Below are 144,179 nucleotides of genomic sequence, written 5' to 3' on the forward strand. Positions count from 1 at the left end.
AAGAATACCACAACTTTAAAAATGTGTATTTAATGAAAGAAACATAATATAACCTTCTGTTATACATCATTACAAAGAATATTTAAAAAGGTTTCTTTCACTCAAAAACAAGTTCAGAGATGTTCAATATGTCCCCCTCCAGACACTCGAGCAATATCAACCCGATACTCCAACTCGTTCCACACTCTCTGTAGCATATCAGGCGTAACAGTTTGGATAGCTGCTGTTATTTCTCGTTTCAAATCATCAATGGTGGCTGGGAGAGGTGGCCGAAACACCATATCCTTAACATACCCCCATAAGAAAAAATCGCAGGGGGTAAGATCAGGACTTCTTGGAGGCCAGTGATGAAGTGCTCTGTCACGGGCTGCCTGGCGGCCGATCCATCGCCTCGGGTAGTTGACGTTCAGGTAGTTACGGACAGATAAGTGCCAATGTGGTGGCGCTCCATCCTGCTGAAATATGAATTGTTGTGCTTCTTGTTCGAGCTGAGGGAACAGCCAATTCTCTAACATCTCCAGATACTGTAGTCCAGTTACAGTAGCACCTTCGAAGAAAAAGGGACCAAAAACTTTATTGGCTGAAATGGCACAGAAAACGTTCACCTTAGGCGAGTCACGTTCATACTGAGTTGTTACCCGCGGATTCTCAGTGCCCCATATACAGACATTGTGATGGTTGACTTTCCCGTTAGTGTGGAAAGTTGCTTCATCACTAAACACAATCTTTGAAACGAAAGACTCATCTGTTTCCATTTGAGCGGTCGCCATCTTAGCATAAACTGACGCTGACGCCTAGTCAACAGCGCCTCAAGCGAACAAATGTACAACTAAATGAAACTTTATAGCTCCTTTAATTCGCCGACAGATAGTGCTTAGCTCTGCCTTTTGTCGTTGCAGAGTTTTAAATTCCTAAAGTTGTGGTATTCTTTTTGAATCACCCTGTATAATTAGGAGAGTGATCAGTGATACTTCTGTGCCGAGATTTTGGTTTCGCGTCTACCGCGCCGGCATCGTTTGAATCGCAGTGTTGGATTACAGTGATTGAATTTGCGTGTGACGATTATGAATACCGAAGAAGCCTGTGCTGAGATTAGCCGTTATTAAATATGTATGACGAAGGCAGTGGCTGTCTCCTTCTTTTTGTGTTTTTGAGACGAATATAGGTTCTTGATTAGTGAAGCTGTGTTGTTGTTCTTCTTGTTACCAGACATTTCATTATTACAGCATTTGAGAAGGACAAAATGGAATGTAACAACTCCGTAGCAGTCAATTCCGATTGCCAGCCCCATTTGGTACACGGTCACACTAATTAATAATTATTTGGGCTGCTATCAGATCCGATCGGGTCGGGAAAAATAAATCGGAGGTGTTACAAACTTCGAGGGTGAAGTCCCGCATCAACGGCTACCGGCTTTTACCTTCCGTCAAAGAGTTCCACTCCCGTCTGAACTTCACTCTGATTGACACGTAGCGGTACTCGCCTATCGGGCGCGAGCGAAAAGAACAATTTGTGCCGTTGCCTAGTGGGATACAATATAAGGAGCTGTGCAATGTTGCTATGATGTGTAGCATAACTACACTTGGTGACCTGCTGCCGTAACTGGCTCTGAGCACTATGGGACTTAATATCGATGGTCACCAGTCCCCTAGAACTTAGAACTACTTAAACCTAACTAACCTAAGGAAATCACACAACACCCAGTCATCACGAGGCAGAGAAAATCCCTGACCCCGCCGGGAATCGAACCCGGGAACCCGGGCGTGGGAAGCGAGAACGCTACCGCACGACCACGAGCTGCGGACTGCTGCCATAACTGCTGGAGCTGCATTGACGCACTAGAGAGCACAGGAAGCAACCGCATGTTTAAATGAAATGCGTTGTCTTGGACGAAAAGATCTACTTGCTGTTTGAAATGAATTTCGCTTCGCATAGAGCGCAACAGTTGCTAGCTTCCTTCATCTGGAGTTTCAGTAACGTTATTAACAATTGTTTCATAGAAAAAACTCTTTATTTCACAACTTACTTGAAATCAAATGTAAGCTTTGGACGTAAGTGGACGCCGTGTACTAACATACTCGTGCAATTTCAGAACGCCAATCAGTATATGTGTTTTCTGATCAGGCTGTCAGTAACCGTTCAACTTAGAAGCCAGTAAAAGATATAGGTGCATCTAATGTACCATAGCAGCTTCTCATTCACAGGTATCACTTCTTCTTCACCATCTAACCAAACTACTTTGCTTCCGTTTAAAAATTGCTATCTTTCCGGTCAGGTATTCATTACGAAAACTGACGTAACTGCCTGAGACTCAGTTTTCAGTTAGTCCATTATGTTGTAAACCAATGATTATTTGTGTCATAACACCATAAAATTAAAAGTTCTGCAACAGAAAATTGAAATTTGTGATCAGTAGCAAAGGAGCAATTACTGTAAACTTTTTGTCCAGGCTAATAGATTGCTGTAGGAGATGTAGTTGTAAAGAAAATTTATTCGTTTCCTGTGCGTAGGAGATAAGAGGAAAGCACTTGCAAAGGAAAGGTCGGAGTTAAAGGGCAATGTCAATTTTTTCAGTAAAGAAACCACAATATGTGTTTTTTTCACAGTGTTATATTTGAGCAATAACATTCTGTAATATAAATATTTGTAGATAAATACGTATTGGCACAGTTTAACAGACAATCACTGTGTTTGTGTTTGTGTTTGTGTGTATAAATGAGCTCGCTCTCTATCACGTCACGCAGATCTCAACAGACAACAAACGCCGACCGCAAGTAACAGTTCCGTAAAAACATCAACTACACAATAACGACGAATTATTAACCACGAATTCTTTTCTTGCGCATATTTTTTCCAGTTTAACACTATATATATATGTATTTGCAAGCAGTATAAAAATTGAGCACTAGAACACCTTATCACAGGGTACATACAAGTAGTGGGATCATTAAGGACAAACGTCATTCCCCTCTGCTGGGGACACACTGCGGAGCGAAGTTCCCGCCTCCGTGCAACACAAAGACAGAGGACAATTAGAAGGACAAACTCTATGTGACTATCTCCGAACGGAATTTTCTAGAAATCAGAATCTGTCGCTACTCGAATTTCTTAGAAGTAAATTTGACGACAAACATTGAAACGACTAGACTACGTAAAAGTTTATGACTGACCCGAACTGGCAATTTACGTTTGTTTATTATAATTTTTTTCTGTGTGTTTGTCGTTGATGAGTGACAGAATAACGGACGTTGCGGCGCAGTCTACCAACAATCTACAAAGCGCTTGAGCTCGTGCCGACAGTAGAGTGCCTGTTTGGAATTCTGTTAGAATACAGACGTGCAGTGCATTGGAAAGATCTAGCTAACACATACATATACATATATATAATATATCAACGGCGAGTATAGAGCTGTGTTTGAGCAGTCGAATCATCAAGGGTGCTTCAGTTCATTGTTTCTAGCGGCCGGATGCAGACAAGCACCAGTCCCATATCTCTGGAGAGTCGTCCTCAGCCTTGTGGCACCTCGCGATGGCTGTCTGGCTTTCTCACCAGTCACCCATTCCGTGACCCGCACTGTGTTGATTGTCAAAGGCAGCTGAACCGGCAGCTCATCGAATAGCTTTCGGGGCATACACCGTTGCGAGATGCTCCGACGGACAGAAAGTGTCCTGCGGTGCCAAGAATACTCCGCAAGAAAGACCATCACAGATACACAACTGGACTCCCGGCGAAACGTATTATGGGAAGATATTCGCACTGACCCTCTGTAGGCAACAACGCTCACGGAACTTTCGTTGTGGAATTAGGAATTATTTTGGCAACTGTACATTCCAGTTGACTGCCGACGTGTACGGTAGTCTGTTTTCCTTCTTTTTCTCTGCTCGCGTCGATAGTAGATGGCTTGAGACCGTACTGTCCAAGATCGAGAGTACGAGACGCGGTTATTATTCCTCCTCCTCCTCCTCTTGGACTAACTCGTCCTTCCTAGCGGCAGTTTTCTGCTAAACTGAATAGTCAGTGCAGCCATTGCTGACACCCCGAATCCATTGTTGAACCATAAGTGCCACAACCACTGCACCATTTTCCATTGTACGGACAAAAGATTCGCAATAGCAAGACTGCCATTATTAGCAATGTCGCTATAGACGTTTCTTACACGTTCAAGACGTCCGCATTGTCTGGTGCACAGCAGCATTCAGAGGAGGTCTTAAACTGGAAGCCATACTTCAATTTTACAACAGAGGTTGTAGTTCGTTCAGTGAAGTGCTGAGGCTTACTTACGTAGTTTCGGAATTAACAGCTAAGTTTCCATCAGGGGAAGTCTTCCATTGGAGGCAGGCATCAGAAAGCGTATTAATAGAGCAGAAAACATCAGCGAATAATAGTCTGGCTTACACATGCATAGGATCCGAACTTTATATGCAAATACCAGCTGAAGATTTTGCTGGTCTCACTGGAGTCAGTTATGCCAGGCTCTGTTCGTTGCTTGGAAGTGTTTCTGGCCAGTGAAGTACCAGCAGTTCCTTCGATTAAAATCCTTCAGCACTACGCTTCATCTCATCAGTCACTTCTTCTGATAATTCTTGAGAAGAATCGGTTGCTTCACAACATTTCAGCGTGAAATCCAACCTGTTGCAATTTTTCCGGGTTATTTCGTGGAATCTGTGAACATTTTACATTTCCTCTGTTAATTTCTGAGAAACATCAGTTACCTTATGTTTCCCCCTCAAGCTTAAGCTGCAGCAGTTTCTCAGATTTACTTCGAGGAATCCATAACTCTTCTCTCACAATTTGCACGAAGAGCAGCAAGTAGTGGAGGTTGCACAAGAACTTGGAATGGTAGGAAATCATCTGATAGAAGTGGCTGGTTGACGAGAAATTCTACCGTAGAAACACGCAGCCGCCATAATCGATCACAGCACAGAGACCCTTCGCAGTCACCACGTTTGGCATTTGGGGTTCACAGAACATGTTTTTCCACTAAATCTTCGCCACTAATACGCACTTCATGATCTCTCTAGCGTAGTATTCCTGAATTTCATTGACCCGTTTCATGCTGGCCACCATCTGAATTCTCAGGTGAATGTCCTAGTTACTACTACATCACCTTACCTAGAGCTATACAAATAACTGCTTGTGTGCTGACTTCAGCTTCATTAACCTAGTTTCCATTCGCTGAAGATACTGATCACTACGAGACATCACCGTAAATCTCAATTCAGATTACATTCCATCCTTTTTTCCTCTTCTGTTGTCTCAGATGGGGGTTTTGTGGACAAAACGTGTTTCACCTGAGATTTGTCAGCTGTCTTCTCGCTTGCTTGCCATACACTTTGACGACTGACTGATTTTACCTGTTACTTTGGTGCCATATATATGGAAATGGCTCCCTTTCAGACGTTTTCAGCAGCCAATTAATGACGATGATTTGTCTCAGCTCTGTACTTACACCTCGTCCTCATATGCTTCTCATACTGTACTGCAAAATTCTTAAAAGTGGTGCTCACTTTAATGCTGTCACTACACAAGCTATCCTCATAGCCTTCGCTTCATACGGTTTTAGCAGCCAATGCGTTCACAAGCCTTGTGTCAGTCCACTTCTGTCAACCGTTTCTCAAACTGCTACTCAGGTTCTGCGCGAGTACCACAAGGCAATCTATCCGTACATTGGAGGCGTCAGCATTAAACATTTTATTACATACAGCTTTGAACCCTAGATGTAACTGAGAAGCTCTGTTGTTGGACCCCTGTTGAGCAATATAAGGCCATTTCTCACAGTGTCTTGACTCGATGACCAGTATTAACTGACAGGCTCGGTTATTAGAGTCTCATCTGCTCACATCTAAGGCAATACCCCTTTTCTTCGCATGTTGGAGGATTCCATCATCTCCCACAGTTTTACAGCCAGCCTTGATACTCATTCAGTGTTGAGAAGCTCTGCTTCCGCTATATTTCAGCCAGCCTCGACACCGAGAATTAACTGATTGTCGGAGTTCTGTTTGGCGAAATGTCACCCGCACACACTGGCGGTTCCCACCATTTGTACAGTGCCCAGTCTCGATGCCCTGAGTTATCTGAGATGATCTCTCCTTGGGGTGTCACTTGCTCTCACCTTAGACAGCAGTCCATCTCTGCACGCCAGTGGAACCCCATGTTTTCCACAGTTTTTACGTCCAGTCTCGATGCCGACCAATATGGAACTCTATTGCCGCAGTCCCTACAGGCAGATGTCATCTCCATACACAAGAGGTGACAAACATGCTCCACATTTTTGTATTCTGTCTCATTGCCCAGAGTTTACTGAGAAGGTGTGTTGTTGGAGACCTGTCAGGCACTGTATCTTCTCGTACATTTGTCACCCAACATTTCCCGCAGTGTCCACCCTCGATGCCCAGTTTGAGTCCCATCTCCTCGCACCCGAACCAATACCACGTCTCCACACGCTGGAGAATGCCAACATTTTCGACAGTATCACATCCTGCCTCGACGCCCAACCAAAGTGGGAAGCTCTGTTCTCGGAGTCCGGTCTGCCGACAGCCGGCGCCTAGAAGGAGGTCTGCGAGAAGGCGTGCGGGGGGCGGCGCGGGGAGCCTCGAGACGGCCGCCAGCCGTGGGCCGCGGGGCACGTGGACGAGCGCGCCAGCGGCGGTGGGGGCGGCGGGGGCGGCGGCGGCGGCCGCAGCCGGGCTCAGACGGACGACGTGGCCTGCTGCGAGTCCAGCGTGAGGCTGGAGGCGCGCAGGCTGACGCTGCTCAGGCTGAAGCTGGAGCGGTGCGGGTCGTCGCAGTACAGGTACAGCCGCGAGCTCACCGAGCGCTGGCAGTCCGGGCACAGCCGCTTCTTCTTCTTGTCGCGCCGCCGCAGCAGCTCGTGCGCGCACCTGCAACACCAGCGTCATTTCCACTGCCCGTCCGCACACCGCTACAGATCCCTACATGATGTACCACACGGCTCTGTGTTGGGTCCTTTACTATTTCCAGTACTTTAACCATTTTAATCGCCAGGTAGGCCATTGGTCTTAAATAATGTTTATCACTTTATTTATAACAAAAGCCGATTTCTTTTGTATTAGTACATACGAGGTAGCATCCCTGATAAGTATGAATAACATCCTTATGTTTCTAATCCTGTAGGCTTGAGATATCAGCCAACAAGTGAGTATTAATATATGGATGTCCATCCTATTGCATGGGTGAGGGACTTCAGCTGATGTTATGTATGAGAAAAAGTACTACCACAGCTGTATCTTGAGAATTCATGACGTCGCTTTTCTGGCTTAGATTTTTTTTTAAATGTGACTTGTAAGTGCTGCATCTCTTTCCAGTCAGTACAAACTTTAATTTTATTAATGTATTATATACCTAATATGTTTTAGAACAGTTAGTTTAATTCTGAAGACGACGCTCATAGTAGTGTCGAAACCTGGTCAATTTTGACTTAATATTTATGACCGAGGGCTTATTTGTTCTAATATAATTCTGACACGGTCACTGAACTTTAGCAGCTATGTTCAAAGTCTTGAGAATGAATTTATTGTCTCACACGACCAGTTTCGGTGGCACATCACCGCCATCCCCTGACCCCACCACATCCGGAAGAGTATTAGATTTCCTTGGCACATTTATTGTGGAGTCCTTGTTATTTGTACTCGTGGGTTGGTTTCCTCAGGACTCTCTACTCGACACCGTGTTGTCTCCAACGGAAGTTTGGCAGTGGTGGGGCCTGAGGATGGTGGTAATGTGCTGTCGAAACTAGTCGTGTGAGACAATAAAGTCATTCTCAAGATATGGCTGTGGTGGTACTTTTCCTCATATAAGTGAGTATTAGTATGTTCGTGAAAATACATGTTCAGTGTTGGTGGCAGGTGTAAAACATTGTCATAAATTGTACTAAAAGTTTTCTCGACAGTTCTTTTGAGCAATTGCTTCAGAAACCCACTCGGAATGTAAATGGTTGTGGAAACCTACACGGCCTCTTAGCAACAAATAATGGTGAGGAAATAGGGAGCATCACGACGGATACAGGGGTTAGGGACCATAGGGGGTTTTTGTAGCGAGACTAACCACCACCGTGACCGCTACGGTCGCAGGTTCGAATCCTGCCTCGGATGGACGTGTGTTATGTCCTTAGGTTAGTTAGGTTTAACTAGTTCTAAGTTCTAGGGGACTGATGTCCTCAGATGTTGAGTCGTATAGTGTTCAGAGCCATTTGAACCATTTTTTTTTTTTCAGATCAGTTTTGATCTCTCCAGCCATTTTCTAATCGTGTCCGCTTTGGCTTTACTGCTGTTGTAAGAAAACTCGACTATTTGTTTTGTGAGTATGTCTGGGTTTCTTCTTTCAGTGTGTAAATATTATCATAACCTGCGTTTTTTAATGTCACTATGGAGATTGTATGTTGTTTGATTTCCTGTTTGCCTATGAGTCGGTATTGTTCGTCTACAAGCTTTGCACCCAAAATTTTTCTTAGGATTTTGCGTTCCTTTTTCTCAATGTTTACAATATCTGTTTTCCTGTTCAAAATTAGTGTTTCTGGTCCACTCAGACATTCTAGTTTAATTACTGTTTTATGATATCTTAGTTTTCCGCGCTTGGAGATACATTTCTTGTTGCAGATATTTTTGTTAAGTTGCTGTGCAGTTTCCACCTTTCGACATCTAATATCTTTCTTTTCTTTCGATTCCATGTTCTTGAATGGTTTCACTGAGGTATCTAAATTGCTTAACTGGTTTCATTTTGCCGTGTTTCGCCTCCAGGAATTCTGGTGCTTGTTTGTTGTATGTCACGTATTTTGTTCAAAGGTATTTGGAGACCGACTTTTTATGCACTTTAATTCGAGGAATTGCTGTAGTTGAGACTGTTAAATTGTCTTCAAACGCTGGAAATCTATAGATAACATGTGTCTGTTTAAAATGATTGGTTCGTGAATTTTGAGGACTGATTTCTGTTTGAGGCGTTTCTCAAGGACGCTGTTGAGAAATAATGGAGACTATCTGCTTGTCTTACTTCCGCTTCGATTACGAAAGGATGTGAGAGTTACCGCATAAATTTAACCTCGCCGACTTCTGTCAGTGTTTGTTTTATGATTGCAAATATTTCAGATCTAGATCCTGTTCTTTTAATATTTCGAAGAGCGATTCGTGGTCAACTGAGTCACAAGCTTTTCGGAAATCAGTAAATGTGATGACTAAATTTTTGCAACAAATTCTCTGATGTATTACGGTTAGCTTTAGGTTTGCTCTGGACACGAACGGCCGGTCTCAATTCTGTCTGATATTCCCCAAATTTTGCCTCAATTTATTATTACATTATTATTAATATTATTACTATCAGAAAATCATTGAGTTATTTAGCTTCTGTGCTGAGACCTGTCCAGCTAGACTAGAACTGCCAGTGACAACGCTATGGCGAGTACGGCTAAAAGGTTCTCGGTGACAAACTAACTCTCTCGCCCGCAGGACAGTGCTACGGCAAGGCAATGCCTACCACCTATGTGGGAATCAAGAGCGACAGGAAGAAATGGAGGAGCACATTGACAGTCTTTCCCCACAAGAACTAGAGTAAGACTGGGATATGCACTGTCTAATCTCATCCTGGAGAGAGTCGTAAGAGAGAAGATTGTGATGCGCTAAGAACGGAAGGTGGCTGGTTTCAGATATTTGCTTACGCAAACGACACATCGCTTGTGAACGAGAGTGAACAAGATCTTAGGGAGATGTACAAAAGGGACGCCATAGCAAGGAGTACAGCCGGACAGAAAATAGAAATGAACGTGCACAAGAGCACTTCGCAATTGACGGGTAAAGATCAAGTCTGCTGATCAGTTCAGGAACTTGGGGAGTTGGTACAATAATTATAACCAAATACCCAAAGATGTAAATGAAATACTTTCTGTACAGAACATTCCTGGACTTCTTTCCACTTATATTTTTGCTGGATGCAGATGTTTATATGCCCTCAGATACACGTTCTAGTCTAAAGATGTATCATATGCGGCGAAAATGGAGGTCTGCAATGCCATTACATGCTGCATTGTCCACTATGGTTCAGAAAACTGAGCACTAACTAAAAGGGAGATGCAGAAGCTTCTAGTATTTGAAAGTTAGGCGATGAGAAGAATATGGGGCCCGATGAGAAAGGAAGATACTTGGAAAGCAACAATAAATACTGAAATTTATGAGATCGTGAACCAGTTCAACGTTTTTAGACTAGCAAAAGAGCAGGCGACTGCAATGGGCAGGTCACGTACCCGACTTCCTAAGCAAGGTTTCGTTGCCTGCATTACAACTATAAGGGTCCTGGGTAAGCCAAGAAATAAATGAGAAGATGCCGTAAAGATATATGTGAAGGTCTGAGAGTAGAGGTGAGTAAAGTACATAAATGACGTAGTAAATGGTAGGATTACTGGTAGTATAGGTAGCATTCGTAGGGAATGAAACATAAATTGATGTGAAGGAGAGAAATTGGGAGCCGACGATTTCTCTTTGTTTGTCTGTTTTGCACATAATTAGAACAGCATATCGTTCAGCATAAGTCCATTATGTATTTCATATGCTTGCTGAAAATGAATTGCATTTTATATGTAATAATAATGATTTAATAACGTAGCTTCTGGCCTCTATGTAACCAAGACATTTACTTTTGATGGAAGTACAGTTTACATGCACACACATAAGAAATCTGTATCACTGTTCTGTTATTTTGTACTAAATGAAACGTTCTATAATACTTCTGAAGCGTAGACGATTCTAGCGAGGACTTCGTCATCGTCTCTGACAGAAGTTGTTGCAGGAGTGCCCGATCAAACTTATGATTTGGCGTTTGAGTGACTAGATTACTCATCAGATGTGGACGCAGACATAGTAGGCATCGATGTTTCAGTAGTTGTTTCACAAGTGCCCCCCGAAGGTTCTCCTGGTCTCTGTATAGGTTCCTGAGCCACATGTTCGATAAATTATGGACAGACTCTACACTTGTGAAGCTGATCTCATAAATGAGTAGCCACTGCATTATGATATATGGTTCCGCATTACGTACACGTGGCTTCTGTCTTGTATTGTACAACTCCCGCACTTCCAAAGGATGAAGCATATTGAAGAACGCTTGTCGCATACTAATATACGGTAGGTTACGCGGGCCTTTGTATACAGGGTGTAAATTTTAACCTGACAAATCAAAATAACTCGAAAAATAAGCTTCACACGAAAAAATGTGTAGGATCCAAAGTTGATTTTTTTCAAGGGGGACATCTTCTGGTGCTAAAATTAGCCCGCCACCCCAGCCGCCGGGTGGGTGGGGCGGTAGGCAAATTAAAAATTTCAAATGAGAACCCCAATTTTTATTGCAGAATCAGATTCTACATAAAAAACTACGTACATTTTGTCTTAAACATTTGTTTTGGTTCTTATTAGTTGGCGCTGTAATTAAAAAAATGTAAATGACGTAAGAGCCGCGATATGGTGTGACCAATGTGATATAAGTCAATAAATTTATGAATGTCGTTTTCTACGTTTTTCCACCCGAAATTAAACGACTCTAATTACGCAAGCACCCCAGTTGTGAGACATCTCGACAAACAAGAGTGTTTACTTCGAATCTAATGAAAAATTAGGTTCGTGAGTCAGTTAGTTTTTTAGTTAATGAGTTCACTCGTTAGTGAGTAGGATGTTTGGTTAGTTAGTTAGTTAGTCAGATGATTTGTTTGATAATTAAAAGTTGTGTGACCTCATGACCACGAAACAAACACAACTTATCCGAATCTGCGGAAGAAATTAATATTTGGGTCAATATTTGTAAAACTCTAATTCCTTTCTATCGAACCTCACCCTATGGGGTGAGAGGAGAGTTTTAGTTTTAGTGAATCAAATGGTTCAAATGGCTCTGAGCACTATGGGACTCAACTGCTGAGGTCATTAGTCCCCTAGAACTTAGAACTAGTTAAACCTAACTAACCTAAGGACATCACAAACATCCATGCCCGAGGCAGGATTCGAACCTGCGACCGTAGCGGTCTTGCGGTTCCAGACTGCAGCGCCTTTAACCGCACGGCCACTTCGGCCGGCTTTTAGTGAATCAAAATTTACGAAGTAAATAAGTATTACCACGAATCAAAACAAATGTTTATGACATAATGTACGTAGTTTTTAATGTAGAATCTGAGTCTGCAATAAAAAGTGGGGGTTCTCATTTGAAATTTTAAAATTGCCTCTCACCCCGCCCCTATGGGGGCTCGGGTGGTGGGCTAATTGTAGCACCAGCAGATGTACCCCTCTAAAATAATCAACTTTGGATTATACACATTTTTTCATGTGAAGCTTATTTTTCGAGCTATTCTAGTTTGTCAACTAAAAATTTACACCCTGTATATCCTTGGTCAGGCTCTAGACAGTTTAACGCTTCCGGTTTCAGCATCATTCTACGATGAAGCGCCGAAGAAACTGGTATAGGCATGCGTATTCAAATACAGAGATATGTAAACAGGCAGAATGTGGCCCTGTGGTCGGCAATACTTATGTATAAGTCAAGTGTCTGGCGCAGTTGTTAGATCAGTTACTGCTGGTACAATGGCAGGTCATCAAGATTTAACGTGTTGAACGTAGTGTTATAGTCGGCGCACGAGCGTTGGGACACAGCATTTCCGAGGTAGCGATGAAGCGGAGATTTTCTCCTATGACCATATCACGAGTGTACTGTGAATATCGGGAATCCGGTAAAATATAAAATCTCCGACATCGCTGCTGCCGGAAAAAGATCCTGCAATAACAGGGATGTGTACGGGTATGGAGATAACCTCATGAATCCATGGACCCCGCATGTCAGCAGTCGACTTTTCAAGCTGTTGGAGGCTCTGTAATGGTGGGGCCGTGTGCAGTTGGAGTGGTGTGGGACCCCTGATACGTCTAGATACGACTCTGACAGGTGACACGTATGTAAACATCGTGTCTGATCACCTGCATCCATTCATGTCCATTGTGGATCCCAAGGGAGTGGGCAATCCCATCAGGACAATGCGACACCCCACACGCCCAGAATTGCTAGAGAAGGGTTCCAGGAAGACTCTTCTGAGTTCAAACATTTCCGCTGGCCCAAACTCCCCAGACATGAACGTTATTGAGCGTAATTGGGATGCCTTGCAACGTGCTGTTCAGAAGGGATCTCCACCCCCTCGTACTATTACGGATTTATGGACAGCCCTGCAGGATTCCTGGTGTCAGTTCTCTCCAGCACTACTTCAGACATAAGTCGAGTCCATGCCAAGTCGTGTTGCGGAACTTCTGCGTGCTCGCGGGGTCCTATACGATATTAGGTAGGTATACCAGTTTCTTTGGGTCTTAAATGTAACAAGAAAATGAAACGAAGCGATTTGAATGAGGTAACGCCGATACACATGCAACACACCAAACTTACAGGTAACGCGGGTAGCAACTTAACTGAACAAGTCTACTGAGAAAACTACCGCAATCTCCGCTTACTTGTGATAGTCTACGGTAGCCTACGGTAGCTTTACAACTCTTAAGTGTAGTCAAGTGTAATCATTTGGGAGGAAACAGCAACAGACAGAATGCAGTTGTGAGGTAACGGGCGAGTTGTGGCTCCCTGGAAATATTCTAACAAGGGAACCTCCCCATCGCACCCCCCTCAGATTTAGTTATAAGTTGGCACAGTGGATAGGCCTTGGAAAACTGAACACAGATCAATCAAGAAAACAGGAAGAAGTTGTGTGGAACCGTGAAAAAAATTAGTAAAATATACGAACTGAGTAGTCCATGCGCAAGACAGGCAACATCAAGGAGACTGTGAGCTCAGGGGCGCCGTGGTCCCGTGGTTAGCGTGAGTAGCTGCTATACTAGAGGTCCTTGGTTCAAGTCTTCCTTCGCGTGAAAATTTTACGTTCTTTATTTTCGCAAAGTTATGATCTGTCCGTTCGTTCATTGACGTCTCTGTTCACTGTAATAAGTTTAGTGTCTGTGTTTTGCGACCGCACCGAAAAACCGTGCGATTAGTAGACGAAAGGACGTGCCTCTCCAATGGGAACCGAAAACATTTGATCGCAAGGTCATAGGTCAACCGATTCCTCCACGGGAAAACACGTCTGATATATTCTATACGACACTGGTGACGGCATGTGCGTCACATGACAGGAATATGTTGTCGACCCACCTAACTTGTACACTTAGCGAATGGGTAAAAAGATTCTTCTACCTAGCCCGATTTAGGTTTTCTTGTGGATGTGATAATCACTCCCAAAACAGTGATGAAAACATAAGAGTTTGTCACATAAACTGAAAATAAAAAGTTAAACTTTTCACTGGATGGAAGAATTGAACCTAGGACCTCTCGTTCCGTAGCTGCTCTCGCTAACCACGGGACCACGGCGCTCCTTGACTCCCGGTCTCCTTGATGTTGTCTATCTTCGCATGGACTACTCAGTTTGTATATTTTACTAATTTTTTTCATAGTTCCACACAACTTCTTCCTGTTTTCTCGATTGATCTGTGTTCAGTTTTTCAAGGCCTATCCACTGTGCCAACTTATAACTAAATCTAAGGGGGGTGCGATGGGGAGGTTCCCTTGTAAGTTGGGAGTTGGCGCGGCCGCACGGGCCGCTCTGCAAGCTGGGGCCCGGCAGCAAACACGTGGTAGCGAACCTTAGCCGGGGTCCAGGAACCGCGTGGCTGGGGATTCCGTGGTGACGGTATGTCGATGAAAGAGACACGCTGCGAGTGCCAAAGATGGCGAACTCTGTGAAACCTTAATGGCAGACATTTCACAGTTGGTATGGAAATTAATAGTAGGCAGATGAATCATGATACCTCAAAAAAAAAAAAAACCATGTGCATTACTATTATTTACACGACGATTTTGATGGTGTAATTAGGTTTTCAATATCTTTGTTAGTTTATCTGTCGGTAAATTATAGAAGTAACACCCAGCAACGAATTTCCAAAATCTAAAAGCTTCATCCAATTTCGACGTGTCTTTAGAAAGCTATTGGTGTAAACCTAAATTGATATAAATTACAGGCATTTAACTTCAATAGTACATGAGTTATTGGAGGTCAAAGTGGCCGATTACTATCGATCGCGTCAGGCCATAAGTACTCCACAGTTACACGAAAAAACGGCAGCAGCATGCTTATAAATATACTTAATCATCTATGCCTTTGTTTATATTTGATATATACTATTTATGAAGAAATTGGTTAAATATTTACTTTGTTTTAGAAAGCACAAAGACTTTAGGCTACTGGCCTACCTTTTGTTGCTATTCCAATGATATATGTATATTTAATTTGTTTATGTATTTAATAATGTGTGTTAGAACGTGTTTATGGTCCAGCCGTAGGAATATGTATTTAATTTCAAGTTATTTAAATGTAAATCCAGTATTTGGAAAGTGTTTCATTATGTCTGTGTGGGTGCGTTGGCTTGAAGACATGGCGCGAGTGCTCTAGCAAATCACAGCGCTCGTGAATGGGGAGACTGGATGGAAGCGGGAGAGTGATGGCCAGTATGGGACGGGACATGGGGAGTGCTGGACGTGACGGCGCGACGGACGCACAGTCGCGGGAAAGACTTGGGAGTGGAGCAGTTTGTGCGCGATCACGAGAGATAGAAATACTTCGAAGTATCGACTTGTGTACTTGTGAGATTTCCGTGGCTTCTGCAGTGAAGACGTAGTACGCTTTTTGAAGTGAATATCTCGTGAGCTATGTTGTTATTCATAACTAATTACGTGAAGTAGAAATCTATTGTTTCCCTGTAATTCAACTTATATTTTATTTAATTGCTGGACCATTGACACCAGTAAGTGTTTTGCAGAGATACACCACATTCTCAAAAGTACTTCTACTCTCGTACTCATCGTTTAAAGTCGTTAAGATAGTACATGCAGATTTTATTTACTTGCAGTCTTTCATTTGTTGTTGTTGTGGTCTTCAGTCCTGAGACTGGTATGATGCAGCTATCCATGCTACTCTATCCTGTGCAAGCTTCTTCATCTCTCAGTACCTACTGCAGCCTACATCCTTCAGAGTCTGCTTAGTGCATTCATCTCTTGGCCTCCCTCTACGATTTTTACCCTCCACCCTGCCCTCCAATACTAAATCGGTGATCCCTCGATGTCTCAGAATATGTCCTACCAACCGATCCCTTCTTCTAGTCAAGTTGTGCCACAAGCTCCTCTTCTCCCCAATTCTATTCAATAGCTCCTCATCACTTATGTGTTCTACCCATCTAATCTTCAGCATTACTCTGTAGGACCACATTTCGAAAACTTCTATTCTCTTCTTGTCAAAACTATTTATCGTCCACGTTTCACTTCCATACAAATACTTTCAGAAACGACTTTCTGACACTTAAATCAACACTGGATGTTAACAAATTTCTCTTCTTCAGAAACACTTTCCTTGCCATTGCCAGTCTACATTTTATATCCTCTCTGCTTCGACCATCATCAGTTATTTTGCTTCCCAAATAGCAAAACTCATTTACTACTTTAAGCGTCTCATTTCCTAATCTAATTCCCTCAGCATCACCCGACGTAATTCGACTACATTCCGTTATCCTCGTTTTGCTTTTGTTGATGTTCATCTTATACCCTCCTTTCAAGACACTGTCCATTCCGTTCAGCTGCTCTTGCAGGTCCCGTGCTGTCTCTGACAGAATTACAATGTCATCGGGGAACCTCAAAGTTTTTATTTCTTCTCCCTGGATTTTAATTCCTACTCCGAATTTTTCTTTCGTTTCCTTTACTGCTTGCTCAATATACAAATTGAATTACATCGGGGATAGGCTACAAACGTGTCTCACTCCCTTCCCAACCACTGCGTCCCTTTCATGTCCCTCAACTCTTGTAACTGCCATCTGCTTTCTGTACACATTGCAAATAGCCCTTCGCTCCCTGTATTTTACCCCTGCCACCTTCAGAATTCGAAAGAGAGTATTCCAATCAACATTGTCAAAATCTTTCTCTAAGTCTACAAATGCTAGAAACGTAGGTTTGCCTTTCCTTAATCTTTCTTCTAAGATAAGTCGTAGGGTCTTTCATTTATGAATTTCTATATTGCATTCGCAATTGCCGAGTGATAGGAACCTTCGACCATTCGATTGATGTGTGTATTCATATTGTATACTGTAGATTAATTTTTCCCGAGGACATGCAGCTTTACTGTATGATTAAATGATGATGGCGTCCTCTTGGGTAAAATATTCCGGAGGTAAAATAGTCCCCCATTCGGATCTCCGGGCGGGGACTACTCAAGAGGACGTCGTTATCAGGAGAAAGAAAACTGGCATTCTACGGATCGGAGCGTGGAATGTCAGATCCCTTAATCGGGCAGGTAGGTTAGAAAATTTAAAAAGGGAAATGGAGGGGTTAAAGTTAGATCTAGTGGGAATTAGTGAAGTTCGGTGGCAGGAGGAACAAGACTTTTGGTCAGGTGATTACAGGGTTATAAATACAAAATCAAATAGGGGTAATGCAGGAGTAGGTTTAATAATGAATAAAAAAATAGGAGTGCGGGTTAGCTTCTACAAACAGCATAGTGAACGCATTATTGTGGCCAAGATAGACACAAAGCCCATGCCTACTACAGTAGTACAAGTTTATATGCCAACTAGCTCTGCAGATGATGAAGAAATTGATGAAATGTATGACGAGATAAAAGAAATTATTCAGGAAGTGGAGGGAGACGAAAATTTAATAGTCATGGGTGACTGGAATTCGTCAGGAGGAAAAGGGAGAGAAGGAGACATAGTAGGTGAATATGGATTGGGGGGAAGAAATGAAAGAGGAAGCCGCCTTGTAGAATTTTGCACAGAGCATAACTTAATCATAGCTAACACTTGGTTCAAGACTCATAAAAGAAGGTTGTATACCTGGAAGAATCCTGGAGATACTAAAAGGTATCAGATAGATTACATAATGGTAAGACAGAGATTTAGGAACCAGGTTTTAAATTGTAAGACATTTCCAGGGGCAGATGTGGATTCTGACCACAATCTATTGGTTATGAACTGCAGATTGAAACTGAAGAAACTGCAAAAAGGTGGGAATTTAAGGAGATGCGACCTGGATAAACTGAATTAACCAGAGGCTGTAGAGAGTTTCAGGGAGAGCATAAAGGAACAATTGACAGGAATGGGGGAAAGAAATACAGTAGAAGAAGAATGGGTAGCTCTGAGGGATGAAGTAGTGAAGGCAGCAGAGGATCAAGTAGCTAAAAAGACGAGGGCTAATAGAAATCCTTGGGTAACAGAAGAAATATTGAATTTAATTGATGAAAGGAGAAAATATAAAAATGCAGTAAATGAAGCAGGCAAAAAGGAATACAAACGTCTCAAAAGTGAGATCGACGGGAAGTGCAAAAAGGCAAAGGAGGGATGGCTAGAGGACAAATGTAAGGACGTAGAGGCTTGTCTCACTAGGGGTAAGATAGATACTGCCTACAGGAAAATTAAAGAGACCTTTGGATAGAAGAGAACCACTTGTATGAATATCAAGAGCTCAGTTGGCAACCCAGTTCTAAGCAAAGAAAGGAAGGCAGAAAGGTGGAAGGAGTATATAGAGGGTTTATACAAGGGCGATGTACTTGAGGACAATATTATGGAAATGGAAGAGGATGTAGATGAAAATGAAATGGGAGATAAGATACTGCGTGAAGAGTTTGACAGAGCACTGAAAGACCTGAGTCGAAACAAGGCCCCGGGAGTAGACAACATTGCATTAGAACTACTGATGGCCTTGGGAGAGCCAGTCATGACAAAACTCTACCATCTGGTGAGCAAGATGTATGAGACAGGCGAAATACCCACAGACTTCAAGAAGAATATAATAATTCCAGTCCCAAAGAAAGCAGGTGTTGACAGATGTGAAAATTACCGAACTATCAGTTTAATAAGTCACAGCTGCAAAATACTAACGCGAATTCTTTACAGACGAATGGAAAAACTGGTAGAAGCGGACCTCGGGGAAGATCAGTTTGGATTTCGTAGAAATGTTGGCACACGTGAGGCAATATTAACCTTGCGACTTATCTTAGTAGAAAGATTAAGAAAAGGCAAACCTACGTTTCTAGCAATTGTAGACTTAGAGAAAGCTTTTGACAACATTAACTGGAATACTCACTTTCAAATTCTGAAGGTGGCAGGGGTAAAATACAAGGAGCGAAAGGCTATTTACAATTTGTACAGAAACCAGATGGCAGTTATAAGAGTCGAGGGGCATGAAAGGGAAACAGTGGTTGGGAAAGGAGTGAGACAGGGTTGTAGCCTCTCCCCGATGTTATTCAATCTGTATATTGAGCAAGCAGTAAAGGAAACAAAAGAAAAATTCGGAGTAGGTATTAAAATTCATAGAGAAGAAGTAAAAACTTTGAGGTTTGCCGATAACATTGTAATTCTATCAGAGACAGCAAAGGACTTGGAAGAGCAGTTGAACGGAATGGACAGTGTCTTGAAAGGAGGATATAAGATGAATATCAACAAAAGCAAAACGAGGATAATGTAATGTAGTCAAATTAAATCTGGTGATGCTGAGGGGATTAGATTAGGAAATGAGACACTTAAAGTAGTAAAGGAGTTTTGCTATTTAGGGAGTAAAATAACTGATGATGGTCAAAGTAGAGAGGATATAAAATGTAGACTGGCAATGGCAAGGAAATCGTTTCTGAAGAAGAGAAATTTGTTAACATCTAGCATAGATTTAAGTGTCAGGGAGTCGTTTCTGAAAGTATTTGTATGGAGTGTAGCCTTGTATGGATGTGAAACATGGACGATAACCAGTTTGGACAAGAAGAGAATACAAGCTTTCGAAATGTGGTGCTACAGAAGAACGCTGAAGATAAGGTGGGTAGATCACGTAACTAATGAGGAGGTATTGAATAGGATTGGGGAGAAGAGAAGTTTGTGGCACAACTTGACTAGAAGAAGGGATCGGTTGGTAGGACATGTTTTGAGGCATCAAGGGATCACAAATTTAGCATTGGATGGCAGCGTGGAGGGTAAAAATCGTAGAGGGAGACCAAGAGATGAATACACTAAGCAGATTCAGAAGGATGTAGGTTGCAGTAGGTACTGGGAGATGAAGAATCTTGCACAGGATAGAGTAGCATGGAGAGCTGCATCAAACCAGTCTCAGGACTGAAGACCACAACAACAACAACAACAACAACAACTGTAGACTCAGCAGTATTTGTCTTGTAATGCGGCAACTACGGATCCCAGCCCCTAGACAATGAAACCAGCCAAAATTTTTAATATTTCACCTCTAAGTCGGAGCGTACGTAGTTGAGGGCCACCACAACACTAAATCATCTCATTTTTATATTTACTATAAAAACAGTCTTGGCTGGTTCAAATGGCTCTGAGCACTATGGGACTTAATATCTGAGGTGATCAGTCCCCTAGAACTTAGAACTACTTAAACCTAACTAACCTAAGGACAGCACACACATCTATGCCCGAGGCAGGATTCGCACCTGCGGCCGTAGCGGTCGCGCGGTTCCAGACTGTAGCGCCTAGAACCGCTCGGCCACTCTGGCGGACTAAAAACAGTCTTGATCACGATTTATTTATTAAGGTGACCAGTTTCGACCATTACTGTGGTCATCTTCAGACCATTGAGTAGGAACCTCTTTCTGCTGAAGAATCATAGTAGTGATTTTCCAGCAGAAAGAGGTTCCTACTCAATGGTTTGAATATGACCACAGTAGTGATCGAAACCGGTCACCTTAATAAATAAATCGTGATCAAGACTGTTTTTATAGTAAATATTTGTAACACATTGATCGCTGTCACTCCCATAATGTATTCAAAAGTAATCTCATTTTTAATTTGAAAGCCCGCACAGTGGAGACTGATTGTCGACGCATGGTCTACGAGGCCAGTGACAGCTGGATAAGTAAACAAACAAGTATTTAGCAAAGAGCAGCGGCGAGACCTGGCGTGCAGGATGTGCGCGCAGGGCAGAGCCTCGAGGCTGTCGTCGTCGAGCCCGAAGGGCTGGCTGCAGGCTCCGCACTGCAGCTCCAGCTCGTCCTCCAGACAGCGCGCCAGCCGCTCCTGGACCGCCTGCTGCTCCTCGTCCCCCAGCGCCTGGTAGATGCGCGCCAGCCGCACTCGCACGGTCCGCACCAGCAGCTGTAGGCAACAACACAGTGTGACACCTGCTGGCCCCACCTGCTCTGGAAACAGTTTGCGGGGTGAAACCGAACACATGTTGCATGTGCGCCAGTCATATAACCGCCCCTAACAGCAGCTGGAAACAGTCTGCAGCAAAATACTGAGCTACATGTGGATTTGAGTATCATTTCCTCACTTCGTAAAAGTGCAAAGAAAGGCAGCCCGTTTCGTGTTATCGCGCAATAGGGCTGAGAGTGTCACTTATATGAACGCGAGTTGGAGTGGCAGTCACTGAAACAAAGGCGGTTTTCTTTGTGGTGAGACCCATTTACGAAATTTCAATCACCACCTTTCTCTTCCGAATGTGAAAATATTTTGTTGGCACCCAGCTACGTAGGGAGAAATAATCATCATAATACACTACTGGCCATTAAAATTGTAACACCACGAAGATGACGTTCTACAGACACGAAATTTAACCGACAGGAAGAAGATGCTGTAATATGCAAATCATTAATTTTTCAGAGCATTCACACAAGGTTGGCGCCGGTGGCGACACCTACAACGTGCTGACATGAGGAAAGTTTCCAACCGATTTCTCACACACAAACAGCAGTTGACCGGCGTTGCCTGGTGAAACGTTGTAGTGATGCCTCGTGTAAGGAAGAGAAATCCGTACCATCACGTTTCCGTCATTGATAAAGGTTGGATTATTGCCTATCGCGATTGCGGTTTATCGTATCGTGACATTGCTGCTCGCGTTGGTCGAGATCCAATGAGTGTTAGCAGAATATGGAATCGGTGGGTTCAGGAGGGTAATACGGAACGCAGTGCTGGATCTCAACGGCATCGTATCACTAGCAGTCGAGATGACAGGCATCTTATCCGCATGGCTGTAACGGGTCGTGCAGCCACGTGCCGATCCCTGAGTCAACAAATGGGGACGTTTGCAAGACAACAACCATCTGCACGAACAGATCGACGACGTTTGCAGCAGCATGGACTATCAGCTGGCAGACCGTGGCTGTGGTTACCCTTGACACTACATCACACACAGGAGCGACTGCGATGGTGTACTCAACGACGAAGCTGGGTGCACGAATTGCAAAACGTCATTTTTTCGGATGAATCCAGGTTCTGTTTACAGCATCATTATGGTCGCATCCGTGTTTGGCAATGTGATGAATTCACATTGCAAGCGTGTATTCGTCATCGCCATACTGACGTATCACACGTCTCGGTCACCTCTTGTTCGCATTGACGGCACTTTGAACAGTGGACGTTACATTTCAGATGTGTTACGACCCGTGGCTCTACCCTTCATTCGATCCCTGCGAAACACTACATTTCAGCAGGATAATGCACGACCGCATGTTGCAGGTCCTGTACTGGCCTTTCTGAATACAGAAAATGATCGACTGCTGCCCTGGCAAGCACATTCTCCAGATCTCTCACCAACTGAAAACGTGTGCTCAATGGTGGCGGAGCAACTGGCTCGTCACAATACACTAGTCACTACTCTTGATGAACTGTGGTATCGTCTTGAAGCACCATGGGCAGCTGTACCTGTACACGCCATCCAAGCTCTGTTTGACTCAATGCCCAGGCGTATCAAGGTCGTTATTACGGCCAGAGGTGGTTGTTCTGGGTACTGATTTCTCAGGATCTATGCACCCAAATTGGGTGAAAATGTAATCACATGTCAGTTCTAGTATAACATATTTGTCCAATGAATACCCGTTCATCATCTGCATTTCTTATTTGTGTAGCAATTTTAATGGCCAATAGTGTAAGATAAGAGAAATCAGAGCTCGAAGGGAAAGATTTCGGTGTTCCTTTATCCCACGAGAAATTCGGGAGTGGAATGGTGGAGAGGTAGTATGAAAATGGTTCGATGAACCGTGTGCAAGACACTTAAGTGTGAATTGCAGAGTAACCATGTAGAAGTAGCTGTTGATCCGACACTATAGACATAGCTACGCCACCCTTTATGATTGTGCGTATAAGACTGCGGTCATTACGTGCTGGGAACACACGGTGCGGTCTCTACGGATTAGCCAACATTTGCTTTATCTGATCAAAAGTATTCGGACACCTATTAGCGGACATTAACATGGGGTACAGCAGACCTTTCGTCTTCATGACGGCTTTGCTAGGGACACTTTCTGTGAGGTATCTGAATATCTGTGGAGGAGTTACAGCCCGCTCCTCCTGAAGAGCCGAAGCTAGAGAAAGCAGTGATGTTAGACACTTGGGCTGGAGCGACGTCGACGTTCTAAATCCGAAAGGTGTTTTGCTGCGTTCAGGTTGACACTCGGAACAAAAATGGTTCAAATGGCTCTGAGTACTATGGGGCTTAACTTCTGAGGTCATCAGTCCCATAGAACTTAGAACTACTTAAACCTAACCAACCTAAGGACATCACACACATCCACGGCCGAGGCAGGATTCGAACCTGCGACCGTAGCGGTCGCTCGGTTCCAGAATGTAGCGCCTAGAACCGCTCGGCCCCTCGAGCCGGTTACTTGGAACAGGCCAGTGGATTTTAGGAATGTTACTATGCACGAACTATTGCCTGACAGATGCAGGGTGCGTTGCCATGCCGACACAATCAATCATCGTCTCTGAACAGTTCCACTATTGTACGCTGTAAAATGAGTTCACACCCTTCCGAATTCAGCAATTTACTAACGTAAGGTTTACTATCTTTTGGTTCAAAAAACCGATTTTTTTAAATTGCATTTTTGGATCCATAAAAGTGTTTATAATCTACCCCTGAAACGGTTTTTCCGAATACGGAACAGAAATGTTTGTTACTCGCGGTTGAACAAAAAAATGCGGCCTTTTACACGCACCAGTTTTTTTCTTTCGGAGGTCGACTTATTGTACCTTTGCTTGGGAGGAAACACACAAAAATCATACGAAAGTTTGAACGCATGTGTTTGGAAGTTAGACCCCAAGCATTTGCATTCTGGTGCGAAGACTGTGGAGGTGGCGACTTTCCTGGCACTGAGCAGCTTCAACGAAGGGTATTCAGCAATTCTGAAGACCATGACAATGATGGATCCTAGGACTCTATTCGACGCAGCCCGCCAAGCATTCGGACGACCACCGGATTCAAGCGGCCGAAAACCGCTTGTCACCGGCCGTACGAGCGGCTCTGGAGCAGCGCAGGATGGCCCAGATCGAGCAGAACGCCCTCTATGAGAAAGAGGAAGGACTAGTTTATGGACCCGGAATAGCTGATTGAACGGACGTTGCATAATATTGAATTTATATGTAGTCAAAGCTTGAAACGCGTTTTTCTCGAAATGACTTTTTTTTTTATCGCGCGGTATGCTAACTTCAGATCTACTGGACCGACTGGCATGATTCTTTGTTTCAGACGAAGCTACCTAAATTGTCTAGGAGTTGTAACACTTTTATTGTGATCCATCAACTATAAATATTTTTACTTGGCCGACGAAGTCCAAAAATCGATGAAAAATCCCTATTTTTTTTCAACTGGCCACCATTTTGTTTCCTATGGTCCAAATAACTTAAGCGATATCCAACTCCTAAGTAATATAATATATTTCGCTAACGTCAACTCAATTTTGATTTCAGACGAGCCGGCTGACCTGTGACATACAGCGCGTGGAGGTCTACATCGAAATTTTGTTTCGCTCCGACGGGACTTCCGCCTTTGCTCTTCGACATTTCCGGTCAAAAAAATTCCAGTTTGTAGAGATAATATCAATAAACATTTTGACCAAATTTGACATTGATATCTATAACAAATTCCGAAAAGAATTCTCAAAGAACATGCTTTTTCGGGCCAAAGATAGTAAACCTCCCCTTAAGGACGATAAGGGGACCACAACCCAATCACGAAGAACTCCCAAAGACCCCTATACCCTAACGCCGCCTCCTCCGTACCTCACTTGTAGCAGTACACGTGGTGGCAGGTAGCGTTCTCCAAGCATTCACCTATTCTACACTGCTGGCCACCGTAAATGCAACTCCATGAAAGACAAGAGGTAGCACAACAAAATTTATTTTGTAGATAACATGTTGACCAAATATCAAATGATTACGTTTACAGACGTCTGTGACATGTGGTTCCTGCCAGAGTAGCCGCCATTGTTGGAGATCACCGCTGCCACACGTCTCGGCATTGAGTCAAAGAGACGTTGGATGTGTTCCTGGGGTACAGCAGTCCAAGCAGCTTCCACACGTTGCCAAAGATCATCTGGTGTGGCAGCTGGGGATGTAATCTGGGTCACTCGTTGAGCAACCATGGACCACATGTTTTCTATCGGCGAAAGATCCGGAGAGCGAGCCGGCCAGGGAAGCAATTCAATCTGGTTATTGACGAAGAACCTTTGGACAATGCGTGCCACGTGTGGTCGCACATTATCCTGTTGAAATATGGCTGTGGCTGAGCCCTGAAGGTAAGGAAGGACAACTGGCTCCAGCACCTCGGATATGTAGCGCCGGCTATTTAAAGTACCGGCAATGCGTACTAGAGGCGTGCGAGAGTAATATCCAATACCGCCCCATACCATAATACCCGGTGCAAGACCAGTGTGGCGGTACATAATGCAGCTGTCCAGCATCCTCTCTCCACGGTGTCTCCACACTCGAATCCGACCATCGTGGTGCTGCAGACAGAAGCGTGCCTCGTCAGTAAAGACGTCATTCCATTCTGCCGTCCACATCCGTCTGTCATCACACCATTGGCGACGGAGTCGTCTGTGGTTCTGCGTCAATGGTAGACGAAGCAATGGACGTCTTGCGGACAGACCACTCTGCTGTAAACGGCGTCGAATGGTACGCGCAGACACTGGATGATGCGTTACAGACGCAATGTGCTGTGCTATGGTTCGGGATGTCACTGAGCGATCCGTCACTGCCATGCGCACAATTAGCCTATCAGCACGTGCAGTGGTGCACCGAAGTGAATGCGATCGACCACGTCGGTCCGTCGTACCCTCCTGCATCCAACGGTCACATATCCGCATTACAGTTGTTTGGTTTCGTCCAACACGACTAGCGATTTCTCTGTATGATAATCCACAATCTCGGTAAGCCACTATCCTTCCTCTGTCGAACTCGGATACTTGATCAAAAGATGTTCGCTGTTGTCTACGAGGCATAAGTGATCGTCTTGTGAAACAACCACAAGGTAAACACACGTGCCGAACGAACACTCGTCGAAATCGCCAAGCCTTAAATGGCGCTATGAGGTGGCGCCACAGGCGCGCGTGATGTGCGTCTGCGCTGAAATTCTAATCAGTTGCATATCTCATCGCTGCAAACTCATGGTGTAAATTTCACTCGATTCGGATGCTTCCTTCAGGGTGTTGCATTTACGGAGGCCAGCAGTGTATACTCTTCCACCGGATTGCCTCAGAGTATCGCGTAATTCATCACTACACACCATCTACAGTGGTGTCTCTCTTTACTCTACTTCAAGCTCTTTAGTATTGACTACAGAAATATGCGGATTATGAGGAGCTGTTCCACCACTGTACCCTATTTCTTAACTCCTTACGCACACTCATTGTGATAGCTGGGTTACTGCCAGCCCTCTGAAACTCATGATTGATTTCCTTCTCTGATTTAAGGCGACGTTTTACCACCCTTCATAATGTTCGACTGTCCCTGTTCGACAGTACACGACGTTTTGATTGGTCTCGGTTTAGTAGTGGTTGTTCGTGTTTCCACTTCACAGTCTTATCACCAACGGTCGACTTGGGAAGCTTTAGGAGGGTTGAAACGCACCTGATGGCTTTGTCAGTCAGGTAAGACCACGGTCGAAGGCACTGGAGTCTCCTAACCAACTCACTCTTCTGTTGCTGCATCTCTACTGACAACACAGTACTCCATTCCTCCTTTTACATTGGCGAATCCACCCATCGTGACATATAGTGACCAATTCCGCATTACATGGGGGTAATATTGAGCGGATAGTGTTGCAGCAGTACGGTTTGTATGAGTTTCGGAGTGACAACGACGTTTCATAGAGACTCGCTTGCTGCCACTGCAGACACTGATGTAAATGAGCAACAGTGAGACTTGGTCGTATTGTGTGACCTGTGGTCTTTACAACGTAAGGACCCTGGTGTGAAGAGCTGTTAACGTTACTCATTTACGGATTCTGATGCAGATGAGATTGAAGAGGAAGTGGTATGGGATAGAAAGTAAGATAGTGATTGGGAAGGGTCAAGATGTGGGATTTACATGGTAGGTAGGTGAGATTTGCAGTTATGAAGAGGAAGGCTACAGTAGTGCCCATAATTTGGAATGGAAAATTTGGGGTAGGTTGTAACTGATACAATGGGTAGATCCCTTGAATGATATTCAGGTATGGTTTGGCGGGGAGGGCAGTTGAAACTGCCATGTGGACTGTGGGGAGACGTTAGGAATGTCAGACGTGGTCGGAAAGGCACTGGATCAGGCCAGTGTTCTCAACAGTGGGGGATACAATGTTCAGTTAGAAATTAATTTTTTTGGAGTTGTTTCTTGTTCATCGTAAGCATATGCAGCATGGTGAATCGATGGGCGCAGCTGTAGTAATCACTTGGAATAAAATGAGTAAAGTCTCACGGAAAGAGAGGGCATGTCACACTATTGATGGAATCTGTCCGTCAGATAGATACGTTACAGTCGGCGGCGTCCTTGATGCTATTAGAGAAGAGTAGGCTATGTGGCGACACCGGAGTTCATCCACTCCCTTTTCTTCATCCATAACAAGACATACCCTAAACTAGATTGTAGAAGCACTCATCAGAGTCATCCACGCGACTTAGATACGCATTTGACACTTTTCAACAGATTGGAGGAAGACAACGGCAAACCACCTCGACTTGGACATGGCACAGCACGTCGATGAGGGATTCCTACTTATGCTCTCCTACACTCATTCCCTTTTACGTTGCGTAGTACTTCTGCGTTTCACTGCAGCATGTCTCCCAAAAACTGAGTTACAACACTTCAAAAATCGAGCTATAAACGCACGCAATCTCCACCCTCCACCTCCTCTCTTCTCAGAGTCTCTGCACTAAACGTCCGATAGCGGACGTTCCTATATTACTTCTGTTAGCATGCTAACCAATGACTGCCGTTATCCATACCTCTCAGTACTTCGTGCCATCATTAGTGACGTGCATTATTAGAAACACAATCTTACAACTACCCAAATTAAATTCATTCAGATTCATAAAAAGCGCTCTCAAATGTGGATTATACGCTACATAATTCAACAGAATATTCCTTGCAAAAATAAAAATTATAAGTTTGTCACTTTTGCGAATTAAAAGTGATATATCATTATACAAACATGTTTAATTTAATACACTAAAACATACGTAAATACAGGGCTATTACAAATGATTGAAGCGATTTCATAAATTCACTGTAGCTCCATTCATTGACATATGGTCACGACACACTACAGATACGTAGAAAAACTCATAAAGTTTTGTTCGGCTGAAGCCGCACTTCAGGTTTCTGCCGCCAGAGCGCTCGAGAGCGCAGTGAGACAAAATGGCGACAGGAGCCGAGAAAGCGTATGTCGTGCTTGAAATGCACTCACATCATTCAGTCATAACAGTGCAACGACACTTCAGGACGAAGTTCAACAAAGATCCACCAACTGCTAACTCCATTCGGCGATGGTATGCGCAGTTTAAAGCTTCTGGATGCCTCTGTAAGGGGAAATCGACGGGTCGGCCTGCAGTGAGCGAAGAAACGGTTGAACGCGTGCGAGCAAGTTTCACGCGTAGCCCGCGGAAGTCGACGAATAAAGTAAGCAGGGAGCTAAACGTACCACAGCCGACGGTTTGGAAAATCTTACGGAAAAGGCTAAAGCAGAAGCCTTACCGTTTACAATTGCTACGAGCCCTGACACCCGATGACAAAGTCAAACGCTTTGAATTTTCGGTGCGGTTGCAACAGCTCATGGAAGAGGATGCGTTCAGTGCGAAACTTGTTTTCAGTGATGAAGCAACATTTTTTCTTAATGGTGAAGTGAACAGACACAATGTGCGAATCTGGGCGGTAGAGAATCCTCACGCATTCGCGCAGCAAATTCGCAATTCACCAAAAGTTAACGTGTTTTGTGCAATCTCACGGTTTAAAGTTTACAGCCCCTTTTTCTTCTGCGAAAAAAAACGTTACAGGACACATGTATCTGGAAATGCTGGAAAATTGGCTCATGCCAAAACTGGAGACCGACAGCGCCAACTTCATCTTTCAACAGGATGGTGCTCCACCGCACTTCCATCATGATGTTCGGCATTTGTTAAACAGGAGATTGGAAAACCGATGGATCGGTCGTGATGGAGATCATGATCAGCAATTCATGTCATGGCCTCCACGCTCTCCCGACTTAACCCCATGCGATTTCTTTCTGTGGGGTTATGTGAAAGATTCAGTGTTTAAACCTCCTCTACCAAGAAACGTGCCAGAACTGCGAGCTCGCATCAACGATGCTTTCGAACTCATTGATGGGGACATGCTGCGCCGAGTGTGGGAGGAACTAGATTATCGGCTTGATGTCTGCCGAATCACTAAAGGGGCACATATCGAACATTTGTGAATGCCTAAAAAAAACGTTTTGAGTTTATGTATGTGTGTGCAAAGCATTGTGAAAATATCTCAAATAATAAAGTTTGTAGAGCTTCAATCATTTGTAATAACCCTGTATAATGTAAATGTGCTTGTTAACAGGAATGGTTTATCACTATAGTCCGATTCACGAATGACGGTGGTGCCCGTAGATCGAGGCACGGAAGGAAAACTTAGAGTTGTCAATTCCAAGAGACTGTTGTGGTATTCGCTAAGAGGTGCTTTGTGCTTGAAGAAAAGTTTTTTTGCAAATCACGTGTCTCGTTCGCTTATATAGCATTTATCGCTTACCGCCAACACCATCTATGACAACGCGTAATAAATTTAATACAAATTCAGCAAATAACTCGCTATGGCCACTTTTAAATCTCGCACAGGCTACGACGTCAACAGAAGAGCGCTCGGAACATTAAAAATAAACTCTTACTGATCGCCGGTGAGCGTGTGACGTCAGTTGCGCAGAACTAGTCTAAACTTGACCACCTTCCTTCTTGATTCTTAAGGTAACATGCGAGACATAAGCTGCGAATTTTTAACATTATAGTGAGTTTGCGAGAAGAATGGAAGCCAGGTAACCCATTTTGCACGCTGTCGTTTATGTGTTACACTGAATACTCGTTTTTACTGAGAACGCGTTCTTGATGCGTGATTCTACATTGTACTGAACTCTAATTTATTTCTGGTCAAAAGTGAATGTCATTTAACACTGGATTTATCTAGAAAAAACACATTTTGACAAAATAACTCAGTTAAAACTGTTTCGATCAAGGTCAAGTTTCGTTTACTTTACGTGTGACGCATTGAAAAGTTTCCTAGTAGCTAGTACAAGTGGAAGGTCTCAACCTACGACAGCAGCCAGTCAAAAACACACAGAATCTGTAGCTAGTACGAGTGCAGTGCCTCAGATAATTCTAGCTAGTGACGGAGATCCAGAAGATGCAGCTAAGGCGAAACAACAATCCTAAATAACAGTAGCTAGACAAAAAGTTCTTGGATAGTTGACAAAAAGCGCCAAGAGGCGAAACTGGATTTTGATTCAGCACACACTTCTGTACAAATCAGTGATAATACGAGGGTTGTCCAGAAAGTAAGTGCCGATCGGTCGCTAAATGGAAACAACAGTGAAAATCAGAAACATTTTATTTGTGAGAGTTAGCTATACTTTCCAGATACTTCTCTACATAGTCGCCGCTCCGATTTAGACATTTGTCGGAGCTTTATACCAAATTTCCAACACCACCGTCATAGAAGTCAGCTGCCTGTGCTTTCCGATAATTCTGTATGCTGGTCTACAGCGCTTAGCTTGCGCCGAAGTGTTGTCTTCGTGTCCAGCGTTTCATGTGAACAGAGATGATACTCAGGGCGAGCAAATTAGGGCTGTGTTGTGGGTGATCGAACATTTCCTATCGAAGAGGCTGCAGGAGTGTCTTCCCTGCCCCTGCAGAGTGCGTCTGAGAATTGCCATGAAGAAGGAAGTGCGTGGCAGTTGTGTTAAGTGGGCTGCATTCATTAAGGCGAAGTCTCTCAGCTGGCCCTCCTACTTGGCGGGATACATCGTTGTTCTAGGCACCTTTACTTGCTCACAGTAAACTCACAATTGAAAAGAGAGTCTTGATGCGGTCGACGGTCATACTAGAGACACTACCCAACACAACTGTGCAAAGCTTCATCGGGTTTTCACTGTGGTGTCCATTTTGCGACGGATAGGAACTTGCTTTCTGGACAACCCTCGTACAATTATATGAGTTCCTGATGCCGACAGAGGAAAAGCGGACTTCTGCAATATTATTGGAGTGGTTCTTCCAAAGGATGAACAGGGTTTGGATACAAATGGAACTAAATATGGATGCTCGATAAATCGTATTGTAGGCATGTGTTGTTGAATCGGTTTCAATAATTAGGGCCGAATGTGGTTGCAAACTCTTGGTTCAAAGCAGTGAAAATGTGCCACTGTTAAATGTTGCTAAATATGTAAGTAGTTCATCAGTGTCTTTAGGCTTAATATTCTGACTAATTTGCATAGTGCGTAGAAGCTCCTATAGAATATCTAATCGCTTCTTAAGTAAGCAAATAAATATGCTTTTTCAGGTCAGAATTCGACGTGTCCAAAGAAAAATTATTGCAACTAGAAGAAGTGCAAGAGACAAATTTATCTTTAAGAACAACTACCAAGACAGCAGCCTTAGGAACATGCCAGTGATTTGTTGGCTGTTTGTGTAAGAAAGCGTTTATGCGAAAAAGGTGCTTTAGTACGAAAACGGCCACCTGTGTAATTCGAAATGCCATGACAGTTTGCCTTGCAGTAACAAGTAATCTAAACTTGTTTCCTTTTTATTGTTTGTTATGTTCCTCTTTTATTGAGACTCAAGCCATTTTTGTTAAACGTGTCAGACTAATTAATATATTTTAATGTATGATTATTTTTATTTCACTCTTTTTAATTAAAACTGTTGATGTGTTTTGTGATGTTCTTTAAGATGTTACTTTAGTGGATGACTACATAGTATTAAAGAATACAAATATTTTTAATCTCAAGCAACACTTGATTGCTTTTGGTTGAATTATTTCCCTCGAAGAAGTTTCTCTACCTAAAACTAGTTTTACCTGGATTTTAAATATGCGTAGCAGTAAATTCTAGTTATGGCCAGGAAATTCATTTTTGTAATAATGACATTCAGTATAAACTACACCCCACAACAGAATTAAAGGATATTTTCGAAAGCCCGTAATTGTCCCCCATTACGACACGTAAGTTTTAAGTTTGGCTCAAAGGTGACTACACCCATCTTCTGTAATGGTGCAAAAGCCTGGCGCTCTACGAAGTCATCCTCGGACTCGGCACACTGTGTGCACATGCGAAAATATGGCCGCAGCTCACAACATGTGAACTGTAAGGTGCGTTAATGCCGTCACCTTGGCAAGAAATTTCACCAAAATTCTGCCCTACGCCACGGTGGACGTGTCACACGATGAGAAGATTGTCACATCCCACCTTACCGACATTCAATCCCTTCTTTGACGTCTCTGTAAGCACCTTACAATTGTACCTGACTTCGACACCAATTAAGTGTAGGGGCTGCGTAGCGCCTGAAGTTAGGCAAAAGTCACGCAAGGACTGTCGAAGGGGTTGCCTAACCCTCAGGTGATAGAGCAGCAGTCAGGCTGATTTGGTGTCGAAATTTATTTCCTAACATGCTCAATAAAGATGCAGCGGTGGGACCACGGGTGTTCCCAAATTCGGGGATCTTAGAAGGACAATGTTCCGTTTTTTTCTGCTCTACAGAAGGTCGTAAAACACGAGATCTGAAAAAGCATGAGTACCCTTTGCTGCTTCGGATCACGTTCGAATTCCGTTGAATGGTTTTAAGTCGTGGCTCCAACCAGTACACGAGAGCAAACAGTGCGGTGGCGGTGCACTCCAAAGGGTCACGATCAGATTCAAATGGGGATGCAGCCCAATAATGTCCTGAGAGAAGGGTTGAAACATCCGAAGGTGTTAATGGTATCAGAGATTGTCAAGAACATCTTCCTATTGCTTATCGCCATGCGAACTGTTGTGTTCCAACCGCGAAATGTGTGGGAATCAATACCTCAGGGAAAGGGTCGGTTCTTTTAACGCGCTTTTCCGCCCCATGGGGCCTTCTCGTGTCGATTCTGAGAGGCAGTATGTCTGAGAAATTTTCGTCAGCCAGCCCTAGGGAAAGCGCATAATTTGAACACCGGGTGGTGCGATTCTCACCTCTGTCGCAGAGGTGTCAGAACAAGTGATGAAATGTTTGTAGGAAGGGCTGTGACGACCTTCTTATCTTGTGAGACATCCGTTTTTGCTGGCCGGAATTGTCGTGAAATTTGGTGCCAATGTGATATCATTAACACACCTTACAGCTCGCATGAACTTCTGAGCTGTGGCCTTCTGCTCGCATGTGTAGACACCTTGCCATCTGAAGCATCACCGATGCTGCAAGGCGCCACACACAGGGCACCACACTTTCGTACTATTACAGATGAGGTTTGTAGACAACTTTGAGGCAGATTTCAAACTTTTATTTCGCAATGGGAGGCAATTACAGGATTTCTAATAAGTGATCCTTTCATTCTGTTGTGCAGTATAGTTTTAACTAGAGAAATCGCATTCCCATTAATAACCGGTTCTGACTGCAACATACCTATCAAAGCGTTGTCAGTTTACAAATTTGCGACCTGACACTTGCGGGGGGAACTGTGTCTGTACACCAGTGAAGATGCGAGAATGCTCACTGGCTTTTCCGCTGGATCAGGTCCAGCTCACCACTGCCTTACCTGCTCCGGCCGCTAAGCACCTTATACCACTCTGAATTGCACACCATGCTATAGATTTCCTTTAAGATATTTCGTTATTGCAAATACCTCCCTTCCAAACGCACATAGAAATGTCCTATGCTGCAGCGTTTTTAAAGGGAACCACCAAATCGCAGCTGCGGTTCAAGGCTAAAGTAAGGATTGAGGAGACTCTGCGCAGAATCGGAGAGGATAAGAGTGCTTGGAAAACAATGACAAGAAGGGACAGGATGATAAGACATCTATTAAGACATCAGGGACTGACTTCCATAATACTAGAGGGAGCTGTTGAGACTAAAAACTGCAAGGAAGGCAGAGACTGGAATACACGCAGCAAGTAATTGAGGGCTAGTTCGCAAGTGCTACTCTGAGATGAAGAGGTTGGCACAGGAGAGCGGGTTCACCAAATCGGGGCTGTGGCTCAAGGCTAAAGTAAGGATTGAGGAGACTCTGCGCAGAATCGGAGAGGATAGGAGTGCTTGGAAAACAATGACAAGAAGGGACAGCATGATAGGACATCTGTTAAGACATCAGGGACTAACTTCCATAAAACTAGAGAGAGCTGTTGAGATTAAAAACTGTAAGGAAGACAGAGACTGGAATACACGCAGCAAGTAATTGAGGGCTAGTTCGCAAGTGCTACTCTGAGATGAAGAGGTTGGCACAGGAGATAGGGTCCTGTCAAACCGTCAGGAGAGAGAGAAGTGCAGAAACCCATACACACAGAAGTTCCTAAGTAACATTACTCTCTCATAAAAAAGTCTTGGAACATGATTCTCCACCTTGAATTATTTAGACTAGGAAATTCTTAGATTATAATTAGATTATAATTGAGCGGTTTGCAAGCTGTCGGCCAGTGCTTCCCTCGCCACCCATTGGTCATCGCTATCCAGGACTCCCTTTCTCTCCTTGCTCAGCGTAGATGCTCAGTGGTTTTCATTTGGACCCCAGGCCATGTTGGGATTCCTGGCAATGAACTATCCTATCAACTGGCTAAGTTAGCTACTACCAGGCCATCTCTCGCTGTTGGCATTCGATCGGTATTACGTCGTCAGGTTTTGAGTCTTTGGGATGCAGAATGGCACACTTTTCCTTCGCCGAACAAGCTCAGGGCGATTAAGGATACTACAACTCCGTGGCGGTCCTCCTTCTGGGCCTCTCGTAAGGCCTCTGTCGTCCTATGCCGGCTCCGCAACGGCCATACTTGGTTGACTCACGGTTATCTCCTCCATCGTGAGGACCTGCCTCTCTGTCGTTGTGGATCGATGTTGACTGTGGCCCACATCTTATTGGACTGCCCCTACTTAGCCACTTTGCGATGGACTTTTAGCTATCCAGACTCGCTACTCCTGGTGTTGGCTGACAATGCCTCAGCGGCGGATCTCGTTTTACGTTTTACTCGTGATGGGGGTTTTTATCGCTTTATTTAAGGGAGGGACCTTCCACCTTATCGGAGAGTGGAGGGGATGGCAGGCCCTCTTGCTCCCCCATTCGCCCCGACTGGATTGGCTTCAACTGGGCTTGGTGGTTCACCCGGCCCTCTGCCTCCCCACTCCTTTCCTTGTTGTTGTTGTTGTTGTGGTCTTCAGTCCTGAGACTGGTTTGATGCAGCTCTCCATGCTACTCTATCCTGTGCAAGCTTTTTCATCTCCCAGTACCTACTGCAACCTACATCCTTCTGAATCTGCTTAGTGTATTTATCTCTTGGTCTCCCTCTACGATTTTTACCCTCCACGCTGCCCTCCAATACTAAATTGGTGATCCCTTGATGCCTCAGAACATGTCCTACCAACCGATCCCTTCTTCTGGTCAAGTTGTGCCACAAACTTCTCTTCTCCCCAATCCTATTCAATACTTCCTCATTAGTTATGTGATCTACCCATCTAATCTACTGCATTCTTCTGTAGCACCACATTTCGAAAGCTTCTATTCTCTTCTTGTCCAAACTATTTATCGTCCATGTTTCACTTCCATACATGGCTACACTCCATACGGATACTTTCAGAAATGACTTCCTGACACTTAAATCAATACTGGATGTTAACAAATTTCTCTTCTTCAGAAACGCTTTCTTTGCCATTGCCAGCCTACATTTTATATCCTCTCTACTTCGACCATCATCAGTTATTCTGCTCCCCAAATAGCAAAACTCCTTTACTACTTTAAGTGCCTCATTTCCTAATCTAATTCCCTCAGCATCACCCGACTTAATTAGACTACATTCCATTATCCTTGTTTTGCTTTTGTTGATGTTCATATTATATCCTCCTTTCAAGACACTGTCCATTCCATTCAACTGCTCTTCAGAGTCCTTTGCTGTCTCTGACAGAATTACAATGTCATCGGCGAACCTCAAAGTTTTTATTTCTTCTCCATGAATTTTAATACCTACTCCGAATTTTTCTTTTGTTTCCTTTATCGCTTGCTCAATATACAGATTGAACAACATCGGGGAGAGGCTACAACCCTGTCTTATTCCCTTCCCAACCACTGCTTCCCTTTCATGTCCCTCGACTCTTATAACTGCTATCTGGTTTCTGTACAAACTGTAAATAGCCTTTCGCTCCCTGTATTTTACCCCTGCCACCTTTAGAATTTGAAAGAGAGTATTCCAGTCAACATTGTCAAAAGCTTTCTACAAATGCTAGAAACGTAGGTTTGAATTTCCTTAAACTTTCTTCTAAGATTAGTCGTAAGGTCAGTATTGCCTCACGTGTTCCAGTGTTTCTATGGAATCCAAACTGATCTTCCCCGAGGTTGGCTTCTACTAGTTTTTCCATTCGTCTGTAAAGAATTCGCGTTAGTATTTTGCAGCTGTGACTTATTAAGCTGATAGTTCGCTCCTTTCCTTATGGGATCTGTTATATCTTGAGCATCTCCCTTGTCTCCTGTGCTTCTTCCTTCACGCCCATGTCATTAGCCACTTTCCTTCACTCTCCTATTCTTCCGTCGTTTTCCTTCCTTCCCTGTCAATAGTTTATCATTTTGCGGATACTGTAGTTCTCTATTTTAATGTGGGATTTTATCGGCTTTATTTAATCTAAGGTCGGAGGGACTGATGACCGCGTAGTTTGGTCCTTTCTCCACCCTACCAACTTAGATTAGGTCAAAACAGACTCAGGAGTTTATACTGCAATTACTCATGTTGAAATTTTCACAAACGGTAACTACACTGCCGGAAAAAATGTAACACCCCGAAGGATTGTGATCAGCGCCACCAGGGCTTAATATATTGTAGTGTTAGTTATTCTTTTTGTCGCGATCATCGGCGATCAGGTGGAGCTGAGGAGGCTTGTCTGGGCACCCTAAATTTTGCTGACAGAATCAGTGCTGAGTTTAGGGTGAACAGTACTTGCAGAATTCATTCTAGCGTATAACTATGCCCCATCGACGTGTACGTTCTTCTCTTAAACAGCTTCGGCCATTTGTACGTGCTCGCATTTTGGGCCTGTGGAAGCTTGATGGACACCCGACGGATTGTTGCACATGTTGGGCAGAATGTATCGGTGGTAAGTCGCTGCTTCCCAGAGTGGTCTGTGGAACATCTGCACACCTGTAGCCCGGGTTCTGAACGTCCTCGTGGTGCAGATGCACTTCAAGATCGACGCGCTGTCAAGCAGTGGTGACTGACTGAACAACATGCAGAGACGAAATCCGGGGAGATGCTGCACATGCTGTGTCATCAGGGACCATTCAGAGTTCTCTGCTGCACCAGGATTAAGAAAAAAATGGCTCTGAGCACTATGGGACTTAACAGCTGTGGTCATCAGCCCCTAGAACTTAGAACTACTTAAACCTAACTAACCTAAGGACATCACACACATCCATGCCCGAGGCAGGATTCGAACCTGCGACCGTAGCAGTCGCGCGGTTCCGGACTGAGCGCCTAGAACCGCGAGACCACCGCGGCCGGCAGGATTAAGAGCACTCGTGCCTGTGGCTATGCAGCCACTGGCAGCGCGACACCGCAAAGCATGGCGTACTCTGGAGCGTGAAAGAGTTGAGGAGAGGGTCGAATGGCACTCTGTTGTCTTCAGTAATAAGAGTAGGTACTGTCTGTTTGCGATTGTTTTACATACAAGCGTGTGGGATACACGAGGTCGCAGGCTTCACGATGTGGGGGAGCCATCAGTTACAATTCGCGGTCTAATCTGGTGTTTCTGCTGGGTAAAGTAACAGGTGTCCACTACATTGCGCGGATTGTGATCTCAGTACTACTTCCATTCCATCTACAGTAACGGGTTATGATTTTTCAGTAGGACAATGCATATCCATGTAAGGCTGGTGCATGATCTTCGTAGTGAACACAATTGCCCTTACCGACAGGCCGTTGTGGCCGAGCGGTTCTAGGCGCTTCAGTCTGCAACCGAGCAACCGCTACGGTCGCAGGTTCGAATCCTGCCTCGGTCATGGATGTGTGTGATGTCCTTAGGTTGGTTAGGTTTAAGTGGTTCTAAGTTCTAGGGGACTGATGACCTCACATGTCAAGTCCCATAGTGCTCAGAGCCATTTGAACCATTTCGCCCTGACCGGCAAGATCACCAGATCCCTCGACAGTTGAACACGTATGGTACTTGATGAAGTGTGAACTTATCACTTCTCCAGGGCCTGCAAGAACCATTGAAGAATTGCGACAAAAGACGGAAGATGCTTGGGACAATGTACCGCAGGATACCATTCGCCACCTTAATGGTCGTTTGCGTGCGAAGATACACGCCTGCGTTGGAGCCAGATGGGGGCACATTGTATAGGGATGTATTTATTTTGTCACTCTTTAGCCTGACATGTGTGTTTCATTTGGTCTAAATTAGTTATCGTATACTCCTACAGTGGCGAACCACCTACCACCTCACTTGTGAATACAATGACCTTGTGCTTATGGGGGTTGCATTTTTTCCCAGCATTGTACAGGGTGTTTCAAAAAGGATATACGTATTTCGAATGCATATGGTTCTTAAACTTTAAGACATACAAATATGAAACTCTACACACATCTTTACGGACCTCTCAAGTTCATATAACAGATGTTCAATATGTCCTCCATCAGCGATTCGAACAAATCACGTCGATACTCAAATTCCTCCCATACTCGGGCAAGCATGTCCTTCGTCACTGATCTTATGGCAGTACGGATCCTGTTCTCCAACACTTCCAGGTTCTGTGGGAGTGGTGGTAGATAAACGTTGTCTTTATCGAAACCCCACAGGAACAAGTCAGAAGGTCTCAAATCCGGTGACCGTGGAGTCCAGGTGAGACATGCTAAGTCGCCAGCTTCTTGACGACCATTCCAACGGTTCGGTAGAGTTTCATTCAGATATTCACGCACTAGGCGACTCCGGTGAGTGGGTGACCCGTGTTGTTGAAAAATGAAATTGTCTTCTTGCAGCTTCGGAAGCAACCAGTTTTGTAACATAGGGAGATACTGCTGACCGTTAACCGGGTTTCCATCAAAGAAGAATGGGCCGTAAACAGATGATCGGGATACCGCCCAAAACACATTGACTTTGGGCGAATCTCGTACATGTTCAATGTGGGTTCTGTAGGCCCCAGATTTGAACATTGTGTTTTTTACGTGACCACTAACATGGAAAGTCGCTTCATCACTGAACACGATGCGCTGTGCGAAAGTGTTATCACTGTCAATAGCATCAAGAATCTCGTTACAAAATGCGACACGTTTACATTTGTCATCAGGACACAGAGCTTGTAACAGCTGTAACTTGTACGGCTTCATAACCAACCGACGCCTCAAAACACGCCAAATTGTTGTTGTAGGCAGTTGTAACTCCCGAATGACACGACGATTTGATTTTGAAGGACTACGTTGGAAAGCAGTTTGAATTTTTGCAACATTTTCCTCAGGAACACGAGGGCGGCAAGGACTATTTTCTTTACGTACACATCCTGTATCTAGAAACTGTCGATACCATCTGAGAATGTTCCACCCATTCGGAGGATCAATTTGGTACCTCAGCCCGAAGAGTCTTTGCACAGTAATCACGGAATTGCACTTCGCAAACTCGAAAACACAAAATGATTTCTGCTGCGGAGTAGCCATTTTAAACATACGAGGGGCGTTCAAATGGCTCTGAGCACTATGCGACTTAACTTCTGAGGTCATCAGTCGCCTAGAACGTAGAACTAATTAAACCTAATTAACCTAAGGACATCACACACATCCATTCCCGAGTCAAGATTCGAACCTGCGACCGGAGCGGTCGCTCGGCTCCAGATTGTAGCGCCTAGAACCGCACGGCCACTCCGGCCGGCGCGTTTGAAAAGTCCGTGCAATGTCCGAGAGATGGCACCACCGACTCGTATCGAGGTCATTTTTAGTTAGTAGCATCTTTGGAAAGAACGCACACCAAGTTTAAGCCATATTTGTCTATATCTTTATGTTTGGCATTCGTGTGAATCAAGGAAATCGAGTGATTGTCAAAAAATGGACGAGAAAGAATTTCGCGTGGTGATTAAACATTACTTTATGAAAGGCAAAACGGCTCAGGAGACTAAAGAGGAGCTTGATAAACATTACGGTGACTCTGCACCTTAGATTAGAACAGTTTATAATTGGTTTCAAAATTTTCGGAGTGGCCATATGGGCACAAGTGATGCTGAATGTTCTGGACGCCCTGTGGAGTTTATGACTCCAGAAATCATTGATAAAATCCATGATATGCTGATGGATGACGAGTTAAGGTTCATGAGATTGTAAGTGCTGTGGGCATCTAGAATGAATGGGTACAAAATATTTTGCATAAACATTTGGACATGAGAAAGCTATCCGCACGATGGGTTCCGCGATTGCTCACGCTTGACAAAAAACGGAATCATGTGAAGTGTTGCAAGGATTGTTTGCAGCTGTACAGGAAGAATCCGCAGGAATTTAAGCGCCGTTTCGTCACTGTGGATGAAAGATGGATACGTTACTATACTCCTGAGACCAAAGAACAATCTAAACAATGGTTTACCAAGGGAGTATCTGCACCAAAAAGATGAAAACCATTTCTTCGGACGGAAAGGTTATGGATACTGTCTTTTGGGATTCACAACGGATAATCGTCATCGGCTATCTGAAAAAGGGTAAAACTACTACAGGTGCATATTATTTATCGTTATTGGACCGTTTGAAAACTGGGCTGCAAGAAAAACGACGACGATTGGACCGCAAGAAAGTCCTTTTCCATCACGACAATGCACCAGCACACACCTCAACAGTTGTGGTCGCAAAATTAATGGAAATAGGATTCCACCACGTTTCACATCCTCCCTATTCTCCAGACTTGGCTCCCTCGGACTGCTATTTATTCCCCAATTTGAAGAAATGGCTGGCGGGACAAAGATTTTATTCAAACGAGGAGGTAATTGCAGCAACTAATAGCTATTTTGCAGACTTGGACTATTCCTATTATTTGGAAGGCATCAACAAATTAGAACAGCGTTGGATGAAGTGTATAAGTCTAAAAGGAGACTATATCGAAAAAGAAAAAAGGTTTAACCCAAACACGTAAGCAGTTTTTATTTTTGCACGGACTTTTCAAACGCCCCTCGTATGACGGTTACGAAGCAAAGCAGAAGACAACTGACATTTAGTGGCTATTAATGTAAACTAGACTATGTATTCGTTTCTCCAGTAGCCGAGCCGAGGCGCAGCGACTGAGAGTTTGGACAAAATAATACTTTGTAATACGTGTATGAGAGTTGGCAATACTCTCTTAGGATTTAAAGGTTGGCTACAGCGCGCATACACAAGCTCTGGAATCTAAGATATTGTTGTCGCGCCCCGCAGCGCACGGATTAACTAGTGGCAGTGCAGGAGCCCGCCTGCTGTGGTGCGCACGTGTGTTGGGCGAGGGGTCGTCTCCGAGCTGCCGTACTGCCGTGTCCGCCAGCAGCGACACAGGATTTGGTAAAGAGTTGATATTTTTTATAATTTGCAGCGCGCTTATTAATTTAAAAAATGGTTCAAATAGCTCTGAGCACTATGGGACTTAACATCTGTGGTCATCAGTCCCCTAGAACTTAGAACTACTTAAACCTAACTAACCTAAGGAGATCACACACATCCATGCCCAAGGCAGGATTCGAACCTGCGACCGGAGCAGTCGCGCGGTTCCGGTCTGAGCGCCTAGAACCGCTAGACCACCGCGGCCGGCGTTATTAATTTTTAAAAAAATGGTTCAAATGGCTCTGAGCACTATGGGACTTAACTACTGTGGTCATCAGTCCCCTAGAACTTAGAACTACTTAAACTCAACTAACCTAAGGACATCACACACATCCATGCCCGAGGCAGGATTCGAACCTGCGACCGTAGCATTCGCGCTATTAATTTAAAGAAAAGGGTTTGTGTATGTACGTAGGAGCAGACGGTAATTTCGATAATGATAGGAGTTGAATTATTAAGGGAAGCCATTGTTAGGTGAATAGATTAAGTATTGATTTTTGTCATTGATTTCTTTTGTAATTGTCAGGGAAATGTTTCACTATGCATTTAACTGAGAAGTATTTCAGTCTGTCTCAAGAGTTTGATTAATTTGTAATATTGCTTTAATGCCACTGGAGGCAGATTTACATACGAAGCGATTGTTCAAAGAGTTTCTAGCGTTTTGTTAATTGAATGAGAAAGAATCGCTTTCAGTATATAGTTCATTACTTGTTTGGGTTATCATTTATCGAGTTTATATTAGACCAAACCCTTTCTCTTGAATTATATGTGGTTGTAGTAAGCAGCAGCAGCCGCAGCAACAGCAGGAGCCGCCATACAGAACATGCATTGCACTCAGCATGAATAATAGGTTTTTTTTTATGTTTTTGTTAAATAATGGATTGCAGTAGATCAAGCGGTGGCAGCAGAAAGACCAAGTAAGTTATTTGTTGCGCACAGGACCAATTAAATAAATAATTTAGGCGATCTCTGTAATAGTAAAGTTAACTAGAGTACAAGCACGAGAATTTCAGCAGAAAACACGAGATAAGAAGAAAGAGCCCGCGACTTTCATATATTCTTTTTGAAACACCCTGTAGTATAGCATGTGTGCTCTACCAGCAAAAAAACGTGCCCTCAAGTCCTGTTCTGGGATCTCTTGGAAGCGACTGGAGATTTGCGGGGGCGGTACCTTGGCGCCGACGGAACTGGCGACCTCCAGCAGCCTGGTGTTGAACTCCAGCGGGCGGCAGTTGCAGATCTTGTGCTGCAGCCTAAGCGCCTCCAGGCAGCGCGCCGCGCCGTCCATCGCCTCCATCTGGCACAGCCGGTCGCCCATCTCCGCCGCGGACCCCATGGCGCTCTCGTACTGCCGGTAGGCGCGCTGCAGCCACAGGCTCTGCAACACCACGACGGCGACACCGACAGTAAAGGCATCACCAACACCGACTCAAAGGAAGGCATCGGCGCTTGTTCGTAACGTCACGTCAGCTAGGCACGGCGAACGCCAGGTCTGTTGCAGGCAGAAACGCCTGGGCGTGCTTATCACTATAAATCTCTTATTTTTGGACAAAATGTTTGGTATTGTTTTGGATTCTGCAGTTTTATTTAGATGAAAGATTTTCTTACTATCGTAAAGCTAAAAATGAAGATCATAGTTCTGTACTACTGAATCCTGTCGAAATAAACGTAGATCAATATGAGAAGATGCTTTGCCCCATTGCAAGCTTCGGAAATTTTACATTCAAGTAACTGTATTGACTTGATCCATTTTGATATTAAAACTTGCCCCAACCCGCTTACAATGAACTATTTATTTTCGTTTGACATCGTCACTGGAACTGTGAACTAATTTACATGTGTAAATTTCCAACTCTTGGCCGGCCGCGGTGGCCATGCGATTCTAGGCACTTCAGTCCGGAACCGCGTGACTGCTACGGTCGCAGGCTCGAATCCTGCCTCGGGCATGGATGTATGTGATGTCCTTAGGTTAGTTAGGTTTAACTAGTTCTAAGTTCTAGGGGACTGATGACCTCAGATGTTGAGTCCCATAGTGCTCAGAGCCATTTGAACCATTTTTTGTCCAACTGTTGCCAGTCATTAGATTACAGTCGTTTTCAACGAAAGGAATTCTAAACAGGAAACAAAATAGCTTCATACATCGAAAATACTGCTGAGCTTAAACTTTTTTAAACATGCACATTAGAAAAGATAAATATTCCCCTCTTGCAACTGAAAGGAGAAACTTTATAAGATAAAAAAAATCTCTCTTTTGCCCCTTCTTCTGTCCCCCAGCCCCTCCCCCACCGTTTGCAATCGCAAGATATTTCATTAACATTCAGTGCTTCTCACCCCATAGTCAACCGAGATACCTAAAGAAGAGCACCAATATGTTCACAGTTTCTTGTAAAAGCAACCCAGTACAAACGTAACTTCCTCGGATTTACAAATAAGGTAAACAAGCACGAATTTTGTTGCTGCTGGACCATGAAGTTGTTTTTGCATGTCAATCCTTAAAACAGGTGGAAATTTAAGTTCCGGAGTACACTATTTGTTAAGAAGCGTAATGAATTTGACAATTAATTGATTGCAGAAATCTCTCAGAAAAATGTGTGTTGGTCAACTACCGCCAATAGTTTCACATTTTCCTGTGTCAGAGAGGGAGGCACTACCATTATGAGTATGCCTGCAACAGACCTGGCGTTCGCCGTGCTTAGCTGACGTGACGTCACGAACAAGCGCCGAAGCCTTCCTTTGAGTCGGTATTGGCATCACCCGCAGCGACGACAGTACGGGTGGCGACGAGCAAGTACGTAGAATCACTCCACAGGCAATACTAGCAGTACAGACGACAGCAGCAGTGGTAGCAGGTCAGACGGCAGCGGCGCAGGAGGAGACGGACCAACAAACAATCTACATCTTCATCTATATATACAGGGCTATTACAAATGATTGAAGCGATTTCATAAATTCACTGTAGCTCCATTCATTGACAATTGGTCACGACACACTGCAGATACGTAGAAAAACTCATAAAGTTTTGTTCGGCTGAAGCAGCACTTCAGGTTTTTGCCGCCAGAGCGCTCGAGAGCGCAGTGAGACATAATGGCGACAGGAGCCGAGAAAGCGTATGTCGTGCTTGAAATGAACTCACATCAGTCAGTCATAACAGTGCAACGACACTTCAGGACGAAGTTCAACAAAGATCTACCAACTGCTAACTCCATTCGGTGATGGTATACGCAGTTTAAAGCTTCTGGATGCCTCCGCAATCTCACGGTTTAAAGTCTACGGCCCCTTTTTCTTCTGCGAAAAAAACGTTACAGGACACGTGTATCTGGACATGCTGGAAAATTGGCTCATGCCACAACTGGAGACCGACAGCGCCGACTTTATCTTTCAACAGGATGGTGCTCCACCGCACTTCCATCATGATGTTCGGCATTTCGTAAACAGGAGATTGGAAAACCGATGGATCGGTCGTGATGGAGATCATGATCAGCAATTCATGTCATGGCCTCCACGCTCTCCCGACCTAACCCCATGCGATTTCTTTCTGTGGGGTTATGTGAAAGATTCAGTGTTTAAACCTCCTCTACCAAGAAACGTGCCAGAACTGCGAGCTCGCATCAACGATGCTTTCGAACTCATTGATGGGGACATGCTGCGCCGAGTGTGGGAGCAACTTGATTATCGGCTTGATGTCTGCCGAATCACTAAAGGGGCACATATCGAACATTTGTGAATGCCTAAAAAAACTTTGAGTTTTTGTATGTGCCTGCAAAGCATTGTGAAAATATCTCAAATAATAAAGTTATTGTAGAGCTGTGAAATCGCTTCAATCATTTGTAATAACCCTGTATATATTCCGCTAGCCACCAAGCGGTGTCCCTCTGTTCCACTCGCGGATCGCGCGAGGAAAAAACGGCTGTCTGAACGCCTCAGTACGAGCTCTAATTTCCCTTATCTTTGAATGGCGATCATTGTGCTATTTGAAAGTTGGTGGTAATAATATATGCTCTACATCCTCGGCGAAGATCGGATTTCGGAATTTAGTGAGCACCCCCTTCCGTTTAGCGCGTCGCCTATCTGCCAGTGTGTCCGACTTCAAACTTTCTATGAGATTTGTAACGCTCTCGCGATGGCTAAATGTTCCAGTCACGAACCTTGCCGATCTTCTTTGCAACTTCTCAATCTTTTCAATCAGACCCAACTGGTTAGGTCCCCATACTGACGAACAATACTCTAAGGCTGTACGAACTAACGTATTGTAAGCTATTTCCCTTGTTGAAGGAGTGCATCGCTACAGGATTCTACCAATAAACTGCAATCTAGAGTTCGCCTTACCCTTACTTGCGTAATCTGATAATTCAATTTGACATCACTTCGAATAGTCACACCCAGATACTTGACGGATGTTACCGCTTCCAAAGACTGGACATTTATTTTGTACTAATACATCAATGGGGATTTTCGCCTTGTTATACGCACTAGGTTGCACTTACTAATATTGAGAGGTAATTGCCAGTCATTACACCACGCATTTACTTTATGCAAATCATCATTGATTTGTTCACAACTTTCGTGTGATACTACTTTCCTGTAGACTACAGCATCCTCGTTAAACAGTCTAAGGCCGCTGTCAATACCATCAACCAGATCGTTTATGTAAATCGTAAAAAGCAGCGGACCTATTACGCTGCCCTAGCACACACCTAAAGTTACGCTTGTTTCTGTTGAAGTCACCCCGTTCAGGGCGACATACTGCTCCCTGTCTGTTAGGAAAGTTTCTATCCAACCGCATATGTCATCGGATAGACCGTAAGCGCGCACTTTTTGGAGCAAGCGACAGTGCGGAACTGAGTCGAACGCCTTTCGAAAGTCGAGAAATAAGAAGAATAAATGTTAGCTAGTTACATAGGCTAGGTGATACATTCTTCGTATTAACGTGCTGTCTCTTTTCGAAGGCTAATCTGGTTTTTGTTTTCAGAGCTAATCAGTAATAGGGGACTGTATCCGAACCAGTCTCTCAGATTCTGCAACCACGTTGTTCGTCTTCTTCCTCTGTACTTTTCCTTCCAGTATTAAATATTACATAGGGTGTTTCCGAAAGAGCGTGCAAAAATGCGACAGGATGAGAGAATACCCATTCGTTACTCAGCGCTATTCAGAGATGTACAGTACAATACGATGGAGTGTATTGTTTATTTATAAAAAAATCAGTTTGTGGGGCTTGGATTTCTATTGCTCATCATTCTCTGCTGTTTGGAAACATGTCGGTCTTGTAAGAAGTAATTACATGAAGCAAACATGCTGCACAACCTACTGTTCGCCAGTGTACTCTGAGTATCGTAACTTAATGTTTGGCCCTTTGTCGGCACTTAACCTATTGTTCTGTTAAGTGGTTTTCCAGCTCACACACATTTCGTTAAACTATTCTACCGCCTTTGATACCAAGTTAAGTAATTAGTTATGTCCTCCCACCATTTTCTGGTACACTTTTAGAATTTCATATGCTTTTGAACGCCATTTCCGGAGCATTCTTCTTTGTCACACACCCCCGTAAACTATTGTACTGCGTTTTACATAAAAATTATGCAAATTACCTAGTGTTCTGCAGTTTCGCAGAACTCATTGACATGCACCTTGGGTATGGGGAAGTACGTTGCAAAGCTCTCGCTGCTGAAAGGCTGTATAGGGAACGATTCAGTGGAGAATTCCACTGAACAATTTGAGTTAGGGAACCTGGGGTACCAGTCGCTTCAGTCCGGAACCGCGCTGCTGCTACGGGCGCAGGTTCGAATCCTGCCACGGGCATGGATGTGAGTAATGCTCAAATGGTTCAAATGGCTCTGAGCATTATGGGACTCAACTACTGAGGTCATTCGTCCCCTAGAACTTAGAACTAGTTAAACCTAACTAACCTAAGGACATCACACACATCCATGCCCGAGGCAGGATTCGAACCTGCGACCGTAGCGGTCGCGTGGTTCCAGACTGCAGCGCCTAGAACCGCACGGCCACTTCGGCCGGCTGTGAGTGATGTCCTTAGTTTAGTTCGGTTTACGTAGTTCTAAGTCTAGAGGACTGATGACCTCAGATGTTAAGTCCCATAGTGCTTAGAGCCATTTGAACCATTTTTAAACCTGGGGTCTTATGCAGATATGGAAGTAAATTTGTGTACCGCTTTCTCTAGCATTACTGTTTAAAAGTTTATTTACAACTAACATGGATACAAATTTAAATTTACTGCACTGTTTATTTACATGTATATTCTTTATTTCCTGTAAGGAAACAAGGAGGACGAGCCTGACTACTAGGAAGTCATTATGCAGATTTTGTTTACTTTACTTGTCCACAAGGTGGCTCTGTTGTATCGTGTTTGCATTGTCCCACGACAGAACTTGCTAAGCATCAACGACAGACCCATTCAGTAATCAGTGCTACTTAGAGACATACAGTATAAAACGATGTAGCGGTATCCGTATAGTTCCGCAGAACTCACTGAGATGCACCTTGTGTATGGGGAAGTACCTTGCAATGCTCTCGCTGCTGAAAGGCTGTACAGGCATCATTCGTCACGACGAGTGTTTATTTCTCTCGATCGACGAATGAGGGAAACTGGTTCACTGGAAAGCAGAAACGGCAACATGAGGTCCACTCGCACACCCGCTTTTGAGGAGGAGGTGCGCACGTGGTGTATTACGCGTGAAACAGGCGCTGCACGTACTAGCGAGTGGGCAAGTACTCCACGAACAACAATTACATCCATATCAGCCCCAACGAGTCCATGCAATGGTTGTGACGGATTTTGCACTGAGGGTCACATTTTGTCAGTGTTCGATCCTAACAATGGATTGATCTACCAGATCTCCTCTAAATCGTGCTGTTTACTGACGAGGTCTCATTCCAAATGGTTCAAATGGCTCTAAGCACTATGGGACTTAACATCTGAGGTCATCAGTCCCCTAGACTTGGAACTACTTAAACCTAACTAACCTAATGACACCACACACATCCATGCCCGAGGCAGGATTCGAACCTGCGACCGCAGCAGCAGCGCGGTTCCGGACTGAAGCGCCCAGAACCGCGCGGCCTCATCGGCCGGCGTCTTATTCCACCGTGATGGTATTTCTAACAGCAGGAATAGCCATGTGTGGGATGAGGTAAACCCTCACGCTGTAGTACAGGTCAAACATCAAGGACGTTTTGCTGTGATTAACTGGGCCGGCGTTGTAGACGACAATCTCATCGGACCGTATCTTCTATCTGGGCATCTGAATGCCCACATGTATTGGAGGTTCGTGCAAAGAGTTCTTCCTGAGTTGTTGGAGAATGTACCCTTGAATGTTCGTGAGGGGATTAGGGTAAAACATGACGGTGCACCGCCTCACTTCAGTGTGGATGTCCGCAACCATCTCAATGTTGTACACTCCTGGAAACTGAAATAAGAACACCGTGAATTCATTGTCCCAGGAAGGGCAAACTTTATTGACACATTCCTGGGGTCAGATACATCACATGATCACACTGACAGAACCACAGGCACATAGACACAGGCAACAGAGCATGCACAATGTCGGCACTAGTACAGTGTATATCCACCTTTCGCAGCAATGCAGGCTGCTATTCTCCCATGGAGACGATCGTAGAGATGCTGGATGTAGTCCTGTGGAACGGCTTGCCATGCCATTTCCACCTGGCGCCTCAGTTGGACCAGCGTTCGTGCTGGACGTGCAGGCCGCGTGAGACGACGCTTCATCCAGTCCCAAACATGCTCAATGGGGGACAGATCCGGAGATATTGCTGGCCAGGGTAGTTGACTTACACCTTCTAGAGCACGTTGGGTGGCACGGGATACATGCGGACGTGCATTGTCCTGTTGGAACAGCAAGTTCCCTTGCCGGTCTAGGAATGGTAGAACGATGGGTTCGATGACGGTTTGGATGTACCGTGCACTATTCAGTGTCCCCTCGACGATCACCAGTGGTGTACGGCCAGTGTAGGAGATCGCTCCCTACACCATGATGCCGGGTGTTGGCCCTGTGTGCCTCGGTCGTATGCAGTCCTGATTGTGGCGCTCACCTGCACGGCGCCAAACACGCATACGACCATCATTGGCACCAAGGCAGAAGCGACTCTCATCGCTGAAGACGACACGTCTCCATTCGTCCCTCCATTCACGCCTGTTACGACACCACTGGAGGCGGGCTGCACGATGTTGGGGCGTGAGCGGAAGACGGCCTAACGGTGTGCGGGACCGTAGCCCAGCTTCATGGAGACGGTTGCGAATGGTCCTCGCCGATACCCCAGGAGCAACAGTGTCCCTAATTTGCTGGGAAGTGGCGGTGCGGTCCCCTACGGCACTGTGTAGGATCCTACGGTCTTGGCGTGCATCCGTGCGTCGCTGCAGTCCGGTCCCAGGTCGACGGGCACGTGCACCTTCCGCCGACCACTGGCGACAACATCGATGTACTGTGGAGACCTCACGCCCCACGTGTTGAGCAATTCGGCGGTACGTCCACCCGGCCTCCCGCATGCCCACTATACGCCCTCGCTCAAAGTCCGTCAACTGCACATACGGTTCACGTCCACGCTGTCGCGGCATGCTACCAGTGTTAAAGACTGCGATGGAGCTCCGTATGCCACGGCAAACTGGCTGACACTGACGGCGGCGGTGCACAAATGCTGCGCAGCTAGCGCCATTCGACGGCCAACACCGCGGTTCCTGGTGTGTCCGCTGAGCCGTGCGTGTGATCATTGCTTGTACAGCCCTCTCGCAGTGTCCGGAGCAAGTATGGTGGGTCTGACACACCGGTGTCAATGTGTTCTTTTTTCCATTTCCAGGAGCGCTGTAGTACAGGTCAAGCATCAAGGACGTTTTGCTGTGATTAACTGGGCCGGCGTTGTAGACGACAATCTCATCGGACCGTATCTTCTATCTGGGCATCTGGATGCCCACATGTATTGGAGGTTCGTGCAAAGAGTTCTTCCTGAGTTTTTGGAGAATGTACCCTTGAATGTTCGTGAGGGGATGAGGGTAAAACATGACGGTGCACCGCCTCACTTCAGTGTGGATGTCCGCAACCATCTCAATGTTGTATTTCCTGGTCGCTGGACTGGAAGGGGAGGTCCTATTCCATGAACTGCGAGGGCAGTTGACATTATCCCTTGATTATTTCCTATGGCGATATCTAAAGTCACTTGTGTATGAGATCCTAGTGGATACTGAGATGGAATTAGCTGCCAGGATTGTAGCTGCCTGTAATTTGACTCGAAACACACCAGGGATATTTGTCAGGGTGCGTCAGAATCTTGTTCGCCAATATCATGCTTGCATTGAGGTTGATGGCCGTCAGTTTCAGCACATTTTCTACGATATAGTTCAAATGGCACCTTCATTGTGTCAGTGACAGTATTTGCAGTTAACTGTAACTAATGTTACTACAGAGTAATGTGATTTTATTCCTATTGTCTCCTTGAGCTGGCTTCTCCAACCCTAGGTTCCCCGCCATGTGGAATTTTTGCACGCTCTTACGGAAACCACGATATACAGGGTGAGTCACCTAACGTTACCGCTGCATATATTTCGTAAACCACATCAAACACTGAAAAATCGATTACACGGATCGAACGTGAGGAGAGGGGCTAGTGTAATTGGTTAATACATACCATAAAAAAATGCACGGAAGTATGTTTTTTAACACAAACCTACGTTTCTTTAAATGGAACCCCGTTAGTTTTGCTAGCACATCTGAACATATAAACAAATACGTAATCAGTGCCGTTTGTTGCATTGTAAAATGTTAATTACATCCGGAGGTATTGTAACCTAAAGTTGACGCTTGAGTACCACTCCTCCGCTGTTCGATCGTATGTATCGGAGACCACCGAATTACGTAGGGATCCATAGGGAACGGTGATGGACCTTAGGTACAGAAGAGACTGGAACAACACATTATGTCCACATGCTAACACCTTTTTATTGGTCTTTTTCACTGACCCACATGTACATTACCATGAGGGGTGAGGTAAACGTACACACGTGGTTTCCGTTTTCAATTACGAAGTGGAATAGAGTGTGTCCCAATGGAAACGCGTCGACGAATGTGGTATCAGCAATTAACACTAGGCTGACCCTTGACAGGATGTTCGACGGGCGTTTCATAGGACGTGGAGGACGCATAAATTGGCCAGCCCGTTCTCCTGATCTTACACCTCTGGACTTCTTTCTGTGGGGTACGTTAAAGGAGAATGTGTACCGTGATGTGCCTACAACCCCAGAGAATATGAAACAACGTATTGTGGCAGCCTGCGACGACATTACACCAGATGTACTGCGGCGTGTACGACATTCATTACGCCAGAGATTGCAATTGTGTGCAGCAAATGATGGCCACCACATTGAACATCTATTGGCCTGACATGTCGGGACACACTCTATTCCACTCCGTAATTGAAAACGGAAACCACACGTGTACGTGTACCTCAGCCTTCATGGTAATGTACACGTGCGTCAGTGAAAAAGAGCAATAAAAAGGTGTTAGCATGTGGACGTAATGTGCTGTTCCAGTCTCTTCCGTACCTAAGGTCGGTCACCGTTCCCTTTGGATCCATACGTAATTCGGTGCTCTGCGATACACACGATCGAACAGCGGAGGAGTGGTACTCAAGCGTCAACTTTAGGTTACAATATCTCCGGATGTAATTAACATTTTACAATGCAACAAACGGCACTGATTACGTATTGGTTTATATGTTCAAATGTGCTAACAAAACTAACGGGGTTCGATTTAAAAAAACGTAGGTTTGTGTTAAAAAACATACTTCCGTGCATTTTTTTATGGTTTGTATTAACCAATTACACTAGCCCCTCTCCTCACGTTCGGTCTGTTGAATCGATTCGTCAGTATTTGATGTGGTTTACGAAATATATCCAGCGGTAACGTTAGGTGACTCACCCTGTATATATTTCTCCTCTCATGATGTGACCAATATATTCTATTTTTCTAGTTCTGACTTTGTTCCCCGCTTCCTTATCCTTACTGATTCGCTTCACACCATCGTCATTGGTAATTCACTGTGTGAAGGATATTTTTAACACTCGTCGATACAGTCGCATAATCCCTTAGTGTTCTTCATTTCTGCCTATTTGTATTCCATACAAGAGCATTGGGATTACATAACATTTAATCTTTCGGAGTCGTAGTTATAAGTTCGATTTGTGATTCGTAATAAAAGATGTCATTTTAAAAAAGGCAGTTCAGGCTTGTTCATTTCTAAGAAGGGAGTTCCTTATTGATTTACACTTTATTTTTTTTCAGTTATTCATGGTGTACCATTTGATCATTACTACAGTTGCGAGTGTGTACTACTATAGTCTAACCGTAGATGGCAAGACAATCATAAGAAGTGTAATCCGTTCACATTACAGCCCAATTTGAGAAGAGCTGTCTTTAAGTGAGCGGAAAACAAGGATTGTTGTGAAGAACAGCGCTGCACGACGTGGTTTCTGCGAAAGGAGATGCAAACACTGCGGATATTCACAGGCGAATGTTGGCAGTGTGTGGACAGCGTGCACCGTCACGAAAGATGCTCTTTCAACGCGACAACGCTCACGCCTGTACTAGTAGGAAAACCATGGCAGCCATCGCTGAAATGGGGTTTCCGGGTACTAGCACACCCACCGCACTGTCTTGACTTGGCTCCTCCTATTCGGGGCTATGAAGAAATCTTTGGGCAGACAACACCAACATTTTGCAGACTCCCAGAAAGTGCGAGCAGGTGTCTTGCAGTGGGTGCGAGGGACTACAGAGAAGTGTTTAGAGGACGACCTACTGAAGTTACAGAGGCACCTGTACTTTCTTTAATGTTTCTGTGGACTTCAGAAGTATCATATTTTTTATCCATCCCCTCCACTTCCTCATCTATCTCTTTCATATCATTTTCCTGTGTCTGAATTATCTTGTCTGATCTCTTCATCTGTTTTATTATACTTTTCTTTGTTATACCCTTATGATTTTTATTCGTGCATAGAAATGGCTTTATTTGCCGTTCATTTTTGTTTTACAGTTCGTTTTGTTTTAATTGGTGGGCTTCAAGTATAAACTCATCAAGTGATTTTCAGTTGTCGTTAACACTGCTATTTTTTCTCTCTTTTCTTTAGGTAATTATGCATTAATTCAATTCAAAAGAGTTATTTCTTTCAGTTTTTAGATCTTACCCAAGACGATTATAGTTCGAGTTTATGTCGATTCCTGAGGCTGTGACAACCACTTCGATGGAATTTCTATGTCTTTGGTTAATGAGGTTGAAGTTAGTTTGATCTGATCATATGTTTCGTGATATGTCTTGGTGAGATCCATATATATAATGACGCTTTTGCCATTTATACCACTTATTGATTATTACAAATCAGTGTAGTTGGAAGACCCTGTTTAAAATTTCGCCACATTTGTTCCTAATATCTAGTCCATGATCCCCTACAAATTACCAACGTTTCCTTGTCATACGTAAAGGCTGCTAATTACTAACACTGGTGAACCCTTTGCCCCAGAAGCGTTTATTTACGACTTTCTCAACAGTTGCAGTATTTATATTAGGCGACTGGTTTCGATCCCTACAGTTTCATTTTCAAGCCTGACCTACTGAGACTACAAAACTACAAAAAAGCAGTATATAGTTGTCAGTGAACAGTGAATACAAAAGTTGTATGCCATCCTAGGCATGGAACAATACCGACAAATTCATTATACGGGACAGAACATACAAATACAGGCACAAATGGTAGATGTCTAAAGAGCGTAGAATAGTAAAATGATAGTGTCACATTTAAACGTGACTGGTGGTTGTAACCAGAGTGTCACAAAAAGAAGTGTCCGTTAGACAGCAATAATAATTTGTAAGACAACTGTGCAGTTTGGTCAAAATAAAACTGCGCCAGAAAATATTTCATGCGCCTTAAGACAGGCAATCCACTATGGGTGCGGTTGATGTAAGCTGGGTTGCCTATCTCAAGGCGCATGAAATACACTAACGGAAAAAATAAATCGCACACCATGATAGAGATGTGCGAGATAAACGCAAGTTGGTTGGTGGTTTTCTACGTCTGAAAGATAATGTCGATTCAAAATTCGTGACAGCCGCATAAGTATGGCGCTAAAAACAGCACCACGAGGTTGCAAATCAGGTTTGCTTTAAATAAACGCTTAACGGTCGTGAGAACCTCACTGAGTTCGAACGAGGTCGTGTATAGGGCTACGAGAAGCTGAATGTTCCATCTGCGATATTCAAAAAAATGGTTCAAATGGCTTTGAGCACTATGGGACTTAACATCTATGGTCATCAGTCCCCTAGAACTTAGAACTACTTAAACCTAACTAACCAAAGGACATCACACAACACCCAGCCATCACGAGGCAGAGAAAATCCCTGACCCCGCCGAGAATCGAACCCGGGAACCCGGGCGTGGGAAGCGAGAACGCTACCGCACGACCACGAGATGCGGGCTCTGCGATATTGCAGAAAGTCTTGGCAGTACTGTAGCCACTTTGCTTGATTGCTGGCAGCGGTGGTCAGGAGAATGTGTGGTCGCAAGAAGACACGGCTGCCGACGACTACGTGGCACTACCCTAGTGTTCGGCGTATGACTCAGGCCCATCCTATTGCGTCTACAGCAGCAATTTGAGCAGCAGTCGCACCACTGTGAACCAGACGCCCTGCAGCGTGCATCGACTGACCAAAACTCACCGCCATTTGCACCTTTAGAGGTGTTAAGAGCCCACTGGAGGGCAGGATGGAGGTATACTGTGTTTTCTGAAAAAATCTGATTCTGCCTCGGGGCCACTGATGGCTATTTGTCGATTAGGAGGAGGCCAGCTGACGGCATGAAACGAACCTGTCTGCGTGCTAGACACACTGGACCTACACCTGGAGTTATGGCCTGGGGTGTGATTTTGTATGACAGCAGGAGCACTCTCCTGGTTATCTCATGCACCGTCACTGCAAAATTGTGCGTCATTCTGGTGATTCGACCTTTTGTACTGCCATTCATGAATAGCATTCCAGAGGGTGTTTTCCAACAGGATAACGCTCGCCCACATACCGCTATTCTAATGCAACATGCGTTACAGAGTGTCGACGTGTCACCTCGGCCTGCTCGATCACCATATGTGTCTCTAATCGAGTACTTATGGGAAATCATCGGACGACAACGGGAGCGTCATCCAGAAACAACATAAACCGTCCCTGTATTGACCGACCAAGTCCAACAGGCATGGAACTCCATCCCACAAACTGACATCCGGCACGTGTACAATACAATCCAGGCACGTCTGCGCCGGCCGCTGTGTCCGAGCGGTTCTAGGCGCTTCAGTCCGGAACCGCGCTGCTGCTGCGGTCGCAGGTTCGAGTCCTGCCTCGGGCATGGCTGTGTGTAATGTCCTTAGGATAGTTAGGTTTAAGTAGTTCTAAGTCTAGGGGACTGATGACCTCAGATGTTAAGTCCCATAGTGCTTAGAGCCATTTGAACCACGCACGTCTGCATGCTTGTATTCAACAATCTGGCGGTTATACGGTTATTAATGCACCAGAATTCCACATTTGCAATGGATTATCTCGTACTGACATTAATCTGTAATCTCGCAATGTTAACCACTTAATATGTTACCGAGACAAATATATTTCTGAAATTTCATTACTCTACATTAACAATTTCTTAGTGTTGCGCTTTTTTCCGTTAGCTTATGTTCTGTGCCGGTTCTATTTTGCGCAGCCTGTAGAAATGGGGGACAGCACACATTTTCGTGTAGAGCAGGTGGAAAGTAGAGCCTAACTCAGAAGTAGGACCACGCCGTCTGAGGGTGAGAGTGGTCCTGGCATTCTCTTCCTCAGACGGCGAGTAACAGTAGATCAAAGTCCTTCTGAGGTGCTTCCTCCTGGACTGCGTCACTGGTGACAGTCCACAAATACAAACTCTGTCTAACCACTCTATTTCACATTTACTATGCTAATTACTTTAAGTTTACAATTATGTATTGATTTAATTGGTTAAAACTCTAAGAAACCTAATAAGCTTCATTTTAAGTATATGTAGAATTTAATATCGTGAAAACACGATCTGTCTTGGTCACCAAATAGCGAGTAAAATGTAAATTGGAGAAAATAAATAGATATTGTTGTTGTTGTTGTGGTCTCCAGTGCAGAGGCTAGTTTGATGCAGCTCTCCATGCTACACTTCATCTCCCAGTACCTACTGCAACCTACATTCTTTTGAATCTGTTTATTGTATTCATCTCTTGGTCTCCCTCTACGATTTTTATCCTCCACGCTGGCCTCCAATGCTAAATATGTGATCCCTTGATGCCTCAGAATATGCCCTACCAAACGATCCCTTCTAGCCAAGTTGTGCCACAAATTTCTCTTCTCTCCAATTCTGTTCAATACCTCTTCATTACTTATGTGACCTACCTATCTAATCTTCAGTATTCTTCTGTAGCAACACGTTTCGAAAGCTACTATTATCTTCTTGTCTAAACTATTTATCGTCCACGTTTCATTTCCATACATGGCTACACTCCATACAGATACTTTCAGAAACGACTTCCTGACACTTAAATCTATACTCGATGTTAACAAATTTCTCAATAAAGAAATGAAAAATGATGTTCACAAGGCTCAGTTTTCGGTCACATGTTTCGGTGTGTTAATATGTATTGGTTGCCTTTACTTTATATACTCCATGCTCCGTCTGTATGTAGACTGAACAGTAGTGAGAAAGCATGCTTCCCTGCTTACGTGCTTTCAAATATGACATGATGGTCCATTCTTGTAGATCCCTTTTCATGCTGTCACTTCTGAACTTGAGTATTATATTCGCCCATTTCTAAGAGAGAACAATAGGAATGGAAGACTCAATAGTACTCGAATCAAAAGGGGATTAAGGTATGTGCGCACTCTCTCCCGTTCGCTGTTCAACCTACATAGCGAAGAAAGAATGACAGTAATAAAAGAAAGGATTAGTAGCAGTATTCAAATTAATGACATTGCCATCCTCTGAAAAAGAGAGGAAGAAGAAGATTACCGGTTGTATACAAATACCAATGCACTGAGCACAGAATATTGGTTGTGAGTGAACCAAAGAAACAAAAAAGTCAATTCCGTATTCCATCTCGGCTTTATTGTGATCAGTGTCATTTATTTTCGTATTATCAGTTCATTTAGACGATGTGCCATCACGAATGCTTACTCGTATGGATTTGAATTTTTTATTACCACCTCATAGTACTCGTATTTTAAAAATCGTCCTGTGCAAGGGTACAAAATGCACGTCTGTCGTATTCATATATAATTTCAGGCATAGTTCGAATTCATCACGTAAACTGCACATGAATCATCCAGTGATTGAGGGATGAGGACAACGCGGATAAAATTAAGTGAAAAATACATTAATTGAGGTTCCAAAACTCTCATTATCACCTTGAAAGAGAATCTACATGAGTAGTTTCGAATAATGTCATGCGAGCTGTCACCTTTCGCCTGTTGCGTAAGTGTGTGCAGCTATTGTCTGTGATGCAGTTTACGAATATTTTGAATAAATAATTTGCAGGATGAAGAACCCGTAGCTATCAAGCGAGGACCAAAGGCTCTTATTACGTTCTTGTCCACTTCATAACTAGAATACAAATTACATTAGTTTTACTTTTAACCCGACCAAATTAAAGATTTCAGACCCTGCCTTACAACGGGTCTGGGTGAGTATAACACATACAAAACGTTCATCACATTTTACTGAAATAATTATGATATTTTTAATATTATAAATAATTGTAATTACTATAGTAATAGAAGAAAAAGGATGGTTTAAAACAAGATTTGGATACATCTAAGGCCAATTGTAATTTATTGGGTTAAAGGATATATTGAAAGAGAAGATCGAACATTTTTGTTTTAACAGACCTATCACTAACTACTCTTTGAAACTGGAAAAGGGCATCAGTGAAAATTTAGTTTACTCCTGCAGTGACATGTGTGCATGCATGCGTACGTACGTGTGTCTGTGTGTGTGTGTGTGTGTATGGGTGTGTGTGTGTGTGTGTGTGTGTGTGTGTGTATGAATGTGTGTGTGTGTGTGTGTGTATGAATGTGTGTGTGTTCGTACGAGGGGAGAGTAGACAGGTTCAAATGGATGTAGGTTTCAGTATACAGGATGGTCAGAAGTCGTCTGAAAAGCTTGTAGGGGTGTTGTAGCGTAGTCTGTGCTGAGAAATAATGTGAAGAAAAAATTCGATACGTTGCGCCGTTTCCGAGTTAATTAGCTCTAAAGTTAGTCAATCAGACGGTTGCGCGTTCTTCGTTAGGCGACACCGTCTCTGGCCGGCTGCTTGAATTTCCACGTGCAATGGCCTGATTGGTTAACTTCACTGCTAATTGACACGGAAACAGCTCAACGTATCGAATTTTTTCTTAACAGTTATTTCTGCACCACCCTTACAAACTTTTCAGAGGTTCGTGTTCTCCCTCGGGCATGGATGTGAGTGTTGTCCTTAGCATAAGTTAGTTTAAGTTAGAGTAAGTAGTGTGTAAGCCTAGGGAGCGAAGACCTCAGCAGTTTGGTCCCATAGGAATTACCACATATTTCCAAATTTTTGCTTTCACATGAAAGAATAGCAAGGAGAGCTTTATTAAATCCGTCTTCGGACTGAAGACCACAACAGACATGCGATTCAGTTCTCTGATGAGTAAGGGTGACAGTGTCGGAGACTGGTTCCTACTACCGAAAAGGATTTAGGAGAAGCGGCTGTGAGTTGGACAGAAAATATTTTGCTCCTATGGAAACGAGTGTTACTACTAAGCTGTTCAGATAACTAGGAACTCATGGAAAATGAGTGTAGATCTTTCTGTCTCTGCTTGCCTGTTTGCTGTTGATGTTGTGATATTACTCCAAACGGTTCAAATGGCTCTGAGCACTATGGGACTCAACTGCTGAGGTCATTAGTCCCCTATAACTTAGAACTAGTTAAACCTAACTAACCTAAGGAAATCACACACATCCATGCCCGAGGCAGGATTCGAACCTGCGACCGTAGTGGTCTTGCGGTTCCAGACTGCAGCGCCTTTAACCGCACGGCCACTTCGGCCGGCGATATTACTCCCTCCAGGGTCAAAACCTTCTATAGCGATAGCCAGAATCAGGTTAGTAAGAGATTAAAAAGCCTTCGAGGCTTAATTCTGACTTTAATTTCATTCGTGATTTTATGTATTGAGAGGGCTGACGAGAGATACAAACAAGGAATAATGAAGGCGTAGTGTAGAGGTACTGTTCATAAATTTTGCTGGTCGTAATCGACATCAATTCACTATCATCGATACGGTGTTTTCCGTTATAGGGCAGGTTTCTCTGCGAAGTCCGAACGGTCCTTCGCTCATGAATACACCAGACAGGCACCAGAGAAGCTATTCTGGCCATTCGGAGAAGTCGGCGTCTAGAAACCTAACGTACCGAGCAGCCTGCCCGAAACTTTGCAGATGACCACGGTTAGGTTGGCTGCAAGTAGAACCATCACCCGATGCTGCCGATTTCTTTTAAGCCCGAGGTTTTTAATAACATCCACAGCAAGAGCTGTTTCTCACTGGTACCGACTTCTTTTGCCATCAAGATGCTTTTCCGTGGCTGGTACAGTCTTCATTCCCCTGCTCCTATCGTTTAGGCGGCATGTGAGACTGTTTGAGTGGTACAGGCATCAGGAAATGCATAAAAGACTGCGGGTTGGTCAGAGAAACATGTAATGATCTTGTTGCTCGTAATTTGTGGCAATCAGATCATCCAGAATTAGGATGGCAGCTCGTGATTACGATAACATCCGCACCACCGACGCCTCCGTGCGGCTGCTAAGGTACCCTGCCACGTTATACTGCAATGTGCCAACAATAGATGGTATCTCTCTTGATCGCTCTCAGTGACGTGCTTTGTTTCTAAATTAGTGTGTGTCATCTGATTAGTGATGTGTATTGTTTTTCTTGATTGCTCGAGCGTTGTTTCGTGATCCAGAAATAACTCTCTTGTATCAATGCACTGATGCCACCTATTCCCGTGGCCGGCCGGTGTGGCCGAGCGGTTCTAGGCGCTTCAGTCTGGAACCGCGTGACCGTTACGGTCGCAGGTTCGAATCCTGCCTCGGGCATGGATATGTATGATGTCCTTAGGTTAGTTAGGTTTAAGTAGTTCTAAGTTCTAGGGGACTGACGACACAGATGTTAAGTCCCATAGTGCTCAGAGCCATTTGAATTTTTTTATTCCAGTGTCTTTTTATCTTGTCCAAACATGTGAGTTTAATCGGTTATATATTTGCGTGTCTTTACCACAGTATATCCCGTAGCCCAAAAAATTTTGAGACTAGAATAAAGAAATAGAGGAAAGTTAAGATGGTGGTCTTAAAGCTTCAAATGTTCTACATAGTCTCCCTCCCGCCCCCTCCTACGCTTGAGTAAAACCACACAGAAAGTTCATACAACTATGTGCAACTGTCAGAATTGTCTTTCTTTCCGATGTTGTTCTACTCGCGCGTCACATTCGCACCTTCTTCGGTCTTGGCGAAAAATCAGAGACGCATTCTGCGCTTTGTCGTTTTGTTGCAGGTTCGTATTCAAGACACAAACTGTTGTCACCTGTGATGATGTCTTAAAGCAAAGATGGCCCGCATTTTTAATTTCTGAGGGACGATCAAAAAGTTTCCGTTGGAGGGCTGCGCAGTCCAGAAGTGTATGATAAAAAATGGCTCTGAGCACTATGGGACTCAACTGCTGAGGTCATTAGTCCCCTAGAACTTAGAACTAGTTAAACCTAACTAACCTCAGGACATCACAAACATCCATGCCCGAGGCAGGATTCGAACCTGCGACCGTAGCGGTCTTGCGGTTCCAGACTGCAGCGCCTTTAACCGCATGGCCACTTCGGCCGGCCAGTGTATGATAATCAGGTAAAATCGCCGTGAGCATTGAGTCAATAACCCCACCGATGCATCACGCAGAAGACACCCGTTTGATGAAACACCGTGTCCTGCTGCATGAAGAAGTCCGTAACTGCCTGCTACACATCCTGGCCCCAAAGGAATCCTCGATCCTCCAAGGGCTTTTTTTTATGCGATCAAAGGCGTTATAATCGCATGGTGAGAGATGAGGACTATAAGGTGGACGACAGAGCGTCTCGCACTTGAGTTGATGTAACTTCTGCGTTGCGACATTTGTGATATGGGGATGTGAGTTGCAATTTTCCCGGACGTTTATCCTTAATTAGCCCTACACATAGTTCATTCTCCGAAGGATGTCTACAGATGTTTGTCCTTCGATAGACAAGAAAAGAATAATAACACGTTGGTCCTGTTTGGACGTATGTGGTAATAACGTCACGTGTTCGCATTTACCACTTGCGCGTCGGAAAGATGCGAATGCCGCACTAATCATTTGAAAGTCTCTTCGGGTTTGCTGCCGGATCCTAAAATCAACTTGTCTCGATATCTCGGTGATCCAACTGGTCGCCATCTTCGTGGAGAATGCTGCTTCTGCTGATGAGTTCCGCTGAGAGCTGCAAATCGACGTCCAATATAGGCCACCGTACCGTACGTGGCGCATGCGGCGTCCATCACGGTTGCTGCCCTCCAAGATAGAGAGGTGGCGCCGCCCTTAGTAGAACACTGGCGGCAAAGATATATCGCACTGAGGGCCGCACTGAATAGCGTTCAATTCTGATGCGAGATAGCACAGGATTCCACGTCCTGCTAAGAGGAAACCCATTGTTTCTGTTGATTAAATTACCCGCCAACCTAATTTCAATCGCTTTCAAGACTTATTACGACGGGAAAGCCTACCAAGTCACTTTCCTACATGTCGGTAATAATATACCCGCATGAGAGTGACGTTACTTTGCATATAGGTGAGGTAACGACGTCAAACCGAAATTTTTTGTTTGCCTCCGATCAAGCAATTTACTGCAGGCGTCCACGCGCCGTTGTGTTTTTGTTCGATTAGATTAGATTAGATTAATACTAGTTCCATGGATCATGAATACGATATTTCGTAATGATGTGGAACGAGTCTAATTTTCCAATACATGACATAATTAGGTTAATTTAACAACATACTTAAGTTAATATAACAACTTTATTTTTTGTGTTTTTTTATTTTATTTTTTATTTTTTTAAATATTTTTTTTCTTAATTTATATCTAAAAATTCCTCTATGGAGTAGAAGGAGTTGTCATTCAGAAATTCTTTTAATTTCTTCTTAAATACTTGTTGGTTATCTGTCAGACTTTTGATACTATTTGGTAAGTGACCAAAGACTTTAGTGCCAGTATAATTCACCCCTTTCTGTGCCAAAGTTAGATTTAATCTTGAATAGTGAAGATCGTCCTTTCTCCTAGTATTGTAGTTATGCACACTGCTATTACTTTTGAATTGGGTTTGGTTGTTAATAACAAATTTCATAAGAGAGTATATATACTGAGAAGCTACTGTGAATATCCCTAGATCCTTAAATAAATGTCTGCAGGATGATCTTGGGTGGACTCCAGCTATTATTCTGATTACACGCTTCTGTGCAATAAATACTTTATTCCTCAGTGATGAATTACCCCAAAATATGATGCCATATGAAAGCAATGAGTGAAAATAGGCGTAGTAAGCTAATTTACTAAGATGTTTATCACCAAAATTTGCAATGACCCTTATTGCATAAGTAGCTGAACTCAAACGTTTCAGCAGATCATCAATGTGTTTCTTCCAATTTAATCTCTCATCAATGGACATACCTCAAAATTTGGAATATTCTACCTTAGCTATATGCTTCTGATTAAGGTCTATATTTATTAATGGCGTCATACCATTCACTGTACGGAACTGTATGTACTGTGTCTTATCAAAATTCAGTGAGAGTCCGTTTACAAGGAACCACTTAGTAATTTTCTGAAAGACAGTATTGACAATTTCATCAGTTAATTCTTGTTTCTCAGGTGTGATTACTATACTTGTATCATCAGCAAAGAGAACTAACTTTGCCTCTTCATGAATATAGAATGGCAAGTCATTAATATATAATAAGAACAACAAAGGACCCAAGACTGACCCTTGTGGAACCCCATTCTTGATAGTTCCCCAGTCTGAGGAATGTGCTGATCTTTGCATGTTACGAGAGTCGAAGTGTGCGGCCCAAATTTTACACAAAGTTTTCTGTTCTTCAAAACAGTCTAAAGAATCTCTTCAACACTTGGAGATGTCACTCCGTTGCGATTTGTGACACAACAACGATGTCACACTACGACCAGACTCCCACTACCTGCTCACAACAGACTGTTCGAATACACATCCGTTGTTTACAATTGTTAGACAGGAATAAAATCAGTCCCGCAGATTTTTGGACGGACAGTGTAGATGTTTAATTGAGTCGGTAGTCGACTCAGATTTAAGTACAGATTTGTTCCACTGATCTATCATCACACCTGGTCTACTTCACTATGGTTCTTTCTTTCTTTCACTGGTGCCATGTCCCGCGCTGACGCAGGGTCGGCATTGTTAGGAACGGATTTGGCAAGGTTAGTGGAAACGGGTGGCCGGATGCTCTTCCTGCCGCCACCCCGTACCCCCTGGAACGGAATTAGTGTACCCATGCTGTCTGAGTCGAGTGTAATTAATGGAATAGTGCGAATGTGTTCAGATGTCTGGGACTCTTGTAACTCAGGCGGAACGTGGGGACCAGCCCGGTATTCACCTAGTGGGATGTGAAAAACCGCCTAAAAACCACATCCAGGCTGGCCGGCACACCGACCGACGACGGTAATCCGCCGGGCGGATTCGATCTGGGGCCGGTGCGCCTACCCGTGTCCAGCAAGCAGCGCATTAGCGCTCTCGGCTAACCTGCCAGGTTCTACTTCACTATGGTTGTGAAGGTCTAGTTACACCTGTTGTATGAGATGAATCGATGCTTTAGGTACAGCAGGGCAAGGGGGAGGACAGTGGCTGCAGGTTTCGATGCCACACAGCCGAGAACTCAGTTTCACCTTCCCACAACCTGAGCGCCACACGTTAGGAATCAGGCGGGAGCGTGAGCACTCACATTGATCTCGGCCTTCTTGCGGTAGATGTCGCCCATGATGCGGATGCTGCGCGCGTACGTCGCCTGGTCCCCAGAGACCAGCGCCAACCGGGTCGCCTCCTGCAACACGAGAACCATCTCTGAGGCTGCGCAGATACAGCTCCATTACGTCAGGCGCCTCGTGGCTCGTCAGACAGCGCCAACTCTACACTTAGTTCAGAGTCTGATAATATTTTGTTGTAGTCATGTCCTCAGCGTGTTGGTGCTTACAGGTATGTGACACATGAGAGTTATGTGGTTGTAAAGGTGACACCTCTGCTCTGACGAGAAGGGATCTGCAGTATCTTCCAGCCTTGGCCAGATTCTACAGCGTTTTGCAGAAAAGATTCATCTGATATGACAAGACTGTAACTTGTACATAAATGAAGGTGGAACCTTACTACCCAACTCGGCTTAGGTAGCAAAAAATCAGTATCACATGGCACTAGAGACGAGGTGACTGTTGGAACAAATGGCAGTCCCAAGTGGTTGGTAACGACTAAATTCGTGGAGTCTGTAAATCAGATGTTCCAATATCCCGATTTCGTTAGCATGGGGGATTGAGGTTTTCTGAACCTTTGTTTTTAATAGAAAAAACTATTTATTTATGTATGTCAGTGCACTTGTAAGGAGGAGGAGGGGATGCCGTCAGTGATTAAGCACAGATCTTTAAAAACCTTATGCACGCATTAATTACTGCGAAAATGTTTTATTATACCCACCGAGACCAAGAACTGATGAAAAAGTGCACAGTGATTATTGGTGGGACATTGTTGTATTCCAGCAGTTTGGAAACTTGAAATGCCTGGAAAACTTTGAACGAGTAAAGATATACTCCTACACCTGCGCTCATTCATGTATTGTCACGACCAATTGATTGCGTAAGAGAATGGTTACAGCAGTTCACAAACTAGCCAGAAACGCAGCATACAGACTTGTTGCTAATACGTTCGACTTCGAACCAGCAAATAATATGCATTTATGTACCACTGTATTCCTTTTCTTCGTTTTGGCAGTGTAAGGAACACGATAATTCGGATCAGCTTCGCTTCTTCTGGTCTTTATCCGTGTCCAATATTTTTTCGTTTTCACTGCTATACTTCCTTTTCTTCACTATTCTGTGAATGACGTTGTTGTTCTGGGCTAATTTTGTTTTAAAGATACCAATGACTGTTTGAACTTTTTATTTTATAGTGTCCTGGTTGTAAATCAGGTATCCTATATTCCAATATCTTTCAGATCCCTTTCAATTTTTTTGATCAAGAATACTTTGGTTCCCTTGCCCACTAGAAATTTCACGATCTCATGCGTCGACCTGCTGAGCTCCATTGTAAGGATGTGTCTAAGGAGCTCGGTCTTCCAGAGAGTTCTTTGTTCACAAGTTCTAGCATGCTAACGAATCCCGTTCTTACAGGATTCAGACTTTCAGCTGTCACAAGGTTAGCTGATTGGTTGATTTGGGGGGGGGGGGAGGACCAAACAGCGAGATCATCGGTGCCATAAGGGAAGAACGGGGAAGGAGGTCGGCCGTGCCATTGCAAACGAACCAGCCCAGCATTTGCTTGAAGCTATTTAGTGAAGTCACGGGAAACCTAAATCAGAATCTTCGTTGATCCATTATGGGTCGTGGGACGACGGCTGGCATGAACTTCTTGATGCAATAATTTACCAACAGCCGTATGTATTGTAGAAATTTATTTTATTTTATGAACTTCTATGTGCTACCAGTTTCGGCATTATGTTGATGCCATCTTCAGGCCCCACTCGTCATAGTCGTAAAATCGCTGTACACGGAAGGAGCCATATAACTGGATCCGTGAATCAATTCGTCGTGCAACAGCTCTTGGTGGCCAGGCGACACAGAATGGCCGGACGTGGATTTCGACCGAATGCGAGTCCAGTGTGTTACAAGGCTTTAGGGTGGATCATTATAGGGTAATGTCACAATTTTGCGTTGAACAAAACGGTCTTCTTATTGTAGGCATTAATAATGAGTTTTAATGCTAAATTCATCTTGTTCATTCGTGCTACTGTAGCTTCTTTTTTGTCCACCAGTTTCTAACCATTCTTCTAGATAATTAAATGTCTGTACGTTGCGAATTTTCCCACTGTTTTCGTACGTATCAAAGATGAAGTGTTCTTTTTTTTCAGTTTAATGCAGGACATGAATACTTTCTGGTCAGGGTAATACTTCCTTTCCTTCACACAAAATCGCTTCGTACAAATTAAACAACATATTGAAAAGCAAGTAGGGAACTTACGAACCAGTCATGACTCACATCTACTACAGCGTTTGCATGGAGTGAAAATTGATCCTGGGAGCTGAAATGAAGCAGACAAACCCATCCTTCTTGAATCGATATTTGACTGTTTCTGTGACCAACAAGAAAGGAGCCAGACAGTGAAGCCACATGTAGGCGAGCAACGAGTAACGCTCAGATCAGTACTTCTGGTTCCCCGAACAGCAATCCTGCACCGACTCTAAGCGACTAGCTAGTGACTCACAATGCTATAGTTGTGTTCCGAAGATTATAAGCGAGTAATGAATGACTCACAGAGGAGAAGCTGTGAGCTGATTGTAAGCAATTAGTGAGCGACTCATGGAACAGTAGCTGTATCAGTGTCAGAGACCTGCCAGCCACCAAACGTGCTCCGACGATTGTTAAGCGACTAGTGAGCGACTCATGGAAGTAACTGCATCAGTGTCAGAGACCAGCCAGTGACTCACAGAGCACTAGGCGTGCTCTGACGAGTGTTAACCGACCAGTGAGCGACTCATTGAACAGTAGCCGTATCAGTCTTAGAGACCAGCCAGTGACTCACAGAGCACTAGCCGTGCTCCGATGATTGTTAAGCGACTAGTGAGCGACTCATGGAACAGTAGCTGTATCAGTGTCAGAGACTAGCCAGTGACTCACGGGGCACTAGCTGTGCTCCGACGAGTGTTAACCGACTAGTGAGCGACTCATTGAACAGTAGCTGTATCAGTGTTAGAGACCAGCCAGTGACTCACAGAGCACTAGCCGTGCTTCGACGAGTGCTAAGCGACTAGTGAGTGACTCATGGAACAGTAGCTGTATCAGTGTCAGAGACTAGCCAGTGACTCACGGGGCACTAGCTGTGCTCCGACGAGTGTAAAACGACTAGTGAGCGACTCATTGAACAGTGGTGTATCAGTGTTAGAGACCAGCCAGTGACTCACAGAGCACTAGCCATGCTCCGACGAGTGCTAAGTGACTAGTGAGTGACTCAAGGAACAGTAGCTGTATCAGTGTCAGAGACTAGCCAGTGACTCACGAGGCACTAGCTGTGCTCCGACGAGTGTTAAACGACTAGTGAGCGACTCATTGAACAGTAGCTGTATGAGTGTTAGAGACCAGCCAGTGACTCACAGAGCACTAGCCGTGCTCCGCCGATTGTTAAGCGACTAGTGAGCGACTCATGGAACAGTAGCCGTATCAGTGTCAGAGACTAGCCAGTGACTCACAGAGCACTAGCCGTGCTCCGACGAGTGCTAAGCGACTAGTGAGTGACTTATGGAACAGTAGCTGTATCAGTGTCAGAGACTAGCCAGTGACTCACGGGGCACTAGCTGTGCTCTGACGAGTGTTAAACGACTAGTGAGCGACTCATTGAACAGTAGCTGTATCAGTGTTAGAGACCAGCCAGTGACTCACAGAGCACTAGCCGTGCTCCGACGATTGTTAAGCGACTAGTGAGTGACTCAAAGAAAAGTAGCTGTATCAGTGTCAGAGACTAGCCAGTGACTCACGGGGCACTAGCTGTGCTCCGACGAGTGTTAAACGACTAGTGAGCGACTCATTGAACAGTAGCTGTATCAGTGTTAGAGACCATCCAGTGACTTGCAGAGCACTAGCCGTGCTCCGCCGATTGTTAAGCGACTAGTGAGCGACTCATGGAACAGTAGCCGTATCAGTGTCAGAGACCATCCAGTGACTCACGGGGCACTAACTGTGCTCCGACGAGTGTTAAACGACTAGTGAGCGACTCATTGAACAGTAGCTGTATGAGTGTTAGAGACCAGCCAGTGACTCACAGAGCACTAGCCGTGCTGCGCCGATTGTTAAGCGACTAGTGAGCGACTCATGGAACAGCAGCCGTATCAGTGTCAGAGACTAGCCAGTGACTCACAGAGCACTAGCCATGCTCCGACGAGTGCTAAGCGACTAGTGAGTGACTCATGGAACAGTAGCTGTAACAGTGTCAGAGATTAGCCAGTGACTCACGGGGCACTAGCTGTGCTCCGACGAGTGTTAAACGACTAGTGAGCGAATCATGGAACAGTAGCTGTATCAGTGTCAGAGACTAGCCAGTGACTCACAGAGCACTAGCCGAGCTCCGACGAGTGTTAAGCGACTAGTGAGCGACTCATGGAACAGTAGCTGCATCAGTGTCAGAGACCAGCCAGTGACTCACAAAGCACTAGCTGTGCTCCGACGAGTGTTAAGCGACTAGTGAGCGACTCATGGAACAGTAGCTGTATCACTGTCAGAGACTAGGCAGTGACTCACAGAGCACTAGCCGTGCTCCGACAAGTGTTAAGCGACTAGTGAGCGACTCATGGAACAGTAGCTGTATCACTGTCAGAGACTAGGCAGTGACTCACAGAGCACTAGCCGTGCTCCGACAAGTGTTAAGCGACTAGTGAGCGACTCATGGAACAGTAGCTGTATCACTGTCAGAGACTAGGCAGTGACTCACAGAGCACTAGCCGTGCTCCGACAAGTGTTAAGCGACTAGTGAGCGACTCATGGAACAGCAGCCGTATCAGTGTCAGAGACTAGCCAGTGACTCACAGAGCACTAGCCATGCTCTGACGAGTGCTGAGCGACTAGTGAGTGACTCATGGAACAGTAGCTGTATCACTGTCAGAGACTAGCCAGTGACTCACGGGGCACTAGCTGTGCTCCGACGAGTGTTAAACGACTAGTGAGCGAATCATGGAACAGTAGCTGTATCAGTGTCAGAGACTAGCCAGTGACTCACAGAGCACTAGCCGAGCTCCGACGAGTGTTAAGCGACTAGTGAGCGACTCATGGAACAGTAGCTGCATCAGTGTCAGAGACCAGCCAGTGACTCACAAAGCACTAGCTGTGCTCCGACGAGTGTTAAGCGACTAGTGAGCGACTCATGGAACAGTAGCCGTATCAGTGTCAGAGACCAGCCAGTGACTCACAGGGCACTAGCCGAGCTCTGACGAGTGTTAAGCGACTAGTGAGCGACTCATGGAACAGTAGCTGCATCAGTGTCAGAGACCAGCGATTGACTCACAAAGCACTAGCTGTGCTCCGACGAGTGTTAAGCGACTAGTGAGCGACTCATGGAACAGTAGCTGTATCACTGTCAGAGACTAGGCAGTGACTCACAGAGCACTAGCCGTGCTCCGACGAGTGTTAAGCGACTAGTGAGCGACTCATGGAACAGTAGCTGTATCAGTGTCAGAGAGTAGCCAGTGACTCACAGAGCACTAGCCGTGCTCTGACGAGTGCTAAGCGACTAGTGAGCGACTCATGGAACAGTAGCTGCATCAGTGTCAGAGACCAGCCAGTGACTCACAAAGCACTAGCTGTGCTCCGACGAGTGTTACGCGACTAGTGAGCGACTAATGGAACAGTAGCCGTATCAGTGTCAGAGACCAGCCAGTGACTCACAAAGCACTAGCTGTGCTCCGACGAGTGTTAAGCGACTAGTGAGCGACTCATGGAACAGTAGCCGTATCAGTGTCAGAGACCAGCCAGTGACTCACAGGGCACTAGCCGAGCTCTGACGAGTGTTAAGCGACTAGTGAGCGACTCATGGAACAGTAGCTGCATCAGTGTCAGAGACCAGCGAGTGACTCACAAAGCACTAGCTGTGCTCCGACGAGTGTTAAGCGACTAGTGAGCGACTCATGGAACAGTAGCTGTATCACTGTCAGAGACTAGGCAGTGACTCACAGAGCACTAGCCGTGCTCCGACAAGTGTTAAGCGACTAGTGAGCGACTCATGGAACAGTAGCTGTACCAGTGTCAGAGACCAGCCAGTGACTAACAGAGCACTAGCCGTGCTCTGACGAGTGCTAAGCGACCAGTGAGCGACTCACGGAGCAGTAGTCGTGGGCGTCGCCCAGGTCCCCCTGCTTGCGGAGCGCGGCCGCCATCTGGAGCAGGGCTGCGCGGTGGTGGCGCGAGTTGAGGTCCCCCAGCTGCAGCGACCGCGACAGGTCGTACGCCTTGGAGGCGTAGCGCGTCGCCTTGTCCACGTCACGCAGGCGCCCGAACAGCTCCGACAGGCCCACGTACACCTGCACCACACAAAACACACATAGCCCGGTCTACAAGGCAAATCCAGGAAGAGGCAAAGAAGGGAGAGAGAAGGATATGGTACACTCCAACCTAGGGTAGGAGAAAGATTGACAAGATTTTTTGCAAGAGATGCTACACTACTGGCCATTAAAACTGCTACACCAAGAAGAAATCCAGATGATAAACGGTTATTCATTGGACAAATATATTACACTAGAACTGACATGTGATTACATTTTCACTCAATTTGGGTGCATAGATCCTGAGAAATCAGTACCCAGAACAACCACCTCTGGCCGTAATAACGGCCTTGATACGACTGGCCATTGAGTCAAACAGAGCTTGGATGGCGTGTACAGGTACAGCTGCCCATGCAGCTTCAACACGATACCACAGTTCATCAAGAGTAGTGACTGCCGTATTGTGACGAGCCAGTCGCTCGGCCACCTTTGACCAGACGTTTTCAATTGGGGAGAGATATGGAGAATGTGCTAGCCAGGGCAGCAGTCGAACATTTTGTGTATCCACGAAGGCCCGTACAGGACCTGCAACATGCGGTCGTGCATTATCCTGCTGAAATGTAGGGTTTCGCAGGGATCGAATGAAGAGTAGAGCCACGGATCGTAACACATCTGAAATGTAACGTCCACTGTTCAAAGTGCCGTCAATGAGATGGTTCAAATGGCTCTGAGCACTATGGGACTCAACATCTGTGGTCATCAGTCCCCTAGAACTTAGAACTACTTAAACCTAACTAACCTAAGGACATCACACACATCCATGCCCGAGGCAGGATTCGAACCAGCGACCGTAGCAGTCGCGCGGTTCCAGACTGAGCGCCTAGAACCGCTACACCACCGCGGCCGGCCGTCAATGAGAACAAGAGGTGACCGAGACGTGTAACCAATGGCACCCCATACCATCACGCCGGGTGATACGCAAGTATAGAGATGAGGAATACACGCTTCCAATGTGCGTTCACCGCGATGTCGCCAAACACGGATGCGACCATCATGATGGTGTAAACAGAACCTCGATTCATCCGAAAAAATGACGTTGTGCCATTGGTGCACCCAGGTTCGTCGTTGAGTACACCATCGCAAGCACTCCTGTCTGTGATGCAGCCATGGTGTCCGAGCTGATAGTCCATGCTACTGCAAACGTTGTCAAATTTTTCGTGCAGAAGGTTGTTGTATTGCAAACGCCCCCATCTGTTGACTCAGGGATCGAGACGTGGCTGCACGATCCGTTACAGTCATGCCTGTCATCTCGACTGCTAGCGATACGAGGCCGTTGGGATCGAGCACGGCGTTCCGCATTACCCTCCTGAACCCACCGATTCCATATTCTGCTAACAGTCGTTGGATCTCGACCAACGCGAGCAGCAACGTCGCGATACGATAAACCGCAATCGCGATAGGCTACAATCCGACCTTTATCAAAGTCGGAAACGTGATGGTACGCATTATTCCTCCTTACACGGGGCATCACAACAACGTTTCATCAGGCAACGCCGGTCAACTGCTGTTTGTGTATGAGAAATCGGTTGGAAACTTTCCTCATGTCAGCACGTTGCAGGTGTCGCCACCGGCGCCAACGTTGTGTGAATGCTCTGAAAAGCTAATCATTTGCATATCACAGCATCTTCTTCCTGTCGGTTAAATTTCGCATCTGTTGCACCTCATCTTCGTGGTGTAGCAACTTTAATGGCCAGTAGTGTAAAACTGTCAATGAGACAATCGTCGTTGCATTGCATTTACAGACTGGATACATGTGACAGTATTTAAAATTAAAATTCTTATGAGTTTTGTGCATTGTGCACATAGCAAGCCCCCTATTTACAACTACATATACGCTGACGAGCTAAAACATTATGACCACCTGTTCAATTGCTTGTTCTTCCGTCTTTGCAACGACATACAACACGGGTTCTGCGTTCAGGGATCCGACTGTTTGTTTATAGGTTTGGGGAGATGTGTGGCATTAGATGTCTACGCGCAGGCCATGAAATTCGCGTAAATAATGGGGCTCTGATTTGCGTACGCGATGATGGCGCAAGATAGCCGCCCAGATGTGTTCCGTGAGATTTATCTCAGGCGAATCTGGTTGTCGATACATCGACGGGAGTTGAATATAATGTTCCTCAAACCACTGTAGCACAGTTCTGGCTTCGAGACACGAACAGTTATACAGGGCTATTACAAATGATTGAAGCGATTTCATGAACTCACTGTAGCTCCATTCATTGACATATGGTCACGACACACTACAGATACGTAGAAAAACTCATAAAGTTTTGTTCGGCTGAAGCCGCACTTCAGGTTTCTGCCGCCAGAGCGCTCGAGAGCGCAGTGAGACAAAATGGCGACAGGAGCCGAGAAAGCGTATGTCGTGCTTGAAATGCACTCGCATCAGTCAGTCATAACAGTGCAACGACACTTCAGGACGAAGTTCAACAAAGATCCACCAACTGCTAACTCCATTCGGCGATGGTATGCGCAGTTTAAAGCTTCTGGATGCCTCTGTAAGGGGAAATCAACGGGTCGGCCTGCAGTGAGCGAAGAAACGGTTGAACGCGTGCGGGCAAGTTTCACGCGTAGCCCGCGGAAGTCTACGATGAAAGCAAGCAGGGAGCTAAACGTACCACAGCCGACGGTTTGGAAAATCTTACGGAAAAGGCTAAAGCAGCAGCCTTACAGTTTACAATTGCTACAAGCCCTGACACCCGATGACAAAGTCAAACGCTTTGAATTTTCGGCGCGGTTGCAACAGCTCATGGAAGAGGATGCGTTCAGTGCGAAACTTGTTTTCGGTGATGAAGCAACATTTTTTCTTAATGGTGAAGTGAACAGACACAATGTGCGAATCTGGGTGGTAGAGAATCCTCACGCATTCGTGCTGCAAATTCGCAATTCACCAAAAGTTAACGTGTTTTGTGCAGTCTCACGGTTTAAAGTTTACGGCCCCTTTTTCTTCTGCGAAAAAAACGTTACAGGACACGTGTATCTGGACATGCTGGAAAATTGGCTCATGCCACAACTGGAGACCGACAGCGCCGACTTCATCTTTCAACAGGATGGTGCTCCACAGCACTTCCATCATGATGTTCGGCATTTCTTAAACAGGAGATTGGAAAACCGATGGATCGGTCGTGGTGGAGATCATGATCAGCAATTCATGTCATGGCCTCCATGCTCTCCCGACTTAACCCCATGTGATTTCTTTCTGTGGGGTTATGTGAAAGATTCAGTGTTTAAACCTCCTCTACCAAGAAACGTGCCAGAACTGCGAGCTCGCATCAACGATGCTTTCGAACTCATTGATGGGGACATGCTGCGCCGAGTGTGGGAGGAACTTGATTATCGGCTTGATGTCTGCCGAATCACTAAAGGGGCACATATCGAACATTTGTGAATGCCTAAAAAAACTTTTTGAGTTTTTGTATGTGTGTGCAAAGCATTGTGAAAATATCTCAAATAATGAAGTTATTGTAGAGCTGTGAAATCGCTTCAATCATTTGTAATAACCCTTTATACTCTGCAAGCCATTGTAGCTTGTGTATGGAGTCTGTGCGAGCTCGAACCTTTCACATTTTTTTCCTCATAGTTCTTTCTCGAAATATATTGGGCGTTTAAAACAGTGTCACATATTCCTACACGAGATAGTTTTGTACAAAACTAGAAGAACAGTTTCTATAATGATATGTCCGGAAACCAATACTTCTTGAGATACGGGCCTCTTATTCCCATTTGTCTGTTATGTAGAATAGACAATGACGCATGTGGTTATCACACATCCTGAATATCCTTCAGTCGTTCTTCGCCGTGAATCACGCCCTTTATCAAATACACCTGGCTCCAGTCAGATTGGTTCACCTACTGGTAACAAGGTCCTGTAATGTCTGCTCTTTATCTGTGGTTTTTCGGCGTACACCAGTGCCTTTAAATGTCCCCATAGCCAAAAATCCAACGGATTTAGGCCCTGGGAAATGGGAGGCCATGACTCTGGACCTCCTCGACCACTTTTTGGGGCCAGAGTGGTGTACCGCCGTGCGCAGTTCACAGTCGTTGTCTATCTGCAACGATAGTGTTTCCCAATAGCGCTGGTAATTCGTCGCTCAGAAATCAGTGATACACAGCACACGTTAATCTGTTTAGTAAAGCGTATGGCCCTATGAATCTCACACCGTATTCGCTGCTTTTACATCGTACTGAAGCGATCCTGGTGCTTCACCTCCGTGACGGCGCGAGGATTTGCGTCTGTCTACTCGTATATATCCTGGTAATTTATTATGCCATCTCTTGTGAATACTGCGTCACCTGTAAATAAAATGTCGGCTGTGATATGCGGATCTTCATTGGCACATATCTCAACAGGTATTGGTTTTAACTCATATCATAGTACGAACTTTTGTACTAGTTTGAACCGATGCTCCTGTAGGTATAAGTGACACTATCTTTTAAACAACCCGGTACACAGGAGGAAGCAGTACACTGGTGGAATCTTCCCGGTAATTTTAACAATCACACCGGGATGTACAGTATCTCCCTTGCTGTGTCTGCCATTGGCGTTATACGAGATCTGTTCAAAAAATCCCGGAACACGCGTGATTTCGCGCCAACGGTGTTTTGGAGCGAAATATGATTGGCATTAATGTACACGGCAGTGTTTAATGTGTAACTGCCGGAAATTTAATTGTCGTATGTCTGTTAGCTTTTGTTAAGTGCTGTATTGAGTAGATCTTTGTGTCGCACAGTTCGCGAATTTCGAGATGAGAGAATAAGGGGAGCAACGCGTCGGCATTAAATTTTGCATGAGGCTAAAGAAAAACTTTACAGAAACACACTAAATGATGCAGAAACATACGGTGATGGGTGCTTAAGCCGTAATCGGTGTTTCGAATGATTCACACGGTTTAAAAATGGCCGGTGGGACGCTCATGTCAGAAACGTCAATGAAGTTGTGCGCGTCAATCGAAAATTGACTATCTGTGAGATTGCAGAGGAATGTAACTTTTCGGTTGGATCACGTCATGAAAACCTGCCACAGCGTCTTGGAATGCAACATACTGCCGCCAAGTTTTTCCCACGGCTCATGAGTCAAGGTCAGACAGACCTTCGCCTCGCAATCTGTGAAGAGCTTTTGGATCGCGCAAATGAGAGACCTGCTACCTGTTTTTTATTTCCAAAGAAGAAAACCTCGTTGAAAGGACGAAGATTTGCAACGATAGTCGAGATAAGAGAAAATTCCCAGACGGCGCTTCGGGCTATTCAGAAAGAGGCGTAACAAGACTGCTTCAGGAAGTGTAAACGGCGTCGGGAGCGGTGTATCAATTGTGGAGGAGAGTGTTCCGAAGAATACCATACACAGTAAGTAAAAGATAAGCACAGAAAAATATCGTGAACAAAGTTCCGTAATTGTTTGAACAGACTTTGTATATCTATGTCCCGCTTTCGCGCTGCTCTTTGGATTTTATTTATTTCCTTTGTGAATCCTACATGTTACAGCTTAAGGACCGACGAGAAATACTCACGTATGTGGCATTATTCACGACGTGAAGTCAAACAAGTACAGCGCTGGAAGCTTTCATTGCGTGTATAAGAATAAACATTTGAAATCGGCATGGGACATAAATTTGGTAGAGTCTAATTTTCATTAGGTTGGGTGAGAGTTGCAGCAGGTGACGAACCTCAGAGCCCAGCAAGCAGCAGTATTCTGACAACAATGGTCACATTGCTGGCGCAGGTAAACAAGTGGGGAAAAATGGAGGACGCTCTGTTACGGTGCTCCAGAGGAGTGCGGCGCACGATTTGAGCGCCAAGACCGTCCCGGAGAATCAGCGAGCGGAGAGGGATTAATGTAGCTGAGGTCGGATTATAATTGGCAATAACTAATGGTAACAGCTGCTTGAGATCGAGACGAAGCCGCGAACAGGAATTTGGCGAGATGGACGGTAAGAAAACAGAATCAAAAGTAAGCAGCGTGGGCGGATAGCTGCCACGTGATTGAAGCTTTTGCCAGAACGCTGTCCTGTCAGGATGCAATGTCTGCGCAGAGCGTTTTTATCCTTCCAGGACCATCTAGACAGAACAGACCCATTGGAAGACCATGATGGAAACTATGAAGCGACAGAACTCGGTTCTAAATCTATAATTGCAGTCATTTTCAGCGTTAGTTGTAAGATGTTTTGGTTACATGTATAGCTGGCTTCGACAGCTACTTTAGAAGTAAAGGTGTTATCAGCAGTACCATAGCAGAAATGGTATGGTATGTAGCTGTTGATGGTAGTAAATGGAATAATTCGTCTAGTAATCTTATTGGGCTATCAACGTCCTTAATTAAGGAGCTCCATGATTAAGAAATAAAAAAATGACAAAAGTATTTCGACAATGGAAGAAGCAAATAAGGCTAGAAGAAGGAAGCGCTACTTAGTGAAACTCAGTAGTAGCCAAGGAGGAATTCAGCTATTGAAAATGTGAACACGTCCAGATAGACTGGGGGGGGGGGGGGGGGGGGGGAGAGATACGATACACTTCTCTTCATTCCAGAAAGATCTGCATAAACTCGTGTGGCACAAATCACTCGGTAAACCAATTGAACTGCACTAGTTCTTGAATAAAATTTATGTAATTAGGAAATTTCTATCAAATTTGGAAAAGAATAGAATTATTAGACTTCCGAAGAAAGCAAGATCATACTTGAAAATCACCTCACTGAATCATTTATCATAAAAACACAACTAGCTTACCGAAAAGTGAAACAGAAAGTTCAGAGCAGGTTAGGAGAGGACCCTTGCATATTAGAAGCAGTGAAACTCTAAAATATCTTTCCCCACTGCAATTAACAGAAGCCAGATCAAAAAGAACCAAATCTCGATCTGAACTACAAACAGTAGAATATGTTAGGAATCATAAAGATGCTGGGGAAGATGGGGACAGAACTTGAGGTATATTTATTTGAAAACGATAAGCGAACTGCCCGCATCTCGTGGTCGTGCGGTAGCGTTCTCGCTTCCCACGCCCGGGTTCCCGGGTTCGATTCCCGGCGGGGTCAGGGATTTTCTCTGCCTCGTGATGGCTGGGTGTTGTGTGCTGTCCTTAGGTTAGTTAGGTTTAAGTAGTTCTAAGTTCTAGGGGACTGATGACCATAGATGTTAAGTCCCATAGTGCTCAGAGCCATTTGACCCGATAAGCGAACTAACTCGTAACTAAAAGTTAGATAGCCGAGATGGGCGAAAGTCGGCACTAATACATCCTACAGATAAAAGGGATGTACGTCGGAGCCAGGTAACTATACAGCAATATTATTAATGATAGTTACCTATAAAATATTCTCAAAAACTTTGCTGCACAGGGTAGAAAGCAACTAAATCCACAAATTGGTGAGTACCAAGGAGGCTAAAGAAAGGGCAAATTATACGTGAAACAAATCTTGAATATGCAACTGGAATCGGGTATCGAAAGACGAATTTCCCGCCCACAGTGGTAGACTTCAAGAAAGGCTATGATTCAGCGGACAGACCAACACTGTTCAAATTTTGGAGGAGCTGTATTTGGATAGCAAAATCAGAAGACAGGTTAAACAGGCCTTAAGCTACACAACAACCAGGGTCAAGTTCAGAGGAAAGCTTTCAGGGTTCCAGACTAAAACCGGAGTCATACGTGGAGATGGAGCTCCCCACTTTCTTCCTTAATTGTGTGCTTGATAAGGCGATCGGGGAATGGCGATGAGAAATTGAAGGATGGCGTGGAACACGACTTGGATGCAAGAAAAAAGGAATACTGGCTGATTGTCTGACATTCGCAGACGATATTGTCATACTGTCGGAATCGTTAGGACGAGCGGCTAATCAAATCACCCAACTCCAAGAGACAAACGGCTAAAGCACGCATAAAGATCCCAGTTGAGGGGACACAGTATACGACGAACATCAAGACAGCTCTCAGACGGATAACAATAGAAGGATGGAAAATTCTGAAGATAGATTTAAACACGAAAAAGCAGGGTTCTAAACTAGTCTTACAGAAAAACAAGCAAAGGGACACGAAATAATGAGATGAATTTAACATTTAAACTATGAAGATCTACAATAAGAATAATGTTTCAATCTGTTGAAAATTGAGATTCGCTCTGATGCTATATATGAAGCAGAAAGCTTAACCTCGTAACAACAAGATTATTTAAGAAGAATCAGGGACAGAACGACCATATTCTCCTGACACATCCTTAGAAGGGACCAGGGATGGCTTACACAACACATACCTCAATACAGCTGTGGTAACCTTTGCTGATTTAGTTCATGTAGCCGATGAAATAGGCGTCCATGGTGTTATTATCGATGCTGAATTGTTGGCCTGTCAGGTTGAGGACTAGAAAAATAAAGAACAACAACCGCCAACTCCAGCCATCTTGACCGAGGCAAGGTCATTTGTTCATACCCCATGGCCCTACACACGCAGAACAGAAACGAGTGATGATTTCTTCTCAGCTTTCATCACCGTCGAAAATTCGCGGACGATGCTAAATGGTAGTTGCTGTCAAAGAAAATCAGCGACTCTTTTTCGAGGTGACGTGTAACATTTTCATTGATTTCTTTTTCATATACTGTCTGCATGTGCCATACGTACTTCTTCTTCTTCTTCTTTCTTCTTCTTCTTCTTCTTGCGTATTGTCTACGGCCAGCACCACTTCTCCTCCCATAGTCACCATCTTGTTCTGTCTTTACTTTTCTCAACCTTCATATTCCTGTCTTCCATTGCCTCCTCCACATCATTTTGCTATTTGCATTGTGGAGCGATCCTTTTCTTCCGACAAACCACATCAACTGTTTTTGTTGAATGTCGTTACAGATACACCTATCCATTTTCATCCTTTGTAGAATGACGTCATTTATTTATCCTATATATCCTAGTACAGTCTGAGCTTCGTCTTAAGTAATCCATCTCAGTGGAAAGCAGTTTTTTTTCTTCAAACGTCCGAGGCTTCTGCTCCGTACAAAACTACACTCTGGACTATAGTCTTGTACAATGTCTTCTGCGTTGTTGTTCTTACCTTTTTGTTCCACTGAACAGTGTTCACTGCCCTTATTACAGCTCGTCCTTTATTAACCCTGCTATTTATTTCATCACTGCTTGCGCCCTGTTTATTAAATAATACCCCAATTATTTTGCCTTTTCCACACCCACATCTACCTGCAAATTATTTAATTGTTCTGTTCCAACCAACCAAGTACTCACACTTCGTTACGTTCATCTTCATGCCATCCTTATTGTATTCCTCTTTAAGCTTTCTTATCATATAGGTCAGATCATCTTCATCTTCTGCTAGTACAGTCTGGTCATCTGCAAAATACGGGTTCAGTATCCTGCTGGCCTTTGCTGTCACTCCCACAACCTGGCACTTTCCATTCCAAGTCTGCGATACCGCTCCTAGATACAGGTTAAAGGGGGTCGGTGAAAGCCTCCATCCCTGCCGCAGACCCTTATTCACATCGAAGTTTTCTGCCTTAATATTCGCTATCCTTAGCCTCGCTGTGTTATTTTAATATGGTTTCACAACAGGCTTTAGCAATATTTGACTTAACTCGGTCTCTCTTTCAACTATTCTCACAACTTGCTTGTGGATGCATTATCAAATGCTTTCTCAGTCAATGCAACATGCGTCTCCAGCCCAACCTTTGTGCATTTTTCACATATTAGTTTCATTGTGAAGATATTTTACAGTACCGATCTTCCTGCTCGGAATCTTGTTTACTCTTCTTGCTGCTTGTGATTTGTTTCTTTCTCTATCAGATCTTTCAATACGTTCAAGTGCAGTCTTTCAGCTAAAGGGATCACTGGCAATCCGCTATAATTATTTGGGCAATTACGTGTCCCTTTCTTACGCACCATATGTATATATGTACGAGATCTGTTAAAAAATTCCAGAATATTCGTAATTTCGAACCAATGGTGTGTTGGAGCGAAATGCGGTTGGCATTCCAGCACATGCTAATATTTAATATGTAAATGCCGGAAGTTTCATTGCTGTATGTCTGTTATTCATTGTTCAGCCCTATACTGAGTAAAACGTTGTGTCGCGCAGTTCGCTAATTTCGACATGGCACAGTTAAGAAGCAACGCATCGACGTTAAATTCTGCGTGAATCTCAAGAAAACCTTTACAGAGACACACCGAATGATGCAGGAAGTCGGCCGGAGTGGCCGTGCGGTTCTAGGCGCTACAGTCTGGAACAGTCTGGAACCGCGTGACCGCTACGGTCGCAGGTTCGAATCCTGCCTCGGGTATGGATGTGTGTGATGTCCTTAGGTTAGTTTGGTTTAAGTAGTTCTAAGTTCTAGGGGACTGGTGACCACAGCAGTTAAGTCCCATAGTGCTCAGAGCTATTTGAACCATTTTTTGATGCAGGAAGCTATAGCCGTATTCGGTGTTACGAATAATTCACACGGTTTAAAAATGGTCGAACGGAAGTTAAAGACGACCCACTTTCAGGATGCCCTTCGACGTCTACCGACGACGCTCATGCCACGAACGTCAACGAAATTGTACATCCCAATCGAGACTGGTTGTCCGAGAGACTGCACAAAAATATAACATTTCAGTTGGATCATGTGATGAAATTCTGACACAGCATCTTGAATTGCATGGTGTAGCCACCAATTTCGTCCCACGGATCACGAGTCAAGACCAGAATTATCTCCGTCCCCGTAATCTGTGAAGAGCTTTTTTGGATCGCGCAAATGAGAACGAGATGTTCCTTAAGAGAATGATAACTAGTGGTGAGACGTGGGTCTACGGTTATGATGTTGAGACGTAGGTTCGTGCTTAACAATGCGTCGGGTAAGGTTCTCGAAGACCGAGAAAAGGACGTCAGGTCAAATGTCAGAGCCATGCTGGAGGCTTTGTACATCATGAATTCGTGCTACAGGAACAAACTGTTAATCTATGATACTATCGGGTCTTGTTGCGAGAAAATTTGAGAAGGAAACCGCCTGAAATGTGGCGAGACAATTCATGGTTCTTGTATCACGATAACGCAACCGCACAGTCATCCCTGTTGAGGCGTGAGTATTGAACAAAAACGGAAATCACTGTGCCACGTCATTCTTCGTACTCTCCAGACCTGGCCCCTGCGGACCTTTTTTTATTTCCAAAGTTGAAAACCCGGTTGAAAGGACAAAGATTTGCTAGACGAGATAAAAGAAAATTCGCAGATGGCGCTTCGCGCAATGCTGCAGGAGGTTATCAAGACTGCTTCCGGAAGTGGAAACGTCGTTAGGACCGGTGTAATAATTGTGGAGGAGTGTATTTCGAAGGGGACCGTCTACACCAAGTAAATGGTAAGCGTAGAAAAATCTTGTGGACAAAGTTCCGGAATTTTTTGGAACAGACGTCGTATGTGTTATCTTGCAGATCACTAAAATAAAGATGATTGTACACATGTGTGTAATACACTGAAGCGCCAAAGAAACTGGTATACGTATGCGTGTTCAAATACAGAGGTATTTAAACATGCAGAATACGCCGCTGCGGTTGGCAACGCTTATATAAGACAACAAGTGTCTGGCGCTGTTGTTACATCGGTTACTGCTGCTACAATGGTTATCAAGATTTAAGTGAATTTAAACATGGTGTTCTAGTGGGTGCACGAGCATTGGGACACAGCTTCTCCGAGACAGCGATGATGTGGGGATTCTCCCGTACGACCATTTCACGAGTGTAACGTGAATATCAGGAATCCGATAAAACATCAAATTTACGACATCACTGAGGCCGGAAATAGATCCTGCAAGAACGGGACCAACGACGACCGAAGAGAATCAGCGTGACAGAAATGCAACCCTTCCGCAGATTGCTGCAGATTTCAGTGCTGGGGAATCGACAAGTGTCTGCGTGCGAACCATTCAACGAAACATTACCGATATGGGCTCTCGGAGCTGGAAGCCCACTCTTGTACCCTTGATGACTGCACGAGACAAAGCTTTACGCCTTGCCTGGACCGTCAACGCCGACATTGGACTGTTGATGACTGGAAACATGTTGCCTGGTCGGACGAGTCTCGTTTCAAATTGTATCGAGCGGATGGACGTGTATGGGTATCGTGGCAACCTCATGAATCCATGGAACCTGCATTTCAGCAGGTGACTGATGAAGCTGGTGGAGTTCTGAAATAGTGTGGGGCGTGGGCAGTTGGAGTGATATGAGACCCCTGATACATCTAGATACGACTGTGACAGGTGACACGTACGTAAGTATCCTGTCTGATCACGTGCATCCATTCATTTCTTGATGCAATAATTTACCAACAGTCATATGTATTGTAGAAATTTATTTTATGAACATAAGAAATTCATAAAATAAATTTCTACAGTACATACGGCTGTTGGTAAATTATTGCATCAAGAAATATATGCCAGCCGTTGTCCCATGGTCCATAATGTATCAACAAAGATGCATCCATTCATGTCCATTGTGCACTCCGACGGACGTGGGCAGTTTCAGCAGCACAATGCGACACGCCACATGTCCAGAATTGCTACGGCGTGGCTCCAGGAACACCCTTCTGAGTTTAAACACTTCCGCTGGCCGCCAAACTCCCCAGACATGAACATTATTGAATATTCAGAACAGCTCTCCACCCCTTTGTACTCTTACGGATTTATGGGCAGCTCTGCAGGATTCATAGTGTTATTTCCCTTCAGCACTCGTTCAGACATTAGTCGAGTCTATGCCACGTCGTGTTGCGGCACTTACACGTGCTCGCGGGGCCCTACACGATATTCTTTGGCTCTTCAGTATATGTTTGTACTAAAATTAATTTTTAATAAAATTTTCGCTTGACATTTTCACTCTGCAGCCGAGTGTGCGCTGATATGAAACTTCCTGGTAGATTAAAACTGTGTGACGGACCGAGACTCGAACTCGGGACCTTTGCCGTTCGCGGGCAAGTGCTCTACCAACTTTTGTTTTTGGCAAGTGCTCTACCAACTTTTTTGACCGCTTTTTTTACCAACGTTTTTGTCTTTTTTTTTTAAGTTGCAGGTAAGGAGAAAACAAATAAAAACCTCTTGCGTATGAAAATAAAAGACGACATTCTTCATAAAATAACACAATATCCATTGAAAACGTAAAACATAAAAGGTAGCTGTATTTCCGCAACGGCCTTCTTTTTATTTATTTATTTATTTATTTATTTTTTTGTTACATGTGTAAGGAAAAAAAACTTAGAAGAGGAGGAGAAAAGAGAAGTGAAATAAAATAGGAATACTCTCCGCGCCATGCTCCACTTTGGCGCGCCATCAGAACAAAATGCATTCTATCATTGACCATTAAAGGGGAACGTGGGATCGTCCAGTCTTGGCTGGCACAGTTCGTTGAGATTCCAGCTTTGAGGCGGGTTGGTGAAAATACTCTGTAAATAGTTCGCGAAAGTGGCCCGATAGTGACGATGTCGGCGAAGGGTGTGGTGATGTACTTGGAGGCGTGTCCGAAAGTCCGCCGGATCGACGATGTCGTCGCGTAAGAGGTAGTTCACAGCCATGCCACTGATCCATGTGATGGCGTGCCACTTAGCCGATGCAAAGTAGGTCGAGTCGGGATACATCATCATGGTAGGAGAAACGTGATGTGGTGGTACTCGGAGGTAGAAAGCCACAATCTTCTGTGCGAGGGTCCAGACAGCTGCTGCTGGCCCACACTCAAAACGGGGTGAGTCCACCAGTTTGATGCGATGCTGTTTCTGTCTTGTAGTATACTTGCCGTTGACGAGAAGGTACCACATAGAGGTGGTGTTAGTGGTGTGATATGGTTGGTGGATCGCTTTCCAAACTGTAGGCCATGAAACCTGGGGTTGACGTGTTTCGACGGGGTTGCGGGGTGGAGACTTTCGGAGAAGGCAATAGATGTCGCGGGTGGTCGTCTGCCTGGTCCTGGGGAGCTCGGTGCATATGTAGCTATACTCCAAAAAGAAACGGCCGATATGTGACATCGGAGGTGGGATGTGTGCCAGAGACGTCGGTGGGCGCCTCGAAACAGGTGCGAGCTCAGTGGTCAACATTCCAGTAAAAGTAGCATTTTGGCTTTTCCAAAACCGGAGCATAGTATTGGTGTAAAGTGCCGTAGTCCTGGCTCTCACATGAACCAGATCGAGGCCACCGTCCCGCTTCGGTAAGGTGAGAGCTTCATACTGGACTTTGAAGATATGTCCAGAACAAATAAAATAGCCGAAAGCCGCCTGTAATCTGGCCGCCATTGTCGCAGTGATGGGCAGAATCTGCGCTATATGGGGTATCCGGGCTGCCAGATGGGTATTGACGAAGGTGACTCTCTGGCGCATATTCAGCGGGCGTAGTATGTGATTTTGTATGTTGGCCCGGATGCGTTGCAGTAGCGCCCGAAAATTGATCGCCGAGGTGCTGTGAATGTCTCGCGTGTACACCAATCCGAGACAACGAAGAGTGTCCACCAGTTGAAATGGGACTAAGCTGTCTGCGGGAAGGCCGCGGCCGATCTTCATGGCGCATGATTTTACCACGTTCATAGCGCTCCCTGCCCCTGCACTGTAACGGGTAATCCACTGCATCGCAGCTTGTACGTCGGCCGCTGAACGTACGACGAGGGCCAAGTCGTCCGCGTAAGCTCGGCAGCGGAACATATGATCCCGGTGTGGAATACCTGTCAAACGGCGCCATAATCCGCAAATGAGGGTTCCATCGCTATGGCATAAAGCACCGTCGACAAAGGGCAACCCTGCCGTACTGAGCGTTCAATCCGTATAGGTTCTGTCAGTCTGCCGTTGACGAGAAGTCTGGACGTTGCTCCACGAAGGAGCCGCATAATCACTTGCGTGAACGGCAGGGGAATTGCCATTCGGTCCATCACTGAGTTGAGGAATGCATGATTGACGCGGTTAAACGCTTGTTTGAAGTCGATGGAGATTAAAGCGCCTGGCAGTCGCGAGTGTGTTGCCACAGCGATCACATCTCGATATTCACTGAGGGCTGTCTGTATATTACGATCGCCGCCTAAGGATGTTTGTTCGTGGGGAACAATGTCTCGTAAGACATGTTTGAGTCGCACTGCTAGAAGGCGTGTGAAAATCTTGAAGTCGGAATTGAGTAACGTGATCGGCCGATAACAGTCGAGTCGTGTTCTTCCTGCGGGTTTCGCGACTGGTACAAGTAAGCCTTCCATGAACATTGGTGGCGGGTTCGCCGCGCCGGACAACAGTTCCCAGTACATGACCCTCCATCGTGGCAACATCAAATCTTGGAAGGTTCTGTAAAATTCGAGAGGTAAACCATCCGGGCCGGGAGATCGATTCAGAGACCCTTTGGCCACAGCGCCTTGGTCGTCGTCGGTGTTCACTTCAGAAGTCAGGAGGGCTGCAGCTGCTGCGTGTAGAGTACCAAGTGTCTCCTGGGCAACGTCAGCAATGGCCTCTACACCGGCAGGTACTTCTTGATAGAAAAGTCTTTAGTGCGTTGTGAATGCATCCGCAATGGTAGCTTGCGATGTCAGCCGTCGTCCATCAGGTAGGTCTAAAGTTGACATTAAAGCCTGTCTGCGTCGACGAACATTTTGAACAATATGGTGCATAGACGGCATCTGGTCAAGGTTAAAATCTTTGCCTTGATGCGTTGAGCTTCTTTTAGACGATCCGGCGAAGGGGGATGATCCATGAGCTCACGAAGAGCGCTATAGTAGAAATCAGTTGTGTGGTGATTCCACCTGGCTTTGGCTCTGCCATAGTGTGTCAAGGTGCGTCGGATGGCCGGTTTGGCGCACAGCAACCACCACTGCAGTGTGGTCTCGTAACGCATAATGCGTTGAACACAGGTGTGCCACGTATCGGTGATCTGTTGTCGACATTCAGGGTCCCGGAGTAGCGTGACATTGAGTTTCCAAGGTCCTGCACTGCGCCATATAGATTGTCGACGTAGGTGCATGGTACAGATGTGGATGTCATGATCCGAAAAGGCAGACGGCCAACGTTCCGCGTCGAGGAGAACTGATTTCAGAGCGTCAGAGATGTATATTCTCTCAAGTTGGCTGGCGGAGTGGCGCGTGATGTGTGTATACCCCGGGCGGTCGCCGTGTACCACTCGCCAAGTATCGAGGAGACGAAGGCGGCGGACGAGGAAGCGAAGTTCCGGACACGTGGTGAAATGGGGGTATTGGTCTGTGCGCTCGAGAACACAGTTGAAATCTCCGCCTACGAGGAGATGATCGTATCGGCCGAGGAATAAAGGCGTGATATCTTCTGCGTAGAACTGGGAGCGATCCCTCCGTTTATCAGTGCCCGATGGGGCGTAGAGATTTATGATTTTGAGTCCTTCAACTGTTATGGCCACCCCTCGCGCCGTTGGGAGATATGCGACATCGGAAACTGCAATCCCTTCCCGTAGGAGGATGGCTGCTCCTGTGTGTTCCATAGCTGCAGGGGCGGCGTACGTCTCATATCCATAACACCCAGTCCAAGTTGCTGTCCTCAGTTCTTGTAACAGGGCGATGTCGATGTTCGCTGCTCTTAGCGTGTCACGGAGCAGTTGAAGTTTAACGTGGGAGCCGATATTATTAGTATTGATAGTAGCTATTCGGTACGCCTGATGGGAGATCCGTGCTGCCGATAGGTTCGCAGCTGGTGAAGATTGTCTTCGTGGATGCGTGAAGTCCATAGAAGTCGCAGGAGTCGCCGTAGAAACTTCCCCCATCTTAGTGTTGGTCTAACGGAGGAACAGATCTCATTTACGCATCAGATGGAGGTGGGAAATCCGTGTCATCCGCCCCTGAAAAATGTCCGACAGGTTTGACATTGGCGAGAGGTGGCAGCGCTGGCCGAGTCGGCTCAATTACGTCGGTGACAACAGGCGTGCTATGTTCCATGGCTTCTGGGCGGCCGACGTACAAGCTGCGATGCACGATCTCTGTTGGACGGTTCACCGTCTTGTGGATGACGCGTCTCCGTGGCAGAGGAGAAAGTGTTATCGTGTTCTCCGTCAGAGTGATGTGCCATCTCTTCGTCCTGTGTAGGGGGCTCAATGGTCGATTCTGAAGTCTTGCCGCGTTTTATTCGTCGTTTGGGCGACTTCTGCTTTCGGCAATGAGTTTCGGTGTCTGAGGAAGGAAGAGATTCACGTCGTTCCGGTACAAAAGCCGCGGGTGTTATGATGCGGTCGTCATTCTCCAGAACAGTCTCGTTGGTATCCTTGTGATCTTCTAGAGTGGGCGTGTCCGGCTGTTGGACATGTTCACGGGCGGCATCTCCGGTGTCAAGGTGCTGGGACGTGTCCGGGTGTATCGGACCAGAGAGACGCCCATGAACGGCGTCTTGAGAGGGCTGGACGTGCAGTGTCGCCGCATAGGTGACTGGAAGGGTGGTTGTGGTTCTGTCGGTGTTCGTGTCGTCGTGCCGTAGTTGTGTGATGCGGCGTTGCAGGCATTCATTACTGACGTGGCTTTCTTAGCCACAACCGGAACATGTTAGAGGTTGTCCGTCGTAAATGACCACCGCACGGCAGCCGCCGATAGAAATGTACGATGGTACGTGCCGTTTGAGATCGATTCGGATTTGTCTCACACTATTAAGCACCGGATACGTCGTAAACTGTGCCCATGTCTCGGCTACGTGGCTCTGGACTTTTCCGAACGGGCTTAGCGCCGCGATGACTTCATCTTCATTCACCTCGAAAGGCAGTTCGGATACACGGATCGTCCGAAGGCCAAGTCCTGCATGGTCGACATCCACAGGCCCGACGTTTCCGTCGGAGTGCCGAAATTTTAGTCCACGTCGTGTCCTTTGAATAATCTCATTGCAGGCAGCGTCGGAAGTCATCTTAAAATAAACGACGCTGCTAATGATCGATAGGTGTATGCCGATGAGGTCGTCACGGGGGATCTTCACGTCTTCGCGTAGGAAGCGTTCGACGGCCACTGCTTTGGGTCGTGCGTATTCATTTGAGAAGGTGAACTTAAGAGTATTCTTCCTGTAAGAGTTGGCCATTATATGTTGTTCGACTAAGAAGCGCGGTGACGAGGAAATAAACAAAACACTCCGCGCCCGCAGCGGCGTGGACGGCCGAGCGCGGTGCGCACTGCTGCCCTACCGAACGCAGACTGCCCGCCAACTGAGCTACCCAAGCACGATTCACGCCCCGTCCTCACACCTTTACTTCTGCCAGTACCTCGTCTCCTACCTTCCAAACTTGACAGAAGCTCTCCTGCGAACCTTGCAGAGGTAGAGGACTTGCCCGCGAAAGGCAAAGGTCCCTAGTTCGAGTCTCGGTCCGGCACACAGTTTTAATCTGGCAGGAAGTTTCAAATTTTCGCTTACTTGAAGTTTTTTTCCTCCGTTCCTCCCGATTATTTGAACTTCTGTTATTACGAACTCTCGGTAATTTGAATTTTTTCCCCGTCCCTCGAGTTTCAAAATATCGAGAGTGGATGTTGGATGTAGTTGCTTTGAGATGATTAGCTCAGGATTGAATAAGTTGGGAGTGGTTGGGAGATTGAGCAGTGGAGGAAGTGTGTGTGTGTGTGTGTGTGTGTGTGTGTGTGTGTGTGTGTGTGTGCCGGAGTGACTGACCTGCAGCTCGAGCGCGGGGTCCTGGATGGCCTGCGCGATGTTGTGGGCGCGCTGGAAGGAGTCGAGCGCCTTGCAGAAGCCGGCGAGCTCGAGGTAGACGGAGCCGACGGTGAGGTGGACGTGGCCCGCCGTGCGGCACTGGTCGCACTCGTTGTACAGCGAGTGGCGCGCGTAGGCGAGCGCCCGCTCCAGCGCGCCCAGGCGCTCGTGCGCGCGCGCCAGGTTGAGGTACGCCTCTGCCCGCAGGTTGGGCGAGTCGGCCTCCTCCGCCAGCGTCAGCTGCCGCTGCGCCCACTCCACGCTCTCCCTGCACAGCCGCGGGCGCACCACTACTCACCGTCCGTCACCCGCTAATGTGCTGCTGCTGCTGCTGCTGATGATGATAATGATGTTTGGTTTGTGGAGGCGCTCAACCCCGAGGTCACCAGCACCCGTATCCCAATTTTTTCACTGTCCAATTTTTAACACAGTCCTGTCTAGCCACCGTCACGAATGATGATGATGATGAAATGATGAGGACAACACAAACACCCAGTCGCCGGGCATGTGATGATGCTGCTGCTGCTGATAATGATGTTTGGTTTGTGGGGCGCTCAACCGCGAGGTCACCAGCACCCGTATCCCAATTTTTTCACTGTCCAATTTTTAACACAGTCCAGTCTAGCCACCGTCACGAATGATGATGATGATGATGAAATGATGAGGACAACACAAACACCCAGTCGCCGGGCAGAGAAAATCCCAACCCGGTCGGAAATCAAACCCGGGACCACGTGATATAGAGGCAGCAACGCTAGCCACTAGATCACTAGCTGCGGACACCTGGTAATGTGGATGCACTTTTCGTGGCACGCTCTCAAACACTTTCCCTGTACAGTGCTAGAATCATCAACACCAGTGGCATACTTGTCTTTGTAATACAAGCAATCTTTCTACATCAGGTGTATTCACGGTTGATCACGGTTGGCAGCGAACAACCCTCCAACACCAGTACTGTACTTGCGATTCATCTATGCGCTTCTAACACAGATTTTTTTCTGGACTGGTTCAAATAAGTCTCGTGCGGTTAGAAAAATAGTACCCGTGGCTCCCGGATCCCAGTCCAGCTGGGGTGCTGGATATAAGCTCCTATTATCAGGGAAGAACCCGTTCCTTACGATCAAAGCTGTTAGTAACATACAAAGTTCTACGAGGGTTGCCCAGAAGGTGATGCACCACACTTTTCCAAATATTAATAATTAATTGAAACCCTCACCTGCCGACAGGTTTTGTTGATATACCTCGATGGGGACAGCCGAAAAATGTGTGCCCCGACTGGGACTCGAACCCGGGATCTCCTGCTTACATGGCAGACGCTCTATCCATCTTTTTTTTAATCTCATTTTGTCCTCCATTATTCGTTGAATTTGTTCGGGGCAGACGCCCGATTACACCCATTTAAGTTCTTTGTTGATCCGTTCACTCAGTTTTTTTTTTTATTACAGAGGGTAGCTAACCCTCCGACCGAGCACTCTGAGCTACCGTGCCGGCCAATCCATCTGAGCCACCGAGGCACACAGTTTCAGCTGTCCACATCGAGGTATATCAGCAACACCTATCGGCATCTGAGGATTTCAATTAATTATCATTTATTCTAGAGAAGCTGCACGGTCATAAGTGGTATCTGTTCTTTCGAGAACAGCTACTATCTATCCAGCCACTGACCTTCACCTGTGTGAATGCGCACAGGTTGCCCGAACTCTTACAGGAATCGTCATCTTAGTGTGCGCGAGTAATGAGTGGATGGGCAAATATCTATTAGATACATTACGTATGTAGATTGTGGACATTTGGGAATGTGGGTATCACGGGAAGCGTGCAAGGGATAAGTCCCTGCAGTCGCGCTATTCATGTGTGTCCTCGGTAGCTCAGATGGATTGAGGGTTTCATTTAATTATCATTGCCGGCACGGTAGCTCAGCGTGTTCGGTCAGAGGGTTAGCTGCCATCCGTAATAAAAAACTGAGTTAATCGATCAGCAACGAACTTAAAACGGATTTCTTACGACGTCCGCCCCGAGAAGATGCAGCGAACAAAATGAGACTAAAAAAAAGGATGGGTAGAGCGTCTGCCATGTAAGCAGGAGTTCCCGGGTTCGAGTCCCGGTCGGGGCACACATTTTTTGCTGTCCCCATCGAGGTATATTAACAACACCTGTCGGCAGTTGAGGGTTTCATTTAATTATCATTTATTCTAGAGAAGCTGCACGGTCATCAATGGTATCTGTTCTTTCGAGAACAGTTACTTTCTTCATACATTTCCAACAATTCTTTATTGAACATAATGAAAATTACACACATCAAATAATGCTTTTTATTTACACCCTATTTATCCACGTAATGTCCATCCCGTTCTATGACCTTCCTCCAGTGGGAAAGAAGAGCGCGTATGCCCTGCCGGTACCAATCCTTGTCCTGGTGCCAGAGCCACTGCTTCACTGTGTGAATCACCTCCTCATCGTCCTCAAAATGTCTTCGACGAATGACATCTTTTAATGGCCCAAACAAGTGGAAATCCGAGGGGGGTAGGTCAAGTGTGTCAGGTGTGACAGCCGTGGATGGTCTCCCCGACCACTGAAAATCGTGGAGCTTCGCAGAACCGCCTTCTGATGACCTCATCCGTACCCACCGACTAACTGCACGTCTGATGATGATGTTTAGTTTGTAGGGCGCTCAACTGCTCGGTCATCAGCGCCCGTACAAAGTTCCAATTTTTACACAGGCCAATTTTTAACACAATCCAGTCAAGCCACTGTCACGAATGATGACGATGATGAAAACACAAACACCCAGTCCCCAGACATAGAAAATCCAGAACAAGGCCGGGAATCGAACTCCGTGATCCGGATGCAGCAACGCTAGCCACTTGACTACGAGCTGCGCACTAACTAACCGTACATCCGTTGACTGCAGATGCTCCATGTGAATATTCCCCACAGTTTCTTTCACTGCAGTAAGAAACTCAATGACGGCACGTTGCTTGTAACGTACATCACCTACAGACGCTATTTTGAAACTGTCCCGCAGCTACGCTATCTGTCGGAAGTGAAGAAAATTGGCGCGCTCACTCAGGAGACATCAAATAATACAAACGTAGCGTTTCGCATTCGTAGTATTGTTTACGGCTCAGAAAAAAATGCGATGTATTACTTTCTGGGCAACCCTCGTAATACATGCTGTACAAATTTTTCTTTCATATGTAATACGGCGAACCGACTCTGATGATCCTGCTGCAGCCTAAGCCTTTTCTGGTTTATGGGACACATATTTCCTACTAAACTAATATCCAGGTTTCAGCTATGGGACGCCTATATCTCAAATTTGTGTACTGCTACATGTAGTGGGATGCTTTTGGAATTTGGAGAAAAATACTGCCGACTGTGGAATGGATACACAGAAGGCTGTGAGCGATCAAAGTGGGCCGCATCTACGAGCTGCATTCAAGTTCTAAGGCCTCCGATTTTTTTTCTAATTAACTGCTCACCCGAAATCGATGAAACTGGCGTTACTTCTCGACGTAATCGCCCTGCAGACGTACACATTTTTCACAACGCTGACGCCATGATTCCATGGCAGCGGAGAAGGCTTTTTTAGGAGTCTGTTTTGACCACTGGAAAATCGCTGAGGCAATAGCAGCACGGCTGGTGAATGTGCGGCCACGGAGAGTGTCTTTCATTGTTGGAAAAAGCCTTAAGTCACTAGGAGCCAGGTCAGGTGAGTAGGGAGCATGAGGAATCACTTGAAAGTTGTTATCACGAAGAAACTGTTGCGTAACGTTAGCTCGATGTGCGGGTGCGTTGTCTTGGTGAAACAGCACACGCGCTGCCCTTCCCAGACGTTTTGTTGCAGTGCAGGAAGGAATTTGTCCTTCAAAACATTTTCGTAGGATGCACCTGTTACCGTAGTGCCCTTTGGAACGCAATGGGTAAGGATTACGCCCTCGCTGTCCCAGAACATGGACACCATCATTTTTTCAGCACTGGAGGTTACCCGAAATTTTTTTGGTGGCGGTGAATCTGTGTGCTTCCTTTGAGCTGACTGGCGCTTTGTTTCTGGATTGAAAAATGGCATCCACGTCTCATCCGTTGTCACAACCGACGAAAAGAAAGTCCCATTCATGCTGTCGTTGCGCGTAAACATTGCTTGGTAACATGCCACACGGGCAGCCATGTGGTCGTCCGTCAGCATTCGTGGCACCCACCTGGATGACACTTTTCGCATTTTCAGGTCGTCATGCAGGATTGTGTGCACAGAACCCACAGAAATGCCAACTCTGGAGGCGATCTGTTCAACAGTCATTCGGCGATCCCCCAAAACAATTCTCTCAACTTTCTCGATTGTGTCGTCAGACTGGCTAGTGCGAGCCCGAGGTTGTTTCGGTTTGTTGTCACACGATGTTCTGCCTTCATTAAACTGTCGCACCCACGAATGCACTTTCGACACATCCATAACTCCATCACCACATGTCTCCTTCAACTGTCGATGAATTTCAATTGGTTTCACACCACGCAAATTCAGAAAACGAATGATTGCACTCTGTTCAAGTAAGGAAAACGTCGCCATTTTAAGTATTTAAAACAGTTCTCATTCTCGCAGCTGGCGGTAAAATTCCATCTGCCATACGGTGCTGCCATCTCTGGGACGTATTGACAATGTACGCGGCCTCATTTTAAAACAATGCGCATGTTTCTATCTCTTTCCAGTCCCAAGAAAAAAAGTCGGAGGCCTTAGTACTTGAATGCACCTCGTATTTATAAGTGGCACAGTGTGCCTGTTTCAAGAAAATGAAATCAAATCACCATCTTTTCCGATCCAAGAATGTCTCAATTAACTAAACGTGTTACCTTTTACATCGTAAATAATGTTTTGATACGTTACTACACACCACAGTAATTCTGCCGGCTTGTACATAATTTGTATGTAGTGGGACGTACATGCCACTGAAAACTTCAGAGAGAGTAGGAAATAGTGCTGTTTGGTATGTCAAGGCCATCCTCAGAGGGGAGAGAAGGAACAGAAACGCAATGTCTCCTGCGCACTTGTTTTTGACCCCATCCGTGTAAGGTGATGATGTAGCCTAGCAGCACTCTAGTCGTCTCTACTGCGCATGTTCGTAACTGTTCTCTGCCATAGGCCAGCGGCTGCTGCTCACCTGTACTTGCCCCAGTCCATGTAGGCCTGGTAGAGGTAGCCGAGCAGCGTGAACTTGTCGTCCCTTCTGCGCATGCGCTTGAGCGCGCTCCGCCACTTGCGAACAGCCGCCTGCTGCTTGTGCTGATTGTACAACCGCAGTCCCTGCTCCACCTGTAAAAAGAGTCGTCACATGTATTCTACGAGCTGCTTTTGCACACACTTCTTCAAGAACCAAATACTGGTCCGCCCTGTCAGATGCCAAGTACTTGCTAAGTCGAGTGTCAAACGGAAATATGCGGCCTGTTGGCAAATATTTTTGTCTATGATGATCACAAATGATATGTAAGAACAATGTTGTAAAATAAACATAACTTGTGCTTTACTGAAACTGAGCACTGAAATATAATAGCACGAAACGTATAAAACCTGTAAAATTTCTATAAGGACTTGGCAGTCGCTTTACAGCGACAATATTAGTGATTGCTAGATTGTCAAACTGGACTTCTACTTTCTTATCTAGCAGGATTTGCTGTACACTTTAATACCAGCTATGTGGCTCTGCCATTTATTTCAATTGATCGTCTAGCGGACTTGGTAGTAGGTGACGATACACCATTGATTAATATTCATAAGTAAAAATTCTTAGATGTTAAAGTAATTGAGCTGTGTTTCAATCATACACCAAGAAAAAAATAATTTTGGGATCGAAGCATTTGTTTTCGATGGACGTCGAAAACCACTAAACTAAAGTCAATCCTAGTTTCGATTCAATTGCCAAAACTAAGAGGTCTACAGTTTATTGGGCCATTATTAAAATAAATTAAAAATAACTTCAATTATAAATCAAAGATTTGGTAATAATTTTTTAAAAAGGTCCCTCTATTTCACGCTGTAGAACTATCTGTTTCTCAACCAGTACGCAGTATTTGAGCGTTGCACCATTTTTGTGATTGCAAATAATGAAGCAGAATTAAAAGTTCTAATTAGACTAGGAAATATTACAGCTGTGAACGTAAGTTTTTGAGCACTTCAACGTAAAGGCATTATCATTTGCATCTTTATTAAAAGTAATTACAGTAGCAACGTGATATATACACTCAAAGTTCATTAGTAGTAACATTATTATCGTTATTCACGTCCTGTAGTTACGTGATCTGAGAGCAGATGCGGCTATAGAATACGTACAGACGTGGTACCACTAATTAGCTTTGCACTGATGTCTGTCAATCAGATTTGAGTTTCTCTTTAAAGTTGATTTGTTCTCTGGAGCAAACAATTTTTCTTTATCTAAATACTTTCATTCGTTTTATCTCAGCTTACGATCAGCAACTCTACTCCCAAGTTAATTTATAAAAACTTCGTATCAAAATTTTTGGGCTTGAGTGTACAGTCATTGACATACTTGACGAGAAGCTCTACAAAGGCAAACTCGCTCGTTCCCAACTATCCTTTGGTGCCCAGTCACACGATCAACATGGCATCCTTCTATGTGTGGCCTGGAACGAATGTGCATTATAGTTCCATCGACATCTTCTTGGTTATGTCTCAGGAGAGGCCACAATCCGGTGCAGTAGGTTCCAGTTTTATACAAAGTTCAGTAATAATTAAGGGACAGCGGCGTCACACAAAGGTTTGTGCTTTAAACGAATAATTCCGTTGATTGAAAGACTGTAGTTCTCAATAATAGTGGTGGCACGAAACGCAATAATAATCAAAGTCCGACAGCATCGAAGCGTGTCTACACTAAATGTTCGATCGACAAAAATGTTGAAGTCCTACCTGTGCGAACCTGCTGATTTTATACACGAGTCGCCCAGCAACAACTGCACAAGTCTAGGAATTTCGATTCGGTTAGAGAGAGCCTCCCAGACAAAAAGTCACGTCTATGGCTGAAATCTGTCGTATGACCGCCGAAAGGAGTTAAGGTATCGCAGCTTGAAACTTGGCGAAATTTTCTGTGTACCGCAACGGCAGAAGTGCAGAATTTTCTATGTGATAGAAATCAACAAAAATTGTCTATCATGGAAACGTACTGCCACGCACCTCTCACACTTTTACACAAACTAGCGTCACACGAAACCAGCCGATGAGGGAACGTCAAGCACTTCTACACACGATCCTTATTTGCGGTCGATAACTCCACATCAGTAAAAGGGATGGACGATGTCTAGCTCAGAACACATGAACTGAAATAATTCTTAAAATCGACCGCATACAGAAAACAAAGTATCAGCTTCTTTATGACTGAATTTGGCACTCGTCAACACCAAACACGACGTACTTTATTTAACTGGTTCTGAAGTAACAATCGTTTCCAGCAGTTTCTTGTATGTATCTTCTCAACCACAGCTCCTATCATAAAATGTGTGGCATCCACTTTAACATCGCTTTATATGCTGGCGTTTATCTGAATCTTTTTTGTCGTATTGTTTACGTTTTTTAAAGGGAAACAACACATAAATATACGTTATAGTATGACTGTACAGTATCACTCCCTAGGCCGCTGCATTTGCGTACCTGGGGAATGTGTAATTAGCACTGCTTAATTTTATTAATGAACAGTAATTAAGCATGACTGGCAGCTAAACCATAATTGTTAAGCGAATTTCCATAGCATCATTAAGTAGCATTAGCTCAGCTGGATCCGACCGTCTCTCTGAATATAGCATGTTACTTATTTTGTTGTTGTTGTGGTCTTCAGTCCTGAGACTTGTTTCATGCAGCTCTCCATGCTACTCTATCCTGCGCAAGCTTCTTCATCTCCCAGTATCTACTGCAACCTACATCCTTCTGAATCTGCTTAGTGTATTCATCTCTTGGTCTCCCACTACGATTTCTACCCTCCAGTACTAAATTGGTGATCCCTTGATGCCTCAGACCATGTCATACCAACCGATCCCTTCTTCTAGTCAAGTTGTGCCACAAACTCCTCTTCTCCCCAATTGTATTCAATACCTCCTCATTAGTTAAGTGATCTGCCCATCTAATCTTCAGCATTCTTCTGTAGCACCACATTTCGAAAGCTTCTATTCTCTTCTTGTCCAAACTATTTATCGTCCACGTTTCACTTCCACACATGGCTACACTCCATACAAATACTCTCAGAAACAACTTCCTGACACTTAAATCTATACTCGATGTTAACAAATTTCTCTTCTTCATAAATGCTTTCCTTGCCACTGCCAGTCTACATTTTATATCCTCTCTACTTCGACCATCATCAGTTATTTTGCTCCCCAAATAGCAGAACTCCTTTACTACTTTAAGTGTCTCATTTCCTAACCAAATTCCCTCAGCATCACCCGACTTAAATCGACTACATTCCATTATCCTCGTTTTGATTTTGTTCACGTTCATCTTATATCCTCCTTTCAAGACACTGTCCATTCCGTTCAGTTGTTCTTGGAGGTCCTTTACTGTCTCTGACAGAATTACAATGCCATCGGCGAACCTCAAAGTTTTTATTTCTTCTCCATGGATTGTAATTCCTACTCCGAAATTTTCTTTTGTGTCCTTTACTGCTTGCTCAATATACAGATTGAATTACATCGGGGAGAGGCTACAACCCTGTCTCACTCCCTTCCCAACCACTGCTTCCCTTTCATGTCCCTCGACTCTTATCACTGCCACCTGGTTTCTGTACAAATTGTAAATAGCCTTTCGCTCCCTGTATTTTACCCCTGCCACCTTCAGAATTTGAAAGAGAGTATTTCAGTCAACATTGTCAAAAGCTTTCTCTAAGTCTACAAATGCTAGAAACGTAGGTTTTCCTTTCCTTAATCTTTCTTCTAAGATACGTCGTAGGGTCAGTATTGCCTTACGTGTTCCAATATTTCTACGAGGTCGGCTTCGACCAGTTTTTCCATTCGTCTGTAAAGAATTCGCGTTAGTACTTTGCAGCTGTGACTTATTAAACTGATAGTTCGGTAATTTTCACATCTGTCAACACCTGCTTTCTTTGGGATTGGAATTATTATATTCTTCTTGAAGTCTGAGGGCATTTCGCCTATCTCATACATCTTGCTCACCAGATGGTAGAGTTTTGTCAGGACAGGCTCTCCAACAGCCGTCAGTAGTTCTAATGGAATGTTGTCTATCCCTAGTGAGATAAGCCTCTACATCCTTACATTTGTCATCTAGCCATCCCTGCTCAGCCATTTTTCACTTCCTGTCGAATTCATCTTTGAGACGTTTGTATTCCTTTTTGCCTGCTTCATTTACCGCAGTTTTATATTTTCTCCTTTCATCAATTAAATTCAATATTTCTTCTGTTACCCAAGCATTTCTACTAGCCCTCGTCTTTTTACCTACTTGATCCTCTGCTGCCTTCACTACTTCATCTCTCAAAGCTACACATTCTTCATCTACTGTATTTCTTTCCCCCATTCTTGTCAATTGTTCCCTTATGATCTCCGTGAAACTCTGTACAACCTCTGGTTTAGTCAGTTTATCCAGGTCCCATCTCCTTAAATTGCCACCTTTTTGCAGTGTCTGCAGTTTCCAGGCTTCTTCCATGTATACAACCTTCTTTTATGGTTCTTGAACCAAGTGTTAGCTATGATTAAATTATGATCTGTACAAAATTCTACCAGGCGGCTTCCTCTTTCATTTCTTTCCCCCAATCCATATTCATCTACTACATTTCCTTCTCTCCATTTTTCTACTATTGAATTCCAGTCACCCATGACTATTAAATTTTCGTCTCCCTTCACTGTGTGAATAATTTCTTTGATCTCATCATACATTTCATCAATTTCTTCATCATCTGCAGAGCTACTGTGGTAGGCGTGGGCTCCGTTTCTATCTTGGCCACAATAATGCGTTCACTATGCTGTTTGTAGTAGCTTACCCGCACTCCTATTTTTTTATTCATTATTAAACCTACTCTTGCATTACCCCTATTTGATTTTGTTTTTATAACCCTTTATTCACCTGACCAAAAGTCTTGTTCCTCTTGCCACCGAACTTCACTAATTCCCACTATATCTAACTTTAACCTATCCATTTCCCTTTTTAAATTTTCTAACCTACGTGCCCGATTAAGGGATCTGACATTCCACGCTCCGATCCGTAGAACGCCAGTTTTCTGTCTCCTGATAACGACGTCCGCTTGAGCAATCCCCACCAGGAGATCCAAATAGGAGACTATTTTACCTTCGGAATATTTTACCTAGGAGGACGCCATCATCATTTAATCATACAGTAAAGCTGCATGCCATCAGGAAATATTACGGCTGTAGTTTCCCCTTGCTTTCAGCCGTTCGCAGTACCAGCACAGCACGTTCGTTTTGGTTAGTGTTACAAGGACAGATCAGTCAATCATCCAGACTGTTGGCCCTGCAACTACTGAAAAGGCTGCTGCCCCTCTTCAGGAACCACACGATTGTCTGGCCTCTCAACAGATACCCCTCCGTTGTGGTTGCACCTACGGTACGGCCATCTGTATCGCTGAGGCACGCAAGCCTCCCCACCAGCGGCAAGGTCCATGGTTCATGGGGGGAGGTTACTTATTTTAGGCGCTGTTAATTTTAATGATTTACTGAATTTACTGCTCTAGAAAAACTGTAACAAATTATCCGTGGTGCGGTACTGCCAATTCATCTCATTTCATGTGATTCGGCTTGAAATACTGTGTCTAATAGTGGTTTTACGTGTTGCATGACTGTAGAGGTGAGTCCACAAAACTGATGACAGTACACTATCTGATCGAAATACTGCGGCATCTTTTAGTGGATATTAATATGGGATGTATCCAGTCTTCGACTCCATGACGACTTGATCTCTGCTGTGGACACTTTCAGTGGGGTGTCTGAATGTCTGTGGAGGAATGCCACCACATTCTTCTTCAAGAGCCGAAATCTGAGAAGGTTGGACGCATGGCTTTGGAACGAATTCGACGTTCTAACTCATCCCAAATGTGTTCCATTGGAATCAGGTCGGGACCCTGTTTGGTGAAATGGCGTGTTAGAGTAAACGTCGTTAAGTGCGAAGCCGTTCTGTTCATTAGAAGACCGAAACTACTGCGCAAACATCAACACTGCAACTCAATAACGCTACATGCACGCCCAATACGTTTCCGTGAGAAGGTCAGATACCTCGGTGTCTGGCTGAACCGGAAACTACTCTGGGGGGAGGGGGGGGGGGGGGTGGCACATTCAACACGTGACCAACAAAGAAAACGCGAGGCTCAAACAACTTTATCCTATGCTTAACAGGCGTAGCACTGCGCCGGCTGCAGCTCATACAGAAAAAAGTGCTCAGAATCATAAGCGATGCTCCGCGTTACACACGCACCGCGGATCTTCACCGGGAATTTCGGCTACATACCCTCTTGCAGGTATTGCAAAAACTCTCCACACGACTGTACAGAAACACGAAATACTCGCACAACCTGTTTACTCTTTCTCCTTTCTCTGGTGAACTACGACCACAACCATAGATGGAAACATAATAGTCGAAAGACACTATGAGCAAGGAACTAAACATCTATGGTCCATAGCACGCTAACAGAGCAGTACTGGCGAGTTCCTGCAACACAGCTCTACTGGCAATCCCAGATGCTTGACCCGCCGAAAACAGGCAACCGCAGGGAAGGCGTACTGTACACAACACGCAAACCAGCCACACACACCCCCTACACAGTTAGCTGATCTAGGGCCGATCCCCCACTAATGTATGACGACCTCGGACTGTTACAGGGACGCAGCCGCTGCAGAAGGCCCAGGAGAATTCTTCACAGAAGCCCAGCTGCAGCTCCCGGACTGACCCATCTGCAATGAGCACCCACAGCGACAAAGGTAACAATGCACGACACCTCGCACTAACATAACCTCACCTTGCATGCACTGTCGCAGCTAGCAAGCCGCTACTGCCCCTACTGTCGCAGAGGTTTCTTTCCCTTGGCGCTTGCCTTGCCACTTTTTTCCTCTCTGCTCTTACACACCGTCCCCCTTCGCTCGCTTTCGTCCACTTTCCGTCTCCTGATGAACCATGTCAATGAGTCATCCTACCCAGACGCATGGACAACATCACAGCCCGCATCCTGTGACTCCTGATTCGAAAACTAACGTGTTATACAGAGGTGACAGTAGAACTTTTGGTTTGGTCACCACGTCTTTGTGGGCTGGAGGGGCCCCGTCCTTCTCTAAAAAAGGTCGGGACACTTCGCAGATCGAACCATTTCAGGACTGCTGAATCCACAATCCTTTGTCTCACAGATACTGCTTTATGGCAGGGTGCATTGTCACGCTGAAGCAAGAAATCTTAGTCTCCCAACCGATGCTCTACTTTACGCAGTATACTGTGCAGTGAAAAGTGATCACTACCCATATTTAACGCTCACTTAATCGCAACAAGGTGAGCAGACTCTAAGCACGAAAAGCACCCCCATACTTCTGTAACCCTTGTCACCAGTTCTGTAAATCCTCGTCGCTACTGCTGTGGAGACGGAGTTGCCACTGTTACAGCAGGCCGAGTTTGTGAGTTCGTGAAACGGCTTCTGGTGCAATACACTGCTAAGAGAATTTCTCCCTGCCACTATTACACAGCTATGCCACAGGGTCGGGTAACAGGTTAGGAGAACGAAGGTTCTACAACACTCCAGCAAATCGGTAAGAAAGTCACACAAATGATTTAAAAGGTTTGTATGGTATTGTATTGTATGTTAACCTGGGACCTAGGAACGACAGAGAGGCTCCGTCCCCACCGCAGCCGCGGTGGTCCACAACCCCACGACGACTACCGCAGTCCACTTCACCCCTCCGCCGCCCCACACCGAACCCAGGGTTATTGTGCGGTTCGGACCCCGGTGGACCGCCCAGGGAACATCTCACACCAGACGAGTGTAACCCCTATGTTTGCGTGGTAGAGTAATGGTGGTGTAGGCGTACGTGGAGAACTTGTTTGCGCAGCAATCGCCGACATAGTGTAGCTGAGGCGGAATGAGGGGAACCAGCCCGCATTCGCTGAGGCAGATGGAAAACTGCCTAAAAACCATCTACAGACTGGCCGGTTCACCGGACCTCGACAAAAATCCGGCGGGCGGATTCGTGCCAGGTTTACTTATCTTTGTGACTAGTTGAATACTGTAGTCTGTAGTTTGTATTATAACACCAAAAAAAAAAATTGTTCAAATGGCTCTGAGCACTATGAGACTTAACATCTGTGGTCATCAGTCCCCTAGAACTTAGAGCTACTTAAACCTAACTAACCTAAGGACATCACACACATCCATGCCCGAGGCAGGATTCGAACCTGCGACCGTAGTGGTCCCGTGGTTCCAGACTGAAGCGCCTAGAACCACACGGCCGCACGGGCCGGCCTTCACAAAAAAGGGCCCTCAATGCTAGGTGCAAACAATCGTAGGTAAACTTCACAGGACGTAGCAAATGCAATATACAACAACTATCTGGTGACTTCTAAATTACGACGTTCTCTGTATAAGTCAGTCCTGGACGATGATCTATAACCAAATGGGCGAGAGCTGCTATTCTGTCTTCCGAGTAGGCTTCTCACCGTTGTCGTCCGGTCATTGGCGGATTGTACTCGGCCGGCAGTTGGCCGAGGGTAAGTCGATATCTTAATCCTCAATGACGCCCACGGCACTGGTGGAACTCGCGCAAGTGGCGAGTCTCCATGGCACTGGCACCAGCTCGCATCTTTGCGCCTGTGGTGCTTTGCCCTGACTGTGTCTTGTTCGGACGAAGCAGCACATATCGTAACGCTACCTCCTCCGTATTTCGCTGTAGGCACCACACATGACGGCACGTAACCTTCCCCAGGCAGTCGTCAAACCCCAAACCCAAGCCCCTCCTCCGACTGACACAGAATACAGCGCGATTCACCACTCCAGATCACTTGTTTCCAGTCAGCCACCGTCCAGTGACGTTCCTCTTGGCGCCACCTCAAGTGCAAGGAATGTGTGCTCTTATGAGGAACTGGTCGGCCATCGTACCCTATGTTTTTTACGTCCCTACGAGTAGTGACTGAGCCAAAAAGACTGCTGGCAGCACTTTGTAACTCACGACTGATCCCTTCTGCTGATTACATGCAATTTTTTTTACCATCACCCTACGCAATATTCGTCGGTTCACGTTCGTCAGTGCAAGTCTACCTGGCCTTTGTTGAGCTGTGATTTGTTGCTTTGCGTTTCCACGTGACAGCCACGTTACTACAGCCGACTCGGCAGCCTTAGAAGGACTGAAATTTGCCTGATTGATTTGTTACTCCAGTGACTAGCCCATTTCGAATTCACTTCGCTCTTATGACCGAGCCATTGCTCTGATACGTCTCTATTAACAACACAGCACTCCCGCCTGCCGGCCGGTGTGGCCGAACGGTTCTAGGCGCTTCAGTCTGGAACCGCACGACCGCTACGGTCGCAGGTTCGAATACTGCCTCGGGCATGGATGTGTGTGATGTCCTTAGGTTAGTTAGGTTTAAGTAGTTCTAAGTTCTAGGGGACTGATGACCTCAGATGTTAAGTCCCGTAGTCCTCAGAGCCATTTTGAACTCCCCGCCTCCTTTTACACTGACGGGCGAGCTCCTCGTGACATCTAGTGGTCAATTCCGCTTCATACAGTGCGCCGGATACTTTTGGTTGGATAGTGATCGGCGACAGCGACTGACGCTTCGCACCAAAAATACCGGCCGCGTATTACCGACTGAACACTGTGAGTCACGTCTATGCCCTGTCTCCGACAGCATTCCCTGAGGGATCTCCGTTCGCTGACACCTGCCGGTCTCGTTCGTTTACCTCGCCCCGGCAGTCTGCCGGGGGCGCCACACTTCTCTCTCTCTCTCTGTGGCCCAACTACACTCACACTCATAAATTAAGGATAACTGCTGAATGTGGTGCCACAGAACGTGGCACCACACAAAAATGGCGCTAATAGCATAGGCACATAGGGAATACACACGACACAGATCTGCAAGTCCACGGTGTTGGTGATAAGTTGAGAAAACCGTACCGAAACACATGTGCTACAAGACGCCACTGTTTCCTGCGCATGTACCCTGACATCAATATGGGATATGATCACCATGCACACGTACACAGGCTGCACAACGGGTTGGCATACTCTGGATCAGGTGGTCGAGCAGCTGCTGTGGTATAGCCTCCCATTCTTCCACCAGTGCTTTTCAGAGCTCCTGAAGTGTCGTAGTTGTTTGAAGACGTGCAGCGATACGTCGACCGAGAGCATCCCAAACGCGCTCCATGGGGTTCACGTGTGGAGAACAGGCCGGCCACACCATTCACCTTATATCTTCTGTTTCAAGGTACTCCTCCACGATGGCAGCTCGGTGGGGCTGTGCGTTATCATCCATCAGGAGGAAGGTAGGACCCACTGCACCCCTGAAAAGGCGGACATACTCGTGCAAAATGACGTCCCGATACACCTGACCTGTTAAAGTTCCTCTATCAAAGACATGCAGGGGTGTACGTGCACCAATCGTAATCCCACCCCACACCATCAAACCACGATCTCCATACAGGTCCGTTTCAAGTACATTAAGGGGTTAGTATCTGGTTCCTGGTTCACGCCAGACGAAAACCTTGCGATATTCACTGTTCAGACTATACCTTGACTCGTCCTTGAACGTAACCTGGGACCACTGTTCCCATGACCATGTACTGTGTTCTTGACACCAGACGTTACGGGCTGTCCTGTAACGAGGGGTCAGTGGAATGCACCTTTCAGGTCTCCGGGCGAATAAACCACGTCTATTCAGTCGCCTGTAGACTGTGTGTCTGGAGACAACTGCCCTGTGGCTGCGGTAAGGTCCCGATGTGGCTACCTGCAGTACTCCGTGGCCGTCTGCGGGCACTGATGGTGAGATATCGGTCTTCTTGTGATGTTGTACACTGTGGACGTCCCGTAGTGTAGCGCTTGGACACGTTTCCTCTGTCTGTTGGAATCGTTGCCATAATCTTGAGATCACACTTTGTGGCACACAGAGGGCCCGTGCTACGACCTGCTGTGTTTGACCATCTTCCAGTCGTCCTAGTATTCTACCCCTCATAATGTCATCAATATGTGTTCTTTGAGCCATTTTCAACACACAGTCACCGTTAGCACGTCTGAGAACGTCTGCACACTTACTCGCTGCACCGTACTCTGACATGCACCAACACACCTATGCGTATATGACTGCTGCCAGCGCTACCGTGCGACGACCGCAGGTCAAATGAACCGCATGGTTATGCCCCGAGGTGATTTAAACCCTGAAAACCGCCCACCACAGCATTGTTTCACCATGTATCTGCACTATTCTTATGAGCGTGATTGTAGATCGTCCATCGCACTGCGCCAGGGGTTTCCAAGTAACTACCTGTACGTCTGGGCGTTTATAACAGCTGAATTGTATTGCTTTTCACAAATTAATGGATTGCTGAAGATATTAATTACTTACGGCAGCAGGAAACCTAAATTCCAAAGTAACAGTTTTCCATCAGCTCTGTTTCAAGACCTAAATCTGGAGCAGAACTATGTTTCCAAATTACACTTACAGCCGATAATGTAATTGTTGTGAGTCAGTTTCGTTGATTGTATTGTGCAGCTCAACACCAGAATTTAGGCAGCCTGGATGAATTCGCGAAAAATAACCGGAGTTACTTGCGACTGTAAGATGAAAGATAATTGAAAATCAAAAATCTATCGCACTGTCATCCGACCAGTCGTCTTGTATGGTTGCGAGTGCTGGCCGACTTGAGTTGAAACAGAACACCGCCTAAGTGTAATGGTAACGAAGATGCTAAGGTGGACAGCGGGCATCACTTAGTTAGATCACGTTTACAGTGAAAGTATTAGAAAACAGTTTGGTGTTGCACCGATCCAAGACAAGATGCGTGAGAGTAGTCTTAGATGGTTTGGGCATGTTTTACTGGCCGGTGATGACTCTATTGCCAAGGCTGGTTACACACTTGAAGTCGTCAGCAGAAGACCCAAAGGAGGACCTTAGCAACGTTGGGCTGATACGATTCATAGAGACCTTAAATGCGGGAAAATCAACCCAGATGCAGCTCGTCATAAAGCGAAATGGAGACAACAGACCCACGTAGCGGACTCTGCAGACAAGCTGGACAAACGCTGAAGGAAACGAAGAAGATTGTCCAACGTGTTTACTTCATGTTAATATAATAACTGAGGCCAGCAGCGAAAGTGTTCAGAAGAGTGATAAAGATTTTACAATTTTGCACTGTGAAATAAAAAAATGCGCATTAGTGGAGAGCGTGTGAACGAACTCTGTGTGGAACCTAATCTAACCCTTGTCACTGTCATACTGAGTATGTGGATGTCGGCCAACTGAAACCCCCTCCCCCCACTCCCGCCGCACCTTACATATTCTACTGCCAATCACTTTCTTGAAATATTATGGACGTAAAGCAGAGTATTTCCTTGTGTAAAACTTTAATTTGTTCTTGCATCTTAAATTACTTTCTTTTGGGCGCAATATCTTTCGTCTGATTTCTTTAAGCATGTTTAGTGCTCTACAACATACATGAATGTTTTCGTTAAAAATAGTACGTTAGCATTTTTAAAAATAATTAGCAGATAGAAGATGATAGAAAGGAAGACATGCCATAGCAATGATCTCAATAAGAAAAGAACTGACTTACAAAGGCAGAAAAGAGGAAGACATCAGAGCTCACGCAAAAACAAGAGTTCACATGTAAAATACAAGAGTAGTTAACAGACTAAAATCTGCTGCCAACAAATATTTCTTAGACTTCAGTTTATAGTGAAAATCTATTTTTAAATAAAACCTTGGGCAGAGAAGTCCAGTAGGAAGTGAGCCCAGAATATACAAAATAAAATATTTCCAAAGGAACAGTTCCGAAATTAGATGGTGTTCACACATACCTGTATTGAATCGAACATTTTATTTACAAAGCGGTACTCATAAAAGAGCTCCTTGGAATTAATTAAAAACATACGACACACACATTATTGCAGAGCATATCATTTCAATAGCAAATAAGTAGGATAAAAATCATTTAGGAACGACTGACAAGAAACAAGAAATCTCAGACACTACTACAGAGAAACAGATATTGATAGTAAAGACAATCTCTGAGCACTACATTCACTTAAATCATTTAGTTACGAAAAGGAATGCCGTAGAATGAATTGCCATATTTCAAGTATGTTGATGGATATCTTCTTGAACTGCATGGAAAATGGAATGTTTTCATAAATAATAGAAGAAAAGGGATACCATATCATATTTTGAAGCCATTTTCAATATTTTTCGACCGTGACTGTCTCAAGAAAAATGTAAATGTTTTTTTTTTTTAATTACCGTTACCAGTCACAAACTTTGCCAACTATTGTATTGCTTATTTATTTAGTGACATGTTTCGAGGTAAACCTCATCTTCAGGCTAAATGGCATTACAAAAACAACTTTAAAATAAGGCCATACTGATCTTACATAGTCTTTTCGTAAACGTTGTGGTCATATTTTTTCTTCTGGCGTGGCAGTCTCGTAGTGATGGGCTGGGATGCCTCCATTTCGATGCCACTCCTGGTCACTGTTGACAAATTGTCACTAACATAGCAGTAACTTGGACACACGATCACAAACAGTTCTGTAGTGCCCTGCACAGCAGGCTGACTGGACCTGGGTGCGTTCTGAAGGGACTGGAATCTGTGGGAATCTCCGGCCCTATTCGGGACATCCCGAGACCTCCACTGTCCAAGTCTGGTGCTCTACCTGCTAGACCATCAGAGCACCTCGTCGAAATGTGACAAATAATATTTTGTAGTATATAGACATAGTAGATTAAAACTGAAGAAACTGTAAAAAGGTGGGAATTTAAGGAGATGAGACCTCGATAAACTGACTAAAGCAAAGGTTATACAGAGTTTCAGGGAGAGCATAAGGGAACAATTGACAGGAATTGGGGAAAGAAATACAGTAGAAGAAGAATGGGTAGCTTTGAGAGATGAAGTAGCGAAGGCAGCAGAGGATCAAGTAGGTAAAAAGACGAGGGCTAGTAGAAATCCTTGGGTAACAGAAGAGATATTGAATGTAATTGATGAAAGGAGAAAATATAAAAATGCAGTAAATGAAGCAGGCAAAACGGAAAACAAACGTCTCAAAAATGAAATAGACAGGAAGTGGCTAAGCAGGGATGGCTAGAGGACAAATGTAAGGATGTAGAGGCATATCTCACTATGGGCAAGATAGATACAGCGTACAGGAAAATTAAAGAGACGTTTGGAGAAAAGAGAGCCACTTGTATGAAAATCAAGAGCCCAGATGGAAACCCAGTTCTAAGCAAAGAAGGGAAAGCAGAAAGGTGGAAGGAGTATATAGAGGGCGATGTTCTTGACGACAATATTATGGAAATGGAAGAGAATGTAGATGAAGATGAAACGGGAGATACGATACTGTGTGAAGTGTTTGACAGAGCACTGAAAGACCTGAGTCGAAACAAGATCCCGGGAGTAGACAACATTCCATTAGAACTACTGACAGCCTTGGGAGAGCCAGTCCTGACAAAACTCTACCATCTGGTGAGCAAAATGCATGAGACAGGCGAAATATCTTCAGACTTCAAGAAGAATATAATAATTCCAGTCCCAAAGGAAGCAGGTGTTGGCAGATGTGAAAACTACCGATTAATCAGTTTAATAAGTCACAGCTGCAAAATACTAACGCGAATTCTTTACAGACGAATGGAAAAACTGGTAGAACCCGACCTCGGGGAAGATCAGTTTGGATTCCATAGAAATGTTGGAACACGTGAGGCAAAACTGACCCTACGACTTACCTTAGAAGCTAGATTGAGGAAGGTCAAGCCTACGTTTGTAGCATTTGTAGACATAGAGAAAGCTTTTGACAATGTTGACTGAAATACTCTCTTTCAAATTCTGAAGGTGGCAGGGGTAAAATACAGGGAGCGAAAGGCTATTTACAATTTGTACAGAAACCAGATGGCAGTTGTAAGAGTCGAGGGGCATGAAAGGGAAGCAGTGGTTGGGAAGGGAATGAGACAAGGTTGTAGCCTTTCCCCGATGTTATTCAATCTGTATGTTGAGCAAGCAGTAAAAGAAACAAAAGAAAAATTCGGAGTAGGAATTAAAATTCATGGAGAAGAAACAAAAACTTTGAGGTTCGCCGATGACATTGTAATTCTGTCAGAGACAGCAAAGGACTTGGAAGAGCAGTTGAACGGAATGGATAGTGTCTTGAAAGGAGGATATAAGATGAACATCAACAAAAGCAAAACGAGGATAATGGAATGTAGTCGAATTAAGTCGGGTGATGCTGAGGGAATTAGATTAGGGAATGTGACACTTACAGAAGTAAAGGAGTTTTGCTATCTGGGGAGCAAAATAACTGATGATGGTCGAAATAGAGAGGAAATAAAATGTAGACTGGCAATGGCAAGGAAAGCCTTTCTGAAGAGGAAAAATTTTTTTAACATAGAGTATAGGTTTAAGTGTCAGGAAGTCGTTTCTGAAAGCACTTGTATGGAGTGTAGCCATGTATGGAAGTGAAACAAGGACGATAAATAGTTTGGACAAGGAGAGACTAGAAGCTTTCGAAATGTGGTGCTACAGAAGAATGCTGAAGATTAGATGGGTAGATCACATAACTAATGAGGAGGTATTGAATAGAATTGGGGAGAAGAGGAGTTTGTGGCACAACTTGACTAGAATGAGGGATCGGTTGGTAGCACATGTTCTGAGGCATCAAGGGATCACAAATTTAGCATTGGAGGGCAGCGTGGAGGGTAAACATCGTAGAGGGAGACCAAGAGATGAATACACTAAACAGATTCAGAAGGATGTAGGTTGCAGTAGGTACTGGGAGATGAAGAAGCTTGCACAGGATAGAGCAGCATGGAGAGCTGCATGAAACCAGTCTCAGGACTCAAGACCACAACAACAACAATGTATCCATGGATTTTAATGTGCGTGAGTGTCTGGCATATACCACAAGCGTCCTCTCTCGGCGAAACTATCTGCCCTAGGGCTTTCACACGCTCGTCACGATAGTTCATAGGCGAAGTACTGATGCTAAACTGTGTTCGCATCGACCCTGTGTGCAGAATCATGTTGTATAAATGGAGATGATGTCTTAACTACTGACGACATCTTTGGCATAATTGTTTTATTAATCTCCATTGGAGGATGTAATTTTAGTAAGTGACTTAAAGTTTTGTGCCTGTAATACTCTAGTAATTTTACGGTTACTTAAGCTATAGTGTGTTTTCTTTCTCATTTCCGATGCTAAATTTTTTCTAAGGAAAGTGTCCTCTTGTTCAGCATATTTTATTTCTGATGAAGGTATATTTATATATACCGAAACCTCGGTCAAGAATTTTAATAAATCTTTATCATGCAACTGTTTTGGTTGTCATCATTTATCGTGATAGATTACTGTGACAACCGTGCAGATAGAGTGTCAGACAGAAAGGAAACAACTCGGAATCCGTAAAAAAATAAAAAAGAGAAGGAAAGGAAACGTCGATCGCGGTCGATACTAGTGCTCTTGCATTCGTGAGGCTGTGAGGTGGCGGCAGCGGGTACGGACCTTCCTCCTGGCCAGCTGGTGGTCGAGCCGGTGCCGGCAGCCCAGCAGGCACTCCCACAGGCCGCCGCCGCCCCCGCCGCCCCCGCGGCCGTCGCGCCGACCGTCCGGCAGGTCCTCCTCGGCGAACTCGTACACGTCCAGAGGGTGCCTCGAGCCGTCGGGAGATGGCAGCAGCGCCGTCGCAGACAGCTGATGGCTGGCCGTTCCGCTGCAACACACCAGACACCCCTGTACAACAAACCGTTCGCCGCCAGTACCAAAGCGCTCAATAAAATTTCATGGTTGACCAATGTGTTTTATTAGGAATTTCATATGTGCAATGTAACGGGATAGGCATGTACACACTTACAAATCAAGTAATCTGGCAAGACCTAAAAGTCATACGATTAGCTGCAGAGTAAAGAGTAGTGGATAAAAACTTTGTACAGAGAACTGTGACAGGCTTATAGCTGAGTCAGGTGAAATATAAGTAGTTTGGAATGAATCCGGGACTCACGACTAATCAAATTACTGACCCAAGTCGCTACCGCTAAATGGTTCAAATGGCTCTGAGCACTATGGGACGTAACATCTGAGGTTATCAGTCCTCTAGAACTTAGAACTACTTAAACCTAACTAACATAAGGACATCACACACATCCATGCCCGAGGCAGGATTCGAGCCTGAGGCCGTAGCGGTCGCGCGGTACCGGAATGAAGCGCCTAGAACCGCTCGGTCACACAGGCCGGCTCTACCGCTAAACCAGGTACACATCGTGAAAATAATAACATATTTTTCTATACTTACCATACTCAGTCATTCTTCGCACTTATAGCCTGTTGAATGACCGTGAAAAGAAAAAAAATAACAAAAAAGTAAACAAACTCGTCTATCGTTCAGTGGTGAGATAGTCGAAAACATATCTCTGCTGAATTAAAGCTAATCTTGCTGCCTTATTCTTGCGCTACAATAAGTTATGGTTTATGGGAGCCGTTTTATAGAAACAGGTGATCGGCTCTAGTAGCCATCTTGTAGTTTGAATTGTCGCTCGCAGGCAGGAGACTCGAACCGCAGGTAAAGTCCGAACTTATTGCCCGATGCTGCCGCTTGTAACGGGAATGTCCCGTATCCAGAGGTCGCAGGCTATAGGTCGCTTCTGTGGCTTACGTAACTTGCGGCCTTATTGGTCTCCGGGAGACCTTAGCGCCTATGTCGTCAACCAGTAGTACGGCCGAGGCTCGTCTTTACCAGTTGATCGCGGGAGATTCACCGTGGAGCATCGGAACGTATGATTCTTCCGTGCAGTTGGTCTTCTAATGGACCGTAGGGGAGGTTATGATTCCACATAGTGCTGTTAACTAGTTACCGTGTATTTATATGACTATTTTTCAAGTTCATTCTTTCAAAAGTAACGTCAACAGTTCTATATAGCCGCGTGGGATTAGCCGAGCTGTCTAGGCCGCTGCAGTCATGGACTGTGCGTCTGATCCCGGCGGAGGTTCGAGTCCTCCCTCGGGTATGGGTGTATGTGTGTTTGTCCTTAGGATGATTTAAGTAGTGTGTAAGCTTAGGGACTGATGACCTTAGCAGTTAAGTCCCATAAGATTTCACACACATCTGAACATTTTTGAGTTCTAGACAGTGTATATACAGGACTGAACAAAAAAATGGAAACACTGTAAAAAATTCATGATTGAACGTGAATGCATATACAAATTTATTTGGCCACGGACGGCATTTGTGCAGTGCCCTCAGTACGTACTCACAACAGTGTACCGTGTAGTTCTGAGTGCATTCTATCGAAGCTAAGTGAATTCGGACGTCGGCAAGTTGTTGGTGCTCGACAGTGGGTGCTATGTGGATAGTAACCAAGTAGCGAACCGTTTGTGGATTCAAGAGGCACCGTTCCGAATATTTATACCGTATACAGGGAAATCTGAAAAACATCACCCGCTAAGTTACAAAGTCTGTGTCGAATGATAGTGGCGGATGACTACTAAAATTGATTGTGACTAAACGTAAGAGGCTGACAGCATCAAAAGTCACTGCAGGACTGAATGTCGCACCCACGAACGCTGTCAGCAGCAAAATAACGCGAAAGGACCTCCATAAGCACGGGACTGCAGGGCGAGCTGCAATTCGAAAACCACACGTCAGTGAAGCAAATGTCCGTATAACAGCCAAACGTGGTGACGAAGCCATAAAATGCAGTGAACATATAGTGTGTCGTGGAGCGATCACTCTGTTGTAGAAATAATTCAAAAACCAAGATCGCTTAAACACTGTTTACTAGATGACGGGTTTCAACACACTAAAGGTGTCATCATCGGATCTATGAAGATATAACGTGACAGGTTTGAGGGAGGGTTTACATAAGTTACACTATATACATTACTATTAGTACAGTACCACATACCTGAATGTTGCTTAACATGCATAAATCAGTTGGATACAACGATAAATGAGGCAGACCAGCTGATATAAAATGTCTGTCGCAGTTGTTTTTTAATTTTTATTTCTGCGACAATGATTTTATATCAGCTGGTCTGCCTCATGTATCGTTGTATCCAACTGATTTATGTATGTTAAGCTACATTCAGGTATGTAGTACTGTACTAATAGTAATGTTTATAGTGTAACTCATGTAAGGCCTCCCTCAATCCTGTACATTCTATCTTCACAGATCCGAGATGGTACCTTTAGTGTGCTGAAACCGGTCATCTAGTAAACAGTGTTTAAGCGATCTTGGCTTTTGAATTATTTCTGAAGCCATAAAACCTGGGCTGTGGAAGAAAGTCATATAGTCGGATGAGTCGTATTTTGCACTGTTTCCAACGTCTGGCACAGTTTAAGTCACAAGAGTAAAACATGGCGGAGGTTGGGTGGTGAATGGGGCAGCCATATCGGAGCATTCCAAGGGCGCCATGGTTACTCTCCAGCGTCGCCTCACTGTCTAGGATTATGTGACTATTCTGGCCGATCGGATCCATCCCATTGTACATTTGATTCACAATGATGCTGCTGTGTTCCAGGGCCACTGTTTACAAATCTCACATAGTCCAGGACTGGTTTTGTGAGCACGAGGATGGATAGGCTCATCCCCCTGGCCAACAAAATCACCAAATATCAATATTATTGAGCATTTGTGGTCTACTTTGGAGAGAATGGTGTGTGATCCGCCATCATTGTTGCCTGAACGTACCGCTATTTAGCGGCAATAATGGTATAATATTTCAAATTTTGTACATGGCTGCACGTTCAGAGACCGTGAATAGTTACAATTAAAAGAACACAGCCCTCGGTCACTACTTTTTAACGAATTATCTGGGTTTCGACACTGCTAGGAGTGTCTTCCGCAGACACCATTCTTTGGTTTAAATTCTGAGGAAGACACTCCTAGCAGTGTCGAAACCCAATTAATACGTTAAAAATTAGTGACCGAGCGCTATTTTCTTTTAATTCTATAATATTCCCTCTAAAACCTGCATTTCTCCGGTCTGACACGACTGTAAGGTGTTTTGAATCCCACTGGGTTTCCTACATCTTGTTAGGCATGGAAATGTGTTGTTCTTTGGAGTTTCTGTATTTTTGTCTAATCCTTCTATTGCTTACGCGGATGTAATTAATGCCACTGTGAGCTTCCTGGTGATTGGCTAGTTTCCGAACACCACTACATCTAGAGAATAAGAGCCGATTGACATACTGAATGATCGCATTGATTAGAAGGTTGTGTGTAGGCTGTAGAGCTGTCACCTCAATTGTTTCCGGCTCAGTAAGATGCTGTCTAATTTTGCCTGGAAAGGACAAGCACGCCACTGTTCTTCGAGCGCCAGGGCAGTGACTGTCTACCACAAGAAGAAAGGAGCTGCGAAAAATCTCCTGCGGCGATTATGACTGTGCAGTGAAGCAAAATGAATTATGAATGGTTGGGTTTTTATGTTATAATCAATTCTAGATCTAGAATGAGATTTTCACTCTGTATCGGAGTGTGCGCTGATATGAAACTTCCTGGCATATTAAAACTGTATGCCCGACCGAGACTCGAACTCGGGACCTTTGCCTTTCGCAGGCAAGTGCTCTACCATCTGAGCTACCGAAGCACGACTCACGGCCGGTACTCACAGCTTTACGAGGTACTGGCAGAAGTAAAGCTGAGTTGCCTTCATTAGAATTAATGTATGTAAGGCACATATCCAGAACTGACAATACGTTTCATAGTAAAAGTACTAACAGAAGTTAACTGCATGCTGTATCCGCTGGAGCTCAACGACGCTTCAGCTGATATCTAGCTGAATGTTAGCCGCAGTGGACGCAGTGTTCACACAAATTTCTCCACTGCATTGTACAGATTATGTGCCCCATTGTGCACTTGACGCCAGCTCAGAGAAGAGTCCGTGAAAATTTTTCTCTTGTCTTTTTCGTAGTCGAACTGTTTCCCCATCTGGGTTCTTTTGTTCTCCATGTCACGACTTTTTTCGACCAATAGGAGCGTTCCTCTTATTTTGTGAAAACTCTCTCTGCCAATCGCAAGGGCCCTACCATTAAACTGCATCGAAATCTCGTCACTTTACTCCTTCCTAGTTCGTTTCCGCCAATCGGACGTTTTGTGTCCGCTCCAGACACCTAAATGTTACGTGTGTACCACTCGCTGTTCACGTGATCAACTGCACCACTGGTTTTGTTCGTATCCACTTGGAATTCCGAAACGCAGTTTTCTAAAGTTTTTTTCTGTCCTACTCCTGGTGGCCCGTTACTTGTTCTCCAGTACGCGTCACCTGTCCGGTCGCTGACACCCGCCGCGGGACCCCTAAGGGCTTTTCGTGGTGCCTCCCATAGTGCAGCCTCTGCTTCTGCCCGTGCCTGCATCCACAAAAACCGTTTTCTCTCGCTGCTTGTTTCACCTTCCACTCATTGACATGGTATATGGAGCGTAAAGTGAGGACACATTCTTCTGCTCTCACTGACTGTAGGTGATCACCTCATATTATTTTCACTGCTAGGTTTTGCACAGTTAAAAATGAATGCTGATCATTCCAAATCTTTCAGGCGTTACGGAAAACGTAAACGTATCGTAACTCGAGTGTTTTATACTTATCATGATAGTTCAATAACATTTAAATCTGACGATTGTGGTACATCGGGAAATGGGGGGGGGGGGGGCGGGGGTTATCCTCTTAATTCAGTTCAGTGAGAGGCCGCAGCGTCAAACTCGATGGTGGAATTTACCAAGTAGAACAATACTGCATCTTTGTCTCTCAAACTAAAGTTCTATACTATGCTGTGGATATGCGTCACCATAAGGAGGCGGCAAAATTCTGACAGGAGTCTTCTCGGGAAATTTCTTGCATCCAGACAATAGAAAATTCTACAGCGAGCTCACACCGTATCCTTCTTCTGACGAGTAAGATGAATCTAAGGAAGGCCATGATCTCACGCTGCAGTTATATGCAAACTGTCGTGCCAGAGATGTAGATTTAAAACGCTAAACACAAACGCCTTGGGTGAGCGAGGACCTGCTGTGCACAACCGTGCGCCAAGCTGCCTACACGCAGGAATGCAGGCGCGACACCTCAATCTCAGATTTGTTTTAAGCAGGAATTACAACAGCCGTTCTAACCCATGCTAGGCTGCGTCCCGTTGCCTCATGATCACATTATCTCCCTAGCTAATCTGCCTTAAGTCTTTTGAATTGCTGTATAGAAAGCTGTAAGATTTCTCTGGGATATACCCGCACTATACAAGACGCTGGATTCGCACGCAAAAACGAGTACCCTCTGTTACACGTAAATCACTGTCTACCTTACGTAACATGCGTAAGCAGGGCAAGAAATGGCACAAATGACATGAGCATCTGAATTACCGGTCAGTATTGCATGTTTGGGAACCAGATTCTAAATAATCAAGGAGGATTAGTAATCAAGGGAAGCTATGTGATAGTCTTCAGTTGTGTTATTCTGGTCGCTCAGGTTCCCGCTTAAAACTGTAGATTATTTATTACTCAACAGTAAGCCGACCGATGAGGTGTCAGTTTTGTATGGTGTTGTAGATACATGTGTGTTGCAATTATTGTCCTACGGTGATGACAGGAAGCTGCTATTCAGAAAAAGTTATACCCAGACATCGACTGGGTGTGTACAGGGTGCTTAAAAATATTTCGGAGGTGGTAGGATGGACATCATGATCTAAAATGCATACCTTACGAGCTGTGAAAACTTGTTCATCTTCGCTACTGTGAAGCACATGCCTTCTAATGCAAGCTCTTTGCTATTACGAACTACCTATAGAATGCAGTAAAAAAGTGAGGACATTCTTCTGTTATTGTCAGTGAGAATAACAGGTGATGATCGCCAACAGTTATCGTCTAGGCACATCCTCTTGGTGGTGAGGTATTCCACTTTAACATTATGCGTATTGATAAGTAAGATAGTCAAAAATAATCTATTGCAGTTTCAAAAGCATAGGTACGTCCTAAGCTACAACATTAGAAGCAAACTAACCGTCATTAATAATTTCAAAAGCTGCCAATGTTTCAGAATGGAATAAAATATTATGTCACAAAAGTTTTCCGTCGTTTACCCAGCATCACAATTGCTGAAAGCCCCAAAGCAAATTGTAAGTGAAATCTAAAAGAATATCTTTTAGATAACTTCTTCTATTCGATAAACGTATGTATATGTGATCAAAAGTATCCGGACATCTGGCGCTCTCCATCGGTAACGCTGGAATTCAGTATGGTGTTGGCCCACCTTTAGTCTTAATGTCAGCTTCCACACTCGCAGGCATACGTTCAGTCAGGTGCTGGAAGGCTTCTTGGGAAACGGCTCCCCATTCTTCACGAAGTGCTGAACTGGGGAGAGGTATCGATGTCGGTCGGTGAGGCCTGGCACGAATTCGGCATTCCAAAACATCCCAAAGGTGTTCTATAGGATTCAGGTCAGGACTCTGTGCAGGCCAGTCCATTACGGGAATGTTATTGTCATGTAACCACTCCGTCGCAGGCAGTGCGTTATGAACAGGTGCTCGATAATGTTGAAAGATGCAATCGCCATACCCGAATTCCTCTTCAACAGTGGGAGCAAGAAGGTGCTTAAAACATCAATACAGGCCTGTGCTGTGATAGTGCCACGCAAAACAACGAGGTGAGCAAGCCCCCTCCATGAATAACACAACACACCATAACACCACCACTTCCGAATTTTACTATTGGCACCACTCACGCTGGCAGATGACGTTCACCGTGCATTCGCCACACCCACACCACGACATTAGATCGCCACATTCCGTACCGTGATTCGTCGCTCCACACAACGTTTTTCCACTGCTGATCGTCCAATGTTTACGCTCCATATACCAATCGAGGCGTCGTTTGGCATTTACCGGCGTGAAGTGTGGCTTATGAGCAGCCGTTCGACCATAATATCCAAGTTTTTTCACTTCCCACCTAACTGTCATAGTACTTGCAGTGGAGCCTGACGCACTTTGGAATTCCTGTGTGATGGTCTGGATAGATGTCTGCCTATTACACATTATGACCCTCTTCAACTGTCGGCGGTCTCTGTCAGTCAACAGAAGAGGTCGGCCTGTACGCTTTTGTGTTGTACGTGTCCACGTTTCCACTTCATTATCACATCGGAAACAGTGGACATAGGGACGGAGTGTGGAAATCTCGCGTACAAGTGTATGACACAAGTGACACCCAATCACCTGACCACGTTCGAAGCCCGTGAGTTCCACGGAGCGCCCCATTCTGCTCTCTCACGATGTCTAATGACTGCTGAGGTCGTTGATAAGGAGTACCTAGCAGTAGGTGGCAGCACAGTGCACCTAAAATGAAAAACGTATGTTTATGGGGGTGTCCGGATACTTTGATAACATAGTGTATACGACGGATGGATGAAAATAGGAAAACATCGCGGGAAATGCTCGCTTGAACGTTAGCACAGGTGGTAGCCAAGCCTGCATGTTGTAATGTTGTATCTGACGACGAACGGCGCCTGTGCAGTTTACTCACGACATTGCAAGTGTCAGTCACGGTCATAAGAATGTTCTGTGTAGCTGTGATTGCTAGTGTATAATGTCGTAGCTTTGTGCATTCGAACTAGAGCAGATAGTTTATGCTCGTATACTGGGTGCCTCCGTAACTAAAGTAGCTGAAATGTTTGCTGTTTCAAGGGGAATGGCATCGAAGATTTATACCGCATGTAGCGAAAGGGGAAAACATCACCCGCTAAATCACAATAGGGACGAAAGTGTACGTTGAATGATCGTGATGGATGGTCATTGAAGATAAAAGATAAGAGGACGACAGCTGCAGAAGTCACTGCAGAGCGGACTGTCATACTCGCGTGCTCTGAGAGCACCAAAACGACATAAGAGAGTTCCATAAGCAGGAAATTGCAGGGAGTGCTGGAACCACTCGTCAAAAGAAAGAAAAAAAAAAGTTCAAATGTGTGTGAAATCTTATGGGACTTAACTGCTAAGGTCCTCAGTCCCTAAGCTTACACACTACTTAACCTAAATTATCCTAAGGACAAACACCCACACCTATGCCCAAGGGAGGACTCGAACCTCCGCCGGGACCAGCCGCACAGTCCATGACTGCAGCGCCTCAGACCGCTCAGCTAATCCCGCGCGGCGAACCACTCGTCAGTGATGCACCATAAAAACATGGTACTGAGTCCATAAAACCTGCATTATGGAGCAATGGATGGATATCATTTGGTCGGAAGAGTCTAGTTTAAAACGGTTTCCAACTTATGGCCGAGTTTACATCCTAAGACTTAAACATGGTGGGAGTTCGGTGATGATTTGGATAGCGATATCGTGGAATTCCATTGGCTCCATGATTACTAAGCAAGATCTCTTTACTGCCAAAGATTTTGTGACCATTTTGGCTAAAGAGTTCCATTCCACGGAACAATTTTTGTTAGTAGGAGGACAGTGCTGATTCTGGGTCAAATGGCAAATCACTTCTGGTGTAAGGTTACAGCTGATGCAGTTGCACTTCTTATCTTCAGAGTCACTGGTATCAAATACAGCAGAGGTAACTGGACAAGCCACATAGTGATACCCAAGGTAGTCCCCACTCCTCTCCTCCCACCCGCCCTCTCTCCCACTTTGCTCTCGGCCAATCATTATCGTGGTCTCGGCTAATCGCTGCGGAGCTCCCACTGTCCTCGGCTAATTTTCTCCCCACTATAGGTCTGTGCTTTGTAATCAGTCTGGTAGCAAATGCGGATGGCTGCAAAATTGACAGGTAGGATAGATCATAAAAGTATGAAAACTGGAGGAACAGCAGTAAATTTGACATGAATTTTGTACGTTAGGCTTTAAAATTGGCACACTGTCAGTATAAGCCATAAAAAGGCAATAAATTGGCAGGATAGGCTGTAAAGACGGCAAAGTAGCAGGAGAGGCCATAAAATTGGCAAATAGGTATTTGTTAATAATAATAGTAATAACAATAATAATAATAATAAATTAATATTATCATTCCAATTACATGACTATCATCGTTCGAGGTCCACATTGTGAGTACAGGGTCAGCTTTGCTTGGGATCAGGGCATTGGTGTTTGTCATAAATAATAATAAATTAATTTTCTTATTATTCCAATAATGTGATTTCATCATTCGATGTCTGTACGCTATATTCAAAAGACCATCAGCAGCACAGTTATGGTACTTAAAAATGTCGACAACTATCAAAATAATTCAGCTCGCTCCTGACCTGCCACACACGCTTCAGTCTGCTCCGTCTTGCTCGGTCGGAACGCGTGGCGACCCACCCACCCTCTAAATATGATAACTCAAGAGTCATCATGTCTCTTGGGGGCTACAGCTATCTCCTTCTTCAGTCTGTGGACCAGTCAAATTGGAAAACAAATTTGGCAACCAGTCTCCATTTTAACAATATGTAACCTCTCGTAATCTATATATTATCAAAAGTGTGCAGATACTAATACCTGACCTGTGCTACTCAAATCAGATACCTTGTGTAAACCAATAAATGACGCGTATGTCAATGTCACTGCGCTGACACACTGCACGCAGACAGCCAGGATTAGTGTTTGTATAAGTCAGTCACATCGTGGCATATTCTGTAAAACAGCGGAAAATATTAACATGAAATACTTTGCCATTAACGGTGTGTATAAATTGACCACGTCACGACATAATCTGCTTAATGGCAGTAAATCATAAAGTAAGATACTTTGACATTACAGTACGTGGCTGAATTGCTGTTGTTTTGCAATGTCATAGAATATTCTGCAAAATTTTTCCAGTAAAGTGGAAGACACCAACGTATTCGTTACAAAGCATGACGTTGTTTTTAAATGCGGTTCCTGCAACTTATTAGATGTTCTGCATTTCAAATTCTGTCAGGTGGCTATGCTTAAAACGCAACAACTCAACAAAGTTCCATCGTGGGCTGCTATCATCATGTGGCAGCGAAACTTGGGAAATATTGTAATGCGTTAATGCGGAACCAAGTTAGTATCAATTGTGGCCACCAGGTACGAATCTGGTGCTGTGAATGCATGAGAGACGTATGGAAATGTTTCCATATGTAGGGGATTAGGAGTGGGACGTGGGCAGAAGAGGTCAAACAACTGAGAAAGGCATAATGATGATGTCATTATTAACTGCCGGTTATACAGTTTATTCAATATGAGGATTGGAGACGTTGACGAGATGCTGTAGAGTGCCAGATTTGCACCTGGTCGCCGAAATTTTAACTAATTTTTTTTCCAGCGTAAATCGGTTCCGCATTAACGCATTAGCATATCTACCAAGTTTCGCTGCCATACGATAATTGCAGCTCACACTGGATCTCCGTGAGTTGCTACACTTTAATTGAAACCACCACGTACAAAATGGTGGAAAATGTTAGTTCCCTAGATGAATCGTGTATACACTGGAGGTATGAATTAAAAAACGCCTTCAGTAACAACTTTTCGTGTTTTACGCGGACTGACAATAAAGTAAGTTCCGATTGATCGCGAAATGGAAACCACTGTGATAATCAGAAATGTTTATCTACAACAGTTAGCTACAGCTTCCAGCCACTGCTCTACATAATCACCAGTCCGACTTAGACATTTGTCGTAGCACTCTACCAACTTTCCAATACCCTCGTCATAAAGGCAGCCGCCTGTGCTTCCCGCCAATTCTCTACGCTCATCTGTAGCTCGTTGTCTGTGTGCAAATGTTGTCTTCATAGCCAGTAGTTAATATGAGCAGAGATGAAACACAGCGGGAGTCATTTACGGGCTGTAGTGCGGGTGATCAAACAATTCCCGTCGAAAACGCTGCAGGAGCATTTTTATTGCCCCAGCAGATTGCGACCGAGAATTGTCACGAACTAGGAACCGTATGACACTTCTGTAATGTGGGCTGCATAACATCAGGCGAAATCTCTCACCAGGACTTCATACTTGGCGAGAGACACGATTTTCTACGCATCTTTATGTTCTCACCATGCGCTCAGAACTGAAAAGAGTCAAGTTATGCAACCGACAGGCATACTAGAGACGCTGTTGAACACTTCTGTGCAAAGATTCATCGGATTTTCATAGTCGTTTCCATTTCGCGATCGATGGGAACTTACATTCTGGACACCCCTCGTATTAAGTACACGATGCAATTCGGACACTGTGGGTCCATATTCAGGTGTAATTTGTCTTAATACATGCCTAATTTTTTCTCTTGAATGAAGTGAAATGCATATTCCTGTCACGAAAAGGTTTGATATTAGGTTATGAATTTTGTAAGTCAAATGCGGAAAATATGTGCGAAATAGTTGAAAAGATGAACAGTGTAAAACTGCCACATAACCCAGAAAAGCGTTTTTCACATTTTAGCATCAACAAACATTCTTTTCTCCATCGTTTTAATAAACGTACGAATGAAGAATGTTCTAGAGTTAAACTTGTGTAGTTGTAGGTCAATGCTGTTGCCATTTGTCGTTCCGTGGATGTGTCTATGTTAGTAGAAGCCCTCGGTTAAGAGTACGTTCTTCTGTGCTAATTTCGGAATACATCTCATGTGTTAGTTTCTAAATCTTTTTACTTGTGCTGCGATTTCTACCATCTTTCCCCAAGTATCTATTCAAATAAGCGGCTCGCTGCAAGTAGTGTCGCGGTCCATGCCCTCCGACGGTCTGATACTGGATAGTACACTCCTGTAAATTGAAATAAGAACACCGTGAATTCATTGTCCCAGGAAGGGGAAACTTTATTGACACATTCCTGGGGTCAGATACATCACATGATCACATTGACAGAACCACAGGCACATAGACACAGGCAACAGAGCATGCACAATGTCGGCACTAGTACAGTGTATATCCACCTTTCGCAGCAATGCAGGCTGCTATTCTCCCATGGAGACGATCGTAGAGATGCTGGATGTAGTCCTGTGGAACGGCTTGCCATGCCATTTCCACCTGGCGCCTCAGTTGGACCAGCGTTCGTGCTGGACGTGCAGACCGCGTGAGACGACGCTTCATCCAGTCCCAAACATGCTCAATGGGGGACAGATCCGGAGATCTTGCTGGCCAGGGTAGTTGACTTACACCTTCTAGAGCACGTTGGGTGGCACGGGATACATGCGGACGTGCATTGTCCTGTTGGAACAGCAAGTTCCCTTGCCGGTCTAGGAATGGTAGAACGATGGGTTCGATGACGGTTTGGATGTACCGTGCACTATTCAGTGTCCCCTCGACGATCACCAGTGGTGTACGGCCAGTGTAGGAGATCGCTCCCCACACCGTGATGCCAGGTGTTGACCCTGTGTGCCTCGGTCGTATGCAGTCCTGATTGTGGCGCTCACCTGCACGGCGCCAAACACGCATACGACCATCATTGGCACCAAGGCAGAAGCGACTCTCATCGCTGAAGACGACACGTCTCCATTCGTCCCTCCATTCACGCCTGTCGCGACACCACTGGAGGCGGGCTGCACGATGTTGGGGCGTGAGCGGAAGACGGCCTAACGGTGTGCGGGACCGTAGCCCAGCTTCATGGAGACGGTTGCGAATGGTCCTCGCCGAGACCCCAGGAGCAACAGTGTCCCTAATTTGCTGGGAAGTGGCGGTGCGGTCCCCTACGGCACTGCGTAGGATCCTACGGTCTTCGCGTGTATCCGTGCGTCGCTGCGGTCCGGTCCCAGGTCGACGGGCACGTGCACCTTCCGCCGACCACTGGCGACAACATCGATGTACTGTGGAGACCTCACGCCCCACGTGTTGAGCAATTCGGCGGTACGTCCACCCGGCCTCCCACATGCCCACTATACGCCCTCGCTCAAAGTCCGTCAACTGCACATACGGTTCACGTCCACGCTGTCGCGGCATGCTACCAGTTTTAAAGACTGCGATGGAGCTCCGTATGCCACGGCAAACTGGCTGACACTGACGGCGGCGATGCACAAATGCTGCGCAGCTAGCGCCATTCGACGGCCAACACCGCGGTTCCTGGTGTGTCCGCTGTGCCGTGCGTGTGATCATTGCTTGTACAGCCCTCTCGCAGTGTCCGGAGCAAGTATGGTGGGTCTGACACACCGGTGTCAATGTGTTCTTTTTTCCATTTCCAGGAGTGTATAATAACACGACATCCCGGTAGCCTATCAGTATTTAGCTCGCCCGCTAACTGGGGCGAAGTCAGACCATCAGAGATACGAAAACTGTTTCAGTCAGTTTAAGTGAGTGAACGCAACTCATTTGTGCGTGGACTACACTTCCTGAGGTTCCTTCCGGTGATTATTAGTATGGCATTTATCTTACCTGCGAATAGTTTTATTTGGTCGCTCCAATTCATACCACTCTGTACACATATTCCTAGACATTTAACGGAAGTGACTGCTTAAACTGATCATTTAATAATCATTTAATGATATATGGTAATGCCCAACCCGTTGCATTTGTTTATGCTGCCCTGCCAATTCCTGCATTAAGCGTCGGTCCCCTGCAGCTCTTCCTACGCTTCTCTTTAGTTGTATACCGTTGCGTCTCCTCTGTGTACAACAGCATCATAAGCGAAGAGCCTCATCGAACTTAAGTGTACATAATGGTTCAAATGGCTCTGAGCACTATGGGACTCAACTGCTGTGGTCATAAGTCCCGTAGAACTTAGAACTACTTAAACCTAACTAACCTAAGGACAGCACACAACACCCAGCCATCACGAGGCAGAGAAAATCCCTGACCCCGCCGGGAATCGAACCCGGGAACCCGGACGTGGGAAGCGAGAACGCTACCGCACGTACATAATGGTCACATCGTTACAAACTAGTTGTGATTCGGCGAGAGAAACTTGGACACGATCCTCACCTGGTGCAAATATTGACTATTGTCGTAACTAAAAGTTATGTTTTACAAAATTGTAGCGAGGTGCATAAGTTAAAAGGTAAGTCATATTCTGAAATCTGGGAAATGAATAGTGAAAGTAAAATCAAACTATCTTTTGTAAGTGTCTTTTCCTAGTAGCGAGATGAAAATCACGTTGCTTCAAAACACGTATGAAGGACCTGTAAACGCAATAAGTAATGTGTGCGTAACATGACATTCGAAAGGCGCGTTATGAAGCCCCTTAGGGACAAGGCTGTCAGAAGGGGAAGATAATGCGCACTCCGTGCGCATACTGGGTGGAGTCACTCCAGACGTGGAACAGGTCCTTCCGGATGCCTACCAACTGCAGGTAGTGACTCACGTCGGTACCAATAATGTGTATCGCTTTGGATCGGAAGAGATTCTTCTCTGGTTTCGAGCGGCTGACGGAAGTGCTAAAGGCTGCCAGTCTTGCCTGCGAGAGGAAAGCAGAGCTGACCATTTGCAGCATAGTCGACAATAAATATTGCGACCGTGTAGGCTGCACAGCCCTCGACTAGCGCAATAGGGTGGTTGGGTTTCGGGTTCCGCTGAAAAGGTCAGGAGTCCACTACACGCAGAAGGTGGCTACATGGGTAGCAGGGGCTGTGTGGCGTGGACTGGGCGGTTTTTTAGGTTAGACTATCTCGGGGAAACACAAGAAGGGCTTCAGCCTCGAAGGTCAAACACAGGAAGGACGTAGATACAGAAACCATCGGTGTTGTAGTTGTGTTGGGAAAGTACCAGAGCTCCAAGTGCTAATAGAAAGCACTGATGTTCAAAGCGTTATACGCATTGAAAACTGGCTAAAACGGGAGATAAGTTGAGCAAAATTTTTGCGAGGAGCCTAACGGCGTTCGGAAGGGATTGGCTTAACACGGTTGGCGGTGGCGTGTTTGTTGCTGTCAGAAGTAGTTTATCTTGTAGCGAAATGGTAGAGGTAGTACAGGCAGAGGTCATTCTTGGCAACTGGAATAAAATAATAACTGCATCCTTTTACCGACCTATCAATGCAGATGATGCAATTGCTGAAATGTTCAAAGAAAACTTGAATCTAATTTCAACATGTGGCCGACTTAATACAGTTACAGTTGGTGGTGACTTAAATTTACCCTCGATATGTTGAGGAAAATATATGTTTAAACCCGGAGGTACGCATAAAACACCATCCGAAATTGTGCTAATACAAACGATCATCATAAGAAAATAAGGGAAATCAGATCTCGCACGGAAAGATATAGGTGTTCGGTTTTTCCGCGGACTGTACGAGATTGAATAATTGCGAAGATGGTTCGATAAACCCTCTTCCAGGCACTTAAATGTGATTTGCAGAGTACCCATGTAGATGTAGATGTAGATGTACAACTGATTTTAAATTTATAGGAATTGGAATGTGAAAACTTGTTGTGCCTTCAAAACGTTTACGGTATTATCAGCGATAGTGCTTTATAAATAAAGCGAATGTCGTATGGAGGATGAGAGTCTTCTTTTTTTCCAGTCCGCCGAAAAGAACAGAAAGGTATATCGCAAAACAACACTTGTTACACTGTAACCACTTCGTGATTTGTTGTTCTGCTCTACAGGAGGGCTTTCCTGTTGTTGTTGTTGTTTGTATGTAAAATTCTGGATCCATCATTGTCTAAATGTGGCAGTATTCTAGCTCGCGCTGTCGAGAATGAATAATATCTATTTTAAAACGCTGAGACTTGTCTGCTCTGCTATGCGTGTAGTCCACGTAGCTCCTTGAATCTGTAAGTCTCTTAAACAGTGTGCGATCATCGCCTGAAAGCACAAGTCGCTGAACGTCGCTGAATTGGTAACAGAATGTCCATAAAATCCTAAACAGTAATAAATGAGCACTGTTTGGCATACGCCGGACATTTGTTTGAAGAAGTACTGTGTGTTAACAAGCGCAGTACTCACAGCATCATGTTTTGCAAAACAGGAGCTGCTGTGTTGTCGTACGTCCTTCCCCTGTTCGTCATCCAAGAGCAAATGCAGATTTTCAATGAAGTGATTGTAAAACACAGCGGAATGGCACAATGTGGACACACTTGACACGGACGACATATGGGCATGCTAATGTCATTTTCGGTCTACCCACGCTGTAACAGCACAATATAAAAAAAAAGCTGCAGGGGTAACATTATCTAATTAATGTTTTCCTTGTATGTGTGGGGCTAACTAACACACACACACACACACACACACACACACACACACACACACAGTAATAATATCAGATATGTACTGCAAGGTGTGATACCACCTTCTGTATGAAACTGCCTCGACTTGCAAATTAAATAACTAAAACAGTAGACAGGTAAATTATATATGCTGTGATGTTATGTAAACGGACCCGAAAATGTTTCTCCAGCTTTTTTAATAAGCCTTATGGTGTGCGACACGTGTGCTTGCGTCAAAGCTGGCGGCTTCCTCAGACCCTGACAGGGTAATGTTATACGACTACCATGATGTCTGATGTTTGGTTTGTGGGGTGCTCAACTGCGCTGTCAGCAGCGCCTATACCAAGTTCCAATTTTTTCGCAGTCCCATTTTTTACACAGTCGACTCTAACCACTGTCACGAATGATGTCGATGAAGTGATGAGGACAACACAAACACCCAGTTTCCGGACAGAGAAAACCCCAACTCAGCCGAGAATCGAACCCGGGACCCCGTGGTCCAAAGGCAGCAACGCTAGCCATTAGACCACGGCTGCGGACGTACGGCTATCACGATGTGTGGCTTATGAGGAGCTGCTCGACCATTGAACCCAATTCCTTTTAACGCCTGTCGGACAGTCGTTGTGCTAATTGGGCTGCTAGTAGCATTTCGGAACTCGCGAGTGATTCCTTCCGCTAATTCTACAACTACCGTAACAACAGTCGAACATCTCTTCCCGTCGGTACATGATGTCGGCCTGCTTCGTTATAGCTGTTGTTCTCCCTTCGCGTATCCGCTTCGCAGTTACAGCATCACTAGTCGATTTTGTCAGCTTTGTAAGGGATTAAATGTCCTTGATGGATTTGTTACTGAGGCGACATCCAATGACTAGTCCATTCGAAGTCACTGAGCTCTCCTGAATTATCTACTCTTCTGTTACTGCTTCTCTACTGACAACACAGCACTCGCCTTCTCCTTTGATACTGGCGGCTCCACCGCTCGTGACATCTAATGGTCAATTCCGCATTACAGGGGGTGTCCAGATACTTCTGATCAGATAGTGTATATTTAGAGCACTGACTGCATCTTTTAGCAGGGGAACTGTCCATGTCACAAGGCTGGATTAGTACACTACTGGCCAATAAAATTGCTATACCAAGAAGAAAGCAGATGATAAACGGGTATTCATTGGACAACTATATTATACTAGAACTGACATGTGATTACGTTTTCACGCAATTTGGGTGCATAGATCCTGAGAAATCGGTACCCAGAACAACCACCTCTGGCCGTAATAACGGCCGTGATACGCCTCGGCATTGAGTCACACAGAGCTTGCATGGCGTGTACAGGTACAGCTCCCCATGCAGCTTCAACATGATACCACAGTTCATCAAGAGTAGTGACTGGCGTTTTGTGACGAGACAGTTGCTCGGCCACCATTGACCAGACGTTTTCAATTGGTGAGAGATCTGGAGAATGTGCTGGACGGGGACAGCAGATGAACATTTTCTGTATCCAGAAAGGCCAGTACAGGACCAGCAAACTGCGGTCGTGTATTATCCAGCTAAAATGTGGGGTTTCGCCGGGATCGAATGAAGGGTAGAGCCACGGGTCGTAAGACATCTGAAATGTAACGTCCACTGTTGAAAGTGCCGTCAGTGCGAACAAGAGGTGACCGAGACGTGTAACAAATGGCACCCCATACCATCACGCAGGGTGATACGCCAGTATGACGATGACGATACACGCTTCCAATGTGCGTTCACCGCGATGTCGCCAGACACGGATGCGACCATCATGATGCTGTAGACAGAACCTTGATTCATCCGAAAAAATGACGTTTTGCCATTCGTGCACCCAGGTTCGTCGCTGAGAACACCATCGCAGGCGCTCCCGTCTGTGATGCAGCGTCAAGGGTAACCACAGCCATGGTCTCCGAGCTGATAGTCCATGCTGCTGCAAACGTCGTGGAAGTGTTCGTGCAGATGGTTGCTGTCTTGCGAAAGTCCCCATCTGTTGACTCAGGGATCGAGACGTGGCTGCACGATCCGTTACAGCCATGCGGAAAAGATGCTTCTCATCTCGACTGCTAGTGATACGAGGCCGTTGGGATCTAGCACGGCGTCCCGTATTACCCTCCTGAAGCCACCGATTCCATATTCTGCTAACAATCATTGGATCTCAACAAACGCGAGCAGCAATGTCGCGATACGGTAAACCGCAATCGCGATAGGCTACAATCCGACCTGTAACAAAGTCGGAAACGTGATGATACGCATTTCTCCTCCTTACACGAGGTAAGACAACAACGTTTCACCAGGCAACGCCGATCAACTGATGTTTGTGTATGACAAATCGGTTGGAAACTTTCCTCATGTCAGCACGTTGTAGGTTTCGCCACCGGCACCAACCTTGTGTGAATGCTCTGAAAAGCCAATCATTTGCATGTCACAGCATCTTCTTCCTGTCGGTTAAATTTCGCGTCTGTAGCACATCATCTTCGTGGTGTAGCGATTTTAATGGCCAGTAGTGTAGTACAGCCATTTTAGGAGCATGATAGGGAACTTAGGTTGATGTCTTTCCCTTCATGTTCTCGTGATACGAGTCCACTGGAAGACATCTGGGAAGCTATCGAAGGCCAGCTGCATGTCCACAAGCCACAGGCTCATAATTAACGAGAACAGGGTAACATGTGTGTTGACATATTGCATATATCTACTTTGGAACGACCTCTCACTACAAAAAAGATACCAAGCAGGTGCATGTGGCAGCTGAACACATCCCTCCTTTATGAGCGTATTTTAAGAGAAGTATTATATAAAGCCGGCCGAAGTAGCCGTGCGGTTCTAGGCGCTGCAGTCTGGAACCGCGAGACCGCTACGGTCGCAGGTTCGAATCCTGCCTCGGGCATGGATGTGTGTGATGTCCTTAGGTTAGTTAGGTATAACTAGTTCTAAGTTCTAGGGGACTAATGACCTCAGCAGTTGAGTCCCATAGCGCTCAGAGCCATTTTAGTATTTATAAAATGGAGACAACATGTGTACACAACAACCACACTGTGGCAAAACGGTGGGTAAGGGAAACCCTAGAATGTTATTCTATGTGTCTGTGTTACAGTGAAACACTGAAATCTGGAGAATGTCGACTTTCACCGGTGAATGTCAACTTTCACATTTGCTAAATATCCTTATTTCTGACTTACACCGGTAAATGTTGACATTCACCATGCACTAATGGTGAATGTTGAACATGTTGGAGATTTATGTTTTCTTCTCCGTAATTCAGTCGCTATAAAACGTCACAGGGGTGATGTAACTTTTTCGTCTCTCTTTCTGAAAGGAATGACCAAGAATTTAAAATACACAGTACATTCTACATGAAGAAAGAAGTCGGAGTCTTCTGTTCCAACAACAACAACCGCTAACACATTTCGGCTATCTGTACGACCACGTACACGACTTGTATTCGTACATTATCACCAGTTTGAGCAGGAGGAAATTGTTTTTGTGAGGTTCGTAACATCTTTGTCGTGTTTTTCAGATAGAATTTGATGTGAAGACATTGTAGGTTGTAGGCCCTCTTCCATATTTTTCTGTGGAATATGGTTTTCGGTATGACCACCTCTCAAATTTTTTTATAAGCATTAACAGTTTCTTCAAGCTGTTCTTCGGTTTCAGAAGTATTGGCAATTTCTTCGAGTTGTTCTTCAGTTTAAATATTTGCGATTTGTTCGTCAGGCAAAAAAGACGATGCTATGCCTCTCTTTGCTTTAACGCCAAATATGGCTTCATAAGGACTTTGGCGTATTCCTTCGTGGTATGTAGTGTTCTTGGCAAATTGAACAAAGGAAAAACCATCTGACCATTTATTTGTATCGTTATCGTTCGTGCATGCAGTTAGCATATTCTGTATATCTTGATTGTCCCTTTCAACTGAGCCTTGTGTTTGACTGTGACGAGGCTTTCCATGAATTATTTTGTCATCTTTCCACATAGCGCATATTTCGGATATGACTTGATTACTAAATTCTCCACCATTATCTGACTGCAATATTGCTGGTGCACCAAATGTTAAAAATATTGAAAGAACGTGATGCGCTACTTCTTCAGCTGTTTTAGTTTTCAAAGGTCGTAGCTGGACAAACTTAGTTAAATGGTCTTGATACACCATTATGAACTTATATTCGCCATCTCTGTTTGACTGCAGATCTATCAGATCAACTTGACATCTTGAGTTTAATTCAGAACTAACCATTGGCTTCACAACAATACCTTTCTTAGGTGCACTGTGTTTCATTTGACACTGTTTGCATAAATTTAAGTACAACATTACAACTCCAAATGTAATATTTTTGTATTTAACTTGTAACTCTTTAAGCATACGTTTTCTTCCACCGCGGCCTATTCTGATGTGAGTTTCATGTAATATACTGTACAATTCTTCATTGGTAACATAATACTGTATGATCGTTTCCCCTGGTTTTAATGGTACAATTAACTTCTCTTCATCATTAATTTTTAAAACATCGAAACGTTTTAATCGTCTGTAATCCAAAGGCGTGTTGCATTTAATTTTAGCAGAAACCACTTCAGAAAGTATTTAAGAAAACTTTTCTTGAGAAAAATAAAAACGATTGTCTTCTCGTTTACCCGCAATCAATGCATTTAGCTTTTCATGAAAAAGATCACGATCTACTGCAGTATCCATTTAGTATAAACTAGGGTATCGGAAAAGAAATTAAGAAAACGTTGCTCGCGTTATCAAAGCTTGCATAAGACTGACAAAGCTGATTGACTCTGAGCAGAACAAAGGATTTGGCGGGAGAGAGCCAGTCGCTTGTTTTTGGACTCTTCTGTTTTGGACCTCCACCAGAGCATATCTGTAATTGTCGAAACACATCGGAGAGGGTCCGAATGTACAACAATGTAATGAAGTATTCGATCTTTCACCGACGTATTTGGTATCTGTTGACATGCACCGGTGAAAGTCGACATTCTCTAATTTCGGTCATTAACGGTAACATCTGCACGACATTTATGAACACTGAGATATCACCTAAAGCAATTTCTTGATGAATATCCTCATCAATGCCATAATAGTTAAAATAACATGACTTATATCTACAAGCGAGTCAAGTAAGTGTGGGAAAAATCTTGCTGTAGGCCACACATGGGCTTTCCAAATAACACAAAAGAATAAAAGAGCAATGGATGCACCAACAGAACAGGTAGTGGGCATTGTAGGTTCTCTATTTGTTCATATAAATTCCACGATTAATTCATTCAAAATTTGATTTTGGCTGTTTAGTATTTTCACAGCGTTATTTTACTCTGGCACAGTTTTATTTTATCATTCGTTTATAGTGACATCCATCCGGCGGTCCTGGTGGCTTTGTGTCCACACGTGTGTGCGCTTCTAGGGATTCATATTCGTGTTTTACTGGATTAGTATTACCCTAACGCCATATAAGATGTTCTTCTTGTGTCACAGTGTGTCAAGAAACTTCCACTGCCAGTTTGTGTGGATCTGAAGACGGCAGTTTGTATTGCCGACTCTAGTAGTCCACTAATCTTGGAAAATGAATAAAAGTTAGCATAAGAAGACTGTAGTACATAAAGGATTACGATTACAGTCATGCACCATAGGCACTCATGTAAGAAATAGTTTTGGTCTAGCATGTAGATAACGTCACCAAATCGAGATACGTCAATTTATGGTTCCTTTAAGTACTTGGACGGAATTTATGAGATAAAACCGGTGCACAGTGTCGTACCGTTTTCCTGCCCGCTCCCTATCTAACGTGACACACTTTCTGTCCACATGTTTCAATTGAATTTTATGTACGTGCAGACTGTAACAAAAAGATAGAAACAAACTTCAAATTCCAGAATGAGATTTTCACTCTGCAGCGGAGTGTGCGCTGATATGAAACTTCCTGGCAGATTAAAACTGTGTGCCCGACCGAGACTCGAACTCGGGACCTTTGCCTTTCGCGGGCAAGTGCTCTACCATCTGAGCTACCGAAGCACGACTCACGCCCGCTACTCACAGCTTTACTTCTGCCAGTACCTCGTCTCCTACCTTCCAAACTTTACAGAAGCTCTCCTGCGAACCTTGCAGAACTAGCACTCCTGAAAGAAAGGATATGCAGAGACACTGTGGCTAAGCCATGTCTCCGCAATATCCTTTCTTTCTGGAGTGCTAGTTCTGCAAGGTTCGCAGGAGAGCTTCTGTAAAGTTTGGAAGGTAGGAGACGAGGTACTGGCAGAAGTAAAGCTGTGAGTAGCGGGCGTGAGTCGTGCTTCGGTAGCTCAGATGGTAGAGCACTTGCCCGCGAAAGGCAAAGGTCCCGAGTTCGAGTCTCGGTGGGGCACACAGTTTTAATCTGCCAGGAAGTTTCAAACTTCAAATTGTCATAAAGGATCTCTTAACAAACAAATAGAGGATAGGAATATGCGCCCAGAGGCGTTATTCGATGAGGCTACAGGACATCTAAGTTGCAGGGGTCAGTGTCGCAAGCAACACCGTGCCTCGGCAGCAAATGTGAGTTTGTACGCTGACGGGCGGCAAGCGGAACTACTCCCAATACCCACTACTGGCAGTACCACGAAGGTGGCTACAACAAACGTCATATTGTCATGAAGTGTACTACGTCGTCGTTTGAGAAGAAGTAGCCGAACATAAACATTTACTGGCAATTATCTGTTCAGTTGAACCAGAGGACCCAGTCCATTCCACGTAAATACAGCTCACACAACTGTGGAGCCACCATCAGCTTGCACAATGCCTTACTGACCACTTGGGTCCGTGGCCTCGAGGGGTCTGCGCCACACTCGAACCCTACCGTGAGCTCTTACCAACTGAAATCGGGAGACGTCTGACAAGGCCACGGTTTTCCAGTCGTCTAGAATCACGAGACCAGGAGGGGAGCTGCAGACGATATTGTGCCGTTAGCAAAGGCATTCGAATCGGTCGTCTTCGGCCATAGTTCTCACCGATACATTCATCCTACGTCCCACATTGATTTCTGCGGTTGTTTCACGCAATATTGCTTGTCACACGATTTTGCTTGTCTGTTAACACTGACAATATACACTCCTGGAAATGGAAAAAAGAACACATTGACACCGGTGTGTCAGACCCACCATACTTGCTCCGGACACTGCGAGAGGGCTGTACAAGCAATGATCACACGCACGGCACAGCGGACACACCAGGAACCGCGGTGTTGGCCGTCGAATGGCGCTAGCTGCGCAGCATTTGTGCACCGCCGCCGTCAGTGTCAGCCAGTTTGCCGTGGCATACGGAGCTCCATCGCAGTCTTTAACACTGGTAGCATGCCGCGACAGCGTGGACGTGAACCGTATGTGCCGTTGACGGACTTTGAGCGAGGGCGTATAGTGGGCATGCGGGAGGCCGGGTGGACGTACCGCCGAATTGCTCAACACGTGGGGCGTGAGGTCTCCACAGTACATCGATGTTGTCGCCAGTGGTCGGCGGAAGGTGCACGTGCCCGTCGACCAGGGACCGGACCGCAGCGACGCACGGATGCACGCCAAGACCGTAGGATCCTACGCAGTGCCGTAGGGGACCGCACCGCCACTTCCCAGCAAATTAGGGACACTGTTGCTCCTGGGGTATCGGCGAGGACCATTCGCAACCGTCTCCATGAAGCTGGGCTACGGTCCCGCACACCGTTAGGCCGTCTTCCGCTCACGCCCCAACATCGTGCAGCCCGCCTCCAGTGGTGTCGCGACAGGCGTGAATGGAGGGACGAATGGAGACGTGTCGTCTTCAGCGATGAGAGTCGCTTCTGCCTTGGTGCCAATGATGGTCGTATGCGTGTTTGGCGCCGTGCAGGTGAGCGCCACAATCAGGACTGCATACGACCGAGGCACACAGGGCCAACACCCGGCATCATGGTGTGGGGAGCGATCTCCTACACTGGCCGTACACCACTGGTGATCGTCGAGGGGACACTGAATAGTGCACGGTACATCCAAACCGTCATCGAACCCATCGTTCTACCTTTCCTAGACCGGCAAGGGAACTTGCTGTTCCAACAGGACAATGCACGTCCGCATGTATCCCGTGCCACCCAACGTGCTCTAGAAGGTGTAAGTCAACTACCCTGGCCAGCAAGATCTCCGGATCTGTCCCCCATTGAGCATGTTTGGGACTGGATGAAGCGTCGTCTCACGCGGTCTGCACGTCCAGCACGAACGCTGGTCCAATTGAGGCGCCAGGTGGAAATGGCATGGCAAGCCGTTCCACAGGACTACATCCAGCATCTCTACGATCGTCTCCATGGGAGAATAGCAGCCTGCATTGCTGCGAAAGGTGGATATACACTGTACTAGTGCCGACATTGTGCATGCTCTGTTGCCTGTGTCTATGTGCCTGTGGTTCTGTCAGTGTGATCATGTGATGTATCTGACCCCAGGAATGTGTCAATAAAGTTTCCCCTTCCTGGGACAATGAATTCACGGTGTTCTTATTTCAATTTCCAGGAGTGTATAACTCAAATGCCGCTGCTATTCGTTAAGTAAAGGCCGTCGGACACTCCACTGTTCATGGCGAGAGGTAATGCCTCAGATTTGGTATTCTCGGCACACTCTTGGCACTATTGATCTCGAGATATTGAATTCCCTAACGATTTCCGAAACGTATGTCCCATGCGTCTAACTGCAACTGCAATTCCGCGTTCAGAGTCTGTTGATTTCCGTCATGCGGCCACAATCACGTCGGAAGCTTTTACACGTGAATCATCCGCCAATGCCCTACCCTTTCAACAACCGCCATCTATATATGTGCACATCGCTATTCCATGACATGGGGTCAGCTCAGTGAATAATGACTGATTACAGGATCCGGCTGCAATCGAATAAACATAGGATAAATTACTAAATCAGAAAAGCTTTCGCAGTCACAGTGGATGACGTCATTCATTCATTTTCACGCTGAATTTTAATAACTAATGTAGGTCAGTTCTTAAAAAGAAGAAGACAGCAACCAGCCACTATTAATACTGATATTTATGTAGGTAAACAGCACCGTTACAGGTTTCGAACTGGCAAGTTCATCATTAGACGGCTGTTCACATGATTTTCAAGACACACTTTACATTATAGTCCGTTTCCGATTTTTATTCTTCCACTGTGGTGAAGTATTTTTGGTGTGTTGTTGTCCTACGGTAGAAAACAGTGTTAGAAGCGCCCTATGTGAAAACAGCTAACGTCCAAATGATGGAATACAGAGTAAATCAATATGTGAGCTTAAGTGGTTATGGTACTTGTGCAAATTACGTAAGTGCTGGATATATTTTAGAATATTGGAAACATACAATCTTGCAACTTCGCAACAAAATCGCGCTGAATTTTCGACGTAAGTACCGTAACCTACATTAATTGTACACAGCCACGGTCTCACCACGTCAGTTTTAGACAAAATAGCATTTTAATAACTGTTTCGAACTTCTGCTCTACTTCCTTCATTTCTTCTTCGATATACAGGTTCAACGGTATGGGAGATGGGAGATGGATGCACGCCCATCCTTTGCCCCAAGCTGGTAAGTTCATAGTGGTCCCTGCCAGGCTACGAACGAGCGTGCAGTTCCTGCCCCGACTGTTTCTCTGCTACAAGCCCCGTGCTTAATCTCCAATTCATGAAACGGCTCGCCCAGAGGAAGACGCTCCATTCGTTCCCTGCAGCCGTGCACGAGGGTCGCGTCTGACGGTCCCGCCCACATCTGGAAACGAATCGTAATTTTTCGGAAAGCCAGGTTGGTGAGTGGCGGCGGGCGCTGGTGGCGCGTCAGCACGGCGGACACTCGAGAGACTGGAGAGCGCACAACGGCTGCCGCCACTGCTGCTGCTGGCACACGCCGTCATTTGTCTGCCGGTGCAGACTCTACTCGGCCACAGCCGCACTGTGCTCCTGTAACACGCTGAAACTAACTTTTTTCTTTTTTCCCTGGCCTTGCTCGTGCATTTACACAGCCGTCATATTAATCTGGATCTGACAATGTTGCTGGTGTGAGATGACCTTTCTGTCGCCGCTCGTTTTACCGGGGATGTATTTTGTCTGCCTCTAGTCTCATCCTATTCGAAAGCATGTGAACCTGCGTACCATAGCTATCTTTTGATGATGTCACGGGATGCGTTAATATTTGTCAAGAAAAATGATATGTCTGAAGAACTGTGGTCAGAGAAACAGTCGTTAGGCAACAATATCTGTGTCTGAGACTGTGGAGTCGCAGAAACTTGTTTATTTAAAAAAATGTTAAATTTTACTCGTATAGTTCGTTTTGCGGCGTACTATTTCTTGCCTTACTCCTCCTCTCTCTGTGTATGAAAGGGGTCAACTGTGTGACTGATGAATTTTTTTCGGGCTTCCAGCCACGTCAAATGTCATATACCATTTTAACCACCTGACGCGGTAGGAAGCCTGTTGCTCTTGTGGTCTTCTGTCCAGAGATTGATTTGATGCAGCTTTCCATGGTACTCTATCCTGTGCAAGCTTCTTCATCTCCAAGTACCTACTGCAGCCTACATCTTTCTGAATCTGCTTACTGTATTCATTTCTTGGTCTCCCTCTACGATTTTTACCCTCCACGCTGCCCTCAAATACTAAATTGGTGAGCCCTTGTTGCCTCAGAACATGTCCTGTCAACCGATCCCTTAGTATAGTCAAGTTGAGGCACAAATTCCTCTTCTTCCCAGTTCTATTCAGTACCTCCTCATTAGTTACGTGATCGATCAATTTAATCTTCAGCATTCTTCTGTAGCACTACATTTCGAAAGCATCTATTCTCTTCTTGTCTAAACTATCGTTCGTGTTTCACTTCCATACATGCCTATACTCCATACAAATACTTTTTAGGAAAGACTTCCGGCCACTTAAATATACACTCGATGTTCACAAATTTCTCTTCTTCTAAAACACTTTCGTTGCCATTGCCAGCCAACACTTTATATCCTCTCTACTTAGGTCATCAATTATTTTTCTCCTCAGTTAGCAAAACTCGTCTACCACTTTAAGTGTCTCATTTCCTAATCTAATTCCCTCAGCATCACCCGACTTAATTCGACTACATTCCATTATCCTCGTTTTGCTTTTGTTGATCTTCATCCTATATCCTCCTATCAAGACACTCTCCATTCCATTCAACTGCTCTTCCAGGTCCCTTGCTGTATCTGACAGAATTACAATGTCATCGGCAAACCTCAAAGTCTTTATTTCTTCTCCATGGATTCTAATTCCTACTCCAAATTTTTCTTTTGTTTCCTTTACTGCTTGCTCAGTATACAGATTGAATAACATCGGTGTGGGCTACAACCCTGTCTCACTCCCTTCCCAACCACTGCTTCCCTTTCATGCCCTCGACTCTTATAACTGCCACCTGGTTTCTGTACAAATTGCCGGCCGAAGTGGCCGTGCGGTTAAAGGCGCTGCAGTCTGGAACCGCAAGACCGCTACGGTCGCAGGTTCGAATCCTGCCTCGGGCATGGATGTTTGTGATGTCCTTAGGTTAGTTAGGTTTAACTAGTTCTAAGTTCTAGGGGACTAATAACCTGAGCAGTTGAGTCCCATAGTGCTCAGAGCCATTTGAACCATCTGTACAAATTGTAAATAGCGTTTCGTTTCTGCCCTCCAGTAGGTCGCCCTTGTATAGATCCTCTATATACTCCCTCCACTTTCCTGCTTTCCCTTCTTTGCTTAGAACTGGTTTCCCATCTGAGCTCTTGATGTTCATACAACAGGTTCTCTTTTCTGCAAAGGTCTCTTTAATTTTCCTGTAGGCAGTATCTATCTTACCCCTCGTGATATATGCCTCTACATCTTTACATTTGTCCTGTAGCCATTCCTGCTTAGCTATGTTGCACTTCCTGTCGATCTCATTTTTGAGACGTTTGTATTCCTTTTTGCCTGCTTCATTTAATGCATTTTTATATTATCTCCTTTCATCAATTACATTCAATATATCTTCTATTACCCAAGGATTTCTAATAGGCCTCTTTTTTTTAGCTCCTTGAACCTCTGCTGATTTCACTATTTCATAAGAACGTAACCTGAAGCATACGAAGATTTCTGCACTGACATATGGCTCTGGTAAAATAAAGAAACTGATAGAACCTAAATTGCGCAACGGAAACGAAAAACTCACGTATCATGAATCTCACCTGCAAAATGAGGTACTGGAAGAAACTGTAACACAGCAAGACTCCGTAATAGCTAAAAAAAAGTGCTGCTGAAAACTAACTACAGTCGGTCCAGGGAAATTGGATTCATAATCTTTACACAGAACGACAATGAAGCACCTGACTTAACCTTTAAGTATTGAAATTTGAGTTAGGAAGGAACTTATCAAATTGGTTCAAATTGCTCTGGGACTTAACATCTGAGGTCATCAGTCCCCTAGAACTTAGATCTACTTAAACCTAACTAACCTAAGGACATCACACACATCCATGCCCGAGGCAGGATTCGAACCTGCGACCGTAGCGGTCGCGCGGTTCCAGACTGAAGCGCCTAGAACCGCTCGGCCACATCGGCCGGCCGTACTTATCAAAGAAAACAATTATGGACTCTAATATGAAAATTGATTTAATCTAATAACTTCCGTGGTACAATAAATTAACTCAGAAGATCTATCAACAGAATAATTATCAAAAAAACTCGACCGTAGCGAGGATGTGGTGGACCAACAACACAAGTCTACAAAAATAAAAATGAAAAACTTTTTACCTCATCAAATATTACCTTCTTCTTCATTTCAAAACCTTTTTTTATGTCCGTATGCTATCCAACCATTGATCTGAGTCGTTATTCCTCCTCGTAATAAATCTGCAACTCACATAGTTCCAAAAGTGCGTCCCTCGATTACACTGTGCACTCAAAGGAACCCCGCCTTCTGCACACCGCAGCTTTCCTGTACTGAGTGTCAAAGATTCTACGACTCTACATTGCTGCCACAGACACAGATACTTTTGCTTGACAACTGTTTCTCTGACCATAATTCTTCAAATATATCATTTTTCTTGACAAATATTGACATCCAACAAAATCATCAAAAAATAGTCATGTTACACTCTCTCTTGGTAAACCCATAATACCCCTGCCGCTATCCTCCCCACCCCCTCCCTCGTTTACTTTTTTTTTGCCGTCTCTCAGTCCTCCATCGCTCCATTTTATGATTTAACTATTTTATGCAGTTTACGTTATTAGCATTTGAACAAGAATTCTTACATGATTTGAAACATCCCCTTTGAACAATTGTACATGACTGTGTTTAAACTGACACACAATATTTTTAGCGCAACGCAATCTGACTTTCAAAAATCCCTACAAAAGAATGGGCCTGACTAACATTAACCTTTACCTTTCACAAATCACTTACCTCACAAAAATCTTCGTTACTCAAGCTACTGCAATACAGCGAGCGCCACTACTGCCAGCTAAATAAAAGATTCAAACTACTGAAGGCACTAACTACTGATAGGCATAGTTAGCATGTATTTACCTTAATAGTGTTCAAAAGTCATAATGTATATAGCAGTTCATGACATCCAGTCTTACAAATTTCAAAACTCCGCCATCTCTCTCCCCACATCCACCACTGCTGGCGGCTCACCTCCAACTGCGCAACGCTACACGCTGTTCACATCCAGCTGCCCAACACTACAATGGCAGACAACCATGCAAACTGGCCACAGACTGCGCACAGCACAGCCAGTGATTTTCATACAGAGCGCTACGTAACGTTGCCAATAAGAAAACATAAACAGCCTACTTACAGATTATACGCTCTGTAATTTTAGCACGATCTCTCCTGTTTCACTCCTGACATTACCACCACCCCCAATCAGCTTCACTCCATTTCCCCTTCGCCCCTCTCCTCCACTACCTCCAACATATACCTATTTAAAACACTGACCGCAGTTGCAAAACACAGTACTCTGGTACGTGGTTCTCAGTAGGCACGACGGGTTGCTGGCGCAACTACTAAGGTGAATTCTGCATTTAGGTACAGTTCTTGTCTTTTCTACTTATTGTAAAATATTAGATGGCACATATTTAGTTTTACTTTGTTTTAGGTCTGAAGGTGATTCAGTGTTATTACAAACGTGCAACTTAGACGGAGAACTAAACGATAGTTACATTAATTATGTAAAAAGTTTCTGAATCTCTCAAGACGGCTATGTCGACTATAGTGATGTCGCAGTTTAGAAACTGTATGTTAAATCATCTTCACGTTTCGTCATGTGAACATGCTACTCTTCTCTGTGTTGGAAGCCTTTTAACTGTGTACTTGTATATATATATATATATATATATATATATATATAAGCTGTCATAGATTCACTGATTTTATACGGAGCATTATTTATGTCGCCTGTGATGCACAAACATGGATCAGACTGTGAAGCGAAGATTCCCATAACTGACATGTCTTAGGAGAGTCTTCCAGCCACGGACTTTGTTAATTAATCGAAGCTGGAATGGTTGATACGTAAGGCAGCTGCTGGTACGACGCAAGTAGGATGTACTTGTATAACGCTAAAATCCAGGATGATGGGCATGTCGCCACCTCTTGCCCTTCATCAAAGATTGTATCCTGTCGAGGGTATTTCATAATCAATTCAATATATTGGCTATGAATTTCCAATAGATGCAAGCTGCATGTTTGGTTTATTCCACATAATTTCCAGACGTATCATTTCGCTACTCGTTCTTCTATATCTACACCTCTACACCCACATTCGGCGAACCAAATTATGTTGGTAGTTTATGTTGGTTAGTGCACTACTACTATTCCAATACCTTCTTTTCAAGTTAGCATTGCGAATGGTCCACGGCTAGCCCCCGTACAAGTGCGTTTTGTTTTTCATTTTTAGAGCAATGAGCATTTCGTGGGGTTCGGAGAAACATGAAGTCTCTTCTAGGAACGCACGCTGTTGAAATTTTAATAATAAAACATTCTCCCATTTTTCCGCGTGACACAGGAACTGCATTACCATCTCCGAGATGCTCTCGCATTCACTAAAAGAACTTGTGATGAAACATGTTCTGTGATTCTTTCTCTTACTCCTCTCTCTCTCTCTCTCTCTCTCTCTCTCTCTCAATCCCAGAATGTGGAGCACTACTTAATATTCCGCCCAATTACGATTCTGCGAGTTATCTCTTTTGTGGGTAACATCTCGTTACGAGTGCTATAATTATTTCAGTCTAGCTCCTGCCTTTTGTAAAACATAAAATCTCTCAAAATAGATGTTCCTAGATGTTTAACTGTTCGTGTAGTTTCCAGTTAATAACGCTCAATCTTGGAAACAAAGAGTATTTTATCTTTTGCATATTTTCGTGCATTACTCTACATTCACGAGTACTTCGTTGCATTGCTCGTCTACTCCCATTTCGCTACAACTTTCTGCCGTTGCAACTTGCGTATATACACCAGGATCATCTGTGAGCTATCTCACAGAGTCTTCACGCTTTCCATCAGCTCAGTTCTTTTTGATCTCACTCGACAAATTTTAGCCACATCCCTAGAAGAGCCCACTCTTCACTTCGTAGCACTGTAGCTGGTCACATCACGTTCCACTGCTGGCTTAAGACGTGGCAGTGAAGTGGTGTATGGGTTCGTCGTATGTACGGACTCATCACAGTGGGATGGATTGACCTGGAGAAGGGACGTAATAGCAGGAAGGAGCTATCATGTTTGGGAGTGTCCGTGCATAACCACACTGTAAATGAAGTTACCCGATTTGTTTCTGCATCAACGCGGGTTGTCCTGCGCCGCTGCAAGGACTGGTGTACCACTCGAAATCATGTAACGTGGCGTAGGAACAGTGTTCGCAAGACAATGCAAATCGACAGCGACCAGAGACAAGTGTCACCCCCTGGTTTCAAATCCGGCAGAATTTAAAGTTGTCACTAAATGCAGGTCCGTCTCAAAT

At 44.9% G+C, this 144,179-nt stretch overlaps 1 protein-coding gene across 1 annotated transcript; it reads right to left on the reverse strand.

Moving 5' to 3' along the window:
• Nucleotides 1–6,689: 6,689 nt before the first annotated feature.
• Nucleotides 6,690–116,606, reverse strand: LOC124545888 (43 kDa receptor-associated protein of the synapse homolog). Its single transcript, XM_047124847.1, has 9 exons — nt 116,590–116,606; nt 111,709–111,916; nt 95,181–95,332; nt 89,992–90,298; nt 71,208–71,408; nt 65,087–65,185; nt 43,173–43,364; nt 20,942–21,141; nt 6,690–6,882 (listed from the first exon to the last, which is right to left on the reverse strand). The coding sequence occupies exons 1-9, from the start codon at nt 116,604–116,606 to the stop codon at nt 6,690–6,692; spliced, it is 1,569 nt and encodes a 522-aa protein (XP_046980803.1).
• Nucleotides 116,607–144,179: the final 27,573 nt, after the last annotated feature.

The sequence above is a fragment of the Schistocerca americana genome, chromosome 8 (assembly GCF_021461395.2).
Source record: "Schistocerca americana isolate TAMUIC-IGC-003095 chromosome 8, iqSchAmer2.1, whole genome shotgun sequence".
In the NCBI taxonomy this organism is placed as follows: Eukaryota; Metazoa; Arthropoda; class Insecta; order Orthoptera; family Acrididae; genus Schistocerca; species Schistocerca americana.

Excerpts from the sequence above, each read along its gene's own strand:
- LOC124545888 (XM_047124847.1), bottom strand. Across the intron at positions 71,409-89,991 it reads ACCCCGCGCTCGAGCTGCAG|GTGTACGTGGGCCTGTCGGA; the intron begins GTCAGTCACTCC and ends TGTGTGGTGCAG. Across the intron at positions 65,186-71,207 it reads ACGCCCACGACTACTGCTCC|GAGGCGACCCGGTTGGCGCT; the intron begins GTGAGTCGCTCA and ends CTCGTGTTGCAG.